Raw genomic sequence first — 107,452 nt, 5'->3', positions numbered from 1 at the left:
TTTATTTATTTATTTTGAAATGGCAAAGTTACAGGGGAAGAGAGAGAGAGAGGAAGAGAGAGAGCTTCCATCTTTCATCTGCTGGTTCATACCCCAAATGGCTGCAATGGCCAGGACTGGACCAGGCTGAAGCCAGGGGTCAGCAGCTCCATCTGGATTTCTCATGTAGGTGGCAGGGACCCACACACATTAGCAGGGAGCTGGATTGAAAGTGCAATAGCTGGGACACTTATGGAATGCCAGCATAGTAGGTGGTGGTTTAACCCACTGTGCCACAACAACTGTCCCTCTTTTCAATTGAAATTAAATTTATTTATTTGAAGGGATGGGGGAAAGAGAGAGCCAGATCTTCCATATGCTGGTTCACTCCCCAAATGCCAGGTTGAAGCAGGAGCCAGGAACTACATTTGGGTCTCCCACATGGGTGCCAGGGGCCAAAGTACTTGACCTACTGCTATCATCTGCTGCCTCCCAGGATGCACATAAGCAGGAAGCTGATCAGAAGCAGTGAGGGGACTCAGTGCCAGACACTCCTATAGGGGAGGTGGGTGTCCCATGCTGTGGCTTAACTGGTTGGACCACAATGCCTGTCCCAAGGTATCACATTCCTTTAAAAAAAAAAAGTTGTATTTATTTCAGAGGTAGAGTTTCAGAGAGAGGGAGAGACAGAAAGGTCTTCTATCTGCTGGTTCACTCCCCAAATGGCTGCAAGAGCCGGAGCTGAGCTGATCCGAAGCCAGGAACTAGGAGTTCCTTCCGGTTCTTGCATGCAGGTGCAGGGACCCAAGCACTTGGGCCATCCTTCGCTGGTTTCCCAGGCCATAGCAGAGAGCTGGATCAGAAGAGGAGCAGCTGGGACTAGAACCGGAACCCATATGGAATGCTGGCACCACAGGTGGAGACTTAGCCTGCTACACCACAGCACTGGACCATATTCTTCCCTCCCCTTCCCTCCCCTCCTCTCCTCTTCTCTAATATTTATTTATTTGAAAGCTAGAGCCACAAAGAGAGTGGTCTTCCGTCCACTGGTTCACTCCTCAAATGGTTGCAAGGCTGCAGCTGTGCCAATCTGAAGCCAGGAGCCGGGAGCTTCCTCTTGGTACAGGGGTCCAAGGACTTGGGCCATCCTCCACTGCTTTCCAGGCCACAGCAGAGAGCTGGATCGGAAGTGGAGCAGCCGGGACTCAAACCAGCACCCACATGGGAAGCTGGCACTGCAGGTGGCAGCTTCACCTGCCATGCCACGGTGCTGGCCCTTGGACTATATTCTTAAGATTATTTCTGGAGGTAGAAAAGAGGGCCTTTCCTTTATCATTATGTAAGCTTTATGGACTTACAGGAGGGCACTTCAAAAAGTTTGTGGAAAATGGAATGAAAAGATAATGCACATTTTGCATGAAGCTTTTGAAACTCCCACTTGTGTCTCTTTTTAAGAGGAAGAAACCTTTCCCAGAAATGTCTTCCCTCCTGCCTGCCATTCCCCTCAACAATGGACTTCTCTTCAATATAATTGGCTAAAACAGTTATATACACCAATATTTGATAAGGATATGGGCACCCCTGCGTTGATTTACACAAATTACAGTTTACTCCCTGGGGCTGGGGTCAGAAGCCTGTATTCTTCAAACATATGGTCAAGCCCTGGAGTGTGGCTACTCAACAAGTTAACAAAATGGGAGAGTACTGGCTTTTTGGTAGGCAGTCAGCAGAACCTGCTACACGGTACCAAGGAAATTTGGACTGAATCCCATTGGGATGTGAAACCACTGAAGGAATTTTAAACCAGGATGTAGTACGACTAGGTTTCACAGTGACATGGGAATGGAGGGACACCCAGGAGGGGCTTGGGTCTGAAAGCAGGGTCATCAGCTAGATGGCTTTGTACAAACATTTGGGAGAGAACTTTAGGCACTTGAATTTAGAATGCCCAGGGACAAACTGGATGGAAACAGAAAAAGAACATAGAATGAAGAGATTCTGGAATTACTCCCTTCCAGGTGTATGCTTGGGTGAATCACAGGGTATTTTGTCAAGGATGAGGAAAAGGATGGAAGAGATTTGGATGGATGAGAGGGGACAAAGAAGTACCTTCAAGACATAGCAAGACAGATAAGTATACTTAGAAGGAAGAGTGAAGGCCACATCAGAGGTTAGGACAGGATGGGATATTGAAGGAAGGTGAATGCAAAAGGGGCAGTGACATGAAGCATTCAGCTGACATCTTGTATGGGGTTAGTGTGGGTGATTCTGCTCAGGGCCTGGTATCAAGCACATCTTGAGAAAATTGGCAGGGCCAGCGCTGTGGCATAGCAGGTGAGACTACCGCCTGCAGTGCTGGCATCCTATATGGGTGCCGGTTCAAGTCCTGGCTGCTCCACTTACAATCCAACTCTGCTGTGGCCTGGGAAAGCTATGGAAGATGGCCCAAGTCCTTGGGCCCCTTCACCCAGAAGAAGCTGCTGGCTCCTGGCTTTGAATTGGCACAGCTCTGGCCATTGCAGCCATCTGGGGAGTGAACCAGCGGATGGAAGACCTCTCTCTCTCTCTCTCTCTCTCTCTCTCTCTGCCTCTGCTCTCAGTAACTCTGCCTTTCAAATAAATAAATAAATAAAAATTGGAAGTGCAGTTGCAGACAGCCTTTAAAGAGCAGTTAAAAACCTGTTTTGAAATATGGGTTTCTATAATTTGTTTCAACATGTTGAGTTGCAGTAAACGAAATAGAGAAATGGTCTCAACCCTTTTTAATTTGGTCTGCTGACTGGAAACCTCAGAGCTCAGCTCTGTGAACTGTTAATCAGATAAAGATTGAAGGTTTTTGTAAAAACTCATGCTTAACAAATGCCTGAGGGTATATGGAGTTATTACAGGAAGTATTGTCCAAGCCAGATTGTTAAAGTTTTACGAAGAAAATGTAATGAGAAAGTGTTGGCATTAAAATATAGGTTTCGGTTCTGTTTTTATGACAGTGATTACATTTACATGTCCTGAATGTAAATTAGAGGGTGTTTCAAGGTACCTTGGAATTTTAACTTAATGTGATTCATAAACCATATGAATTAAGCATTGTTTAAAAAACAAGAATTCTATTTCTATTCAAAAGCACCTGTTTTGTGCACTGGAGTTTGAACTATACATAGGTTACAAGTTAGAACTCAAAGAAGGCAACTTTCAGGAATTTTAAAAAATATTCTGGGGCTGACACTTACGGGGTGGCTTAGTGGGTAAAGCAGCTGCCTGCAGTGCTGGCATCCCATATTGGTGCTGGTTCAAGTCCTGGCTGCTCCACTTCCGATCCAGCTCTCTGCTGTGGCTTGGGAAAGCAGCAGAAGATGGCCCAAGTGTGTGGGCCCCTGCACCCCTGTGGGAGACCCAGAAGAAGCTCCTGGCTTCTGACTTCAGATAGGTGCAGCTCTGACCACTGAGGCCAACTGGGGAGTGAACCAGAGGATGGAAGACCTCTCTCTCTGCCTTTCCTTCTCTCTCTGTGTAACTCTTTTTTTTTTTTTTTTTTTTTTTTTTTTTTTTTTTTACAGGCGGAGTGGACAGTGAGAGAGAGAGAGAGACAGAGAGAAAGGTCTTCCTTTTGCCGTTGGTTCACCCTCCAATGGCCGCCGCGGCTGGCGCACCGCGCTGATCCGATGGCAGGAGCCAGGAGCCAGATGCTTTTCCTGGTCTCCCATGCAGGTTCAGGGCCCAAGGGCTTGGGCCATCCTCCACTGCACTCCCTGGCCACAGCAGAGAGCTGGCCTGGAAGAGGAGCAACCGGGACAGAATCCGGCGCCCCGACCGGGACTAGACCCTGGTGTGCCGGTGCCGCAAGGCGGAGGATTAGCCTAGTGAGCCGCAGCGCCGGCCCAGATCTTTTATTTTTATTTATTTATTTTTTACTATTAAACTTTCCCGATCCCCTGAGAGTCCTTGGGTCTCCGCAAATGCAAATGATGGCGACTGCCTCCCTCATTTATAGCAAGCTTTGAATAAACAAACGCTTCGTCCTCATTTGGGTGGTCTTCCTCGTTTCCTGTCAAGCTTTCGCTTACTGATCTAGCGTTTGGCGTGTGGTGTGGAGGCAGACAGTCTCCGCCTCCAAGGACATGCTGTCTAGTGGGACAGTCACCTCCTTGTCACTAAGATTCGGGGTGGTGGGGCCAAGGGCACGCACAGGGGAGCTGCAGGTCGAGCACGGCTCTTCGAGGAAGAGGGCCCTACGGCCGAGCCGGAGTCGGTCTGGCTCAGAGGCAGGCGGGGACGGTAACTCAAGGCTCCGGGCGGCAGACGGAAGCCACCAGGGTGCGTTGCTGGCGCAGGTACGCGGGGAAGACGCGACGGGGGCGGGTCGCGGGCGGTGGACTCTATGCCGTCCAAGGGGCTCCCTCGTGGGAACGGCAGGCGTGGGCAACATTAAGGAGCCGTGGCCTCCGTCCGTGGGGCTGGAAGTCCGGGAGGCCAGCGACACTCAGGTTGGACACACACGGCAGACATTCGCTGGATGCTGACTGAACGTGTGCACGCGCTTTGCTGTACACGTCCCCGTCTGCGATGCGTCTGTTTTTCCGCACGGGAGAAGACAGGCTGGGGCCTCAGGGAGGGCGACGTGGGCGGTATGAGGTGGCCCAACTGCCATTCTGCGGGTGGGCACGAACCTCCAAGAGGGTGTGGGCAGGGGACGCATTTCTGTGGCGAGCACCCCGAGGTCGGACCCAGCGGAGCGGCGCGGCCCCGGCAGCCGCAGCCGTAGCGCAGGAGCAGCGGGCAGGGAATTCGCGCCACCGTGAGGGCGGCCGGCGCGCGGCCGCGAAGCCCGTCTCTGCCCGCCCGCCCCTCTAGGCAGGGCCTCAGCACGACGGCTTTCCGATTGGGCGAGCCCCGAAACCCCGGGGCGGGCATTAGAGGCCAAGTGCTCTTAGCGATTGGCCATCGCGACGGACGGACGTGCTGCCGGCCGAGCTGGTTCGCCCGCGGGGCCGCTGCGTGGCGGGGCGGACCTCTCTGGCGAGTCCCTTGTCAGTCATTGGCTCCGTTCGGTTTCCTTGGGGACGTGGCGGCGCCGCCGGCTCGGGCCCTCCTTCCGGCTGGGATGCAGGCAGTGGAGAGAATCTCTGCACCAAATGGAGCGGTGCAGACTGTGCCGGCGGGCCGCTTGATCCCGTGAGTGCGATCGCGGGAGGGTGGCGGGACCAGGAGGAACGGGGAGAGGGAGCAGGGACACACACACCCCCCACACCCCTCGCGCGCCATCCCGAGGAACGGCCGGTTCCTGGAGGACAGAGCTGGCCACGAGATCGCCCCGCTCCCAAGATGCCAGGTCTCTGGGCCTGAGGAGCGAGAGCGGGTGGATCCGGAGTGGGAGCCCGGGGAGCGAGTGGCTGCCGTGGAATTCTCGCGGAGGGCAAGTCTCATGGGCACTGGTAGAGCTAAGTCTGAAACCCAGCCAACTCTCTGCAGGCTGCAGACATAGGAGATGCCGGGGACGAGGAGGCCACCTTCTCAGGGCAAAAGGAAAAGGAGGTGACAGGCATTGAGACGGCTGAAGGGACCCATGGCTAGGTAAGGCTTCCTGCACTTTCCCGGGCTGGGGGCCCTGCGGGCAAGTCGGAGACTGTGACAGGTGAGATTTGCCCAGGGGTGCACCTGCACTTTGCATCCTGGTCGGGTGGATGCACAGGTGATCAAAGTTGTGGTCTTTTGAGGGCAGCCAGTGACCCCCAGGGTGGTGGAGTGAGTCTGCTCGTTCGGCTCTGCAAAACGCGGGGTTGTAGTTTTCAAATTTCCACCTGAGTGGAATTTGGTTCGCCCTCAAGAATGTTAAACAAGGAGGGTTTTTTTTTTTTCTTCGTTTTTGTCGTGAACTTTAAAAGCAGATGGACTGAGGTGCTTTTGAATCAATATAGGAAGTGAAGTTTGCGGCTGCTCACACGTACTCTGAAGCTTTTAGAGAAGATGGGTGTGAGTCTCTGTGCACAGCTGTCCAAGGGGGAGGGAACCGGAGGTATGGTACACTTAACGTCTGTGTGAGATCGAGGGAATGGCGACGCTCACAGTGCCCTGGAAAGCACACGTATGTTTACGTCGGCAACTGGGTGGCAGTGGTTACCTCAGAGAGCGTGAAGTCAGCACAAAAGGTGGATTTGTCACTGCATAGTTTTAAATGGATTTTTTTTTAAAAAAAAAGCTCATTCGTATTAAAAGATTCTAAAGCATCAGCTGAATGAGTGTTCTGACTCTCCAGTCTCTTTCATGCCAGCACTTCTGCGGGGAACGGTACAGCCGCGGGATTCTCCGGGTTCCCTTGGGTGATATGTTCTTTTCATTAGCATGAAATAAATTCTTTGAATTGCACTCAGAAGTGCGGTTTGGAAGAAGAGCAGACGCAGCTTTTCTGATTTATACAATAGACGCATCAGGAGCAATATAGATCCTTTTCTCAAATTCAAGACTGAGGAACACTTAGACTTTTGTTGGCACAAATTTTTGCCTTTATGAGGAGGTCTTTTGTGCAACGTAAAAGCCAGTGGTGGAGACTTTGCAGACTTACTGATGCTTGTGTCATTTCAGGATCAGTTTTTCCTTCCTCTGCCCAGCCTCCTGGTACTTCACTGTGCCCACGGTGAGCCCCTTTCTCCGTCAGCGGGTAGCGCTGCTAGGGCTCTTCTGCATATCCTGTCTCCTCTTACTTATGTTCATCATGGACTTTCGACATTGGGGTGCTTCATTACCACGGGACAGGCAGTATGAGAGGTGAGTCAGCTTTAATCACTTTGATCAGCTTTGCACTGAAGTTGTAAATATTTTGATAAGCTGTTTAACCTTTGATCCTTTTGGGGGATCCTCTACTTTTATGAGTGAACTTGCATGCTATTTCTGACAGAATGAAGATCTCAGTCCCCATTTTGATGACGTGCAGTGTGGCTCAGGAATGCACATACTGCATTTTAACCATGAAAGGCGCCTTTCTGTTCCCTTGTTTGGGTGGACTGAGACTTTTCGGGTGTATAAATGTTTAGGATTGCTATATAGTCTTAATGAATTGTCCCCTTTGTCAATGGTAAGTGATTCTCTTTGTCCTTTGTTTTATTCTTTGCTCTGAAATCTACTAGTCTGATCTTAAGATAGCAATTTCAGGGGCTGGTGCTGTGGCATAGCGGGCTAAGCACCGTCTGTGACATTGGCATCCATTATGAGTGCTGGTATGAGTCTCAGCCGCTCCATTTCCCATCCAGCTCTCTGCTAATTCACCTGGGAAGGCAGTGGAAGGACTCCTGGCTTCGGCCTGAGTGAACCAGCGTATGGAAGATTGTTCTCTCTCTAACTCTGCATTTCAAACAAATCATATTAAAAAAAAGCAGTGTCAGTTTTCTTTCTTTTTTTCTTTTTTTAATTTATTTGACAGGTAGAGTTATAGACAGTGAGAGAGAGAGACAGAGAGGAAGGTCTTCCTTCTGTTGGTTCACCCCCCAAATGGCCACTATGGTCAGAACTGTGCCAATCTGATTATAAAAGATTTAAAAAAAGATAAAAGATTTATTTATTTGAAAGGCAGAGTTAGAGAGAGAGGGAGAGACAGAGAGATCTTCCATCTACTGCGTCACTCCCCAAATGGCCCCAACGGCCAGAACTGCGTTGATCTGAAGCCAGTGTCTCCCGTATGGTTGCAGGGCTCCAAGGACTTGGGCCTTCTTCCCCATTGTCTTTATGTTTAAAGTGGACTTTTTCAAGGCAGTGTTTAGGTGAGTTTTGCTTTTTAACCAGTCTGACAATTTCTGCTTTTTATTTTATTTTCTGTACTTTTCCTTCCCTAAAACTCATTGTTTTGAGTTGAATTCTGTGCCTAGCTTCTGCCTCCGGCCCCAGCTCAGCCCTTGTCATTGCAGGCATTTAGGAAGTGAACCAGTCAAGAACTCTGTTTTTCTGTCTCTCAAATAAGTGAATTTTTTAAAAAATCAAATAATAATAATAAAGTAGTGAGACCAGCACTGTGGCATGGCAGGTTAAGCCATTGTCTGCGGTGCCGGCATCCCATGTGGGCACCTGTTTGAGTCCCAACTGCTCCGCTTTTCTCTGCTCCCTGCTAATGAGCCTGGAGAAACAGCAGAAGATGATCCAAGTGCTTGGACCCCTGGCATCCATGTGGGAGACCCGGATGAAGCTTGTGTCTCCTGCTTCAGTCTGGCCCAGCTCTGGCCATTGCAGCCATTTGAGTAGTGAACCAGTGGATGGAAGATCCCTCTCTCTCCCCACTCCCTGTCTCTCTCTCTCTCTCTCTCTAACTCTGCCTTTCAAATAAATGCGTAAGTGCATAAAATAAGGGTTGGGGCCCTGCAACCATGTAGGAGACACAGAAGTTCCTGGCTTCAAGTGAAACTAATTGGAATATTTCCATAGAGAGACGATGCAGACCTTAACTTGAGTGATAGCAACAATTATGGAGAGAAGTAAAAGTATTTGAGTGGTATTTGGGAGGCAAAGTAACCAGATGGTTCTCGTTTGTACCCCAATTGGCTAGATCCGATTAATAATGGTTAGGTTGACATGAAGGAACTCTGTGGGTGAGACTCCAATGGAAAGATTGTCATCAAAGGAGGAGGTACTTTTCTCTGAAGGGAGGAGAGAACTTCCACTTTGCTTATAGCCTGGTCAGAGTTTGCTTATAGCCTTGACAGAGTTTGTGGATTCAAAAGGCTTCCATATCCTGGGAAGCTTATGTCAAGGTGATCACTGACGTCATACACAAAAATGTTATTTGTTAAATTAACAATACGAGTCACTGTGCACTAACTTCCCACGCAGGACCTCTGTTCTCAAAGAGTTGCATTATGAAAATTAACAGTAAAACGTGTTCTCAAAGATTTATTTTGTTTTTAGTATATTAAGTGGAGGACATTCTTATGTCTCATAATTTTATTTATACCTAAGTGTCCAACTCCATTGCTTGTTTTCTTAGGTGCTTCTTTAATTAATGATAAAACTTGTTCTCAAAGAAAAAAAATACTGGTTAAGTTGAATTAATTGAAACAATTCCTGTATATCTATGGAACACTTAGACCACGTACCATTGTGATGACTGTCGCAACATCCTGATGCCCTGTAATAATGCCCGGGGTGAGCATCCAGCAGCCACTTGACCTAGAGCTCACTGTTAACTCAGTGAAAGGTTATGTACATATTGCCACAAATTATCATATATCATTTATCTTCCCTCCTGACAGCCTCCAGGAGTCATGGAGGAAGCAAACATTTGCTGCGAGCTTGCTGTGCTCTAGGCACTGGGGTACAAAGATCAATACAACGTGGCTCCCGGAGTCATGAAGTTCGTTATCTAGTCAGGGAGACCAATAAGAAGGAATAATTATTTCCCAGTGAAAAAACAGTTTAGTTCAGCTATGTAGAATCAAGATCAAAGACTCAGCAACTGTACACAGTTAAGAATCAGGAACAAAGGATCAGAAATTAATCAGCAGAGGCCCATGAGTAACTTCATTTGCTGTCACTAAGTTCATATCCGAAAAGTGCATGTACTTCACTGACAAGATAGGCTGTCACGTAAGGCCTGCTTGCTGTTATTTTACACGCTGCTGTGATTAGCACATTCTCTCTTGTCTTGACCCAGCAGGATGGTGGTGCTGGTGGGATGGGCTGTGTCAGTAGATGTGGGCACACTGATGACAATGATCATAGTATCTGGGATCTTGACAGTGAGGAGAGAAGAAATTTATTAAAAATAGACTCATGGAGGCCGGCGCCACGGCTCACTAGGCTAATCCTCCGCCTAGCGGCGCCGGCACACCGGGTTCTAGTCCCGGTCGGGGCGCCGGATTCTGTCCCGGTTGCCCCTCTTCCAGGCCAGCCCTCTGCTGTGGCCAGGGAGTGCAGTGGAGGATGGCCCAGGTGCTTGGGCCCTGCACCCCATGGGAGACCAGGAAAAGCACCTGGCTCCTGGCTCCTGCCATTGGATCAGCACGGTGCGCCGGCCACATCGCGCTGGCCGCGGCGGCCATTGGAGGGTGAACCAACGGCAAAGGAAGACCTTTCTCTCTGTCTCTCTCTCTCTCACTGTCCACTCTGCCTGTCAAAAAAAAAAAAATAGACTCATGGAACCAAAATTCCTACAGATTATTTTTATACTGGCCAATAGTTCTGTGTATTTTGTTAAAACTTTTATTACACAGTGTAATAGTTTGTTAATGATGACCTTAAATCAGTGATTTTTCAACCTGTCTGTCTGTATCACTTGGAGATCCTTTAAAAAATGCAAATACTTGGGGCTCTCCTGGAGGTGATTCTAGCCTGCAGCCTGGACTGAGTGCCATTGCTGTGTGGCTCAGTTATACAGAGTTACTTGTGAAGGTATTGTGTAGAGGAAAGAGGATTGATTTTAGAGCTAATCAGACCTAGCTATTTGCTAATTGGGTGATCTTAGGCAGGTTTCTTAGGTCCTGAAATTTTATTTTCTTTATGAATAAGTGGGGTTAAAAATTGATGCCTTGCAGTCTTATATTGAATGACAAGACTAAAGCATGTAAGACTGCCAGGTGCTTTGATTGACTGATCAAATGTTAATATTATTATTTGAAGTAATCTTGATTGTTCTGTGCACTGAAGATAATGGGCAGCATTATCTCCATTTAAAATTTTGCTTCCATAATTTCTTTTTTGTGGCAACTGCACTGATGAGCATAAGCTGATGATAAAATGATAAAGCAAATAATTAGGAATTGATGGGAACATTTATCACCTTTAGTTCAACAGCTTTAAAAATGTTTTTCCTAAAGATTTACTGATTTATTTGAAAGTCAAAGCTACAGAGACAAGAGACCAAGAGAGATTTCATCCATCTGCTGGTTCGCTCCTCTAATGGCCACCATGGCCAAGACTGGGGGAGGCTGAAAGCCAGGAGCTTTGTCTGGGTCTCCCACAAGGGCGCAAGGGCCCAGGGACTTGTGTCATCTTCTGCTGCCTTCCCAGGAACATTGGCAGGGAGTTGGATCGAAAGTGGAACAGCCAGGATACAAACTATCACCCATATGAGATGGCGTGTTGTGAATGATGACTTAACCTGTTATACTGCAGTGCTGGCCCTGAAAAATGTCTTTTGTAGCTATTGAAAAGTGGTGCTTTCATGTTTCTCCGTCATCTGGAAATAGTCAGATGTTCTGTGTCAGCAATCTGTGCAGTACCAGTTTTCCTTAGGAGTTTCAATTCTACTTAAAGCAAGGTGAAAAAAGGTGTTATTTTGATTAGAATAAAAGTGATAAGCTTTGTAGATCTGTAGATAAAATTAAGGGTTCTTATATATAGCAGTTCAGAGATTTTTGCTGGTGAAATTGAAGGCATTGATTTACTTACCTATCTTAATGGGGTCTATAGTGTTGATAAGCAGGGCTCTAAATTATAAATGTTCCAGACAACTCAGATTAATCTGGTTAGGAGTTTAGCAATAACCATACAGAATGCTTTTCTGGCCTGTGTTGGTATCATCAGTCATGCAGAACTACTTTAACTATAATGTCATTATGTTTGTTTCTGGGTCTTAAAAGAGTCGAAGAATATAATGGCATTCAGCAAACAGCTGGTAGCCCCATACTAAGAGGAGGCACTTTAATTGACTTTTGACACATCACTCAGTTCCATCTGAACTCTAAAAGTGGTATAATTCATGTTGATTCTGTAAGTTAGGTCAGTTGCAGATCTAATGCTGTTAACATTTTCAAGATAATGGAAGTGAAAAGCCACTGTCTTCCACCTCTACCTTGGGTGATGTATTTGTGGCTCACAAACTTTCTTCTTTTCATTGATTTAGCAATGACTAGAGGGAAATCATGTTTCTCAGGATGTGTGTGCGAGTATTTATGATATAGAAGTGAATATGTGTGGTGGAGAATCAGACCTCTTTTGGGAAGGCGGATATGAGGAATTCCAAAGCTTTGGAACTTTTCCCTTGGGCTTTAGGTCCTCTTTAGAGATTGGCTTAGTGCAGCATTAGCAAAGCCAGAGGGTGCAGCAATGCAGATAATTGACCATGATGATTAAAGCCAACACTGCAAATTATAAATGAAAAAAGTCCAGGAAAGAACCAGTGATCCTCTCATGTTATGAGCCTAAGGAGAGAAAGACTTTCAGGCTGTTGAAATGGCAAGATGCCTGATTAGGTTATAAGATGTCAGAGTTCCAGAACAAGGTAATATTGTTACTTCCCACAGGGGAAAACTATTCATCAGTTACTCATTTGTATGCAAAATAAGAAAAATGGAGACTTTCTGTTGCCTATAGTGATTGATCAACAACTGAGCTGGAAAGTGCAATAAAAGTGCCATCTGGTCCTACCTTCCTTATGGGTCTAATGTCAGTTAAAATGTTTTGCCAGTGCACACATGGAGACTTCTAAGGGAAGCAATTTAATTGAACCAAAATTAGAGCTGGAAAATTGCCCATTCTGGCAGGATTCAGAGAAGATAACATGATACTTTGGAAGGCAATTGAAATTTTCTAAGAGACCCTTGTTTTTTTTTAAAGATTTATTTTATTTATATGAAAGAGTTACAGAGGAGAGGCAGAGAGAGAGAGAGATTGACAGAGAGAGAGAGGTATCTTCCATCTGCTGTTTTACTCCCCAAATGGCTCCAAATGGCTGCAATGGTCAGGACTGGGCAGGTCTGAAGCCAGGAGCCAGGAGTTTCTTCCAGGTTTCCTACGTGAATGCAGGGGCCCAAGGACTTGAACCATCTTCCACTACTTTCCCAGGTGCGTTAGCAGGGAGCTGGATCAGAAATAGAGCAGCTGGGGGCCGGCGCCGTGGCTCAATAGGCTAATCCTCCACCTTGCGGTGCCGGCACACCGGGTTCTAGTCCCGGTTGGGGCACCGGATTCTGTCCCGGTTGCCCCTCTTCCAGGCCAGCTCTCTGCTATGGCCAGGGAGTGCAGTGGAGGATGGCCCAGGTGCTTGGGCCCTGCACCCCATGGGAGACCAGGAAAAGCACCTGGATCCTGGCTCCTGCCATCGGATCAGCGCGGTGCGCCGGCTGCAGCGGCGGCCATTGGAGGGTGAACCAACGGCAAAGGAAGACCTTTCTCTCTCTGTCTCTCTCTCTCACTGTCCACTCTGCCTGTCAAAAAAAAAAAAAGAAATAGAGCAGCTGGGACTTGAACCGGTTCCCATATGGGATGCTGGCACCATAGGTGGTGGCTTTACCCATTATGCTACAGTGCTGGCCTCTGAAACCAATTCATTTTTAAGATAGCCATATCAAAATATGGATAAATGATTTTTTATAAAAGATTTATTTATTTATATGAAAGTCAGAATTACAGAGAAGAGGCAGAGAAAAAGAGAGAGAGAGATCTTCCATCCACTGGTTCACTCCTGAAATGGTTGCAACAACAGTCAGACTGGGCAGGTCTGAAGCCAAGAGCCAGGAGCTTCTTCCAGGTCTCCCATGTGGATGCAGGGGCTCAAGCACTTGGCCAACTTTCGCTGCTTTCCTAGATACATTATTAGGGAGTTGGATCGGAAGTGGAGCAGATGGGACTCATACAGGTGCCCATATGGGATGCCTGCACTGCAAACAGTGGCTTTACCTGTATTGCCATAGCACTGGCCCCAAGAAATTATCAATAAACCAACAGCTCTACACAAAAGTTTATGGAAAAATGGAATTAAAATATAAGTTTGTTTTAGTGCAAAAATATTGAATCCGTGATACAGGGTCTTAAAACAAGTTTCTGGCAAATAAGTGTTATAAAGAAGGATGACTGGGGCCGGCGCCGTGGCTCAATAGGCTAATCCTCCACCTTGCGGCGCCGGCACACCGGGTTCTAGTCCCGGTCGGGGCGCCGGATTCTGTCCCGGTTGCCCCTCTTCCAGGCCAGCTCTCTGCTATGGCCAGGGAGTGCAGTGGAGGATGGCCCAGGTGCTTGGGCCCTGCACCCCATGGGAGACCAGGGTAAGTACCTGGCTCCTGCCATCGGATCAGCGCGGTGCGCCGGCTGCAGCGGCGACCATTGGAGGGTGAACCAACGGCAAAGGAAGACCTTTCTCTCTCTGTCTCTCTCTCTCACTGTCCACTCTGCCTGTCAAAAAAAAAAAAAAAAGAAGGATGACTGGATTTCAAAAGATTTTGCACTTCTGGTGCTGTGGTGCAGTGGGTTAAGCTAGCATCTGCAGTTTTGGCTTCCCATATGGACGCTGGTTCAAGTCCGGGCTGCTCTACTTGTGATTCAGCTCCTTGCTAATGCACCTGGGAGAACAGTAGAAGATGGCCCAAGTCCTTGGGCCCCTGTACCCAAATGGGAGACACAGAAGAAGCTCTGGTTCCTAGTTTCAGTCTGGTTCCTGGCTTGTGGCCACCTGGGGAGTGAACCAGTGGACGAAAGATTTCTGTCTCTCCTCTGTTGCTATAACTCTGACTTTAAAAAAAGAAAAAAATCTTAAAAACCACTGATGAATACTTTAAAATATATTTTTTGCGCTAAAATAAACCAGATTTTAATTCGATTTTCCATGAATTTTTTTGAAGAACCCTTGTCTGGTGTGAGCTTTGGTACTGTATTCATCAGCTTTTCTTCACTGTAATGAAGTACCTGAAGCATTCATTTTATGAAGAGAAAATATGTAGTTAGCTCGCAGTTTTGAAGGTTCAAGTCCAAGATCAAGAGCTTTATTGTTTTGGCATCTGGCGAGGGTAGCAAATGGCAATGGCAGGGTGAGTACAGAGGGTGGATCACATGGATAGCTAGAAAGCAGACAGAGCTGCTAGGCCCAACTCTGGCTTCATTTAAAAAAAATATTTATGTATTTATGTGAAAAGCAGAGTGACAGAGGGAGAGCCAGGGAGAGAGAGACCTTCCATCTGCTGGTTTACTCCCCAAATGCCTGCAACAGCCAGGCCAAAGCCAAGAGTTAGGAACTCCATCCTGGTCTCCAACATGGATGGTAGGGGCCCAAGTACTTGGGCTATCTACTGTTGCTTTCCCAGGTGTATTAGTGGGAAACTGGATAGGAAGTGGAGCAGCCAAGCACACTGATATGGGATGCTGGCATTGCAAGTGATGGCCCAATTTGCTGTACCACAACAATCCCCACTACCCCCGAGGCTTTTGTAACAACCTGCTGTGGAAACTACCTTCCAAAGGCATGCTCCCAGTGACCTAAGGAGCTCCCACTCCAGGGGCTGGCGCGTGTAGCTGGTAGAGTCACCGTCTGCAGTGCTGGTATCCCATATGGGCGCTGGTTCGAGTCCTGGCTGTTCCACTTCCAATCCAGCTCCCTGCTATGGCCTGGAAAAGCAGTAGAAGATGGCCCAAGTCCTTGGGCCCCTGCACCCGCGTGGAAGACCTGGAAGAATCTCCTGGCTTCTGGCTTCAGATTGGCACAGCTCTGGCCGCTGTGGCCAACTGGGAAGTGAACCAGTGGATGGAAAAACCTCTCTCTCTCTCTCCCTCTCTCTCTCTCTCTCTGCCTCTTCTTCTCTTTCTGTGTAACTCTGACTTTCAAATAAATAATTTTTTTTAAAAAGGACCTCCCACTCCAAAACATGGTAATTGGTAAGGTTGCACCCTATTGGCATTAACTAATGACTTTGGGATTTAAAGTTCTGTTTGAGTTCAAACCATTACAAAGACCAAATCACTTGGCACTGTTTATAGGGAATAATAACACTTCACATTCCAGGACAGAAGCATGAACTCTTTTTAAATTGTAGATATTACGACTCAGCATTGTTGAGTAGAGATTACGTTTAATTTTTTTAAATTTATTTTTCTAAAGAAGATTTATTTATTTGAAAGGCAGTTACAGAGAGAGAGAGAGAGAGGAAACTTTCATCCACTGGTTCAATCCCAAAATGACTGCAGATGTGGGGGCTGAGTAAGGCTGCAGCCAGGAGCTTCTTTGAGTCTCCCATGTGGGTGCAGGGGCCCAAGAACTGGGACTATTCTCTGCTGCTTTCCCAGGTGCAGTAGCAGGAAGCTGGATTGGAAATGGAGCAGCCTGAACTCATACCAGCACCCATATGGGATACCAGCACCGCAGGCAGTGGCTTAACCTTCTATGGTACAACACTGACCCCAACTTTTTAAAATTTTTAACATTTTATTTATTTTTATTTTATTTGACAAGCAAAGAGATCAGTCTTCCATCTGCTGGTTCATTCTCCAAATGCCTTAGGTCAAGCAGAAGCGAGGAGCCAAGAGCTCCATCCATGTTTCCCACAAGGGTGGCAGGGCACCAGGTACTTAAATTGTCATCATCTGCCTTCCCAGGTCCTGGTATGGTAGGAAACTGGATTGAAAGTGGAGCTGGGACTCAAACCAGGCGGTCTGATAAGTACTGTGGGCACCAGAAGCAGCATCTTGACCATTGCTCCGTACACGCACCCCGTGTGAGCTCTAAGAACTGGGGAGCAATGTCAGAGAACAGGTAGAAAAGCAGATGGGTGTTAGAGCAGTGGCTTTCAAAGCGTTTACTGACCCTTGGGATCCCTGAGATCTTTCAGGGAGTCTGTGAAGCCAAAACTGTTTTCATAACAATGCTAAGATATATTTGCTTTTTTAAAGATCATGTTTAATAACACATATTATAAAGTTTCTTTTTTCTTTTCTTTTTTTTTTTTTGGAAGTAATTAAGCTTTCATTTAGTGGGGGAAATGCATAGGCGAGTGAGGGCCCTGTCTTAAAGAGAGAAATCTGGGTTCATACTGAGTGTCAGGAGCCAGCCATGTGGAGGAGCATGTAGGCCAGGAAGCATGAGGCAGGTGGCCTGAAGGCCATGCCCCCTTCAGGTACAGGGGCAGCATGGGCCCACAAAGGCAAAAGACTGAAAAGGAAAAGGGCTGAGCCTACCATGTTGCAGGCTTCTAAGCCACTTTCTTTTTTTTTTTTTTTAAACATTTATTTTTTTTTTTTATTTTTTTTTTTTATTTTTATTTTTTTTGACAGGCAGAGTGGACAGTGAGAGAGAGAGACAGAGAGAGAAAGGTCTTCCTTTGCCGTTGGTTCACCCTCCAATGGCCGCCGCTGCAGCCGGCGCACCGCGCTGATCCGATGGCAGGAGCCAGGAGCCAGGTGCTTTTCCTGGTCTCCCATGGGGTGCAGGGCCCAAGCACCTGGGCCATCCTCCACTGCACTCCCTGGCCATAGCAGAGAGCTGGCCTGGAAGAGGGGCAACCGGGACAGAATCCGGCGCCCCGACCGGGACTAGAACCCGGTGTGCCGGCGCCGCAAGGTGGAGGATTAGCCTATTGAGCCAGGCGCCGGCCTCTAAGCCACTTTCAAAGGGGAGTGGTTAATTGACCTGATTGGTCGGTGGGCACACAGGTGTGGTCAGGTAGGGTCATGAGGTCACACAGGGGTGTGGTGAAGGCGTGGTCTCCTAGCTCACAAACATAATCAATTTTATCCCTTAATCCTAGGGGATGTTGAAGGGCGTAGACTCATCCATCTTCTGTGGCTGCTTCCTGCTTATGAGGGGCGTAGTGCAGGTCCTGCCTGTCCGGGGTCCGGAATATCATAGAGTTTCTCAGCTGCTTTTCAGAGTACAGTCCAGTAGCATTAGGTTTATTTACTTTGCTGGATCAGTTCTCCAGAACAGATCCTGCAGCTTTGAAACTCTCTACTCATTAAACGACTCTACTCTGTCCCCAGGCAGCAGCCCCAGTTAACCATCACTCGTGCTCTCTGATTCTGTGAATTTGACCGCTTTAGACACCTCTCAGAAGTGTAATCAACAAGAATTTGTCTTTTACGACTGGTTTATTTCATCTTGTATGATGTCCTTGGGGTTGTCCATGTTGCAGCCTGTGGCAGCTTCTGCTTCATTTTAAGGCTGGATAGTATTCCATTATATGTGTACACCATGCTTTATTTATCCATCCATTCAGTGATGGGCATCTGGGGTGCTTGCTCCTTTTGACTGATGTGATGCTGTTTGCCTTTTTCACTGAGTTGACATTTGCTCAGATGGTACAAAAGCAATGCTGGTGCCTTGGCCTAAGTCAGGCTAGAGGCACCAGATTGGCCAGGTGGTTTCTATATTCTTTATCCCCACACAATTGCAATGAAAGAAAATCTAGTTCCACTTACGAGTGCCTTTTAACATTCTGTATTATGAAATGTGAAGTAGGCATTATTATTATTATTATTTTTGACAGGCTGAATTAGACAGAGAGAAAGGTCTTCCTTTCGTTGGTTCACCCCCCAAATGGCCGCTACGGCGGGTGCGCCGCGCTGATCCAAAGCCAGGAGCCAGGTGCTTCCTCCTGGTCTCCCATGCGGGTGCAAGGCCCAAGCACTTGGGCCATCCTTTACTGCCTTCCTGGGCCACAGCAGAGAGCTGGACTGGAAGAGGAGCCACCAAGACAGAATCCAGCGCCCCAACCAGGACTAGAACCCCGGGAGCTGGCGCCGCAGGCAGAGGATTAGCCTAGTGAGCCGCGGCACCGGCCATTTTTAAGATTTTAAAGAAGGGACTGGCACTGTGGTGTAGTGGGTAAAGCTGCCTCCTGTGATGACAGCATCCCAGATGGTTGCCAAGTCCCGGCTGCTCTACTTCCAGTTCAACTCCTTGCTAATGTACCTGGGAAAGCAGCAGAAGATGGCGTATCCACTTGGGAGACCTGGAAGAAGTTCCTGTCTAATGGCTTCAGACCAGCTCAGCTCCAGCTGTTGCAACCATTTAGGGAGTAAACCAGTAGATGGAATCACCTCTCTGTCTCTCCTTCTCTAACTCTGCCTTTCAAGTAAAATAAGTAAATCTTAAAAAAAAAAAAAAAAATATTTTAAGGAGATTCTGAGGCCCAGAAGTTTGAAAACCAATGCAGTAGTGAACAGTTATTCATTAAGAAAAATGGGATGGGATTCAAAATCTTGTCTGAGGCATGGAGAGGGATTGGTTCTCGGAGACAGGAGAGCAGAGAACATCCTGTGAAGCGTGTGGAATAGGAAAATTGCTGCGATGGAAAATGAAGTCACTTTGGGCTGGGTGGCTTATCTTGCCTTGTTCTTTTTTATCTGTGGCCTCTCATGAGGTCAGTATTTGCAAGAGTCCTGTAATTTGAATCCAGACTTCTGCCCCACTGCCATGTGATAGATGTGAGCTGTTATGAGTTGATTGGTGGATTCTGAGCCCAGTTCAACCCAGTAACTCGATTAGAACAGGGAGGCCTGTGGTGAAAGGACACCTTTAGGACTGCAAAAATTCTCGTGAGCAACAAATGTTTGCCACCTGCTTCATTTCCGGCAACTCACTGCCATTACAAATCTAGAAAAAAATTCCTACCTGACCCCTACCCCTCATCCCTCCTCGGGTACATATTCTTTCCTGTACTTACTTCACAGATAAGGGAAGAGCCTGAGAAAGGCGCCCACAAAGGAAGTGATGAAGTTCAGACTCAGACCTTTGTGCACTTCATGGTAACACTTTGCTGATTTCGTCTCCCTGCTGTCAGCCAGATATCTTGGAACACAATTGGAAAAACATCCCAACAGAAAATACTGATGTCCTAGGGCTTAGAAGCACTCTCCCTTCTCTCACTTTTTGAAATAGTCTAATAGTTTATTTACTTATTTAAAAGATGAATTTGAAAGGCAGAGTTACAGAGATGAAGAGGCAGAGACAGAGAAAGTCTTCCATCTGCTGGTTCATTCCCCAAATGGCCACAATGGCCAGGGCTGGGCCCTACCAAAGCCAGGAGCTGGGAGCTTCATCTGGGTTTCCCACGTGGGTATAGAGGCCCAAGCACTTGGGCCATCCTCTTTTGCTTTCTTAGGCTCATTAGCAGGGAGCTGGGTTGGAAGTAGAGCAGCTGGGACTTGAACTGGCACCCATAAGGGATGCTGGCACTACAGGTTGTGACTTAACCTACTATGCCACAGCTCCAACCCCAATAGTTTATTTTTAAGATTGGGTGGTTGGGGACAGCATTGTGGTACAGTGGGTTAAGACACTCCTGTTTGAGTCCTGTCTGCTCTACTTCTGATCCAGCTTCCTGCTAATGTGCCTGGAAAAGCAGAGGAAGATGGTCCAACTGACCCCTGACACCCAGATGGGAGATCCAGATGGAATTCCTGGCTCCTGACTTTGGCTTGGCCCAATCCATTGCAGCCATTCTTGCTCTTTCTAACTGTCTTTCAAGTATATAAATAGATCTAAAAAATAAATAAAATTGGGTGGCAGATACATAGGCATTTGTTTTTATTACTTTTTTTTTTAAAGATTTTATTTATTTATGTGAGAGATAGAGTTACTGACAGTGAGAGAGATAGAGATAGAGAGAAAGGACTTCCATGCACTGGTTCACTTTCCAAATGGCTACGATTGTCTGGAGCTTGGCCGATCCAAAGCCAGGAGCCAGGAGCTTTTCCTGAGTCTCCCACATGGCAGGGGTCCAAGCGATTGGGCCATCTTCCACTGCACTCCCGGGCCACAGCAGAGAGCCGGCCTGGAAGAGGGGCAACCGGGACAGAATCTGGCGCCCCGACTGGGACTAGAATCCGGTGTGCCGGCGCCGCAAGGCGGAGGATTAACCTAGTGAGCCACGGCGCCGGCCAAAAGATTTTATTTATTTATGTGAGAGATAGAGTTACTGACAGTGAAAGAGAGACAGAGAGACAGAGAGAAAGGTCTTCCATGCACTTTTTCACTTTCCAAATGGCCACAATTCTCTGGAGCTTGGCCGATCCAAAGCCAGGAGCCAGGAGCTTTTTCCGAGTCTCCCACATGGCAGGGGTCTAAGCGATTGGGCCATCTTTCACTGCTTTCCCAGGCCACAGCAGAGAGCCAGGGACTAGAACTGGCACCCATATGGGATGCTGGCATCACAGGCAGAGGATTAATCTACTGCACCACAGTGCTGGTCCCCTTTATTATTATTTTGTATACTCCATACATATTTTATAAGTATTCTTTTCATATCTACAGCAAAGAATATTATTGTTGTGAAATACATTTTTATTAATTCAATTCTAGCAGTATATGTAAAAGCAAAGAACAAATACCAAAAACCCAATGAAAAATATTACTATCCAGACATATTACTTAAATGATAATCATTTCACAGTATTCTCTATGCTTATATACGAAGGACAGATAGAAATGATTAATATTGTCTCAGTTACTTAATGTGCACAACAAGCCACCCAAAAGCTTGTTATAATAGCAAACAAAAATAATTTTTCAGGTCTTTAAGTTCTTTAATGCTTGTTAAAAGGTTTGCTACCCAGCCTGTTTCAAATCTGCTCCCCAACATGGGGACACCTTTTTATTTTTTTATTTTAAAGTCAGAGTTACAGAGGCAGAGAGAGAGAGAGAAAGAAAGAGAGAGAGAGATCGATCGATCGATCGATCGATCTTCCATCTACTGGTTCACTCCCCAAATAGCTACAATGGCTGGGGCTGGGCCAGGCTGAAGCCAGGAACCAAGAGCTTCTTCCAGGTCTCCCACGTGGGTGCAGTGGCCCATGTAAATACAAGTAGGCCATCTTCTGTTACTTTCCCAGGCACATTAGCAGGGAGTGGGATCAGCAGTGGAGCAGCTGAGACTTGAACCAACACCCCTATGACTGCAGGCAGAGGCTTAAACTTCTACGCCACAGTGCTGGCCATGGAGACACCTTTTAGTTACCTAATTTTTGTGACCCATAGGAAAGCAAACCAGCCATTGCCTCATATAGGTCAACAAACATGGGCAGCATTGTTCAATTCCTTTATTAGGGTTTGTTGTCCCACGTGTGTGGTGCATGTGGGCACTTAATGAAGACCCATTAAATGAGGTCAGTGGTGGGCCTGGCTGCTTGGCACCAATTGCTCTTCCTGCCTGTTGTAGGTATTTGGCCCGAGTCGGGGAGCTTGAAGCTACTGACACCGAAGACCCAAATCTGAGTTATGGACTTGTTGTGGACTGTGGCAGCAGTGGCTCCCGGATTTTTGTTTATTTCTGGCCGAGACATAACGGGAACCCCCATGACTTGCTGGACATCAAACAGATGAGAGACCGTAACAGCCAACCAGTGGTTAAAAAAATCAAGCCAGGTACTGTGGAAATATATTTTTGTCAATCTTGTTTATCCAGGCATCAGAGAGGAAAGAAGAAAAGGGATAGAAAAATGCTACCCTTAGTTTTGAGAGTCTGGGTAAGGAGAGAGATACTGTCACCTCCTCCTGTCAGGTAAATAAATGTTTAAGATCTGCTGCAACATCTTACAGGGTATCCGTTCTCTGAGACTTATGGAATCTGCTTTTTAAAGAAAGTGTTTTACTTTACCTCAGGAATCTCTGCCGTGGCTGACACTCCAGAGCATGCCAGCGATTACCTGCGGCCTCTGCTGAGCTTTGCTGCCGCGCACGTGCCTGTGAAGAAGCACAAGGAGACCCCGCTGTACATCCTCTGCACCGCGGGCATGAGGCTGCTCCCAGAGAGGTGAGACGCCAGCAGGCGGCGCCGGAGTAGAACGGGCAGCTCCAGGCGGCGTCCCCCGCGGGCCCCTGGTCTGCACAAGGGATGCGGGGACCCCTCAGCAGGGTCACAGGTGGCACCAGAACACTTCCTGCTCAAAGGCAGGGTCGAGTCAACCCTGAACCCAGCCGTGGCACCATCGCTTGTTCACTGCTTCGTGCCGTTTGCTTCTTTGGGGATAAGTATCTATCTGAGGCGGCAGAGTGATTCTTCATTTGGATTGAGGGTTGGGAGTGGTGATTGAGGATTGGATGACAGTACTAAGTTTGGGTCTTGAGACACCTAGAAGAACCTAACTGCAGAAGGGCAGGAGGAGGGTGATCGGAGGAACTGGATATGGCGGAGCAGGAAGGAGAGCTCTGGTGGGAACCCCGCTTCCCTGTGACTCGGCCTGGGTCCCTCTGTGAGCTCCTGCAAAGCTCAGTCTCTGTTGCTTTCTCAGCCCCCATCCGTCAGTGGGCCCTGGCACTTCAGCCTGACGTCTTGCCACCTGACCCCTCTTCTTCCATTAGAAGAGAAGTAGGACCAGGAAAAGGAGGTTTTCCTTGGATCCAACCCCTCCTTGTTTGTGATTTCTCCCCTTTGAACTTCCTCGGTGCCTTCACGCTTACGTGCCTGGGTGAAAGTGAGCTCCCTGAACTTGTTTAAAAGAATGTGATTTTATTGTGGTAACAGTAACACTGTATCTTGAGAGCTACCCTCTTAACAGAATTTCCAGAGTATACTACATGCTGTTGATAGTGTATATAACGTTGTATAGAAGAACTCTAGAGCTTATCATCTTGCTTAGGTGAAACTTTATGCCCATTTATTTCCCTTAGCACAATGCCAAGATTCACGTGTGCTGTCACATATTGCAGAATCTTTCTTTTTAAAAGCTGAACAGTATTCCGTTGCATGTGTATACATTATCCATTCATCTGTGGGGGACACTCATATTGTTTCTACGACTTGGCTGTTGTGAATTATGGTGCTGTGACCCTAGGAGAGCTGGTATCTCTCTGAGATCCTCATTTCAAATTTTTTGGATAAATAACCAGAAGTGGGATTGTTGGATCATGTGATAGTTCTGTTTTCATGTTTTGGAGTCACTCCCACACTGTTTTCCATAGCTGCTGCACCATTTTGCATTCCCACCAACAGTGTGCAAGGGTCCTAGTTTCTCCACATCCTCACCAACACTTGTTGACAGGTATGAGGTGATATCTCATTCTGACTTTGATGACTGATGACTCATAATCTTGAGCATTTTTTTCATATGTCTGTTGGCCATTTGTATGTCTGTAGAGAAATGTCTACTGAAGTTTATTGGCCATTTTTAAATTAAGATATTGGGTTTTTTTTACAATTGAGTTACAGGAGTTTCTTAGATGTTTTGAAGATTAATCTCTTATCAGCTTTATAGTCTGTAAACATTTTTTCCCATTCTATAACATCCCTTTTTAATTTACGGATGGTTTCCTTTGCTGTGCAGAAGCTTTTTTTTTTGGACAGGCAGAGTGGACAGTGAGACAGACAGAGAGAAAGGTCTTCCTTTTGCCGTTGGTTCACCCTCCAATGGCCGCCACGGCCAGCGCACTGCGGCCGGCGCACCGCGCTGATCCGATGGCAGGAGCCAGGAGCCAGGAGCCAGGTGCTTATCCTGGTCTCCCATGGGGTGCAGGGCCCAAGCACCTGGGCCATCCTCCACTGCACTCCCTGGCCACAGCAGAGAGCTGGCCTGGAAGAGGGGCAACCGGGACAGAATCCGGTGCCCCGACCGGGACTAGAACCCGGTGTGCCGGCGCTGCTAGGCGGAGGATTAGCCTAGTGAGCCGCGGCGCCGGCCCTGTGCAGAAGCTTTTTAGTTTGATATGGTCCCGCTTGTTTTAGTTGTCTGCACTGTTGCTGTCATGTCAGTGAGATCATCATCAGCCTTAACTTTAGAATCTCCATCCTCCTGCCATGTTCATAATCTCAGAGGCATCAGGTCTTTTTAAAAATTTTTTATTTCATTTGAAAGGCAGAATTGCAGAAAGGAGGTGGGGGGGGGGGTAGAGAGAGAGACTGAGACCTGACACCTGACACCTGTTGGTTCACTCCCCAAATGATTGCAATGGCTGGGGCTGGCCCAGGCGCAGGCCAAAGCCAGAAGCATAGAACTCCGCCAGGTCATGCACATGGGTTGCAGGGGCCCAGGTACTTGGGCCATCTTCCCCTGCTTTCCCAGGCACATTAGCAGGGAGCTGGATCAGAAGTGGAGCATCTAGGACTCAAACCAACCCTCGTATGTGATGCTGGCATTGCAAGGTAGCTACTTGCCCGCTGTGCCACAACACCGGCCTCCAGGTCTTTTCTTTTTAGCTTAAGTATTGTCCCTTGATAAATACATGTGGCCTTTCTTTCCTTAAAGCAATAACAACAAAAACCTCAAACATATACTTAGGGCTCCCTGCTGCTTACACCACACATACTGGATAAAATAACATATATCAATGTTTCTTTCTGTGGATTTCTTTCCTTCTGTTTAGACACACAGTTGCTGTGGAGAAGCAGATTATTTATATAGCCAGTTGTCAACAGGAGAGGTCTTCTAGTTATTTCCTCATCCATCTTGGTCTTTTTAAAAAAAATATGTTCTGTTTTTATTTACTTTTAAAACCAAACTTTAATTATAGCTGCAACCTTACGTCACTGAAGGAAATCTTAAAGTAAACAAAGCATAACACTTTACAGTCCTGCTACCCTGTCAGCATCATTTTTTTTTTTTTGCTGCATTCTGTTCTCTCTGCACATCTATATGTGATTTCTACAAAATTGTAATTATACTACACATGCAATTTAGAATTTTTATTTTGGACATAAGTAATAGTCACATCATTCAGAAACTGTAGGAACCCTGGAAAGAGGGTAGATGATAATCGAGGGATGTCAGATCATGGAGTCTGAGTGGCCTAAAGTCTCAGAACCGAGGAAAGGGAGGGCTGCGGAGAAAAGCTGATGCGGGGCTCAGGAAGGCGGAGACGGCAGCAGGGCAGTCAGAGGAAGCTGGCTGGTGGTTTGGCCACCTCTTGTTGGTCTGGAGCAAAGGAGACGATGACCTCATCCCTGGCAGTGCTCAGCATTGCCGCTGTTTGTCACAGAAGTTTCTAGCCCAAGAAAACCTGCTGAGTAGTCACAGTCCATTGGTCTAAGATGTTAGCTGTCAGTGTGGAAGCTCTGAATATTAAGAATTTTTAAAGAGATTTGCCGTTTCTTCTCTTTTAACTTGTTTTCTGATCACCTGTCTTGATAATGTGTGTCTCCGTCCTGGGCTTGTGAAATCGTTGCTGCCTCTGAGGCCGAGCTGGTTGTTGACATAACAGTAACTATCACTGTGAGAACCTGTTTTGTAGAATGAATGCTTCTGCTTTATTAGCTTCTGTGATTCAAAATGAGGTCGAATCACCTGGAGTGTATTTTAAGTATTAGTGCTTGGTTTTGTTTCTTTGCCAGATGACTGGACTAACAGAATTTTTTTTTTTTTGGTAGTGAAGATGCCCTTTAAAAAATAAAAAAGTAATACAAAGCTGTACTTAAATTAAAAACATGTTTGGGGAGGGGCAGTGTTGTGGCACAGTGGGCTAAGCTGCCACTTGGGACACCTGCATCCCACATTGTGCTGGTCTCAGTCTTGGGTACTCTGCTTCAGATCCAGCTTCCTGCCTATGCACCCAGGAAAGCAGCAGATGATGGCCCAAGTACTTGGGCTTTTGCCACCCACGTGGGAGACCCCAGTGGAGATCTGGGCTCCTACCTGGCCCAGCCCTGCCCATTGCAGGCATTTGAGAAGTAAGCCAGTGGGTGGAAGATCTCTCTTCTCTCTGTGTGTTTTCCTCTCTCTTTATCATTCTGCATTTCAAATAAACAAACTTTTTTATTAAAAAAAAAGATCACTGCAAAACTAAAAAATTCAGTATATGTGTATACATATACATATATACATACATATGAAAACATTGGGGTCGGTGTTTAGCCTAAGGTTCTAAGTGGTTGAGACACCACCTGGGACACCCGTGGGGTTAAGTCCTGGCTCTGCTTCCGATTCCAGCTTCCTGCTGATGCACACCTTGGGAGGCAGCAAGTGATGGCTCCAGTAGCTGAGTCCCTGTCACCCATGTGGGAGCTTGGATTGAGTTGTTAGTTCTCACGTTCATTTTGGCCCAGCCCTAGCTGTTGGTGCTATTTCATTAGTGAACCAGCAGATGGGAGATTTCTCTATTTATCAAATAAAATAAATAAATAGATAAGAAAGGCTGATAATTGAAAAACTTTATCATCAGACATTTCTAACATATATTAAGAGTAGAGGGGCTGGTGCTGTGGTCTAACGGGTACAGTTGCTGCCTTCAGTGCCCATATCCCACATGGGCGCGGGTTTGAGTCCCGGCTGCCCACTTCTGATCCAGCTCTCTGCTATGGCCTGGGGAAGCAGTAGAATATGACCCAAGTGCTTGGGCCTCTGCACCTGCGTGGGAGACCTGGAGGAAGCTCCTGGCTCCTGGCTTCACCTGGCTTCAGGTCAGCTCAGCTCTGGCTGTTGTGGCCATCTAAGGAGTGAACCAGCAGATGGAAGACCTCTCTCTTTGTCTCTCCCTCTCTGTGCCTTAAACTCTACCTCTCAAATAATCTCTTTTTTTAAAAAAGAGTAGAGGGCACCAATGTTGTGGCATAGCAGGTAAAGCTGATGCCTGGTGACACAGGCATCCCATATGGGCACCAACAGGAGTCCCGGCTGCTCCACTTCCGATCCCTGCTAATGGGTCTGGGAAAGTAGTGGAAGATGGCCCAGGTGCTTGGGCCCATGCACCCACGTGGGATATCTGGATGAAGCTCCTGGCTCCTGGCTTCAGCCTGGCCCAGCCCTGGCTGTTGCAGCCATTTAGGGAGTAAACGAACAGATGGAAGATCTCTCTCTCTCTCTCTCTCTGCATCTACCTCTGCCTCTCCATCTCTGTAACTCTTTCAAATAAATAAATCTTAAAAGTAGAGAGAGCAGTATAGTGAGCCCCCATTTACCCATGACCCTGCTGAAACAGTTACTAACATCTGGCCATCAAATGTTTTGTAAATAAAGAAACAATATTTCTTTTCTTTTCTTTTTTTTTGATTTTGTTTATTTGAGAGGTAGAGTTACAGACACAGAGAGGGTGAGATAGGCAAAGTCTTCCATCTGCTGGTTTGTTCTCCAAATGGCTGCAATGGCCAGAGGTGGGCCGATATAAGGCCAGAGGTGGGCCAATATAAAGCTAGGAGCCAGGAGTTTCTTCCAGGTCTCCCACATGGGTGCAGGGGCACTTGGGCCATCCTCCACTGCTTTCCCAGGTCATAGCAGAGAGCTGGACTGGAAGAGGAGCAGCCGGGACAGAACCGGCGCCTCAACTGGGACTAGAACCTGGAGTGCCGGCGCCGCAGGCGGAGGATTAGCCTAGTGAGCCGCAGTACCCGGCCGAGGGTGCTTCACTCCAATCCAGCTCTCTGCTGTGGCCTGGGATAGCAGTAGAGGATGGCCCAAGTGCTTGGGCCCCTGCAGCTGCGTGGGAGACCTGGAACAAACTCCTGGCTCCTGCCTTCGGAACAGGGCAGCTCCGGCTGCAGCTGCCATCTGGGGAGTGAACCAGTGGATGGAAGAGCTCTCTCTCGCTCTCTGCCTCTGCCTCTCTGTAACTCTACCTCTCAAATAAATAAGTAATTCTTTTTTTTTTTTTAAAGAAATGTGGAAAAGGAGATTACAAAGTTAATTATTGGTTTTCATGAAGGATTCTGTAAAATCCTGTGGCACTAGCAGGACTTCTTGGGTGGGAACATGAAGCATTGTTTCCAGTTTATGCCCAGATCTCAGGATGAGGTTGTGTTCCTTCTTTTAACAGCTTTCTTTCACAGCAGTTAGGAATAATGTAACTGCATCTATTTTATAGATTGTGAAACTGTGCTGTAATGTCCTGTGGCTTATTCATCCTCAGTGGTGAAAGACGTAGGGCCATAGTCTCATCTTTTAATACTATTTGAATTATAACATTATAGATGAGAGAAGAATTACTACTGCCATATTGCCTTCTGTGTAGGAGGCTATACTTTGGAGGGTGTTTAAACATGTTACATGGCTCTCTTTCTGTCTCTTGTCTCTCAGTCTTTCAAATAAATAACTTAAAAAAAGAAAATTAGATTGTCTATTTCTTCTAGTTGAGGTCTACAGAAGGGAAATGATCGACCTTTTGTCTTGCACTTTTTCACTACTAATGTTACCATTTTGGTCTTTATATTCTGTTTCTTTGAAATTTAAAGAGGTATCAGAACGAAGAAGGGCTCAACAAGTGGGTGGGGTGGGTGAACGGTGATGTCATTGCAAGGCTAAGGGAAGCGACAAGTTGAGCAGTTTGTGAGAAGAAAGTGTGTGATTAATTTTTGAACTTTTTGTTCTCTCTTGCAGGAAGCAGTTGGCTATCTTGGGTGACCTAGTGAAAGATTTACCACTGGAGTTTGACTTCCTCTTTTCTCAGTCTCAGGCAGAAGTGATCTCTGGGAAGCAGGAAGGTACTGGGCCTCTAGGGGGCAACTGACCTCTCAGCCAGCCGTTGCATTACTCCTCTAATGGGTGTTCAGGGTTATTTTAAATGTCTGATTTTTATCTTTGTGCCAGTAACTTTATTGATCCTGTTATACAATTTTATTATTTGCATATTCTACATCAGTATCTTAAAATGCTGTTTCTATAAATCACAAATTTATATGTTTTAACTTAGTACAAAGCAATATGTGTATAAGCCTGTGTTATTGTTTAATGATGATTCCAAATAGATCTTTGGTTAGCTAACTCTACTTTTTAAAACATATATAGTTTTAGGAGTTGCCCCAAGTTTTCCAAATTCAACTGTAAGGTGAATATTTAAATTAAAGTAAAGGGAAGGTTTAATTGGAGGGAACGATCAGGATGAGTTATTTTGTTATGAGTTCTTTCTTTATTGTAATTACTGTACAGCATTGATACTCCCCTAAAAGCTTACACTGTTAGGTTTGTACTTTTGAGATGGAGTTAAATATGTGTCCTTATGCAACCCAAATGTGGCCTCTATGACAAATTATGTTTCTGTTTCTTAAAAAGAAGGAAAGGTGGGTGTCGCTCCCCCTCTTCGTGGAGGAACGACACCAGGCCCCTGCGCTGTTCTTTCGTCTGCTCGGCCTTCCCCGGGTTTGCTGCTGGTTCTTCCCGGGTTGGCTACTATCCCTTCCACCTCCGTGGAAGGGCAGTTCCCCCTGGCCACATTCCCCACTTCCGCAGGGGAGCGGCACACCGCCGGCCGGCTCTCTCGGGGGCTGCACAGGTGTTCCCCTTAGATGTTCCCCATAGATGTTCCTGGTGCATGCCGTCTCTCTCCTCCTTTATAGTCCTCCTCCGCCAATCCCAACTCGGCTGCCCACACGCCGAGTACGCTGCTCTCCTCCAATCAGGAGCAAGTCCTACAGTTTATCAGTTGAACTGGAGGCAGCTGTGCGGAAGCTGTTTACTTCTCTCCCAGCGCCATATTGTGGGAGAGCAGATGCATAGAATAAGTCTTAATTCCAGTAACTCAGTCTAGTCCGGATTGCTCCCCACAGGTGGGCATTTGGCACAGTGGTTAAGATGCTGCTTGGGATGCCCACATCCGTTTTGGAGCATCTGGGTTTGAGTTCCCGATCTGCTTCCGAGTCCAGCTTCCTGCTAATGCTTACCCACGAAGCAACAGGTGACTGCGCAAGGACTCAGGTCCTTGCAGTCCATGTGAGATATCTGGATTGAATTCTAGGCACCTGTCTTTGGATTGGTGCAGCCCTGGTTGTTGTATGGCATTTGACAAGTAAATCAATAGATCTTTTGCTCTCTTTCTGTCTCTTGTCTCTCAGTCTTTCAAATAAATAACTTTAAAAAAAGAAGTAGATATTACATTTCTTCTAGTTGAAGTCTACAGAAGGGAAATGATTGAACTTTTATCTTGTATTTTTTCACTACTAATGTTTCCATTTTTTTTTTAATTTTTAATTTTTATTTTTATTTATTTGACAGGTAGAATCACAGACAGTGAGAGAGATACAGAGAGAAAGGTCTTCCTTCCGTTGGTTCACTCTCCAAATGGCTGCAATGGCTGGAGCTGTGCCGATCTGAAGCCAGGAGCCAGGAGTTTCTTCCTGGTCTCCCATGTGGGTGCAGGGGCCCAAGCACTTGGGCCATCCTCCACTGCTATCCCAGGCCACAGCAGAGAGCTGGACTGGAAGAGGAGTTACCGGGACTAGAACAGGCGCCCATATGGGATACCGGCACCGAAGGCAGAGGATTAACTTAGTGCACCACAGCACCGGCCCCTCCATTTTGTTCCTTTTTTTTTTTTTTTTTTTTTTTTTTATGTTTTTTTGACAGGCAGAGTGGACAGTGAGAGAGAGAGACAGAGAGAAAGGTCTTCCTTTGCCGTTGGTTCACCCTCCAATGGCCGCCGCGGCCGGCGCGCTGCGGCCGGCGCACCGCGCTGATCCGATGGCAGGAGCCAGGAGCCAGGTGCTTTTCCTGGTCTCCCATGGGGTGCAGGGCCCAAGTACTTGGGCCATCCTCCACTGCCCTCCCGGGCCACAGCAGAGAGCTGGCCTGGAAGAAGGGCAACCGGGACAGAATCCGGCTCCCCAACTGGGACTAGAACCCGGTGTGCCGGCGCCACAAGGCAGAGGATTGGCCTAGTGAGCCGTGGCGCCGGCCCCATTTTGTTCTTATATTCTCTTTCTTTGCGAGAATTTCTGTTTTTGCATTCATTGAAGATTGTGCATATTCTTGGTTAGATAACTATTTTAATATCTTCGGTAATTCCAATCTATGTATCATTTCCGGGTTGGCACCTTTCGCAGTCTTTTCTCTCATGAGATGATAGTTCCTTGGTTCTTTGCATGCCAAGTAATTTTATTTTGTATCCTGGACATTTTGAATATTCTCTTATGAACCTCTGAGTCCTATTTCAGTCATGATGAGGAAAACATTGATTTTGTTTGTTTGTTTTAAAGGCAATTAATCTGGTTAGGATCATGCCTCAAGTTCGGACCTGCCTTCTGTGGGCTGTGATTCTGTTAGTTCATTTTTCAAAGACTGGACATTACTACTGGATTTGTCCCGTCCGTGTCAGTCAGTGGACAGTCTGGAGCCTGGGCAGTGGTCCTGCCCTTAGTTCAGTTCTCAAAGTCTTTGGTTTATTGTTTAGGGTCAGATGCAAGCACATTTAGCTCGGAGGTCCAGGGGTCCATACACAACTGTACTCTCTCTCACGGTCCTCCAGTCAGAAAACCAGGCTTTAGTTTGTCCACTCCGCCGCTCACTTCCTGTGATTGTGTCTGCACCCAGCACCAGGTGGTGGGAAGACAGGGAGAAGAATGTGCAGTATGAGTGCACTCCTGACACTTGAGCTGTAGCCCTTCTAGTCAGAGGAACAGTCACATCCTTTAGAATTTCAGCTACCTGCCAGACTTCATTTCTGGTGCAAGGATGCCTAGGGTAGGAGAGGATATAAGATTTCGGAAAGAAAGGGGGAAAATAAAAGCAGTGATTTTTCTATTCCCTCTCTTTGGAGTCCCTCTCTCTGCCCCTTGGGCCAGGAAGCAAGATCTTGTAGTTCTTTCTGTCCACAACTGGTGCTCACTTTCATGTTTCAAGCTGCCCTTGAGTCCAGGCCAAGCAATATCTAAGGAGGAAAAAAAAAGCGACACTCACTGATGGTTTGGTGATATTTATATTTTGATCTCTTTCCCACATCACTCACTTTCAGAGTTCAGAAAGCTGCTCTGTGCGTCTGTCGAGTTGATATTTGCATTCAGTGAGGAGACAGCTTGAGGTGTGCTTATTTCCTCCATCTTGCCCAGAATGAGAATTCCAAGATTGACATTTGTTGACATTTTTTTCAGAAGAATTATTTCTTTATCTGAAAGAGTTACACAGAGAGAGAAGTAGAGGCAGAGAGAGAGAGAGAGAGAGAGAGAGAGGTCTTCAATTCCACTGGTCCATTCTGCAATTGGCCACAATGGCTGTAGCTGTGCCGATCCAAAGACAGGAGCCAGGGGATTCTTCCAGGTCTCCCACATAGGTGCAGGGGCCCAAACACTTGGGCCATCTTCTACTGCTTTCCCAGGCCATAACAGAGAGCTGGATTGGAAGTGGAACAGCTGGGACTCGAACCAGCGCCCATATGGGATGCTGTCACTGCAAGCAGTGGCCTTACCCACTACACCACAGTGCCGGCCCAACATTTTTTAGCACATATTTTTGCAATTAATTTGTATTCATTGCAGGAACTTGGGAAGATGTAAATAATTATAAAAGGGAAGAAAATCACAAGATGAAATATTTTAAATCTATACACTGAGATTGTGGAATAAAATACTACAGTTACTTTTATCCAAGAAAGGAAGGAACAGTTATAGGGAGAGGTGTATACCTGATATAGTAATAGAGAATTAATAATAAAGTCTTTTATATTTTTGCTTAGGGGTTTATGCGTGGATTGGAATCAATTTTGTTTTGGGAAGATTTGACCATGAGGATGGTGAGTAATAATGTCTTCTTATGTCAGTTCTTTAAGTGCTGAAGGTTTAAGTTTTAACCTATCAGTAGTGTGTAAGTGCTAATTTTCAGTTGTCTTTTCTTTTTTTAAAGATTTATTTATTTGTTCCTTTCAGAATCAGAGGCTGAGACTTCCCAGGAGTTGGCAGGAGGACGCAGAAGGACAGTAGGGATACTGGATATGGGAGGAGCCTCTCTCCAAATTGCTTACGAAGTTCCTACCTCAACCTCTGTCCTTCCTCCAAAACAGGTATTTATGTTTTACGGAAATTCAGTTGCTACGTATGCCAGTTTTTGAGGAGGAAAGAACACTATCTTTGGACCAACCTGCCTTGGTCCAAATAACTGTTCATATACTTTCTAGCTTATGTTGTGTGGAGTGGGTTACCTCTCTGAGCCCCAGTTTCCTCCTGTGTGAGAAAGGAAAAATAATAGTATCTACCTTCATTGTGCAAATGAAATAGTATAGCATGTGTAAAACATTTAGCAAATGCCTAGCATGTGACAAGTCTTTGGGACATCTTAGTAGTTAGAATTAGTACTGTGTATCTCCTAAGGTTGTGAGGATTAAGCATGCAAGCACAAACCCTGGAATGTGGTATTTGGTACACACCTATTGTTCAGTGAATGTTATTCTCTTTCTTTTTACTGATGGTTCCATCCCTCTGCTGTGTTTTTGTTTTTGTTTTTGTTTTTTTAAAGTGGTGAAAAAACACATTTAGAATTAGCCTGCTCAATTTAGATGATCCCAGTTTTGTCAGGAACATCCAAAGCATCGCAATCAGGAGCCATTTGAACACACGTCTTCTCTCCGTCAAGTCTGACCAGGGTGTTGACGTTGGCTACTTCAGTGTAAGAGAATCCTTCGCAACGTGTTGGATCTGGTGCTCATTGGCCTTGACATCCACAAGGGACACAAGTGTGTTGCTGTCCTCTGTGTTCTTCATAGCAGACTCAGTGGCCAGGGGGAACTTGATGGTGGCACAGTGGTCAAGCTTCTTTCTCCTGGGGGCGCCCTTCCCAGGATATTGGGGCTGCCGCTGGAGGCGTAGTGCCTTGGGACGCTGGAACGTGGGAGACGTGTGGATCTTCTTGTGTGTGTGTGTGTGTGTGTGTACGCCTTTCAGCATGGCCTTCTCAGCCTTCAAAGCCTTTGCTTTGCTTTAGGATGGGCAGGAGCTTCCTTCTTCACCTTCAACACCATCTTGGTGAAAAGCTCTTCTGCTTCTAATATTCCTTACTCTATTAGAATGTGAAGAATGTATTTTGAGGGAAACGTTTCATCATAGAGAATGGAGAGAAATAGACACTTTTGAGCCCCTGTTAATGTGCAAGGAATAAGGGGTGTTAGCCACACTGTCATAATCTTATCAGTGGAGTCAGTGGTAAAAGGCAGATCATGACAGTGCTGTAATCTGGTCTAAAGCAGGGCTCTCATCCTTGGCACTCTTCATGTTTAGGCCTGGATAATTCTTTGTTGTAGGTGACTGTCCCATGTGTCATCTGATGTTAGCAGCATCCCTGGCCTCTACCAGATGCCAGTAACAATCCTCACTCCTAGTTTTGATAATCAAAAGTGTCACCAGAGAATGCTGAATGTCCACTTTGGGACGAGAGTGGTTGACCACTCTGGTTTAAACAGGGTTGTGGCCGGCGCCACGGGTCACTAGTCACTAGGCTAATCCTCCGCCTGCGGCGCCGGCATCCCGGGTTCTAGTCCTGGTCAGGGTGCCGGATTCTGTCCCGATGGCTCCTCTTCCAGGCCAGCTCTTTGCTGTGGCCCGGGAGTGCAGAGGAGGATGGCCCAGGTCCTTGGGCCCTGCACCCACGTGGGAGACCAGGAGGAAGCACCTGGCTCCTGGCAGCGGAATAGCACAGCACGCTGGCTACAACACGCCGGCCATAACGGCCACTTGGGGGGTGAACCAACGGAAAAAGGAAGACCTTTCTGTCTCTCTCTAACTCTGCCTGTCAAAAAATAAATAAATAAATAAATAAATAAATAAATAGGGTTGTGACAATTTGGTTGGATCCTGACAGGGTTGACCACATTTGCAAAAGCTTAAATGAGAGCCGTGCTGGCTTCACGGAAGGTAACGTATTTGCCTGGGCCTTGGATGCTAGCAGCTGTACATAGTGGAGGTTGAGGAGAACTGTGTATATGGAGGCACAGCGAAAGCAGTAAAGAGCCCAGAACATCCTGGAACTGTTGAACAGCCTGCTGCGGTGTAAGATTCTCAGGTGTGGTAATGGATAAGGCTGGGAAGGTAAGGTGCACTTAGATCAAGAGGAGCCTTGAGTGCCATGCTAAGAAACTGGCTTTTGTAGATGGTGGGGAACCAGCAGAGGTTTTTGAGTAGGGCAATCACATGGGCTTCAGTTTCATCATCTGTAAATCATTCAACTCTGAAGGCTCTTCCCAGCTCTGAATTTTATGATTGTGTTAACTGTGTGACTATGACACCGATAATTTGGGTGTCATTAGGAGAAAGAAATACAGGTCAGGGACTCTTGAACAGGAAATGATAAGGGACTGAACTCACCAGTGTTAAGTGGAAACGGAAGGGAGCAGACTTTCAGTGGTATTTTGGAGTGATGGATAGAAGTGGTGTGGGTAGGGCAGGGAGGGAGGCCAGCGATGCTGAGTGTCCCGCCTGTATAACTAGCAGGGTGAGAAGCCCAATCACGTAGAAAAGGCCCACAGTAGAAAGGGCGATGATATGGTCTTGAGCGTTTCGGTGTGTGTGTGTGCACTTGAGCTCTGAAGTCCTGAGACCGAGTTCGATGTTGGGTTATACTGCATTTGTAACAGCCTAGGGTCATACGTGTCAAAAGACCCACAGGACTGCTGGAGACGAGTCTGGCAGTTTGGAGTGAGACTGGGGATTTGTGGACCTGACTAGCTTGTGTGACATGCTAGCCTGTGTCAGTCAGTTTGTATTCAGCAGGTAAAGTGATGGCATGGTTCTGATGCTAAGAAATAGGAGTCTCACAGAGGCTTAAGGTCTTAAATGATTTTGTGTGTGTAAATATTTAGAAAACAACAGTGATATAGAAAGTATACTTGTGAGCAACAAATTCAGTCCACCAGATACTTCAAAAACCTGTAGGAAGATGGAATGAAAAAAGTTTATTTTGGTGCAAAATTTTTGTAATCATGTATAGTTTTTTCATAATATGGATTTTCCATTAACCTTTGTAATAACTCTTGTATAGATAGCAAAGCAATGATTGTTTTTGTCTTTTTTTTTAAAGCAATGAATCTTAAAGATGGATCTTAGTTTTAGTAAAAAAAAAAAAAAGGAAATGAAACATATCATGGACTTAAGAAAGCTCATGGAAAGTGGAATTAAATTTGGGTGAAAAAGATTTTGAAATTCACACTTTTTTTAAAGATTTATTTTATTTATTTAAAAGACAGAGTTACAGAGAAAGGTAGAGCCAGAGAGAGAGAGAGGTCTTCCATTCTGCTGGCTCACTCCCCAAATGACCACAACAGCTGGAGCTGAGCCAATCCAAAGCCAGGAGCCAGGAGCTTCTTCAGGGTCTCCCATGTGGGTGCAGGGGCCCAAGGACTTGGGCCATCTTCCACTTCCTTCCTAGGCCATAGCAGAGAGCTAGATCGGAAGTGGAGCAGCCAGAACTCGAGCCAGTGCCCATAAGGGATGCCAGCGCTGTAGGCTAGGGTTTTAACCCACTGCGCCACAGCACCAGCCTCCCCACATAGTTTTTATATGAATTTTCCATGAACTTTTTGAAGTACACTTGTACAAAGATATTTTTTAAAGCTAAATATTTCTGCCTGCTTCCCAGCCAGAGGGAAGGCATATAAGGAAGACCATTTGCATGAACTCTGTGGCCACTTTGTTGCTCACCACTTTCCCAGCATCCATAGATAGCTTCACCTTTTTTCCTCAGCTCTGGATCAGAAGCTCCCACTGCCCTCTGCATGCCCCCAGTGGCCAAATGGCAGACATTTTCTGCCCATCTGGATGGTGGGTACCCTTGTCCGCCCTATGCAGCCTCACCAGCATGCCCCAGCTGCCATTAGTGTCCGTTTGGCTGCTGGTGCCTTGGGAGCCACGTCCACCAAAGTCTTCCAGAACTTTTTCATCACCCTTCAGAAGAATCCTTTATTCCTCAGAACTGACTTTCCATTCTCCCCTCTGCCAGCCCTGACAGCCTCCAGTCTACTTTCTGTTCCCACTGAATTTGTCTGTATTTAAATGGAGTCATACAACTTGTAGCCTTTTGTGTCTGGCCTTTTTGATTTAGCAAAGTGCTTTCAAGATTCACCTATGTTGCAGCATGTGTCACTACTTCATCCCTTTTTATGTCTTGAGTAACAGCCCATTGTGTGACCTTGCCACATTTTGTTTATCCGTTCACCTGTGGACATCTGGAGTGTTTCCACTTTTGAGCTATTATGCATAATATTGCTATGAAAATTCACTTACACACTTTTGTTAGATACAAGTTTTCAGATCTTCTGGGTGTACCCCTGGAACTGGATGTATTGGGTACAGTACAAATTAAAAATAAATATAATCCAAGCCAGCGCCGCGGCTCACTAGGCTAATCCGCCTGCGGCATCAGCACTCCGGGTTCTAGTCCCGGTTGGGGTGCCAGTTCTGTCCTGGTTGCTCCTCTTCCAGTCCAGCTCTCTGCTGTGGCCCGGGAAGGCAGTGGAGGATGGCCCAAGTGCTTGGGTAACTGCACCTGCATGGGAGACCAGGAAGAAGCACCTGGCTGCTGGCTTCAGATCGGTGCAGCGCACCGGCCGTAGCAGCCATTTGGGGGGTGAACCAACGGAAGGAAGACCTTTGTCTCTGTCTCTCTCTCTCACTGTCTAACTCTGCCTGTCAAAATATATATATAAAATCCAAGCAGTTATCCCCTTCTGGCAACAATGCATGTAAACAGAAACTATACGTTAAGCTCACTAGAATAGTTGACTGTGTCAGTGAATGGGAATGGGAGTGGGCTTGGGGGACAAAACAAAGGAAATAAAATATGGAACAAGAGATGCTTTACCAAGATGACATGCCATAAACTAAGGACTGTCGTGGACGATCCCAGCAGTCAGCTGGCAGGTGGCGGGAAGCCCAAGCATATTGCTCCCCACCCCTGCCTTCTGCCAATCAGGTAAACTGTTCCTGGGTGTGGCCCAGGCCCACCTGGAAAGCTACCCTGGCTACGTGACCTTCAAGCTGATTGAAGAGGCATATTGGCACCAGTGTCGGTTCTGTCCTAATGTTAGTGTTCCCCAGAGTTAGTTATGCCCCTTCTCCCTGCCCTTTAAAAGTATACGTGGCTGTGAATAAAGTCCAACATGCTCACCAAAACTTATCTCCAGTGCTCCTTGTGGGAAGGACACTGTCACCCTGCTCTCTCAGACGGTGTGGCTTTGCAGGACAAGCCGCAGACTATCATTAATTGAACCTTTGCACCTGAGGTTTAAGAAAAGAAAAAAAGAGCACCTTTTTTAGGGGCCGGCACTGTGGCATAGCGGGTAAAGCTGGTGCCTACAGTGCCAGCATCACATATGGGCGCCAGTTCGAGTCCCGGTTGCTCCACTTCTATTCTGCTCTCTGGGAAAGCAGTAGAAGATGGCCCAAATCCTTGGGCCCCAGCAGCTATGTGGGAGATCCAAAAGAAACTTCTGGTTCCTGGCTTTGGATAAGCATAGCTCCAGCCATTGCAGTCATCTGGGGAGTGAACCAAAGATGGAAGACCTCTTTCTCTGTCTTTGCTCCTGCCTCTCTGTAACTCTGCCTTTCAAATAAATAATCTTAAAAAAAAAAAAAGCACCTTTTTATTGGAGGTAAAATAAAATTGAACTTTCTCTGTCCCAAATCTTTTATAAGGAATTTGAGGGCTTCCCGAATAGTTTAGAAAAGATTATAAAGAAAATCTCATGATTAGCCCCTAAATTCCTTAAAGTTATTTCTGTAGTAAAGGATAGTTTCCTATTTATAAAAATAACACATTCCCATTGTGGAGAATGGCAAGACACAGCAATGTACCAGCAAGCAAATGATATCATCTGTGATAATTCTGCCTCCTATTTAACTAGGGAGAGTAACTCAGTCTCTAATTTGGTATTTAGTCTCTAATTTATACATTTTTTAGCTTAGTCTTGTAATTTTATGTCTTTGTTTGAAGTAATGCTATGAGGAAGAAAGAATGCTACAAGCTATGTTAACGAGTAGTCACAGAAATTGAAGCCTGGTGTATTTGCAGTACTATTGCTTTCTAGAAATTAATCAAAAGTAAAATTCCTTTTTTTTTTCCTCTTACCATTGCATTCTAGGAAGAAGCTGCCAAGATCCTGCTGGCTGAGTTCAACCTTGGCTGTGATGTGCAACACACCGAACATGTGTACAGGGTTTATGTCACCACCTTTCTGGGTTTTGGAGGCAACTTTGCCCGGCAGCGCTACGAAGAGCTTGTGCTGAATGAAACTCTTAACAAAAACAGGTGCGTTTGATCTGGGACCTGGATTTCTGAGCTAGAATGTCGTCAGGTGTTAGATACTACGCTTGATCTTAGCCAAAAGGTGGAGAAGCGATATGTCCTCAGGTATTAGGAAGAAATACCAGCGTTTATGTCCAACTGAGACAGAAGCATTATGGCTTTCTCCTTTCTGACCTCCCCTGCCAAGTGGTAGTACCTGCTGAAGACTCTGTTTCAGCAGTGAAGACCCTCTTTCAGCAGTTCCTCTCAGTCTGAGTAAGGGTCCCTTCTGACCTTTCTGGTTATGATTCATAAAAAAGTGTAGCTTATTGGAATATCTCTTGCTGTGCCCCACATTCAAACATGACATCATGGAATAGGTGGGGCCAATTAGATTGCTTGTTTAAAATGTTTAGTATAATGTAGCTACTAGCAGCTCCTTTTGCATGGAAACTTTTGTTGAATTATTTTGGAGTTGCATCTTATGTGAAAGTTAGGTTCTGTAGTGTGCGTAAAAGATAAAAAGTATGTGTAGTTAAAATTAAAATCTCGGCTGGCGCCGTGGCTCACTTGGCTAATCCTCTGCCTGCGGCGCTGGCACCCCAGGTTCTAGTCCTGGTTGGGGCGCCAGATTCTGTCCCGGTTGCTCCTCTTCCAGTCTAGCTCTCTGCTGTGGCCCGGGAGGGCAGTGGAGGATGGCCCAGGTGCTTGGGCCCTGCACCCCATGGGAGACCAGGAAGAAGCACCTGGCTCCTGGCTTTGGATTGGCATAGTGTGCCCACCATGGCGGCCATTTGGGGGGTGAACCAACAGAAAAAGGAAGACCTTTCTCTCTTTCTTTCTCTCTCACTGTCTAACTCTGCCTGTCAAAAAAAAAAAAAAAAAATTAAAATCTCTTATTAGGTCCAGGAGAGTCAGTTTTCCTTTGAGCATTGGACAGATCACTGAATCTTCATTTGAGTACCAAAATAAGAAATTAGACCATAAAGTATGATTGTGGGTTTATTGTTTTTTGTTTTGTTTCTATATTTTATTTTATTTTATTTTGACATTGTGCACATTGAGGGAAGGCATAATGGACAGAAGAGTTCCTGTCCACCATAAAATTACTTATATTAATTTATTTAGCTAGAAACACCAGCTTAAAGAGGTACAGGCATACTCCATTTCTAATAATTTCTCCACAGCAATCAGTTGTCTTACATTTAGAGTATGATAAAGAAAATTTGTTGGGGCCGGCGCCATGGCTCACTTGGTTAATCCTCTGCCTGCGGTGCCGGCATCCCACATGGGCGCCAGGTTCTAGTCCCAGTTGGCTCCTCTTCCAGTCCAGCTCTCTGCTGTGGCCTGGGAGGGCAGTGGATGATGGCCCAAGTCCTTGGGCCCTGCACTCACATGGGAGACCAGGAGGAAGCACCTAGCTCCTGGCTTCGGATCCGTGTACCGCTGGCCGTAGCGGCCATTTGGGGGGGTGAACCAACGGAAGGAAGACCTTTCTGTCTCTCCCTCTCACTGTCTAACTCTATCTGTCAAATAATTAAAGAAAAAAGAAAATTTGTGTTGTAGCCTTGTTTATGTAAGTCCCAGTCACTAAGAGCTCAAGGTGTACTAGAGAATCCTGGTACCGCGGATGATGGCTGTGTTCAGAGTAAGCAGTAGTGTGCCTGCGTCCTGCAGGTGTTCCTAACTCCATAGAGACATTGCTTGGATTGAGCACCCAGGTGGCTTCTGCAGGCTTTCTGGCGTTTGAAGACCATCTGTCGGAGAGTGTCACATCTTTCTATTTTTCCCTTTTTCGTCAGCTGCTGGGCTTTCCTTTCGGTTGCCAGCTGTCCTGAGTTCTTTCTGTCTGCTGTTCTCTGCTGCTTCACATCTTCTTGCCAGCTGTATCACCTCCTTCCCAGGCACTAGGAGTTTCCTGCCAAGTGTCCAAGTCATCTGTGTATTCCCGGAGATTGATGAGCTAATGGCATATCGTGTGTAGCTGCCAGTCTGCTGGAGAGACCTGTGCTGCCTGGCTGGCAAAACTTCATGGCTCTCTTCTGAAATACAATTGTGTGACAGTTTTCCTTAGAGTTGGAGCTGTGTCTGCGAAATAGTCAGGTTCCCGTTGGTCAGAGCACATCCTCGTTCCCGTCCTCGGTCATTACCCTCGTGAGCGCGTCTCCATCCCAACAGGCCCGCTCTTGGCCGCACGTATGTTGTGGAGCTGATGAATTATGAATTGCAGTTGGCAGAGTTGTTTGGTCTCCTTTCATTTCTGTCCTTGGCCAGAGGTGCACATCAGCCTCCCTAGGAAGGAGAACCCATTTGCGAGGCAAGGACAGACTTGAAGTAACTGGAACTGCGATGGCTGTGGTGGGAAAACCCACCCTCCTCCCCATTCAGGTTTCCCGTTCTGCAGGTTCTTCTTGGAGCTGGTGCTTCAGTGGGTCTGTGCCAGGCAGGCCTGTGCTCTGTCACTGTTGCCGGCCGTTGCCGCTGTGTGCCACCATCGTGGTCTCCTTAGGAAACCTCTTCCAGCCCTTTCTGCTTTACCTCCTGCCTGTTGTATTTTTGAACCTGAGACTCACGTTCACATGGCTAGGGCATGTGGGAATGAAGACAAGAGGGAGAACAGCTGGTTCTCCAGTCTCACTCTACTCTGGGAAGCATACACGTTGATACAAAGTTGAGCAAAGTTGATCACAGCCTTCTTTCTTCCGTTTTTTTCCCTGCCAAATGAACTGGCGTCAGTTAAATGTGCATAGTAATACTCCACCCTGCCCTTGTAGGGAAGTCGTGAAGAACAGTGACAAGCCGTCTGTGAAGCACACTGTATTTCTTAGAGGAGGTTGAGTACAGTGGTGACATGTTTTGTTTTGGTCATTGTGGCAGATTACTGGGCCAGAAGACAGGTCTGAGCCCTGACAATCCATTCCTGGACCCCTGCCTGCCCGTGGGACTCACAGACGTGCTGGAGAGGAATGGCCACGTCCTGCATATTCGAGGAAAAGGGGACTGGGCGACTTGTGGGGCACTGCTGAGGCCCCTGCTGGCTCGCTCCAACACCAGCCATGCCTCCCTGAATGGCATCTACCAGTCGCCAATCGACTTCAACAACAGCGAGTTCTATGGCTTCTCAGAGTTTTTCTACTGTACAGAGGATGTGTTGCGCATCGGTGGCCACTACCACGGGCCAACATTTGCCAAGGCTGCTCAGGTAAATGATGGTAAAGATGACTCATGCTGGCTGCACCCCTTTGTGCCAGGCCCCACAAAAAAGGCTTTGCATGCGTGATCTCAGTTGATTCTTTGCAGGGGCCCTCTGTGTCTTCAAGGTGAGGAATGTCCCACGTGTACTGCCTTCTCGCTGTTAGTTAAGCTTTCTGTGGGTGTCATATCACCCAAATTATCACCCAAACATAAAACTGTTGTGGCAGCTAATGGTTTTCCTCTAACAGTCTTGCTTAATGTGTATGGCCAAACACTGTCATTTTCAGGTATTTTTCTCTTTGCTGGGTGTACTTAATTTTTATGTGCTTTGGGATATAAAACTGTCACACAGGTGAGCAAGAATGTTTTATTTCTCTTGGTTTGAGCTATTACACCAGAGTGATATGGGGTCACTTAGAATATTAGAAAGGTGTTGTGAAAAGCAGTGATTGTGGAAGTATTGTTCAAATTTAAAATTAGGAAGGAGTTAAAATTTCACTTTGAGCACATATAGGGTTTTAAGTATCTTATAAACTTAAATCATTAGTTACCTGGTAAAAATTTAGCCACTTTCTATAGTTCCCTGTATTCATTTTGTCTTCTTTTTTAGTTTTTTTTTTTTTTCTTCAAGATTTTTTTTTTTAAAGTCAGAGTTACAGAGTCAGAGGGAGAGATAGGAAGAGTGACAGATCTTCCATCCTCTGATTCACTCCCTGGATGGCTTCAGTGACCAGGGCTGAGCCAGGCTGAAGCCAGGAGCCAGGAGTTTCACCTGGGTCTCCCTGGTGGGTTTCAGGGGTCTGGGTACTTGGGTCATTTTTCCACAGCTTTTCCAGGCCATTAACAGGGAGCTGGATTGGAAGTGGAACAACCAGGACTTGAACTGGTGCCCATATGGAATGTGGTGGCTTTACCCACTATGTCACGATGCCAGCCTCTCTTTGAGTTTCTGTATAACTCTCTGATCTCTTTCATCAGAGAAGCTTCAGTGAAGAGTCTGTCCTCTTGTATTTTTATTCTTTCATTTCTTCTTAAAATTCTCTAGGGTTCTCTTGGTCTAAGACTTTCAGTAGAATAATATTTGCAATACCTGTACTATTCTGTGCTGAAAACGTATTGTGGAACACCTGGTTTACATTTGCTCTTTCCTTACCAGCCCCAGGAATTCCCTTTATTTCCTTTCCTTTCCAGAGTCCAGGGCTCCCTGACTGTCCAGGACCCAAATCTTGCTCTTTTCTCAAAACAGCTTCAAATTCTATTGCCTTGAACACTAAAGGTGCTAGTGACTTAGTAAGTTATTCTTCCCAGGTAAAAGAGATGACTCTGTTCCCTTAGTGTTTTCTGTTCTGACTCAGATGCTATCCGCCCAGCGCCACCTTTCCTTGCCACCCTAGCCAGAATTACAGTCCTTCCCTACTTTATTTTTTCTCTGAGCATTACATCACTTTGTGTATCTAAAATATACATATGTGTGTGTGTGTACATACGTACATGTGTATGTTTGTGTATTATCTGTCCCCAGTAGGCTGTAAGCCTCATGAGGTTTGGGATTTTATCTTTTTAATCCAGTGCTTGATCCTATGGCACTTAGAATACTCTTGGCACAAGGCAGATTAGCCTAGTGAGCCGCGGCGCTGGCCCCTCCTAGGCTTTTGATACTGCTCTTCCTAGTCCTGACCTTAACCTCTGCAGCCTCAAGGGCTCAGGAGCTAGCTTGGCTGGTCTTGTGCAAGATGTGGAGGCAATGGGAGTAGAGAGGGGTCCAACACTCTGCAGAGAATGAATGTGCCATTTCTGTTTTCCTTCCTAAGCTGATAGGCCACAGTTTACTTTAGAAATGCAATAGCAGCCGGCGCCGCGGCTCAATAGGCTGATCCTCCGCCTTGCGGCGCTGGCACACTGGGTTCTAGTCCTGGTCGGGGCACCGGATCCTGTCCTGGTTGTCCCTCTTCCAGGCCAGCTCTCTGCTGTGGCCAGGGAGTGCAGTGGAGGATGGCCCAAGTGCTTAGGCCCTGTATCCCATGAGAGACCAGGAGAAGCACCTGGCTCCTGGCTTTGGGTCAGCGCGGTGTGCCGGTCACAGCGCGCCGGCCGTGGCGGCCATTGGAGGGTGAACCAACGGCAAAAGGAAGACCTTTCTTTCTGTCTGTCTCTCTCACTGTCCACTCTGCCTGTCAAAAAAAAAAAAAAAAAGGAAGGAAGGAAGGAAGGAGAAAAAAGAAATGCAATAGCCAGGGCTGGTGCTGTGGCACAGTAAGTTAAAGCCCTGGCCTACAGCTCCAGTATCCCATATGGGTGCGGGTTCAAGTCCCGGTTGCTCCAGTTCCCTGCTGATGTGCCTGGGAAAGCAGTGGAAGATGGTCCAAGTGCTTCGGACCCTGCATCCATGTGAGAAACCTGGAAGAAGCTCCTGGCTCCTGGTTTCAGCCTGGCCTAGCCCTGTTCAGCAAATGGAAGACCTCTGTCTCTACCTCTCTCTGTAACTCTGCCTTTCAAATTTTTAAAATAAATCCTTTAAAGAAAAGGAAATGCAACAGCTGTGACTGTGGGGAAGTTAGGGAGTTTGCCTCCACTCTCATGTTGTGCCGTTTCTCTGTGATCGCTCCAGGATTACTGTGGCATGGCGTGGTCAGTTCTAACTCAGAGATTCAAGGATGGCCTCTTTTCATCCCATGCAGACGAGCATCGACTCAAGTAAGTAACTGTTCTCCCCCAGATGTAGCCCTAAAGTGTGCGTGGATGGAGCATAACGCAGAGAGCAAGCACTTCGTGCCGCTTGGATTTAACATGAAAGAGAATTTGATGATTTCAGGTTTTATCTGACGAGACAGGGGCCCAGCAGCCTCTTCTGGAGAAGCCAGGGGAACCAGTGGTTCCCAAAGAGAGTTCTCTGCGTGGCTGGATGCCAAAAGTGTTGGTCTTTTTAAAAACTAAACTTTTTTTAAAAAAAGATTTATTTATTTATCTGAAAGGCAGAGTTACACAGAGGCAGAGAGAGAGAGAGAGAGTTACAAAGAGGTCTTCCATCTGCTGGTTCAAATGGCCACAATGGCTGGAGCTGGGCTGATCCAAAGCCAGGAGCCAGGAGCTTCTTCCAGGTCTCCCACGCAGGTGCAGGGGCCCAAGGACCTGGGCCATCTTTGACTGTTTTCCCAGGCCATAGGGAGAGATGGATTCAGTAGTAGAGAAGCTGGGACTTGAGCCAGGGCCCATATGGGATGCCGGCACCGCAGGCAGTGGCTTTACCTGCTACGCCACAGCGCCGGACCCTGAGAATGTCAAACATGCAGCAAAGTGGAAAGAGTAGTAACATATTGTCACTGCACCTCAACAGACCTCAACATTTTGTCACTTTAGCCCACTGGTCCTTCTGTTCTCTAAATGTTTTAGTTTAAAATTTAAAAATAGACACACAGGACAGGAAAGTGAACTCCTGTATGCCTCTGGTAACAGTGACCAGTTCCTGGCCAGTCTCACATTTGTTTCCCCCACTGTGCCCCTCTGATCACAACTGGGTTATTTCTTTTTTTTCTTTTTTTCTTTTTTTTAAGATTTATTTATTTATTTGAAAGTCAGAGTTACAGAGAGATAGAGGCAGAGAGAGAGAGAGAGAGGTCTTCCATCCACTATTCAGTCCCCAGATGGCCACAATGGCCAGAGCTGAGCCGATCTGAAGCCGGGAGCCAGGAGTTTCTTCTGGGTCTCCTGCGTGGGTGCAGGGGCCCAAGGACTTGGGCCATCTTCTACTGCTTTCCTAGGCCATAGCAGAGAGCTGGATCAGAAGTGGAGCAGGCCAGTGCCACGGATCAGTAGGCTAATCCTCTGCTTGTGGCACTGGCACACCAGGTTCTAGTCCCAATCGGGGCACCAGATTCTGTCCCGGTTGCTCCTCTTCCTGTCCAGCTCTCTGCTGTGGCTCGGGAGTGCAGTGGAGGATGGCCCAAGTGCTTGGGTAACTGCACCTGCATGGGAGACCAGGAGAAGCACCTGGCTCCTTTCTTCAGATCAGTGCGGTGCGCTGGCCGCAGCAGCCATTGGGGGGTGAACCAACAGAAAAGGAAGACCTTTCTCTCTGTCTCTCTCTCTCACTGTCCACTCTGCCTGTCAAAATAATAATAATAATAATAATAACCCAGGGACTGCAGTGGCAGGTAGGTAAAGCCACCACCTGCTGTGCTGGCGTCCTATATGGGCGCCAGTTCGAGTCCCGCCTGCTCCACTTTTTTTTTCTTTTGACGGGCAGAGTAAACAATGAGAGAGAGAGACAGACAGAAAGGTCTTCCTTTTCCGTTGGTTCACCCCGCAATGGCCGTGTGGCCAGCGCGCTGCGGCCAGTGTACTGTGCTGATCTGAAGGCAGGAGCCAGGTACTTATCCTGGTCTCCCATGCGGGTGCAGGGCACAAGAACTTGGGCCATCCTCTACTGCCTTCCCGGGCCACAGCAGAGAGCTGGACTGGAAGAGGGGCAACCGGGACAGAATCCAGCACCCCGACCAGGACTAGAACCTGATGTGCCAGTGCCGCAGGCGGAGGATTAGCCTAGTGAGCCGCGGTGCCAGCCCAATCCCTGGGTTATTTCTAAGCCAATCCCAGACATCATATTATCAACACCTACAAGAAATTTCACTGTGTTCTCTGATAGGGGCTTTAAAAAAACAAAACAAAAAAATAAAGGAAAAGGAATAAAAGATAACACAATATTATCGCCTAAATGTAGCCTTCACTTTTGTGGTAGATGGAGGGGAAAATGAGCTCCAATGTGGTTCCTCCTAGAGATGAGGAAGTGAAGTGGGGAGAGCAGGTGTTTAGACAGTGAGTGTTGCAAAGGAAGAGCATTGCAATTTTTTTTTTTTTAATGGAATTGATTTGTTGTCTCACAGATATCAGTGTTTTAAGTCAGCTTGGATGTACCAAGTCCTACATGAAGGATTCCACTTTCCTTATGACTACTCAAACCTGCGGACGGCTCAGCTGGTATATGACCGAGAGGTTCAGTGGACGCTGGGAGCCATTCTGTATAAAACCCGGTTCTTACCACTCAGGTAAAGTGAGACTGACCTCACTGATACGTTGAGCCCACAGGATGTTAGCCACAGCCTCAGACCAGGTGCCTCAAGTGAAGCCCACCCCTACCCATGTTTGCTTCCACATGAGCTGCTGTCACTCACTCACACACAAAGAGGGCTGAGAAGGCTTGGTCTGGAATCTGTTCCTCAGCTTTGCCATTTCAGAACCCAGCTGTGTTTGTTCATCCACAGCAGATGCATCTTTAGGATTAAGCTGTTACTAACTACTTCCAAGATGGTGCCTGACCAGCTAAAACGTCATTCTTAAGTTACCCGGGAAAATATATTTGACTAGAGAAGTAAAGTAGGCTGTCTGTTTTGAGCAGTCTTTCCGCATGGGTAGAGTCACTTCAGAAATTTTGTCAGTGGCCCAGCAGAGGTTTTGATCGGCCCAAATCAGAATGAAGGACCTGAGATGCTTTCAGAGGAGATGGGGTCACCAAGCCCTGGCAGCTGGGTACAGTGCCTTAGTGTAAGATACTGGAGACAGTTGTTTGGGAACTCTTGCCCCTGTGCTCCTTCAGACAAACCGAGATGAATTTTTAATCTTTGGTGCTTGTTCCTCTAAACTCTCAGGAGCCAGGCAGGTGACAGAAGTGAGGGAAGTGGGCTGACTGAGGCTGTGAGGAAATGGAATGTGTTTCCCCAGCGAAGGGACTGGTTGACCTTCCAGCATTTTCCAGGTCTCATTTGTCCAGAGAAGCCAGAAATCTACATTGTAATTTACATGAAGTCTTCCATTTTGGGGGAAAAAACACTCTTCAGATCAAACAAAACAAAATGAATACAGTATCTAGACCACCACAGAGCAGCTCCTGTTCTAGGCAGAGCACTGGATGACCGCACTCTGGTTTATATGTCTCTTTTTTTTTTCCTGAATTATAATATAATTGATCATGTGATAGCTTCCTCTAAGATATAGCCTAGATTGCAAGGGAACACAGCAACCTTTTAAAGAAATTAGACACATTCTTAATTTCTTGATTGGATTGAGGGGATGCCCGAATTCTCATTAGTACTGCATTTACACACTGTATTTTATGGTTTGTATTACAGAAGACCAAGCTTGTGTTTCTGTTAATTTTTTGGCTTCAGTTTCTTTCTTTCTTTTTTTTTTTTTTTTTTGGACAGGCAGAGTTAGACAGTGAGAGAGAGAGAGAGAGAGAAAGGTCTTCCTTCCATTGGTTCACCCCCCAAATGGCCACTACAGCCGGCACGCTGCGCCAATCTGAAGCCAGGAGCCAGGTGCTTCCTCCTGGTCTCCCATGTGGGTACAGTTACCCAAGCACTTGGGCCATCCTCCACTGCCCTCCCAGGCCACAACAGAGAGCTGGCCTGGAAGAGGAGCAACCGGGACAGAATCCGGCGCCCCAACCGGGACTAGACTCTGGGGTGCTGGCACCGCAGGCGGTGGATTAGCCAAATGAGCCATGGCGCCGGCCTTGGCTTTAGTTTCTAAGGCCTTTCAGTTTTGTCCCAAGATTCTGGAGAGGGTGAGCCTGTGAGCCCATGAGGCTCTTTCTGTAGGCAGTGGAGAGCGGGGAATCAGCAGCCCTGGAGCTGGGGGTGTTCTTCAGCTTGGCCTGCTCTGTGTAGCTGGCATCAGAGAATGTGAGGATGGAGTCCAGGCACCAACTTTTCGGGACCTGTCAAACCAGAGTAAACGGTGCTCTGTGAAACTAATGGTTCTTTCTGCCTTCAAACTCTTTTCCCAGGGATCTTCGGCAGGAAGGTGTCCGACAAGCCCATGGTAGCTGGTTCCGTCTTTCCTTTGTCTACAACCACTATCTCTTCTTTGCCTGCATCCTGGTGGTGCTACTGGCCATCATCCTGTACCTTCTACGGCTACGCCGAATTCACCACCGGCAAACCCGAGCCTCAGCTCCACTGGACTTACTGTGGATCGAAGAGGTGGTGCCCGTGATCGGGGGCCAGGTGGGGCCGTGAGCTGGAGCAGAACCAGGGAAAGTCGAGTCCCCCGGACTTGCTGCTCATTGACTTCCTCCACTTCCTTGTGTTGGCCTCGGATGCTGCTTTGCTTGACCTTGTGGACGTTTTTCCTTGGAATTTCTACCTTAATTCCTTCTCAGTACCCAAGTCCTCTTCTCTGAGAGAAGCTGTAATTTAGTCTGTGAGGAACTAAATGATGAAAGATTGGTGCTAACAAAGGGGACCACATGTGGTCCACTGGAAGCAAGCATCTACCCCTCTACCTGAGAGGGCTGGGTTTCCCGAGGTTCCAGCCTTCCTCCCCCTTGCCGAAGCATGGAGTTTGGCATTGGGAGCCTGGGAGCTCCTAAGGGAGCTGGGAGCCTGGCTGAAACCAAACTTGGAGCATCTGACACAAAGCTGTGGAGCAAGTACAGTGGCTCCTTCTTTCTCTGTAACAGAGATATCAATTATGTGGAGATCCACAGTCTAATAGGGATCCAAGATCTTAGCAGTTCAGTGGACCAGATAGGAATTTCCAGGCAACCAGAATGACACGGCTTCCTTGCTCATTAGACAAAGAAGCCATGGTGGGTGTGATCTGAGATCCCTGATCAAGTGTTGCTAATGTTAGTACACGACTTTAAAAGGTTAGAGCCCTTTCTAAATGAATGGCCCATTGAAGATTTTAAAATATTTTATCTGATGCCTGGTATGACCAGGATAGAACATTTCCATGTCTATGTGCCTCACAGGCTGTTTGGGCATTAACTTTGTTTTTTGAGCCTTAAGTGTGCTTTTAGGATGGAGAAACTGTGATGGCGACCAGGGATCTGGACTGGTCTGGTTTCAGGTCACTTCCCTAGGGCATTTTTTTTTTTTTTTTTTTTGAGGCCCTGTACAGGAAGACTGAGAGAAAATTCAGTGCTAAGACCAATATGTAGCTTGAGAAGGGATGTATTTGGGTTTTGAAAGAAAGAAAAAAAAGGATAGTTATCAGGAGAGTGAGAAAAGGCAATAAAATTAAAGTTCTCATTAATTTTTATTTTTGTGAAAGAGACATTTCTCAGTTTTGTAATGTCTGAAAGGGAGCAGATTCTAAACTTTGAAATAAATAGATGAATCTGTTAATAAGCCACCTGGAAACCTTCAGGACTTCTGTTAAGAGACTGCTCAGTCACAGGCAGCACTTGCATTGCTGAGGAGAGAGGAAAAGCCATAGCAACCCCATTTTTATCCACTACCTGCAGGAGCTTTGCTTCTCCTCGACAGTTAGCCTTTAAATTGCACAGATTTCTTTGCTTCAATGTCTGCCTTCCCTCATGGACCCTTCTTCATTGTTTACCCTTTTCTGAAAACAGTTTTGAATGTCCTGTCTACAAGTAAGCCTCCAGGGTTCAAGTGGCTTTCCTTTCTTTTTGTCACCTTTGCTTTCTAGAATTAAATGAATAGGGGAAAGGATCACTGATTTAAAAAAAAAAATCAAATTCTTCAAAAATAAATTTCACACTTGGAGCAGAAAGGAATTAGATATAAAAAAGAAAAATTAAGATCCTCCTAGAAATAAACTATGATGAAAATGTACTGACCCTTGGTTGGTAGGTAAAAGGGTGACAAGTCTTAAATTGTTTTCAAACTGTATAAACGTGGATCTAGCAAATGTTCTTACAGGTTCCTCTGGAAATAACTCTTACCTTTCACCAGGTCTTACATCACAGCAATTTCCTTTAATTTTTAAGACTTTGAAATTGCCTTGATTTCCTTTTATTCTTCTTGTCTTTGTGTCCTGTGAATGAGCCCTCGTCTGTGAATGCTGCTCAGAAATGATGTCACATGTTTTTGCCAGCCATTGCCTACTCAGGTAATTTTTCCTTTCCCCTTGCCTCGGTTTCCAAATGCTATTTCGAGTTTTCTTATGATGTCTAGTTGATGATCTAGTCAAGAGCTGCCTGGGCGGGTAACAGTGATCATATTTATGTGCTTAAAATGATATTGTAGCAGAGATGTAATGATTAGTCCAATTTGAAAGTTCTTATTAGTAAAATTATTCTTTGTCCTGGTTGTAATAATAATAGTGACTGTTTGTTAAGCACTTGTTATGTACTACTCTGTTAAGATTTTTATATGTATTATTTAATCACTATGACAACCTTTCAGATTGATACTACTATATTCTTTTTATAGTTGAGAATCTCAGGACACCTATGTCTATTATTTTTTCAATATAAATTTATTTCTTTTTCTTAATTTAGTTTCATTAGTCTTTGAGTTTTTGTTTGTTTGTTTGTTTGTTTGTTTTTAGTGTGTTACCTCCTGTTTATTATTGTGGGATCTAGGCTTCTCTTTATTACCATGAGTAAGACTTCCCAGAGTTGCATTGTATAAATATAAGGAAAAAGTTTCTCATAGCCCTCAGAACTGAGGTATTGATTCCTGTGCTTCTTCCATTGCTCCCAGTTAGTACATTTTAAATGAAATATTACTAGCTAGGAACAGAAGCCTATTCTGCTTCTTCCTTGCTGAGGGCCAATTACTTACATATTCTCATATTGCTTCCTATTCATAATGAAATAGTCCTGTCTATAGGAGCACAGATCTATCTTGCCATACCCTTTACTCTTTTAGATTTTAAAGACTTCTACTTGCATTTTTCTACATTTTGAGTGGTCCGCCTGTGAAGATCATTATTTGGTGTCATAAATCACATTCTACTGGTTCCTTTGATCTTCCAACCACTCCTTATAATAGCAACAAAGAACCTGGACTGTGTTAGTACATTTGTTATTACAGAGACAGAACAAGAATGGAGTCCATGGCTTACAGGAGCGATGCGTTATTAGTCATTTGATGGTACAGCCCATCCCTTTACCCTGTATTCCTGTTGACAGAACATAATGAAAAAATGTATAATTCCCACTTGTGTGGCATTACATTCTTTTAAGTTGCTCCAAGTCAAATTATCCATCCTTCTTTCTTGTCCTTAGTTCCTTGAATTGAATTTCCTTTGAGGAATTTTGATCACTTATACCAATCTTATATTTCTTTTCTAAAGGTCACCCAAATTATTCTATCCCTCCATGTCTTTCCTTTAATTTCAGGCCTTAGTGATGATTGAAATGTGGTTGACTGACAGTCTGCTGTGTAGTTGCCAAGCTGGTCCTTTTAGGCATTAACATTATCACATCAAAATAAAATAGCTTATACTTCTCACAGGTATTATCTAAACAGTGCTCCCCTCCCCATTTACCTGTCTCATGGTTTTGTGTCTTGGCTTTTGTCAGGGGTGAAAGACAGGTGGATATATGATTTAAGGGAAAGAACACTGGACTTGACATACAGCAGGCTTGGATTCTAGTCCTGGCTCTGTCATTGAGTAACTTTGTTGCCCAGGCAAGTCACTTGCCCTGTCTGGTTTAGTTCCCTTCCATAAAATGAACTGATTAGATATGATAAGGAACTCAAAGGCAGGAGACAAGATAGAAAAGTCATACAGGGGGCCAGCGCTGTGGCGTAGTGGTAAAGCTGCCGCCTGCAGTGCCGGCATCCCATATGGGTGCTGGTTCAAGTCCTGGCTGCTCCACTTCTGATCCAGCTCTCTGCTATGGCCTGGGAAAGCAGTGGAGGGATGGCCCACGTGCTTCGGCCCTGGCACCTGCGTGGGAGACCTGGAAGACGCTCCTGCCCTCTGGTTTCAGATGGTCCCAGCTCTGGCCGTTGCAGCCATCTGGGGAGTGAACCAGTAGATGGAAGACACCCCGTGCCCCGTGCCTCTGCCTCTCTGTAACTCTGCCTTTCAAATAAATAATATATATGGGGGGGGGCGCGGGGGAGCCATTGTAATCCATAAGCTGTACTTTGGAAATTTATATTCATTAAATAAAAGTTTAAAAAAAAGAAGGTAAAAAAATATATATAAATAAATAAATAAGAAGTCAAACAGTTTTGGGAAAAGGATTTGGGCTTTTGGTTTAGAAGACCAGGCTGCCCAAAAGAACCTCCTATTTTTTAAGGTTGTTATTTAATTTTTATTTGAAAGAAAGGCAGACAGAGGAGAGATCTTCCATCTACTGATTCATTCTCCAAATGCCCACAACAGCTGGGGCTGCCAGGAGCTTTGGAACTCAGTCTGGGCCTCCCATGTGGGTGGCAGGGACACAAATACTTGAAGCCGTTGTCATCTGCCTCCCAGGATGTGCATTAGCATGAAGCTAGAACTGGAAGTAGAGCTGGGATTCAAATCTGGACACTCAGATACGAGATGTGTTATCCCAATTGGCATCTTAAATGTGGTCCAAAAACACTTGCCCCAAGCCACCTATTTTTCCATAGCTTCTAATGATATGGTTGATAGGAATGACACTTCCATAGCAATCACTTCTGGCTTCAGCCTGGCCCAGCCTTGGCTACTGTGGCCATCTGGGGAGTAAACCAGAGGGATGGAAGATCTGTCTCTCTGTGTCTCCCCCCCTCACTCTGTAACTCTGCTTTCAAATAAATAAATAAATCTTTTTTAAAAAGTACCAAGTTGTCACTAGTTTCTGTAGTGCTTTTATATTTTTAGATGTCTCTTTTACTTAATTTTGTAAATTTTCTTTTTATAAATATTTATTTATTTATTTGAAAGTCGAAGTTACAGAGAGAGAGGAGAGGCAGAGAGATAGGTCTTCCATCTGCTGATTCACTTCCCAATTGGCCACAAGGGCCGGAGCTGCACCGATCCGAAGCCAGGAGCCAGGAGCTTCTTCCTGGTCTCCCATGCAGGTGCAGGGGCCCAAGGACTTAGGCCATCTTCTACTGCTTTCTCAGGCCGTAGCAGATAGCTGGATCGGAAGTGGAGCAGCTGAGACCTGAATCAGCGCCCTTATGGGATGCTGGCACTGCTGGCAGCGGCTTTACCCACTACACCACAGCACCGGCCCCTGTAAATTTTGCTTGCCATAACATCCAAGCAGTTTACATGAAGGGTAAAATCCAAATGAAGGGAAAAATACCAACTAAATCTACCTCATTAAAGAACTTGGTTATATTCTTGATATAGAGTCCCTGAGAGAAACAAAGTACTGTTTCTTTGTGCTGTTTTTAGTCTTCTCAAAGTAATTCAGAACTAGTATCAAAGTTCCCTTTTTGCTGTGGTATGTAGTATAACTTGATTTCAACTGGGATTAAAAATTAAGGCACAATCTGACCATTGGGACTGTATGCTATTGAAACACTTGTGAGAATTTTGTTGGTATTGCAAAAAAGACCACTGTTAAAAGATAAGAACTCAAAACCACCAAGTGGTGGCTCTTTTGATTAAGCACATAGAATAGCAACCATTTTTGCCAACAGTGACTACACCTGAAATTGCATACTTTTAGGTAGTGTTCTGTATTCCTGCTGGCTCTGTTCTTGGCTTTCTCATGCCATGGATCTGAGATCTACGCTGAAGAGGTGTAGTATGCTGTTTGGGTGTCCTGTCAACCTTCTGCAGGTGGCTCATTAAATCTCCACTTTTAAGGCTGTCTTCTCTTTCTCTTTTCTAAATGTCGACAGAATTCCCATATATTACTATGTATTTTCCTTCGCCCGATCAGGTCATTATTTCCCACTTTGTCAATATCATTGTTTGAGAAACAGGGAAGGGATAATTTACCTGTTGATCATTTTCTCTAGAAACCTGGGCAATAAAGAGACCCCTGTAAGTGTAAGATTGATTCCTCATACTAGACAGGCCTTTAGTTTTAGAATATAATCAATCGTTGCTTGCCATTTGTATAAAGACCAAAGTTGGAAACTGTTGTGAATCATAGGCTGTTCATAGCCACGCGTGGACAGTGTGAGGCAGACTGATCTGAAGACATGGCTGCCTCTCCCTTTAAGTGGAGCAGCCCCTGGCATACCCTCGTGACCTGCCACCTCTCCCTTTCCATTCTAAGGCAGCCCTACTACTTTCCTAAGTGGCCCCTTCTGCAGAGCACCTGCCCACGTCTGGCCCGCTGGCAAGGAAGGCCCTGCCCCAGTAGGTCTCTAAGTCCTTCTTTGCAAGCAGGCATCACAGATCAATACTTGGCTCTAGTACTTCTGTGATTATGTTGCGTTTGGAATTCTTATTCTGTAATTTGCCTGCATCTCCTCCGCTATTTCTACCTTGAGCTGTGGCCTCTGCACTATGTCGAAGGGCCTTTCTATTGTAATCCACAACTAAACACTCCACACTTGAAGAGACCAAAGGCCGCCTGAACTGCATTGCTTCTGGGGGCTGTGAAAATTGTTTTTCTAATGTTTCACATTTAAGTAAGAATAAATATTGCTGAGTTGTTGAAATTCTCCCTGGTGCACATTTAAGTCAGCATTCAGGAAAATGTGCAATGCCTGAGATGATGCAGTCTCTCTTAGGCAGGGACAAGGTATGTGCGTTACCCATGCCAGTATATAACCTATTAGTCCCAGGGACCAGGATAGCTGCAGATAAACCGATTATCCTAAAGTGGCAATCATCAGTGTCGGTGTATCACTTCCAACCTAACTGGAAGTTGCTAATTGTTACCTGTGTCATGGGGACATTTGTCAGTGTAATTTAAAGGCAAAAAATTCTAGATCTACTGAAAAAACATTCTGATTTCCTTCATGTTTTAAAAACAGTTGACAGAATTGTTGAGAAATTTTCAGAAATATTAAGGAGCATTTATTTAATTTTATAGGTATGTGATAATTCTTTTGAAGGAGCTTGTTTGGGAAATCAGTCTGTAATTTTTTTTAATACTAATTCATACATTCATTGATTCAGTATCTGGGATGTGTCTGGTGGTGCTGGGCATAACATACATAATTAAGATAATCTCCATTCACCAGGAGCTCATGGATAGCACAATGCATTTACATAGCTAAATGCAACCAGATGCTTTTCTAAACTTAGTCATCATCTGTAATAAAAGAAAAATGAAGTAAAACGTCTGAAACTTGGAATTGATGAGCTGCCATTTCTTGGAGGAACTGCAGTAGCATGTGGGTCTCTGGCTGGGGTGGTGCTGCCCTCTGCTGAGGGTTTTTACTCAGGACAGCCTGGGTTTGGGGAGCAGGAGGTGATGGGGGGGGCAGGTGGGGAGATTTCCCTTTCTTTAAAGAATGTTTCCTACCTACAAGACAGAATGCGGCACAGCAGATCAGCAGCAGCTAGGGTGGGTGGGCTAGCAATGGGAATAAGCTGGCCAGAACTCTAAGCTCACTAGGCTATTGGGAAGCTGGGTCATTGGTTGGTCCTCAAATGAACTTTAAAAAGTGCCTATTGCACCCAGAGATTGCCAATTAATTGGTCTTCACGAGGGTTAGGTTTAGAGACTTTTAAAAGGTTTCTAGAGAAGTTGGGGACCTCCTTTAGGCAAAAGCTTAAACCTACCAGGGTCCAGGAATTTTTTTTTTTTTTTTTTTTTTGACAGGCAGAGTGGACAGTGGGAGAGAGAGAGACAGAGAGAAAGGTCTTCCTTTTTGCCATTGGTTCACCCTCCAATGGCCACCGCAGCTGGCACGTCGCGGCCGGCACACCGTGCTGATCTGAAGGCAGGAGCCAGGTGCTTCTCCTGGTCTCCCATGCAGGTGCAGGGCCCAAGGACCTGGGCCATCCTCCACTGCACTCCTGGGCCACAGCAGAGAGCTGAACTGGAAGAGGGGCAGCCAGGACAGAATCTGGCGCCCCGACCAGGACTAGAACCCGGTGTGCCGGCGCCGCAGGCGGAGGATTAGCCTAGTGAGCTGCGGTGCCGGCCGGGTCCAGGAATTTTTTAAAAATTTGAGACAAACTGTTTTTGTGTTGCTAAGAACCACTGGAAAACAGTATACTGTAGGTGCACTGAAACAGAATTTTGGAAATGAAAAGGAACTGAGATCATCTAGTGCAGATTGTGAATTGGCAAACCATGTATCATTCTCGGTTCCCAGACCCATTAAGACTGCCTAATATTTGTAAAAGCTTGACATTAGTTGCCCACACTAAACCGCGAGCTTTCTCCTAAAATTCCAGGTATCTGGCTTCTTTAAAAAGCCAAATCTGACGACCCTGGACCTGCAGAGCAGCAACAGAATGAGCTCGTGGTGGCTTAGCCCCTGCACTGGGTGGGGCACTTGCTCCCCAGCCACTGTCTTCACCAGCCTGACCCCAGTGGGCACTTGATTTGGTCCATCCTACTCATGCCTTCTAGATAGAAAAGCTACTTTCTAGCAACTTTGACCTATGGCTCCCAGCGCTGCAGTACAAAGTAAATTCACTCCCTCTTCTGCATGAGGGCTTCTGTCTCCAGGACATCAATCCAGTGAAACATCCCTAATTCCTGTGGCTGTTCCTTATGTGACAGTGGTTCTAAACTCCTCACCATCTTCCTCTGCAGACACACCTATTGGTCAATGTCCTGCTTCAATCTGGTACCCAGAGTGAAATGGCTGTGGCTGTGACACTTCTGGTAACACCTGAAACATCACTGATTTCTCTCAGTGTTTTGAAATATGGGCCCAAGGTCACTGGAATCCCCAAGTCTTTTTTATATGGAATGATAGAAAGCCAAGTCTCTTCACCCAAACTTCTATAAATTACTTTATTCAAATGACTACACTGAATCCATATAATCTGTTTAATTTCAAGTCCTTGTGCTTTCTGGTGAGCTCTCAAAAGCAGTTTCAGTCCTAGGAAATGAATCATGAGCCAAAGAGCACTCTGGAGCTGTTTTGAGTTGCCTCTGTCATCTATTATATTAGCGATGCTGGACTTTTCCATCTTCAAATCTGACATCCAAATCACTGATTTAAAAAATAAAGTTTTGGCATGGGCATGTGGTGTAGTGGTTTGGTTGCTACCTGGGATGCCCACGTCCCATCATCAGAGTGCCTGGTTCAAGTCCTGCTACCCCACTTCCAGTCCAGCTTCCTGCTGATCTGCATCCTACAAGGCAGCAAGTGATGTCTCAAGTACAGCAGGTGATGTCTCAAGGTTCCTGCCACCCACATGGATTGAGTTCTGGGTTCTGACTTTAGCCTGCCCCAGCCCTGCCTGTTGTTGGCATTTGGGGAGTGATGCAGTGGATGAAAGACGCCTGTCAGTTTTGGTCCTAGGACGCTGATCCTCTGTGAATTACTTTGGGACTCTTCGGAGTTCGTGCATGAGCCAAAGGGCTCCGCTGAGCAGAGCCAAGGAACCTGACTGGTGAGTGGCAGCCAATGGAGTCGGCACATACATCAGCAGAGTGCTGATGCCCAAGCCCACCTGTTAGGGGAGAAAGCAAAGGAAAAGTAGTAACCACAGGTCCAGATGGATCATGACAGGGTGTGGGCCTCCACCTGCTCCCATCAACACATTAAAAAAATACAACTTCATTCACAAGTGTACTTAAAACGAAGGGAATTCAAACAAGATAGAGAAACCTTAAAATTCCCCATAGTAATTCTTCGCCTCAGTTCCCCAAAAATAGTTACTGTGACCAGTTTCTGCTCATTCCTACTTTAGTGTAATTGTTGACAAAGTTTTGTGTTTTAAAAAATAGGCTAATGCTTTTGTTTTTCACTTAATAAATCTTAAGATACTATTTTAGTGGCACAGTAGGCATGTATTATCATTGTTTAGTTAAACACGATGTTTTCCATTTTCCTATCACAGCAATTCTACAGTGAATTTCCTTACACAAGACTCTTTACACATCAGTGTGTGTTTCTAGAGCAGACACTAATAACATACTGGACCACAGGATTGTATGTTTAGTGTTTAAAAGAAATTGCCAAATTGTCCTCTGAAAAAGCTTTGCCAACTCATGCTCTCACCAGAAATATTTTAAGATAACTATTTTCGGGGGCCAGCACTGTGGCTCACTTGGTTAATCCTCCGCCTGCGGCACCGGCATCCCATATGGGCGCCGGGTTCTAGTCTTGGTTGCTCCTCTTCCAGTCCAGCTCTCTGCTGTAGCCCGGGAAGGCAGTGGAGGATGGCCCAAGTACTTGGGCCCTGCACCCGCATGGGAGACCAGGAGGAAGCACCTGGCTCCTGGCTTTGGACTGGCACAACGCGCCGGCCGTAGCGGCCATTTGCAGGGGTGGGGGTGAACCAACAGAAGGAAGACCTTTCTCTCTGTCTCTTTCTCACAGTCTAACTCTATGTGTCAAATAAAAAATAAAAAAAAAAAGATAACTATTTTCCTGTACCCATTCCAATACCTGATTATCTCCTTTTTTTTCATTTATTTCCAATTTGCCACAAAATGGTAGTCATTGCTTTAATTTACTCCTGATTAGGAGAGAGACCAAACAGCTTTTCATGTTTACTGGCCATTCTGATTCTTCTTCTGAGAATGGTGTTTTGATATTCCTTACTTATTTTTTGGTTATTAACCTTTTAGTCTGTTTTAAATATTGAACATAGTTTCTCCTATTACGCCACCTCTCCTTTTTACCTTTCAGAGATACCATCAGACCAGAGAGGTGGTTTATACCTGTGTATATGCCAACGCCAGCAGTGTCACTGCTGCCATCCGGGTCCTTCGGGGAAGGGGCATTCTCCGGGAGAGAAAGTAGAGCGCGGTGATGGCAGTGACTGAAGTGATTCCCTGTGGGGAGGAAAGACTTCACAGTGCCAGCTCTGCACTCACCTGCCAGGAACCTACCTTACAGGGCTTCTCCTCTGGAACCACCAAGCAGCCATCAAGTCCACTCCTGTCCCAGCCTGCACTTCCCGCAGTCCATTCCAGGGGCCTCTTCAGCTTCCCCTTAAATGTTGGTGTTGTCCTCCAGGGCTCCACCAAAGTTTCTGCTTCTGTCACTTAACACTCCCTCTCAGTAATTTTTTTTTTTTTTTTAAGATATTTACTTATTTATCTGAAAGGCAGACCTACCAAGAGGGAAAGGTAAAGGTGGATATCTTCCATCTGCTAGTTCACTTCCCAAATGGCCACAAGGGATACGGCTGGGCCAGGCTGAAGCCAGGAGCCAGGAACTTCATCCACCTATGTGAAGACCAGGACAGAGTTCCTGGCTTCTGGCTTAGCTCTGGCCCAGATCTGGCTGTTGTGGCCATTTGGGGAGTGAACCAATGCATGAAAGAGTCTCTCCCTTCCTCCTCCTTTCTTTTTTTTTTCTCTTTCTCTTTCTCCATCCCTATCACTCTGCCTTTCAAATAAATCAATATAAAAATTCACATATCGTGTGGAGGTGGGGACTAAGCCCACATAGGGTAAGTGGCCCCAGCCCCAGCCCCCTTCTGGCCCAACACTCACTCTGACGGTTCTACTTGTGTCCGTCGTGTTATAAACGAGGCAGGAAGGAACTTTTGGTTCCCTCTGATCTTTCTTCACCTTTATTACCAACCTTAGCAAGTCTGTTCCTTTAAAACATTTCTCAGGTCCCATCCTCTTCACAGCCTTGCCCCCACTGCTCTGCCTGGCATCTCTGCCTGGCACTGGTGCTTCTGAGCTCTGGGTGCTGATATCGTCCTGCTCCGATCCATCATGCCCAGGCTGCCAGGCCAGTCTTAACATGGCTCATAGCAGATGCTCACTATACACAAGGATACCTCAAAAAGTTCATGGAAAATAGAATTAAAAGATGAGTTTACTTTGGTTCAAAAATTTTTGAAATCCATGCATAGAGGGATCCTCAAAAAGTTCATGGAAAATGTATATTATGAAAAAAACTATGCATGGATTGCAAATATTTTTGCACCAAATAAACATCTTTTAATTCCATTTTCCACCAAGTTTTTGGAATACCACCATACTAGCATTAATAAAATGAAAAGCTCCTGGCTCCTCTGGGTTCTAGTTCAGCACTGACAGCCAGTTACCGCACTCTTCTCACCACATTTCTGCTGAAATGACTCTCTGTGTGTGTGGGACTGAGGAAGGCCATCACCTGCCAGGTGGTAAATGCCACATTCGAACATTAAGAAGCTGGAAATGTCCCGAAAGCTAGGATTTGCTTGAAACAAGTGGAATAATGAGGCCAGAAACATCAGATCAGACAACTGGTCCTGGCATTTCTGGTCCTGCTCCACTGACATCCCATGGCCTGAGCAAGGCGCCGTATACAGCAGCAGGAAGCCGCCAGCTGTGCTTACCAGAATCCGGTGGTCAAACTGCACCATGGTGGGATTCTCAAAGACATTCCTCAGCACCGGGGAGAAGGTGAAGAGGTCCTCTGGGATCCAGGAGTCTCCCATTTTGGGGAAGGAGTTGTAAACAAGCCCAGCATCCAGCCCTGCCACAAAAGCTCCTGTGTTCCAAAGTAAAGAGAAATTTATTAAAGTGAGAGGAAGAGACCGCATCCTAGTTCTGACATAGAAAAGCCCATTATCCCAGAGTTAGACAAAGAATAGAGAATAATAAAACATCTACAATAGGACTTTTCGAACACAGAAATATACATCACAATCACTTTGGGAACTTTTATAAAAAAGAAAAACTGCACCAACACCTGTCCCCACCCTTAGACTCTGGCAGCCTCCGCTGGTGCTTGGAGGAGGCACATTTGGTAAAATTCCCCTAATGACTCGGAGTCATCCCCCCTGATTACCACTGATCTGTTTTAGAAATGTTCTTTCCCCAGATGGCTACACGATTCACTCCCTCACTTCTCTGGGTCTCCTCTCAGTGTCACCTGTGGGGATCTCGCCAGATGATCCCACAGAAAACGATTCTCCCCTTCCCCGTCTCTCTCCACCCCCTTATCCTGCCGCTTCTTCACAGCACTGAATACCATCTGAAACTATCTGACTTCCCCAAGTGCTCAATAAATATTTATTGAAAGAACAAAGAAATAAAAAAAAAAAAAAACAAAAAAAACTTAAAACCACTGGTTCGAATCAGTATTATTTTTACTTTGAGCAGTGCTGGCCAACAGAACTTTCTGTGGTAATAGAAAGGAGCTCTCGGAATGAGCTAGCGTGACTGAAGAACTAACACTTCCATTTCATCTTAATTTAATCCATGAAGTGACTGATTCTGCTACTGGATAGTGCAGTTCTAGACAGGCACAGGTGGGGGTGTGGTTTACATGTGAGGAAAAACCTGTGCTGGTCTCTGCCCCAGTCAACTCCCTATCTGACCAGCTTTGAAGGTAGGACTTTCATCGGACCCATCTTGGTGTAATATTAACAATAATGTTTACGTAATAATAACAGCTAATGCTTATGTAGCCTTTGCTATGTTCCAGGTACTGCTGTAAATACATCACATGTATTACTCATACCACTGTCATCATCAGCACGTTACAGGTGAGGTCACTGAGGCTCAGCGAGTTACACAGCTCACCAAGGTCGTACAATTCAGAGGTGGGGAAGCCAGGATTTGAACGTAGGCAGTTTGGACGTAGGCAGATGTTCAACAGTCCTGTTCAACTGCCAGGAAAGTGGGATTTTTTGGAAGGGAGAAAGGACTAGAAAACATGGTGAAGATGGTGGGAATGAGAGACAGGTGTGAAAGGGAAATAGGAAGAGGCAGAAGGAAGTTGCAAAGCATTAGGGAAGAGACCCCACCATACAGTGGAACAGAACAGGCCACCTTTGACAAGAAGAGTCATACCTGAGAGAGCTGTGAGAAACACTAGACCTGCTGTTCCATGAGCAAAGCGTCTTAACCACAGGAGCTGGCGGGTTTCAGGCAACTAAATAAGAGAAAAATCCTTCAGAAAAACTATTGCAGGACCTCTGAGAGGCAGCAGGAGCTGGAAGGCCAAGCCCAAAATGTGGTATATACAATGGGATATTGGTCAGCCTTCAAAAGGAAGGCAATTCTGACACATGCTACAGCATGGATGAACCTGGAGAACAAGTCAGTCACAAAAAGACAAATACTGAATTACTTATATCAGGTATCTAGAGGAGTTACATTCATTGACACAACAAAAGTAGCATGGTAGTTTCCAGGGACTAGGGGAAGAAGAAGGGGGAGTTAACATTTAATGGGTATGAAAAAGTTCTGGAGAGGGGTTGCACAAAAACATGAATGTAGTCACATGCTACTTAATGATGTTTGGGCCCAAAGATGGATGGCAGGACAGTGGTCTAAGATCATAATGCGCGGTGACTTGGTAGCTGTGTTGGTTTATCTAAGTATACTCTATGATGTTTGCCCAAGAGCTAAATCACCTCATGATTCAGTTCTCAGGGTGTATCCTCATCGTCAAGCGATGCTTAGCTGTACTTAACACTACTGAACTATACAGTTAAAAAGGGTTAAGATAGTAAACTCCAGTATTTGTTATCACAGTTCTTAAAAATAATGCAGCCCTATGTTAATTTTACTCTCAGAGATTTGTTCCAGCTCATCAAAATAAACACACATTTTACTCTGCAGTTCCAAAACTATCCAATGTCCCAAAGTTCAGTGTTCCTCTAAACTTTGGAAATAATCTAGTTTGTGGTAGTAAGATACTCCTTTAAGGGAACCTATGAATTTGGACCTGGACCCAGAACTTCTGTTTCCCTGATCCCCTCAGCATCTATATGGAGGTGGCAGCAATACACGGATGGATGTTCACCTTGTGCTGAGGAAGCAGCAGTGACAGTGAGGTCCACAGGCTGGCACAATAAAGAACAAGGGCTGAGCCCAGGTGGGCAGCGAGGCGGTACTGGCTAACCCGAGGGATGTCATAGGAGTCAGGTTTTTCTTCTAATCCACTTTTCACCATATACCATCCCAACAGACCCTAGAACCCAAAAGAGTAGGCCATTAAACAAGGTTGGAACTGTCTGGCTTTAATCAGAAGCACATTATCAGGAGTATTCCATATCAAACCCCTCCTTTCCCTATTCTCCCATATACTCAAGATATACAGCACCATTAGTGCTTAACCTCTGTTTGCATTAGCACTTGACTAATGTACAATTCAAATATAGAAAAGGGCACAAAAATCTATCCGCATGCAAAACCCTACAAACAGTTGATAGATTTTTAACATTATGTAATCCAGGAACAGGAGTTTGGCCCAGCAATTAAGATGCTGCTTGGGATGCCCACATCTCCTACTGGGGTGCTTGGTTCTAGTCCCTACTCAGTTCTGATTCCAGCTTTCTGGAAGGCAGCAGAGGATCAAGGGCTTAGATCCTTTCATCCACATGGGAGACCCGGATTGAGTACCAGGCTGGTGGCTTCAGCCTGGCCCAGTCTTGACTGTTGTGGGCATCTGGGGAGTGAACCAGCAGATGCAAGATCTCTGTCTCTGTCTCTCTCTGCCTTTCAAATAAATACATTGTTTTAAATATTTTTTAAAAAGAGAGTTGATCTTATGAAAATTTTAGAAAAGCTTAATAAAAGTAACTTTCTCAAAACAACTATAGTCCAGTTAAATGAAAATAAGACAATTATAAAAGTATTGGGAACAATAAAAATTGTAAGGCTTTGCATGCAGATTACTTTGCAAATCTCTAAGTTCCCACTCTTCTTTAAGGAAAATGAAACTGGAAACCATAATTTGTATATTTATAAGAGATTTGAAGTTGAACTCCAGTGTTGGGACTCAAAGAAATGATCTTGACCTTTTATTAATTTTTTTTAAGTTAGTGATGAAAGTACACATTTAAGTTGAAAAGTTTATAGTATGGGCCGGCGCCGCGGCTCACTAGGCTAATCCTCCGCCTAGCGGCGCCGGCACACCGGGTTCTAGTCCCGGTTGGGGCACCGGATTCTGTCCCGGTTGCCCCTCTTCCAGGCCAGCTCTCTGCTGTGGCCAGGGAGGGCAGTGGAGGATGGCCCACGTGCTTGGGCCCTGCACCCCATGGGAGACCAGGAAAAGCACCTGGCTCCTGGCTCCTGCCATCGGATCAGCGTGGTGTGCCGGCCGCAGCGCGCTGGCCGGGGCGGCCATTGGAGGGTGAACCAACGGCAAAGGAAGACCTTTCTCTCTGTCTCTTTCTCTCACTGTCCACTCTGCCTGTCAAAAAAAATAAAAAAAAATAAAAAATAAAAAAAAATAAAAGTTTATAGTATGTTCTATGATTCTTTGCTTTAGTTGGCTTTTTCAATTAACCAGTCGGCTGATAGTTAATCATATCAGGTAAGATACAATCCTTGCAACCCCATCCTCCCAAGCCAGTAGAATCAGGTCAATTAGGTAAGATTCTCCTATGAACTTCAAATATTTACTCTTTAGGAAATCATTTTGGGCATTTCTTTACCCTCTCAAGACTTCCCTGGATAGTCTAGTTGGTTTGATTTCATCTGCATGAGACACTGGAAGCTGAAGAACACCATGTGATCCACCATCCCCTGCCTTCTTCCTCCTAGAATCCTATTCAACGTCTTCTGTTTCTGCCTCCCTGGGAATTTTAGTGTTTTAGTTCAAAAATATTAACTCTCATTTTGTTCCATCTACCTTTCTCTAGTTACAATGAGACTTATTACTGTTTAATTTGTTATCTATGTCTATGGCCTCTACTCTCTCATTTCCCTCTTTAATCCCATCTAACTGACTCCTTACCACTTCTGAGTAAAATGAACCTACTGATCAAATTTTGATATTTCTTTGATGTTCTGATACTCTCCTTTATGTCCTCTATAACTGGTAACAGATACTTCTATGTGTCTTCTCTCATAATTCCTTTTCTTGGCTCTCAGTTTTACCAAGCTCTTAACTATGTCTTTCAAAGTTCTTTTCCTTAAGAGGAGTTCAACTTACATGATTTTAATCAGCATTTATACTTGACTATCTCTCAACTACATCTGTATTCTAAGATCCTACATCCTATAAAATGTTTCTCTTTTGGAACTTTCCTTTTTTTTTCTTCCTAAAAAATATATTTATTTGAAAGGCAGAGAGAAAGAGACAGACAGATTTCCCATCCACCGGTTCACTCCCCCAAATGCAACAGCTGGGTTTGGGCCAGGCCAAAGCCAGGAGCTGGGAACTCAATCAGGGTCTCCAATGTGGGTGGCAGGGACTTGAGTCATCATCTGCTGCCTCCCACGAGTACAAGTTAGCAGGAAGCCAGAACAGAAAGCAGAGCTGGGACTTGAGCCAGGCTGTCTAATATGGGAAGCAGGTGTCCCAAGCAGCCTGCCCCCTGGAATTTCCCTATTTGCTTCAGTAATTGAAGTACAGGGTCCCACTTTCTCACACAATAGTGACATTCACATAAGAAAAAACAGTAAGTACTATTATTATTATCCCCACTTACAGGTAAGAGAATCATAGCTTAAAGAGATAAGCTAATTCGGCCTAAGTGGCAGAGCTAGGGCTTGAAGTCAAGCCAGTAACACTAAAATGCATACTCTTATCCACTCTGTTAGAGTGCCTCAAAGATTACTTCCTTAAAGATTATGCCAACGGGCCGGTGTTGTGGCATAGCGGGTAAAGCTGCTGCCTGTAACACCGGCAACCTGTATGGGCACCAGTTGAGACCTGGCTGCTCCACTTCTGATCCAGCTCCCTGCTGATGTCCCTGGGAAAGCAGCCCAGGAAAAAAGTGCTTGGAAAGTACTTGGGGCTCTGCACTCATGTGGGAGGTCTGATAGAATCTCCTGACTTCTGGCTTCGGCCTTGCCCAGCCCAGGCCATTGTGGCCATTGAGAAGTGAACCAGTGGATAGAAGATCTTTCTGTCTCTTCCTCTCTCTGTGTAACTCTTTCAAATAAATAAATAACTCTTTTAGAAAGAAAACAATGCCAAGTAGGAAGTTCCTGGGAGCATCTCTGGTTTCACAACCTTGAATAAGTCTTACCTGGAAGCAGACTAAGCCACAGAGGGCAAGAACACGTCCTTTCATGCCACGGTTGAGCCAGCCCTTTCTCCAAAAGTAGGCAGCAGGCAGGATGTATGCAAGGCCTACAATGCGACCCCACATCCGATGTGAGTACTCCATGTACCAGATGAATTTGAATTCTGCCAATGTCATGTTATGATTCAGGCTGGGTAAAATGGGAAGTCAAAAATGAAAAAAGAGGAAACATCTATGTGATTATTATTTCCCAATGGAATACAGAAACATTCTCAGTCTTGTAGCCTGGTTCTGCCCTCTTCCTCAGAATGACTTTGTAGGGGCCAGTGTTGGGGTGCAGCAGGTTAAGCTAACACCTGAGACACTGGCATCCTATATAAGCAGTGGTTCAAGTCCCAGCTGCTCCACTTCTGATCCAGCTCCCTGCTAATGCACCTGGAAGACAGTGGAAGATGGCCCAGTGCTTGGGCCCCTGCTACCCAGGTGAGAGACCCAGATGGAGTTCCAGGCTCCTGGCTTCAGGCTGGCCCAGCCATCTGGGTAGTGAACCAGCAGACAGATGCACTCTGTCTGTCCTTCTCTTTGTAACTGCTTTTTAAATCGATCAATCTTCTTTTTTCTAAAGAATGACTTTGGAATTGTAGCTGTAGAATAAGCAAATGACTAAATATAACTGAACTGAAGATCAAGAAATAAAGAAATCTGGGGGCAGGTGTTTGGTATAGCAATTAAGACACCACTTGGGATGCCCACATACCATATCAGAGTGCCTAGGTTCAAGTCCCAGCCCTATTCTCAATTCCAGCTTCCTGCTAATAGGCACGCTGGGAGGCAGTGGGTGATGGCTCAAGTAGCTGGTTCCTGTCACTGATGGAGGAGACCTGGATGGAGTTCCTGGCTCCTGGCTTCTGCCTGGTCCAGCCCTGGCTGTGGTGGGCATTTGGGGAGTGAACCAGTGGATGGGAGATCTGTCTCTTGGCCTTTGAAACAAATAATTTTTTTAAAAGAAAAGAATCTAACTATTCTGAAGTTTTGTTTTTTTTTTTAAAGATTTACTTATTTATCTGAAAGAGTTACACAGAGAGAGGAGAGGCAGAGAGAGAGAGAGAGAGAGGACTTCCATCTGATGGTTCACTCCCCAGCTGGCTGCAATGGCTGGAGCTATGCCGATCCGAAGCCAGGAGCCAGGAGCTTCTTCCAGGTCTCCCACACGGGTGCAGAGGCCTAAGGACGTGGGCCATCTTCTACTGCTTTCTCAGGCCATAGCAGAGATCTGGATCAGAAGTGTAGCAGCCAGGTCTCGAACCAGTGCCCATATGGGATGCCAGCCCTTCAGGCCAGGGTGTTAACCCACTGTGCCACAGCGCTGGCCCCCTGAAGGATTTTAAATAAACAAAAAACTGAACTGGCATAGTGGGATATTTACCCCAATTTTCTCTAATACTTACATTTTAAATTCAGGAAATTGCTGGTATTTTTTGAATTCTGCTTCCCACTCTTCTTGGCTTGTAGGTGGCTTCATTTCCTTTATTAAATGCCAGTCTACCATTGAGAGGCCAGACTCTGTTAACCTTGGGATAAGGAAAAATTTTGGAGTATGTATGTGATGAATTACTCAGAAATGGCTTATGGAGATAAGGAGGTTGGAATTTCACCCCACTGCAAGTAAACACATCCTTTCACTGTTTTTTTTCTTTCAATACCTTTCTCTCCTACTACTTAGAATTTTTTCAGAGACAACTGTTATCAGGTACAAATTTCTTTAAACTCTTATTCTATTCTTTCACTCAACTCTTCCCACTTTTTTCTTTCACTAGCATTCCTTCACAGTCAAAACTAACCCTTACATCAAGAAATGTTGACTAAATGCTTAACCAACTTTATTTATACAGGGGAAAGAGATTTATTACAGTATATAGGTTTAAATCCCTGAGTGAATTTAAAGATATAAAACTCAAATTTGTTGCAGTTTGCCATAACAGTCTACATAACACATGAGGAATCTTGACATAAAAGCAGAGAATATGTACAGAATTTGAGGGAAACATCCTTTATTAAACCAGAAAGCATCTTCACCAAAAGGAGTTAAGGTTCCTAAAGTAAAACCTGATTTTAGGCCTGAGGCAGGAAACATACAAGATGAGCCTGGAACATCTTATCACAGAAGAAGCAAGGAAGCTATCCAAGGTAACTAGGGCCCTGTCAAAATGATGTCAGAGCCAAATTAAAGAGATTCCCACTAACTAAAGATGAGACAATGTGAGCAAGTCATCAACACCATCATCACAATGGACTGAAAATCAGCGAATGTGTTTAAACCTGTGAACTCATAATGCCACTTTAAATCTCAAATACTTTATTTGTTGCCTTTGTAAGACCTTAGAAACCATTATTTTGAAAACCGGTAAATAAAGAGAAAGCAGCAAATATTTATCCTGCCTTCCTATGTAAACAGTGCCTTGGGATAACCAAAATGCTGATGGGAAAAGTTTCCCTTTACTAAAATATTGAAATTTTGCAACTCTAAATAATGGACCAGGCAATGGTAATCAATGTGTTGACATCTGTAATAGACATCAGATATTCACAAATGTGCTAATCACCTATGAACCATTTTACCCTCTCATTCCCAACCTGAAGCTCATGAAGCAAATACCTATTGTAGGAAGTACAGAGAACAAACAGACTTGTTAAACATCACCACAGAATGCAGTCAGCAAAATCCAGAGGAACCATGGAATGAATGACTTGGTTTCTTCAACAATAAAAAAGTCTACAAAGCAGAGGAAGCAAGAGAGTCTGAATCTGTAATGTTTCTTTTAAAGAGACATGAACTCATTGTGACATATGGAATTTATTTGGGTTTAATTTAAACTGGGAAGAAAGTTTTATGGTGGGTGTTTGGGGCAGGCAGTGGTTAAAGACACCACTTGGCGGGGCCGGCTCCGAGGCACAGTAGGATAATCCTCCGCCTGCAGCACCAGCATCCCATATGGGCGCCAGTTCTAGTCCCAGCTGCTCCTCTTCCGATCCAGCTCTCAGCTGTAGCCTAGGAAAGCAGTAGAGGATGGCCCAGGTTCTTGGACCCCTGAACCTACGTGGGAGATTTGAAAGAAGCCCCTGGCTCCTGGCTTCGGATCAGCGCAGCTCTGGCCGCTGCGGCCATTTGGAGAGTGAACCAGCAGATGGAAGACCTTTCTCTATCTCTCCCTCTCACTGTATGTAACTCTACCTCTCAAATAAATAAATAAAACTCTGAAAAAAAGATACCACTTGGGACACCCATGTCCTATATTGGAGAGCCTGTTTGAGTCCTGGCTCCATTTCTGATTCCAGCTTCCTACTGATGTGCACCCCAGGAGGCAGCAAGTGATGGCTCAAACACTTGGGTTTTGTTAGTCCTTGCCACCCACATGAGACCTGGACTGAGTTACAGACTCCTAGTTTTAGCCTGGCCTGGCCCTACCTGCTGTGGGCATTTGGGGAGTGAACCAGCAGATGGAGCTCTCTCTCTCTCTTTCTAGCTATCTGTCTTTCAAAAACAAACAAAAAAAATAATAAAAGAAAAAAGGTATGAGACAATTTGAATATTGACCGCAGAACAAAAATATATACAAGCAATACACAGCTAAACCAGTCTTCACGAAAGATTCCCAATAAAATACTAAGCCTAGGGCTGGTTTTGTGTGTAGCTGCTGCTGGCTCCAACACTTCATATCAGAGTGCTGGTTTGAGTCCCAGCCACTCTGCATCTAATCCAGGTTCCTGATGATGTGCCTGGGAAGGCAGTAGAAGACAGCCCAAGCACTTGGGCCTCTGCTACTCATGTGGGAGACCTGTTTGGAATCCCCTGGCTCTTGGCTTCAGCCTGGCCTAGCCCCAGCTATGGCGACCAACTGGGGAGTGAAGCAGCAGATGGAAGATGGATCTCTTTCTGGATGGATCCCTTTCTCCGTCACTCTGGCTTTCAAATTCACAAATAAATAAAATCTTTTATTTAAAAAAAAAAAAACAAACCACTAAACTATTCTATAGAAGGGTAAGTGATCAGCCATGTTCCCTCTTTAGGGCCTCAATTTCTTGTTTTGTAAAACAAGAGGCTACCTAAATGATCCCTAAGGTCCTTTTCCTCTCAGTTACCTGTGCTTCTACCGATGACCCAAATTACTCACCTTGTTATTCCACCGAGAATAACTGCTCCAGCCACTGTCCCACTGCAGACCAGGAGCCATCGGCCCACCACTCGCTCAGCAGCCTTTGAGGGAAGGGAATCTGTACCACTTCCAGACCGCAAAGCTACTTCAGGGATGGTACTGTACTGCCCTGGCTTCAAAGGGCGCCTGATGCCACAGCTGCAACCACACTAAGGATGGAGACAGACACATTACAGCTGGAGAAACAGGGAAAGGCTGCTGTCCACACTCAGCCCCACTGGCGAGAATGAAGTCCCTGAATGGCTGTATCCCAATGCTCTGCCTGGTAAACCGTCATCTCCTATCTGGATTACTGCATCCACCTTCCGACTGGTTTTCCTGCCTTGCACCGATCCATCCCCACATTACATGCATTGTCTGGTCTCCGCATACTTCCTCCAGACACCTAAATAGGGATTATTTTCTCTCTCCTCTAGGTCTTTAAACATGATTTCTCCCTGTCCTTTGACTGTTATCAGAAACTGCGAATCTCAGTTTGTCTGCCACCTCCTCTGGGAAGTGTTTCCAGACCCTGCAAGGTCAGCAACAGGTCACTCTCACCGCACTGCCATGTACCTTCCCGTTCACCTGTGGAGGGTCTGGTCGGTCTTGTTCTTTCCCTCCTACTTCCATAGTTCCCTTCCCTAACAGACCCTTAATAATATTCAGCAAATGGATTAACTATCACTTGCTCCGGGGCAGCAGCCTTGTAGTATCTTTTCCCAGTACCTGACACACAAAAAAATCATCCAACACGGAGTGGGTGTCACCCTTATCGGAGCACTTGGGTTGGGATCCTGGCTCCCACTCCTGATTTCAGCTTTCTGCTAATGCACACCCTCTAAGGTGCAATGATGGCTCCAGGAGCAGGGTCTCTGCCACCCACGTGGGAGACCTGGAATGCATTCCTCCATCCAAAACAAGGCCCAGCCCTTAGGGACATCTGATTCTGTCTCTCAAATAACTTTGTAAAAAATCACTCAGTGATTATTAGTTAAGTGAATACATGCCCACTTCTGCCTCTGTCTTTAAGAGTAAAAGGATCCATGTTCAGTTTCCTACTTCGAATTAACTGAGCAACTGAGCGGCGCGGCGGCCATGGGAGGGTGAACCAATGGCAAAGGAAGACCTTTCTCTCTGTCTCTCTCACTGTCCACTCTGCCTGTCCAAAAAAAAAAAAAAAAAAAAAAGACTCAATGTCCTTCTCTACAGAATGGGGTTATAAAGTGGTTCCTAATCTGACTGTTTTGGGGGATCTTAGCAAAACTAAAACTAGAAATTACTGACCTTTATACCACGTGCTTAAGGTTTGATGTACCTTGGTTATACAGCCTTACGGAGTAGGTAGTGTTATTCCCATTTTACAGATATATAAATTGAGGTACAGAAGGGTTAACTTGGTGAACATCACACGGTTAGCAAGCGGAAGGTTAGATTCCTGCTTAGGCCTCTAGACACAAGGAAATACGGATGCAATGAAGGGAGTACAGAAATCTGATGTTTATGCCGGCCCTTTCACCGCACACCCGCTCCCGTGATCCAAGTCTGCTGCGGTGTACCTGTGCTCCGGGCGCTGCCTTAGGAACCAGCAGCGGGAGACCCCGGCCCCCCAGCAAAGCCTTCAAGGACGGCACAAGCAGCCGCTGCATGGTGACAACCGCGCACAGCTGCCGCCGGCCAAAGCGCCCTAGGGTCTCCCTTCTCCGCTACCGGGAGGGCGAGTACTTCCGGGCCATGCGGAATCAAGCGAGCAGTCAGTGCGCCTGCGCCGACGAGTCCGCTTTCGCGGGGGTTTCTGGGTCGCGGGCATCGGGGCCGCGCAGGGCCGCGCGCAGCCACTGAGAACGCGCTCCTTGGGTCGCGCGCGGCGGAACGAGGCGAGGCGTGGAAAGCCGAGGCGAGCGAGGGAACGCGGGAAACATGAAGAGGCAGGGACTCTCCTCGGAGCGGAAACTGGCGCGGATCTCGTCGGGGAAGGCCGGTGCGGAAGGTGACGGGGGAGGGCGGCCGCCGACGGGGCTCCTCGGCGCTGGCGGGCGTGGGTCGTGCCTTGTCGCGAGTTCCCCCAGAGTGGTCTCCACAGCTTCTCGCGGCGCGGCACGTTCTACTCTGGCGGCTTTAAACGTGTGGAAACGCGAGGCCGCCAGGAGCCGCGCCAGAGCGGCCGGGCCGTGGAGCCAGTTGTGCGGGTTCGAGTCCGGCGCCCCAACGTGCCGTCGTGCGACCTGTGCCAGGGGAGGCACTTCTCTGGGCGACGCGCCGCGCCCCGCGTGGCCCCCCGAGGGTAGCAGCAGCGCCCGCACCCTCGCCAGGACGCTGCCTCCCCCGGCCGGCCCCGGAGCCGCCGCTGCCCAGTGGCGGGCCCCGCGTTCTTCCCGCCGCGCCAGGCGAGGGTGGCATTGGCTGGTGCCAGGGAGTTCATCAGAGCCCGCCTCCTCCTCGGCGAACTCTGGGTGCTTCAGACGAGCGTTTCTCGCACCTTTTGCTCGCAGGACACCCTTTGCCCTCTTGAGAACTATTAAAAACCCCCCAAAGGTGTTTTTCTTTTTGTCGATTACAGCTACCAGTTTTGGCCATATCAGAAAGAAAAAGAAAATTTAAAACATTTTTGTTAGTTGAATAAGTAGAAAATAACCACAGTAAGCCCATGACATGTGAACATAAATATTGTTTTGAAAAATAATCTTCCTAAACAAAACAAAAATAGCCAAAGAAGGCCAACGTTTTTGGTGTTTTTGCAAATCTACTTGATAAGCCGTCTAATGGATGACAGCTGGATTCTCCACCTACTTTACATTAAATCTAACATGTCAGGTAGCTTCCTGAAAACTCCACTCAACTTGTGAGAGAGAGAGAAAAAGGAACATAAAGTGTTCATATTATTTAGGAACCATTGGCACCCCACAGACCCTTTCAGACTCTCAGAGGTCTCCAGAGCTCCCTGACCCACCACACTTGGAGCGCTGTGGCTTCAAACAAATTATTTTCCTTCTTTCATTCCTGCAACTAATTTTGTTGCTTAGGACGATGGCCTTGCTCTGCCTTCTATGAGAGCCTTTAGTGTCCACCTGCACCCAGGCCTGCCTGCCCCGGGACCCTTGTTTGTGTGAGGCAGATGGTCACCACTGCCTCACTAACTCCACTTGGAGCTAGTGCAGTGGTGCTGGTTAACAGCGTAGGTTGACATTGGCTCACTTTGCAACTGTTAGGCATCTTCAAAGGCAGTTATAATTTGATGTTAGCAGTGACAGACTTTTGTTTGTTTTTCAAAGTAAAAATTGCCTCTTTTAGAATTGTAAAAGCAATATTAGGTAGAAAAGTCAGCATAGAAAAGTAAAAATGAAAATAATTCCAGATTCTACCACCCAGTGAGTGGCGAACATTTATTCAGGTATCATCACATGAAGATGCGTTCAGTTTCTTAATTTTAAAAAAAATGTGCTTAATGATAGAAAAAACTCAAAAACTTTTTTTTTTTTTTAAACAGGCAGAGTGAACAGTGAGAGAGACAGAGAGAAAGGTCTTCCTTTGCCATTGGTTCACCCTCCAATGGCCACCGTGGTCAGCACGCTGCGGCCAGCGCACCGTGCTGATCCGAAGCCAGGAGCCAGGTGCTTATCCTGGTCTCCCATGGGGTGCAGGGCCCAAACACTTGGGCCATCCTCCACTGCACTCCCTGGCCACAGCAGAGAGCTGGCCTGGAAGAGGAGCAACCAGGACAGAATCCGACACCCCGACCGGGAGTAGAACCCGGTGTGCCGGCGCCGCAAGGCAGAGCATTAGCCTAGTGAGCTGCAGCGCCAGCCTCAAAAACTCTTAACATCACACTTTTTAGTGTAATGACATGATTTTTTAAAAACAGATTTATTTTATTTGAAAGGCAGAGTCACACAGAAAGAGATCCTTCATCCACTGGCTCACTCCCCAAATGGCTGTATCAGCTGGGACTGGGGCAGGAGCCAGGAGCTCCATCCGGGTTTCCCATGTGGGTGCATGGGCCTAGGGACTTAGGCCATCTTCCTCTGCTTCTCAGGTGCGTTAGCAGGGAACTGGATTGGAAGTGGAACAGCTAGGACCTGAACTGACGCCCATATGGATCTAGTGTTGCAGGCAGTGGCTTAAGCCACTACACCACAATGCTGGCTCCAAGACATGATTTTTATAAATTTGTAATTATTCATCCTTGAATCAACATTTGAATAGCTTTTGTATCATGATAGACACTACTTATTGTTGACTTATAATCAAGATTTCTTGCATAAAGATTTTACTTAAGAACTTTACTTCCAGTAAGAGTGATCAGACACCTAACTGCGTAAATAATACAAGGAAGAAGTAATTAGTGGATTTTTTTTTAAAGATTTATTTATTTGAAAGAGTTACTGAGAGAGGTAGAGACAGGAGAGAGGTCTTCCATCTGCTTGTTCACTCCCCAGATGGCCACAATGGCCAGAGCTGTGCCGTTCTGAAGCCAGGAGCTTCTTCCAGGTCTCCCACATGGGTGCAGGGGCCCAAGGACTTGGGCCATCTTCTACTGCTGTCCCAGGCCATAGCAGAGAGCTGGATTGGAAGAGGAACAGCCAGGACTAGAACCAGCGCTCATATGGGATGCTGGCGCTTCAAGCCAGGGCTTTAGCCCACTGTGCCATAGTGCCGGCCCTGTAATTAGTGTTTTAAAGAGAAACATAACTCATGAAGACTTGTATGAGTTCAGAAGAGGGAGATACAATTTCCTTCTTTGGGAAAGAGAAAAAAATCATGGAAATGTGATTTGTCATGAGCTTTAGCAAATTGAGCATTTGAAGATGTTGCTGAAAGGACTGCGTGAGGAAGCTGGAGTAAACAATATCAGGGATGGGGATTGGAGATAACTGGAAACATAAAGAAGAAATAGTGCATAGTTTATTGATGATAACATTTTTTGAATTCTTAGTGGGTCCTATATACCGTACATGAACCATATCATTTAATTCTCATTACTCAGGTAGAAAGTAAAACCTACTTTGTTTTATAGAAAACTTGTCTAGGATCAGACAGTAGAACTGGGATTTGAACTCTGTCCCTGCTTTTCAACATAATGTTCCTTGTAAAGGAAGTTTAAATGTATTCTTTAGGCATTGAGAGGCATTGGAAAAAACTAAGTTGAAATGCTATGTTGAAGTCTGTGTTTTAGGAGAATTAATTTGGCACTTAGTATGTATTTTTCTGGGTGTAATTTCTTATACATATGTCTGTGTACCTATTTCATAGCCCTGAGACATAAATTTCATAATTAATGTAGTATTTACTGCACTCATGTGTCCTAGTTTACTCTTTTGTTTCTCCACTATTGGAATTTTGGCAGCAAAATGTAAAATATTTGTGGCAGATTGGTCTGGATGGATAGTACCCTAGTGAATTTGCTTTGTTTTTGTATTTTAGGAGCAGCAAATGGATCTCTCATGGAAGTGTGTGTTGATTCAGTGGAGTCAGCAGTGAATGCAGAAAGAGGAGGTAGGAGAAATTGGAGAGTGTGTGACAGTTGGCAGTTTTAAGAGTCTGAAAATGAATCCCGTGAACTGACCTCAGAAGCCCTAGTAATGCTTTCAAAACAAGCAACTAGAAAACCTAGAAAATTATGTCTCTCCTCCCTTCCTCATGCAGCTCATCCTTTGAGTCAGGCGTCTGACTTCCCCTGATCAACTGGTTGTGCTGAGATTGCGTTTGTCAAGAAAGGCAGGATGCATGCTTCTTTTTTTTTTTTTTTTTTTTTTTTTTGACAGGCAGAGTGGACAGTGAGAGAGAGAGACAGAGAGAAAGGTCTTCCTTTTGCCGTTGGTTCACCCTCCAATGGCTGCCGCGGCCAGCGCGCTGCGGCCGGCGCACCGCGCTGATCCGATGGCTGGAGCCAGGTGCTTCTCCTGGTCTCCCATGGGGTGCAGGGCCCAAGCACCTGGGCCATCCTCCACTGCACTCCCTGGCCACAGCAGAGGGCTGGCCTGGAAGAGGGGCAACCGGGACAGAATCCGGCGCCCCAACCGGGACTAGAACCCGGTGTGCTGGCACCGCAAGGCGGAGGATTAGCCTAGTGAGCCGTGGCGCCGGCCGCATGCTTCTTTTTTATACTGATTTTTAGAGTAATGAATTTGTTTTCTATGCTCCAGTAAATTCTTATATCATTATGAACCTAGATTTAGAATTAATCCACTGTAGTTATTTTACTTACTGATGCTGAAAATGTCGTATCTGACTGTTAAGAACCTCTTCAAGCTGGTTTCTGAGACCCTTGGACCTGATTCCAGTAGTGTGATAGTCCTTTCACTTTCAGGGTTCCATTATTCTTTTTTTTTTTTTTTTTTTTTTTTAAGATTTATTTATCTATTTGAAAGGCAGAGTTAGAGAGTGAGAGAGAGAGAGAGAGAGATATCTTCCATCCTCTGGTTCACTCGCAAATGGCCACAACTGCTGGAGCTGGGCCGATCAGAAGCCAAGAGCCTGGAGCTCCTTCTGGCCTTCCCACATGGGTGTAGGGCCTAAGGACTTGAGCCATCTTCTGCTGCTTTCTCAGGCACATTAACATGGAGCTGGATCAGAGGTGGAGAAGCCAGGACTCCAACCAGCGCCCATTTGGGATGTCGGCACGGCAGGCAGCGGCTTTACCCACTACCCTATAGCACCAGCCCCTAGGATTCCATTATTCTTGAATTTTTTTTAAATTCTTGAAATTAGTGAGTTAGTAAGTTTGCTTTTAAAAAAAATAAATTATTTATTTATTTATTTGAAAGAGTTACACAGAGGACAGAGAGAGAGAGAGAAGTGTTCCATCCACTGGTTCACTCCCCAGATGGCTGCAACAGCCAGAGCTGCGCCAATCAGAAACCAGGAGCCAGGAGCTTCCTCTAGGTCTTCTCACGCAGGTGCAGGGGCCCAAGAACTTGGGCCATCTGCTGTTGTTTTCCCAGGCCATAGCAGAGAGCTGGATCAGAAGTGGAGCATCTGGGACTTGAACTGGCACCCATATGGGTTGCTGGCACTGCAGGTAGAGGCTTTACCCACCATGCCACAGTGCTGGCCCTGCCTTTTTTTGTGTGTGTGTGGTTTTTTTTTTAAGATTTTTTTCAGGATTATTTATTTATTTGTAAGAGTTATAGAAAGAGAGGGAGAGACCGAGATCTTCCATCTGCTGGCTGTTTCACTCCCCAGATGGCTGCAACAGCCAGGGCTGGGCCAGACCAAAACCAAGAGCCAGGAACCCAAGTCCTTGGGCCATCTTCCAATTCTTTTCCCAGGCCATTAGCAGGGAGGTAGATGGGAAGTAGAGTAGCCAGGACACAAACTGGTGCCCATATGGGATGCTGGCATCACAGTCAGCAACTTAATGCACTATGCCACAATACCAGCCCCTCTTTTTTTTTTTTTTTTTTAAGATTTATTTGCTTGTTTATTTGAAAGAGTTACAGAGAGGCAGAAGCAGAGAGAGAGAGAAAGGTAGGTCTTCCATCTGCTGATAGCCACAAAGGCCAGAGCTGTGCCGATCCGAAGCCAGGAGCCAGGAGCTTCTGGGTCTTTCATATGGGTGTAGGGGCTCAAGGACTCGGTCCATCTTCTGCTTTCCCAGGCCATAGTCGAGAGCTGGATTGGAAGAGGAGCAGCTGGAACTTGAACTGGCACCTATATGGCATGTTGGCGCTACAGACTGGGGCTTTAACCCACGGTGCCACGGTGCCAGCCCCCAGTCCCTCATTTTTTTAAAGATAGAATAATAAAAGGTTATTTTGAGGGGATGGCGCTGTGGCACAGCAGGTAAAGCCACTGCCTGCAGTGCTGGCATCGCATATGGGCACTGGTTCAAGTCCTGGCTACTCTACTTCTAATTCAGCTCCCTGCTAAGGCCATGGACAGTAGCAGAAGATGGGCACCTGCACCTACATGGGAGACTCAGAAAAACTTCCTTGTTCCTTGTGGCCATTTGGGGAGTGTGCCAGCAAATGAAAGACCTCTCTCTCTCTGCCTCTGCCTCTCTGTAACACTGCCTTTCAATTACGTAATTAAATCTTTAAAAAAAAAAAAAAAAAAAAAAGTTCTTTTGGAAAAGATTATGTTATTTTTTTTCAATGTTCCACTCTGGTGAATCCAGAAATTCTTCATTTTAAATAATTTCTCTGTAATAAAAAAATTTTAAGAAAGATAGCTTAACTTTATTTATTTATTTTTTTGACAGGCAGAGTTAGACAGTGAGAGAGACAGAGAAAGGTCTTCCTTTCTGTTGGTTCACCCTGCAGATGGCTGCTACAGCCAGCACGCTGCGCCGATCCAAAGCCAGGAGCCAAGTGCTTCCTCCTGGTCTCCAATGTGGGGGCAGGGCCCAAGCACTTGGGCCATCCTCCACTGCCTTCCTGGGCCACAGCAGAGAGCTGGCCTGGAAGAGGAGCAACCAGAACAGAATCCTGTGCCCCAACCAGGACTAGAACCTGGGGTGCCAGCGCCGCAGGCGGAGGATTAGCCAAGTGAGCCGCGGCGCCGGCCAAGAGAGCTAGCTTAACTCTAAATAATACAATGTGGGTTGCAGAATATAGTTGAGATTAAAAATAGTCACTTCTGGGGGCTGGCGCCATGGCTCATTTGGTTAATCCTCTGCGGTGCTGGCATCCCATATGGGCACCGGGTTCTAGTACCTCCTCTTCCAGTCCAGCTCTCTGCTCTGGCCCAGGAAGGCAGTGGAGGATGGCCCAAGTACTAGGGCCTCTGCACCCGCATGGGAGACCAGGAGGAAGTGCCTGGCTCCCGGCTTCAGATTGGCTAGCTCTGGCTGTAGTGGCCATTTTTGGGGGGGGTGAACCAGTGGAAGGAAAACCCTTCTCTGTCTCTCTCACTGTCTAACTCTATCTAAAGTCACTTTAGTTTTATAATTTATTTCTCTTAGACAATTTCTGAGACTCTCCTAAATTTAGAAAAAATATAGAAACTTTGCTGCCTAAGAGCTTGTTTTTAAAAATTGTTTTAAGCAATGCTTTTTTATCACAGGTGCTGGTCGGATCGAATTATGTTCTGGTTTATTAGAAGGAGGAACCACACCCAGCATGGGTAAGTGTTCCTTTTGCACAGGTTTTTGTCACAGGAGTTTATAGAACTTGGAGGCAACTGATAATCAGTTTCATTGGAATCCTTTATTAATGTTATATTACCTTTGTTATGAGCATTGTATCAGCTGGAATTGCTTATGATTGTAAATCAACAAAATTATAAATTTGATAAAACATGCTTATTCCTCACATATCAAAAATTGGAAGGTAGGAGCTGGTGTTGTGGTGCAGTGGGTTAAGCTACTGCTTGGGACAACCACGTCAGCATGCCTGGGAGACAGTAGATGAAGGCTCTTTCCTTGAGTTTCTGCCATCCAGTGGGAGACCCTGTTGGAATTCTGGCTCCTGTGTTCATCCTGGCCCAGCCTTGGCTGTTGTGGGCATTTGGAGAATGAACCAGTGAAGGAAGATCTTTCCTCTTTCTCTGTCACTCTGCCTTTCAAATAAGTACATAAATCTTTAAAAAAAAAAAAAAAAAAAGTTGAAAGGTACTTTTGTTAATACAGGTTCAGCTGCTCTGCAATAACATCAAGGATCAGGCTTTGACTTTTTGTTTTTCTTTTTGACTTTTGTCTTTATTTTCCCTTTCCTAGTCTTCCTACTATTATAATATATCTTCTACATGTGTCAAAACTCCATGTTATATTGTTATTTTTTGTTTGAGGAGTCAGTTATTTTTATTTTGTTTGAAAGGGGGAGAGAGAGACAAGCAGGGTTCTCATATCCACGGGTTCACTTCCCAGATGCCTGCAACAGTCAAGGCTGAGCCATGCTGAAGCCAGGAGATAGGAACTCAGTCCAAGTCTTCCACATGGGTGGCAGAGATCCAACTTCCTGAGCCATCACCTGCTGCCTCTCAGGGTGTGCATTACTAGGAAGTTGGACTCAAAAGTGGAGCCAGAACTTGAACCCAGGCCTATGATATGGAATGTGGGCATCACAAGTGACAGCTTAACTGCTTTACCAAATGTCTTCTCTCAATTATCTTTTAAAAAGATTTAATTATAAGAAAATAATCACATATTTACCCATATGTAGTTACCATTTCTGTTCATTGTTCTTGTTGATCTGTATTTATCTGGTTTCATTTTCCTTCGCCTGAAATACTTTACCAGTTTTTACAATGCAAGTGTGCTGGTGATGAATTCTTTCACCTTGTGTATCTCTGAAAATATCTCATTTATTTTTTAAAGATATTTTTGCTAGGGACTGGTTTTATGGCACAGCAAGTTAAGCTGCCATTTGGGATGCTGGGATCCCATATCAGACACTGATTCTAGTCCTAGCTGCTTTGCTTCCGATTCAGGTTCCTGCTAATGTGCCTTGGAATGTGGCAGATGATGGCTCAAGTAGTTCAGCCTCTGTCACCCATGTAGGAGATCTGGATGGAGATCCTGGCTCCTGGCGTTAGCTTGGTCCAGCCCTGGTTGTTCTAGCCATTTGGGGAGTGAACCAGTTGATGGAAGCTTTTGCTCTTTCCCTCTCTCTCTGTTGCTCTGCCTTTCAAATAAATATATTTTTAAAAAATTTTTGCCAGGATGGCACTGTGGCATAGTGGGTGAAGCCACTACCTGAAGCGCCGGCATCCCATATGGGCACCGCTTCAAGTCCTGGCTGCTCCACTTCTGATCCAGCTTTCTGCCATGGCCTGGGGAAGCAGTGGAAGATGGCCCAAGGCCTTGGGCACTTGCACCTACATGGGACACCCGGAGGAGGCTCCTCGCTCCTGGCTTTGGATTGGCCCAGCTCTGGCCATTGTAGCCATTTGAGGAGTGAATCAGCAGATAGAAGACCCCTCTCTCTCTCACTCTCTCTGTCTCTCTCTGTCTCTCTCTGTCTCTCTCTGTCTCTGTCTCTACCTCCACCTCTCTGTAACTCTGCCTTCCAAATAAATAAATAAATCTTTAAAAAAATTTTTTTGCTAGAAATAGAATTCTAGGCTGACAGGCCTTTTTTTGCTTTCAGTTCTTTGAAGATTTTTTTTCCTTCATTGTAGTCTTATTTGTATTGTTCCTATAAGAAATATATCATACATATCTTTGTTTTTCTCCATGTAATATGTGTGTTTTCTCTGGTTGCTTTTAAGAGTTTTTGTTTATTCCTGGTTTTGAATAATTAGGTTATGATGAAACTGAGCAGTTTTCTTTATGTTTCTTGGACCTGTGTATTTATACTTTTTATCACATTTTAGCATTCAGTCTCCTCCACTCCTTTACGAGACTTCAGTTAGACTTAGATAAGACTGATAGAAATCGTTTTTGTTTTTGTTTGTTTGTTTGTTTTTGACAGGCAGAGTGGACAGTGAGAGAGAGAGAGAGAGAGACAGAGAGAAAGGTCTTCCTTTGCCATTGGTTCACCCTCCAATGGCCGGCGCGCTGCGGCCAGCACACCGGGCTGATCCGAAGGCAGGAGCCAGGTGCTTCTCCTAGTCTCCCATGGGGTGCAGGGCCCAAGTACCTGAGCCATCCTCCACTGCACTCCCGGGCCACAGCAGAGAGCTGGCCTGGAAGAGGGGCAACCAGGACTAGAACCCGGTGTGCCGGTGCCGCAAGGCGGAGGATTAGCCTAGTGAGCCGCGGCCAGCATTTTCTTTATCTATTTGTTAATAGACACATTTATTCATTGTTGATGTATACTTAGGTTGACTTCATTTCTTGGCCATTACAAATAGAACTATAATAAAGATGGGAGTATAGATCTCTCCTCATTTTGGGTGGATATATGCCCAGTAGTGAGATTACTGGATCATAAGGTAGCCCTATTTTAATTTAAAGATATTAAACAATCTGATGCCAATAGTTTTGACAACTTTATGTGAAATGCACTTATTTCTTCAAAATACAAATCCAGAAAAATGACGTGGAAAGAACATTTTGAATATCTTTTGTGAATGTGTTTAAAATTAAATTCAGTTTTAAAATCTTCTCCAAGAGATAACGAAAATCTGGGGCCGGTGCTGTGGTGTAGCAGGTAAAGCAGCCTGCAGTGTTAGCATGCCATATGGGTGCTGGTTCAAGTCCCAGCTGCTGCACTTGTGTTATGGTCTGGGAAAGCAGCAGAGGATGGCACAAGTGCTTGGGCCCCTGCACTCATGTGGGAGACCCGGAAGATGCTCTTGGCTTTGGATTGGCCCAGCTCCAGCTGTTGCAGCCATTTGGGGAGTGAACCAGCGGATGGAAGACCTCTCTGTCTCTCTCTCTGCCTTTGCCTCTCTTTAACTCTGCCTTTCAAATAAATAAGTAAATAAATCTTAAAAAAAAAAAAAGAGAGAGAGATAATTAAAATCCTAAACAGTTTCACTGGTGAATTCTGAACATTTAAAGAAGAAATAATAGCACAATAATATGTTCTTTCAGAAAAGAGAGACAGATCAAACACTTTTGAACTCCTTTTAAGAGACAATATAACCCTGATGTCAAAACTTAGTACAAGAAAAAAAATGACAAAGTGACAGAACGATAGACCTAATTCATAAGGTGAAAGATACCTTAAGTAAATATTTAACAGATTCGGAAAGTAAAAGTAAAATATGAATCATATGTTTTTCTTCTCTTTGTTTTGTATATCTGTTACACTATTGAGATTTTTTATTTTGTGTGTTTTCTGAATGATCATTATCATCCTTTCATTTCTAATGTACGACTCCTTGAAGCATTTCTAATAGTGATGACCTCCTTCAGTTTTTGGCTGTCATGGAAAGTCTATTTCTCATTCATTTCTGTAGGATAGCTTTGCTGAGTACAGTATTCCTGGCTGGCAATTTTTTTCTTTTAGGACTTTGATTATTTCATGTCATTCTTTCCTGGCCTGTAAGAGTTCAGCTGATAAGTCCAGTGTTACTCTAATGTGTATTCTTTTGTAGATGACACAATGCTTTTCTCTTACTGTTTTAAAATTTCTCTGTCTCATATTTTTGACACGTATCTTTTCCAAGATTTGGAAAAATTTTCCGCAATTGTTTCACTGCATAAATTATTTTTAAAAGATTTATTTATTTATTTGAAAGGTAGTCACAGAGAGGCAGAGGCAGAGAGAGAGGTCTTCCATCTGCTGGTTCACTCCCCAGACAGCTGCAACAGCCAGAGCTGAACCAATCTGAAGCCAGGAGCCAGGAGCTTCCTCCAGGTCTTCCTACGTGGGTGCAGGGGCCCAAAGACTTGGGCCATCATCTACTGCTTTCCCAGTCCATAGCAGAGAGCCAGATCGGAAGAGGAGCATCCAGGTCTCAAACCGGCGTCCATATGGGATGCCGGCACTTCATACCAGGTGCCTCAGACCAGGGCCACAACGCCAGCCTCACTGCATAAATTTTTCTATGCTTTCTCCTTCTCTTCTTCCAGAACACCCATAGTGCAAATGTTTGCTTGCTTAATGATAAGCCTTGAAAGTTTTCTTTTTTCTTTTTAACTTCTCTAACTTCCTCATCTTCCTCCTCCTCCTTCTGATTGATTCTTTTTTTATGATAGAGATTTCTTTGCTCAATCTCTTAATCATATCATGAGTTATGTTCCTAATGTCATTGAGTTGCCTTTATTCTCTTTTATCTCCTTAAGGTGGTTATTTTGAATTCTTTGGCAGTTCATCAATTTCTCTTTCTTTTTGGTCTGTTCCTTTGGAGGCAGTATGCTATTTTTTTCATGCTGCTAGTGACCTCACTTTGATGGTTTGTGCATCTGATGGGTCACTTAGTTTTGGCAATTTTATAGGGTGACTTTTGTGGTATGTCCTAGGGTATTGGTTGGGTATGCTGTGTTGGCTTTGGTTTTAAATAGAACTATCATTAATTGGAAAGGAGAAACTGGATCTTGGGGACTATACTGGCAGAACATTGAGCATGGTAGTTAATACAGTTTCAACTATCACATACCAGTTAAAGGTTTCTGAGTCATAGGATTTTTGTTGAGTCAGCTGACAAGTGCTTTTAAATCGCAGTGTCTTCTATTTTCGAACTCATTCTTTTTAACTCTTACTTTTACTACTACTTCTCTTCTACCATATACATATTTTTCTCAGTGTTCTCTTTAGATCATCTTTCTCTGGTTTCTTCAGTTAACTCTTGCATTTCTTCTAGATGTAATGTACAAGAACAGATATAAATGATCAGTAATATTTTATTGACTTCCTAGAGCTTTTGTTTGGCTCCCATTTGAATTTTTTTTTAAAGATTTATTTATTTATTTGAAACTCAGAGTTACACAGAGAGAGAGAGAGAGAGGTCTTCCATCCACTTGTTCACTCCCCAATTGGCTGCAATAACCAGAGCTGTGCTGATCCAAAGCCAGGAGCTTCCTCCAGGTCTCCCATGCCGGTGCAAGGGCCCAAGGACTTGGGCCATTTTCTACTGCTTTCCCAGACCATAGCAGAGAGCTGGATGGGAAGTGGAGCAGCCAGGTCTCGAACTGGCACCCATACGGGATGCCATCGCTTCAGGCCAGGGCGTTAACCCGCTGCGTCACAGCACCAGCCCCTGAATTTTTTTTTAAGAATGATTTATTTATTTATTTGAAAGGTAGAGTTATAGAGAAAGAGAGAGGCAGAGAGGGAGAGAGTTCTTCCATCTGCAGGTTCTCTCCCCAGTTGGCTACAATGGCCAGAGCTGCGAAGATCCAGAGCCAGGAACCTCCTGTGGTCTCCCACCCTGGTGCAGGAGCCCAGTGACATATGCCATCTTCTGCTTTCCCAGGCCATAACAGGGAGGTGGATCGAAAGTGGAGCAGCCGGGGCTGGCGCCATGGTGCACTGGGTTAATCCTCTGCCTGCGGTGCCGGCATCCCGTGTGGGCGCCGGTTCTAGTCCCGGTTGCTTCTCTTCCGGTCCAGCTCTCTGCTGTGGCCTGGGAGGGCAGTGGAGGATGGCCCAGGTGCTTGGGCCCCTGCACCCGTGTGGGAGACCAGGAGGAGGTACCTGGCTCCTGGTTTCAGATCGGCTTAGCTCCGGCCGTTGTGGCCATTTGGGGAATGAAGTAGCGGAGGGAAGACCTTTCTCTGTCTCTCTCTCACTGTCTGTAACTCTACCTGTCAAATAAATAAATAAAATCTAAAAGAAAAGAAAGAAAGTGGAGCAGCCAGGACTTGAACCTGTGCCAATATGGAATGTTGGCACTGCAGGCGGCAGCTTTACCCGCTACACCACATTGCCTGCCCCTCCCATTTGAATTTAAGTCTGCTTTCTATTCTTATAGGTCTCCTTCAAATAGTGAAACAGAGTGTTCAGATCCCAGTTTTTGTGATGATTCGGCCACGTGGAGGTGATTTTTTATATTCAGATCGTGAAATTGAGGTGATGAAGGCTGACATTCAGCTTGCCAAGCTTTATGGTGCTGATGGGTTGGTATTTGGTGCATTAACTGAAGATGGACAGATTGACAAAGAGCTGTGTATGTCCCTTATTGGTAAGAATTTGTAGCTCTAATGATTATAACTATGCTCCCAATAGACAGGAATGTCGTCACAAAACTGACGTCTCAGTCATCCTGCAGGCACTTACATTAACTTATTTTAAATAGTAGTTAATTAGATATATAGAGGGCAGATATGATACAGCCTGCCTCACTTTCCTTAGTTGGTGGAGGTCAGATTCTGCTACTGTTTCTATAGAGTTTAATGGAAATTTACCTTGGTTCCTTTAGCAGGGACCAAAAATTTCTGAAGTTAGTACAGTTGGTGAAGATAGGAAGATGTGGAGAGGGCAGGATCAAACTACCTGTATTACTTGGCCAAAGTGTTTTTTGAAGCTTCTCAGAGGGGCAAGTAATAAATACAATCCTTATAGATGCCGGCTCATATCATTTTTATTTGTGTCTCTAAGGAGTAGATGACCATTAATACAAAAATCAGAGGCCAGTGTAAGATAGTACTTGAATATTGTTAGACTGTCATTTTATTATTATTTTAGTTTACTATCTCTATTTCTTAGAAGAAAATGCAGAGATGTTTCCCTAACATGGAAAATTCTATATTATATATAGTAACCAGTGATGACCTCTTTGTTCATGTTGTATATGGCTTTCTTTTTATAGCTCTTTGCCGTCCTCTGCCAGTCACTTTCCACCGAGGTGAGTCATTTCCATTTTAGAAGTTCTGTTTATTGGTGTCAAATTTCTAATTTCACCAAATGCCACAACCTTTTCACGGTACATAACTCTATAGTGTTATAGTGTTGCCAGTTGGTTTCTTAGATCTTGGGACTAGAAGTTGTAAATTTAGAGATGTGTAATTTCTTAAGAAATTTTAAGCATTAGTTATGAGAAGTTGTTAAAATTAGGTGGTGGTTGGGGATATAATAGAGAGGGGAAAGATAAGCACTCCCTGTAGTTGCATGTATCACAGCATTGCAAGTAAGAAACCTGAGAGTCATTTTAACTAGATTGTTTTAGGTCATGTGCGGCCCCCAAAACATTAAATCACTGTAGCTAGTGAAATGAAATGTTCTGCCTGGCTTAAACCAGATAAAATCATTTCTGGAGCTAGGAGTAAGGTAGTTTTCTCAGATATAGACTTTCTGAGGGGAGAGAGGGTGACATCTGAAGAATTAGGTGTGATTAGGAAGGGGATAGAAAAAAATAGATGCTAGTCAGTGGACAGATGTCCACCATGGTGTGCAAGATTACTGATGATTATTGATAGCTTATCTGCTTCATATAAAGAATTCTTTCCTATCTATAAATCAGGTAGTTGTAATTTCCTTTGGCTAAGCCTTGGAAAAGAGAGGAATTCATGTCCGTTTTTCCTTCAGAGGACACTGCCATTGCATATGAAAAGAAATGTCTTTGGTTCAGGTTTCTTTTCGACTTGCTTTGTTTGAGAAGTTGTTGAATGTTTTACTTCCTTTTGTGTAAGTCTTCAAATATTAGGCCAAGAATGAATATCAGCATCTGCTTCTGTTTGTAGAAATAAAGTAATTTTTATCCTCATAAACTGCTTTCTTTGACTTGCTATTAGCAGTGCTTCTTACAACCTAGCACTAACTAAAAGATGGTAGATTGCTCAAAAGTCAGCATCTTGAGGCTTAGCCACAAAACACCATTTTTTTTCTTTAAAGATTTATTTATTTATTTGAAAGGCAGAGTTACGCAGAGAGAGGAGGATAGGCAAAAGAGAGAGAGAGGTATTCCATCTTCTGATTTCACTCCCCAAATGGCCGCAACGGCCAGAGCTGTGCTGATTCAAAGCCAGGAGCCAGGAGCTTTTTCCAGGTCTCCCACATGGGTGTAGGGGCCCAAGGACTTGGGCCATCTTCCACTGCTTTCCCAGTCCATAGCAGAGAGCCGGATCAGAAGTGGAGCAGCCGGGATTCAAACCGGCGCCAATATGAGATGCTGGCACTGCAGGCGGTGGCTTTACTTGCTAGGCCATAGCATCGGCCCCACCATTTTTTAAAAAAGAGTTATTTGTTTACTTGAGAGGCAGAGTTACAGAGAACGGGAGAGACTGAGAGAGAGGTATTCCATTTGCTGGTTCACTCCCCAAATGGCTGCAACAGCCAGAGCTGGGCCGATCTGAAGGCAGGAATCAGGAGCTTTTTCTGGTTTCCCACATGGGTGCAAGCACTTGGGCCATCTTCCACTGTTTTTCTAGTCCATCAGCAGGGAGCTTGTTTGGAAGTAGAGCAGTCAGGACTTGAACCAGTGCCCATATGGGTGCTGGTGCCGCAGGCAGAGGTTTAACCTACTCCTGCACAGTGCTGGCCCCACAAAACACCATTTTTAACTGTGGAATGTAATTGTTAGTGAACATGTACTTGAAAAAAACGTAGTTTAAAATTTTGACATGCGGGCGGGCGCCGCGGCTCACTAGGCTAATCCTCCGCCTTGCGGCGCCGGCACACCGGGTTCTAGTCCCGGTCGGGGCGCCGGATTCTGTCCCAGTTGCCCCTCTTCCAGGCCAGCTCTCTGCTGTGGCCCGGGAGTGCAGTGGAGGATGGCCCAAGTGCTTGGGCCCTGCACCCCATGGGAGACCAGGAGAAGCACCTGGCTCCTGGCCTCGGATCGGCGCCACGCTGGTGCCAGCCACAGCAGCCATGCGATATAATTTAAAAAGTAATCCAGATATATAGAATATATTTTTCTGTTCTTAAACTAAGAAAATGACTTAGTTTCTGTTTTCTTTCCTACAGTAAATTTACAAAAATATTTTCATGTTTTCAAAATTTGTAGAGTTTTTACATTATGCTAAGTTCCACACTTTTTTCACTCATGTGTTTTAATGAGTTAGTATTATGGTAGAATCACTGGTAAGAACATGCTGCCACTGAAAAAGGAATCTCTCTGGTAGATTTAGCTGCCTACAGACATGACAAGGTATAAAGAAGAGGGCTGTCACAGAGGACCATTAGCACCTAATCCACTCTAGATCAGAATTTCCATTTCATGTAGTGATGCTGAGAACCAAAGCAGAAGTATTAGATCTTCTGTTTCAAGATTCCTGGTGTTTTGTGCTCTGATGGTTCTCAGCGTGGGGCGAAGGCTATCAAAAGTGGGGTAGAACTAAAACCTCGTATAGTTTGTTGATCTGTACTTTGAGTATGTTGGTAAATGGATTAGTACAAAATATTAGCCAAGATGAGAATGTGAACCAAGGCCTTTTGTAGATCTAGTGAGTGTACTGTTTCATTTACATAGTCCAGTTTATCTGAAGGCTTAGAGCACTTACCTAAGTGTGAGTCACTTGACTGTCACCATTACAATCTGAGTGCTACCTGCACAAATTTATTGATAATACTTTTCTTTAAATAAAATCTTAAATAAATTTATTTTAAAGATAAATATAATTACTGAAAATTGGAAACTTTCACTTCTTACCTGAATTTAAGTAAATATACTTACTAAAATGCATGCTAGTTGCATGCAAGCTATGGTATGCTGAAGAATGGCTCTTGGGGGAAAAAAGAGCTGTGATTTGTAGCATTTTATGATTTCTGTAGTTTATACACTGCCTTGACATTTCTGATTGCCAGTGGATTAACAATCTGACTTGCAAAATTCCTGAATATTTAATTGTTGTCTATGGCAAAAGCTAGATCTAGCAGACTGCCATCCTGCATTTGTAAATATCCATTCAAAATTCAAGTCAGTTTTATTTCTTTCAGCCTTTGACATGGTTCATGATCCAATGGCAGCCCTAGAGACCCTCTTAACCTTGGGATTTGAGCGAGTATTGACCAGTGGATGTGACAGTTCAGCACTAGAAGGACTACCCTTAATAAAGCGACTCATAGACGAGGTACATGCAATTCCTTTTCTTTCTTAGAAAAATCCTATTATTCTGTTCAGCTAGATTGTGAAAGTAAATATTACTGCCTTTGTGGTTATTCCGCAGAAAAAAGCAAGCAGACAGTAGTATATTTATGTAATTATTCTTGCACATGAGCGTGTTATAGTAACCAAGGCTGTTAAGATAAAATTATAGACGGTGCTTAAGGATGTGATCCAACTTGGATAACAACAACAGATTTTACCTTTTCTGTGCCATCAGCACTACATCATTTTTTAAAAAATCTTTCATTTTTAATTAATTATTTTTAATTTTTTAGAAAGCTTTTATTTAATAAATATAAATTTTATAGGTACAACTTTTGGTATATAATGGTTCTTCCCCCCCATACCCACCCTCCCACCCCCAAACTGTCCCACTTCCTACTCCCTCTCCCATCCCATTCTTCATTAAGATTCATTTTTAATTATCTTCATATACAGAAGGTCAACTCTATACTAAGTAAAGATTTCAACAGTTTGCACCCACACAGACACACAAAGTATGAAGTACTGTTTGGAGACAAGTTTTACCATTAATTCTCATAGTACAACTCATTCAGGACAATGGCCCTACACGTAGAGCAAGTGCACAATGACTCCTGTTGTTGATTTCACAGTTGATACTCTTACTTATGACGTCGGTGATCATCCAAGGCTTTTGTCATGAGCTATGGAAGCCTTTTGAGTCCACATACTCCGTCAGTATTTAGAAAAGGCCATAAACAAAATGGAAGTTCTCTCCAGAGAGAAGTACATCCTTCTTTGATGGCCCCTTCTTTCTACTGGGATCTCACTCACAGAGATCCTTCGTGTAGATCATTTTTTGCCACAATGTCTTGGCTTTCCATTCCTGAAATGCTTTCATGGGCTTTTCAGCCAGATCTGAATGCCTTAAGGGCTGATTCTGAGATTAGAGTGCTATTTAGGTCATTTGTCATTCTGTGAGTCTGCTGTGTGGCCTGCTTCCCATGTTGGATCATTCTCTCCTCTTTCTTTCTTTCTTTCTTTCTTTCTTTCTTTCTTTCTTTCTTTCTTTCTTTCTTTCTTTCTTTTTTTTTTTTTTGGACAGGTAGAGTGGACAGTGAGAGAGAGAGACAGACAAAAAGGTCTTCCTTTGCCATTGGTTCCCTCCAATGGCCGCTGCGGCCGGCACACTGCGCTGATCCGATGGCAGGAGCCATCGGATCCTGGTCTCCCATGGGGTGCAGGGCCCAAGTACTTAGGCCATCCTCCACTGCACTCCCGGGCCACAGCAGAGAGCTGGCCTGGAAGAGGGGCAACCGGGACAGAATCCGGCGCCCCGACCGGGACTAGAACCCAGTGTGCTGGTGCCGCTAGGCGGAGGATTAACCTAGTGAGCCGTGGCGCCGGCCTCTCCTTTTTATTTCTATCCGTTGTTATTACCAGACACTTGGTCTTATTTATGTGATTCCTTTTGACACTTAATCCTATCTATATGATCAGTTACACACTTAATAAGATCACTTTAACATGTAAGATGGCATTAGTACCTGCCAATTTAATGGAGTCCCATAGCAAATTTTTAGTTTTACCCTTAGGTGTAAATCTGTGGAAACATTTGTCAAAATGAGCATTACATCAATTTTAAGCCATATCTTTTCATTTTAGTCTGTTAGTATACTCAGAGGATCCCATATAGAATTTATGAGGTAATCATCATCTTGAGGTAAATTCCAAATATAAAAAATATCCTTTTTCTTCTTCCCACCTGTTAGTGTAGGAGAAAATATGTTTTTCTCTTGTATGACTTCCTAGTGAGCTGGCATGATTTGTAGAGCAGTTAGAGAATGGCTTTGTAATTGTAATATCTTTTTCTGAGGCATTCTAAGTCTAGACTTTGAGATGAGAGTTTTCTATGTTTGAGACTTAGATTAGACACCTACTTGCTGTGTGATGTTGAGTAAGTCACTAACCTTTAAGCCTCTGTTTCTCAAATGTGAAATTGAGATGTGTTTAATGTTTCCTTTGCAGAGTTTCTCTAAGAATTGGTAAAGATATGTAAGACTCTTAGCACAATGCTTGGCATACAGTAGTAGGTCTTAATACATAATTTCTACTATTATCACTGCTATTACAATGTTACTTAGTGTTCCTATGTAGATTCTATTTTTAATTTTCTGTAGCCATGGAAATAATTTTCAGAGATTTAGCCTAAGACATTTATACCTGCATGAGGACCCAACCCGTCATGCCTGATGGTGGGAGGCAGTAGCTCCCCTTCATTTTGCAGCTGGAGAGTTAGATAGTTGCCCAAGAAAGCACGATTAGAAATACTGATATCAGGAGACTACTGTATACTCATCTTTTATGAATGCTTTCAGTTATCCTGAACACTTTGATTCCATCATTATTCTTGGAAAAACTTCTCAGTATTGGAAACAGACTTGACGTGATTGTGCATCTATTCTGTTTTTCTAACTGCTGTCAGTCTAGTATTGTATTTAGTAATGAAACCTAATGCATCCTCCAAGAGGAGTTAATCATCACATAAGGTAGCCAGGTTTTTGAAATGTTGCATCTACTCTCATCTACCATGGCTAAGAGTTTTCAGTAGAAATGGAGTTTCATCCATTTGAGTAACTAGTCCCCAGATCACTATAGTTTCTAGTTTTTTAGGCACATGGCTTGGAATATTTCCTATTTCCCTGGATTGGGAAAGACCAAGGCAGGTATGGCCCATATCCTGTACACTGGGAGTGACCGTTGGTTACATGGCTGGCCTTGTTATTTCACCACTCTGAATATACTGGAATGGAAAGCAACTTATATACCGGAATAATTAGTTGGAACAAAGGGAGAAGATATTTCTTCATACAGATTCCATTATGGCTCTGCAGAAACATTTTTGGTAAAGTCAAGTCTTTCCATGTATAATATTGTGTAACAACATGATGTGATTGTGGTTTTTTAAACTCTGAAACCCCTGGAAGATTGTGTCTTATAGTTGAAATGAAGTATTTATAACAAAAAAGAAAAAAAATTTAACTTAAGGATCTGATGTGAGTTTGCCACTCTGGGACTTAACTGATTTTACAAATATATATTAAATGTATATTGGATTGGGGCAAGGGGAGGCAGGGATTTGGCCTAGCATTTAAAACACTGGTTAAGGTGCCTGTGTGCCATACTGCTGTCCTTGGGTTTGAGACCTGGCTCCAGCTCCTGACTCCAGCTTCCTACTTTCATAGGCCCTGGGAGGTAGCATGTGATGGCCCAAATACTTAGATCCCTGCCTCCCATGTGGGAGACCTGGATTGAGTTCCAAGCTCCTGACTTGGGACTGGCCCAGCCGTGGTCATTATGAGCATTTGGAGTGTGAATCAGATGGGAATTCATTCTGACTCCTGCTCTAACTCTCTTCCTGTCTCTCTGTGAAATGCATACATACATACTTACTTACTTACTGTATATCTGGGGTATGCATTTTGTGCAGTGGTTTAGATACTTCCTGGGATGCCCACATCCCATATCAGAGTGCCAGGGTTCAGGACTTGACTCTACTCCCAATTCCAGCTTCCTGTTAATGTGCACCCTGTTTAGCAACAGGTGATGACTCAAGTACTTGAGTCTCTGCCACTCACATGGGAGACCCAGATTGAGATCCTGGCTCCTGGCCTGGTTATTGCGGGGTGAACCAACAGATAGGGTTAATATCGTCCCCCCTCCCACTCCCCTGATTTTCAATAAAAGCAACTTTTTTTTTTTTGAAAGGCAGAGCGGACAGTGAGAGAGAGAGACAGAGAGAAAGGTCTTCCTTTGCCGTTGGTTCACCCTCCAATGGCCGCCGCGGCCGGCGCACTGCGGCCGGTGCACTGCGCTGATCCGAAGGCAGGAGCCAGGTGCTTCTCCTGGTCTCCCATGGGGTGCAGGGCCCAAGCACTTGGGCCATCCTCCACTGCACTCCTGGGCCATGGCAGAGAGCTGGCCTGGAAGAGGGGCAACCAGAACAGAATCCGGCGCCCCGACCGGGACTAGAACCGGTGTGCTAATAAAAGTAACTTTTTAAGAAGCATATGTGGCCAGCGCCATGGCTCAACAGGCTAATCCTCCGCCTAGCGGCGCTGGCACACCAGGTTCTAGTCCCGGTAGGGGCGCTGGATTCTGTCCTGGTTGCCCCTCTTCCAGGCCAGCTCTCTGCTGTGGCCTAGGAGTGCAGTGGAGGATGGCCCAAGTGCTTGGGCCCTGCACCCCATGGGAGACCAGGAAAAGCACCTGGCTCCTGGCTTCGGATCAGCACGGTGTGCCGGCCGCAGCGTGCCAGCCGCGGCGGCCATTGGAGGGTGAACCAACGGCAAAAAGGAAGACCTTTCTCTGTCTGTCTGTCTCTCTCTCTCTCACTCACTGTCCACTCTGCCTGTCAAAAAAAAAAGAAGCATATGTATTATGGAGCTGGCATTGTGAAGCAGGTTAAGCTGCAGCCTGCGACATCCATTTCCCGTATGAGTGTCAGTTCAAGTCCTGGTTGTACCATTTCCAATCCAACTCACTGCTAATATGCCTGGCAAAGGTGGGGATGATGGCCAAGTGGTTGGGCCCTTGCCTTACATGTGGGAGACAGAGATGAAGCTCCTGACTCCTCGCTTTGGCCTGGCCCAGCTGGCTGTTGAAGCTATCTGGAGAGTAACCAGTGGATGGAGATTCTCTCTCTCTTTCTCTATCTCTGTGTGTGTGTGTGTTGTTTCTTCTCTCTCTCTAACTCTTCTTTTCAAAATAAATAAATATATATAAAAGATTCATTTATATATATGAATGATAGAGGGCATTTGTACTATGACCACCAAGTAGTAGATGTGTATACGTAGTCACTGTCCATACAGTGTAGTATTCAACACATACTTTTAATAGGGTCGGCAACTTTTTTTTTTGACAGGCAGAGTTAGAGAGAGAGAGAGAGAAAGGTCTTCCTTTGTCCATTGGTTCACCCCCCAAATAGCCGCTACAGCCGATGCACTGTGCCGATCCGAAGCCAGGAGCCAGGTGCTTCCTCCTGGTCTCCCATGTGGGTGCAGGGGCCCAAGCACTTGGGCCATTCTCCACTGCGCTCCCGTGCCACAGCAGAGAGCTGGACTGGAAGAGGAGCAACCAGGACAGAATCCGGCGCCCCAACTGGGACTAGAGCCTGGGGTGCCAGCGCCACAGGCGGAGGATTAGCCAAGTGTGCCACGGCGCCAGCCAGGTCAGCAACTTGTTAACAGTGTACTGTTTTAAAAAGGTGCTAGTGGGGGGCCGACGCTGTGGCATAACGGGTAAAGCTGCTGCCAAAAGTGCCAGCATTCCATATGGACTCCGCTTGGAGTCCCGACTGCTTCACTTCCGATCCAGCTCTCTGCTATGGCCTAGGAAAGCAGTGGAAGATGGCCCAAGTCCTTGGGCCCCTGCACCCGCATGGGGACCTGGAAGAAGCTCCTGGCTTCAGATCAGCGCAGCTCTGACCATTGCAGTCCATTGGGGAGTGAACCAGCAGACGGAAGACCTCTCTCTCTCTGTCTCTCCTTCTCTTTCTGTGTAACTCTGACTTTCAAATAAATAAATAAATCTTTAAAAAAAAAAAAAAAGGTGCTAGCAGGAACATTGGTGAGGAATTCCAGATTTAGGGAATGGAGGTTGGCAGTAGTTAGAGAAAACTTCTTAGAAGAGAAGACATCCAAACTGCGTTTGAAGGATATTTGAAAGTCATCCATGTAGAAATGGGGAGTAGGGAGAGGGAGGAAATTGTCCCGTGAAGAAGTAGCATATGTAAAAGCCTAGTCAGGGGTGGGTTTTAGGCAAGTAGTCAAGATTCCACTTGGGATGCTCTCAGCACATATCAGAGTGCAAGTTCAAGTCCTGGCTCCTATTTCTAGTCTATTTTTCTGCTAATACTCACTCTGGGAGGCAGCAGGTGATAGTTGAAGTCTTTGGTCCCTACCACCCATGTGGGAGACCTGTTTTGCATTTTGAGCTCCTGGTTTCAGCCTGGCTATTAGGAGAGGGAACCAACAGATGGAAGATCTCTTTTTGTCTGCCTCTTTATACCTGTTTCAAATAAAATGAAAAGAAATTGAAATTAAAAAATTCTAGGAACAAAAAGCAAGTATAATTTTAAGACACTGAAGAATAACCAAAATGTTGAATGTTACAATGGTACCCAGAACCTTGAAAACCTTATTAAAATGTTTGTGTTTTATCCTTGGTATGCTGAGGAAGCCTGAAGCATTTTAAAATAGAAGAATTGATGAGTCAAGTTTCTGGCTTATAAAGGTTACTCATTAAGGAATAAAGAATAAGATATAATTGCCATAGTAATGTATTACACTTCAAAATATCCGTGTGTGTGTCTGTGTGTGTGTTGAGTAATTTGTGTTTTTTATGTTAATTATAAGTAAACAGAAAGAGCTGGGGTAAATATTTTCATAGACTACTGTTAATTCTTGAAGTGACTACCTAACAGTATAATACACTTATTAAAGCATAGACTTGGGGAATAGAATTCTGGTTTAAATCCTGTCTTTGTACCTTGTTGACAATGACCTTAGACAAATTATCTAACTATCCTAAACCTCAATTTCCTCAACTGAAAACTTGGAATAATAAAAGTATAATTTATCAGCCGGCGCCGCAGCTCAATAGGCTAAACCTCTGCCTTGCGGCGCCGGCACACCGGGTTCAAGTCCCGGTCAGGTTGCCGGATTCTGTCCTGGCTGCCCCTCTTCCAGGCCAGCTCTCTGCTGTGGCCCAGGAGTGCAGTGGAGGATGGCCCAAGTGCTTAGGCCCTGCACCCCATGGGAGACCAGGAGAAGCACCTGGCTCCTGCCTTCGGATCAGCGCGGTGCGGCGGCCATTGGAGGGTGAACCAACGGCAAAGGAAGACCTTTCTCTCTGTCTCTCTCTCTCACTATCCACTCTGCCTGTCAAAAAAAAAATATATATATATATATATAATTTATCTTGTTTTGGAACGCCTCTACTTGGAACAAGTTAATACAACATTTCCCCCATCAATGGAAGTAATCAAGCTCTCTAAAAACATTAATAAAGGATTTATTCAGAGCAGAATATGAGTAACATAGATAGGCATGGGAAACGCAAGCTCTGCAGGTTTTAAGGACTCTTAAAGTGTTCCAGTGTGGTCAAATTTTAGTCAAAATTTATATAATCCGTGACAGTAAATTTTCCTTTTTTTTTTTTTTTTTTTTTTTTTTTTTAGGATTTTATTCCTTTACTTGAAAGGTAGAGTTACAGAGAGGCAGAGGCAGCGAGAGAGAGAGGGAGAGAGGTCTTCCATCCACTGCACTGGTTCACTCCCCAGCTGGCCACAATGGCTGAGCTGGGCCAATCTGTAGCCCAGAGATTCTTCCAGGTCTCCCACATGGGTGCAGGGGCCCAAGGACTTGGGCCATCTTCCACTGCTTTCCCAGGTCATAGCAGAGAGCTGGATTGGAAGTGGAGCATCTGGGAGTTGAACTGGCGCCCATATGGGATGCTGGCACTGCAGATGGTGGCTTTACCCTCTGTGCGACAGTGCGAGCCCATAAATTTTCCTTTATTATTACACAGTAAACACCAGAAAAAGTGTTTTAGATAAGCAGGAGCAGTTTTCTCACAGTTTGGAGGTTATTGTTTTGTTTTCTTCATTTTATTTATTTGAAAGGCAGAGTTACAGAGAGGTAGCAAGAGCGAGAGCGAGAAAGATCTTTCACCTGCTAGTTCACTCCCCAAGTGGTGGCAATGGCTGGAGCTGGGCTGATCTGAAGGCAGGAGCCTGGAACTTCTTCCAGGTCTCCCACGTGGGTGCAGGGGCCCAAGGAGTGCTGAGGACTATTGAGATCTGGAGCCCTGTAGATCTGGCCTGACCTGTGTACCACTCCCTTAATTTAATGTGTTAATCTTTGGTAAAAACTTGACTGGTAATCAGAGAAACTGAACTAAAAAAGCACAGCTAGTGTCTGATAAAGTCCACATGAAAGGTTTTAGGGATAGGGACTTGGTTTCATTGCTACCTAAAATTTTTATTATACGAATATATTTGTCTTTCTTGACTAGGTAAGCTCTCTGGGAGTGGGAACTTATTTTTGTTCACCGTATGAAAGAAGAAAAACTTTTATTCTGCCTTCTTTGTCTTTTTTTTTTTTAAGATTTATTTATTTGAAAGAGTTACCTCTCCTCTCTGTGTAATTCTGACTTTCAGATGAATAAATAAATCTTAAAAAAAAAAAAGGTTTATTTATTGTTTATTTATTTGAAAGGCAGAGCTACAGAGAAGCAGAGGCAGAGATAGAGAGGTCTTCCATCTGCTGGTTCACTCCCCAAGTGGCCACCATGGCCAGAGCTGTGCCAATCCGAAGCCAGGAGCCAGGAGCTTCTTCCAGGTCTCCCACGCAGGTGCAGAGGCCTAAGCACTATGGTCATCTTTCACTGCTTTCCCAGGCCATAGCAGAGAGCTGGATCAGAAGTAGAGTAGCCAGGACTTGAACTGGTGCCCATATGGGATGCTGGCACCACAGGTGGCGGCTTTAACTGCCATACCATACCACAGCACTGGCCCTGGGCCTATGATTTTTAATTGATATGCTAAACTAGGGAATTTAGTACATTATGCTATGCTCTTTTTTTCCCCTAGTGAAATCTTTTTTATATTCATTTACATCTACCCCTTTGCATACTAGCAACTTAAATTAGTATTATTTTTCAGTAAGGCTTTTCTTAACGTGGTATGCTTATTCAATATTTATATTATATCATCCTATTCATTCTGTTCATAATAGTATGAGTCTTTAAAGCAATATGATAAAATTTCTTTCTGAGTAGAAAGTTAATTTGCTGGACATCTTACTTGCTCAAGATCCAAAGAAATCGATAGATAGATTAATTAATTTGAAAAGCAGAGCTGCAGAGAGAGATCTTCCATCCACTCGTTTGTTCCCCAAACGGCTGTAAAGCCAGGGCCGGACCAGGCCACAGTCAGGAACCAGGAACTCTACCCTGGTCTCCCACATGAGTGGCAGGGGCACAAGTTCTTGGGCCATCATCTGCTGCCTTCCCAGGCACATTAACAGGGAACAGAGCAGCCAGGACTCAAACCTGTACCCCGATATGGGACATCAGCATCACAAGCAGCTCCTAGAGAAGATGAAAATTAAACATTAGTGGTGATTTTAAAATTTAATGTACTTTGATACATGTTTCTGTTCTCACTGCCATATTGTCCCACTTAAGAGAAAGATATTAAAATTTACTTGTTTATTCTTTTTCTTTTTTTCAGGCAAAAGGCAGGATTGTGGTAATGCCAGGTATTTATCTACCCATTTGCCAGTATAAAACTGAACTCTAGGGGAGGAAGGGCAAAGGAGGAAGGAATGTGGGAGAAAGTATTAGTACATAGTGTTTAGTGAGAAGAATAAAGAGCTTAATTAAAATATTTGGGAGATCCATGTTGGAATTTAAAATTTAGTTACAGAGAACATTCTAAAAAATTAGCTGAGCAAGGAGCACACAGGAAGTAGATTGGGATTGGAGTTTCTCTGTTTGTACTCCCATGGGGTAAAATTTTATGAGTTTGGATATTCATCTCTGGTAAGGTAGCCCAAGTTTGATGCTGCTATGTTAGGGCCAGATATCCTAATTGTTAACAGGATATAAGTGTTTAGACAACATAATATTCTCTGTGCTTAAAAATATCACTAGATTTCTTTCTTGTACCCAGAATAATTTGATCATATGCTTCTGATGATAACCAGATCAATTAAGTAGAAATGAATAGATGAGGACATTTTTATTTTTTTTAAGATTTATTTCATGTTTTGAAAGGTAAGAGTAACACAGAGAGAGGGATGTTCTATCTCTCCGTAAATGGCCACAATGCCAGTGCTGTGCCAGGTATGGATACAAGGGCCCAAGCACTTAGGCTGTTTTCTGCTGCTTTTCCCAGGTCATTACCAGGGAACTGGATCAGAAGTGGAGCAGCCAGTACTTGAATTAGTGCCTGTATGGGATACTAGCATCACATGTGGTGGTTTTACCTTCTACACCACAATGCCAGCCCTGGGGCAGTTTATAAAGAGTTAGGTAAAGCAACCTAGAATCAGAGTGAAACAAATAGAAAGGCAATATTAAGTTTTTTTGCTTTTTATCGTTAAATTTTTCAATATTTTTTAAAAAGGTAGAAAATAGCATAATGAATACTCATATGCCATTCCATAGATTCTACATTTTACCACAGTCCTATTTTTAACACTGAGAAATTTAAGTTAAAAATATGACATTTGATATTTATGCATCTGTAAAAAATGAAGACATTTTACTATAACCACAATACCATTATCACACCTATCAAAGTAAACCCTAATTCCCAAATTCCATTTAACACTCAGTCTGTACTTGTCTTTCTCCAGTTGGCCCTAAAATGTTTTTTCTAGCTATTCTGTTCAAACTAGGAGCCCTTCAAGGAACAAATATTTCATGTGGTTATCTTTCTTAATATCTTTCAATATAGAAGTTTTTCTTTTTCCTACTTTCTTAGAAAAAAAATTACATTTAAAAAGGTTGGACTACTTACTGTGTAGAATGTCCTACTTTCTGGATTACTGTTTTCTCTTGACATTGTTTAGCTTGTTCCTCTAGTCTGTATTTCCTGTAATCTAATAGGTCATAAGGTTTGATTGGATTCTGGATAATTATTTTTGGTAAAAATGCTAATGGGTGATTCTCTATACCTCTTATTGAACCATCTCAAAAAGCATTCAATCTCTGGTCACCTTAACTACTAGTGATGCCAAGACTGACCAGTGTTCAAAATGGAGACAACCAGACAAAGGGCAACTTTTTTGAAAGACAGCGTCACAGAGAGGCAGAGAGAGAGGGCTTCCATCCGCTGCTTCACCCCCCAGACAGCTGCAACAGCCAGAGCTGCACCGATCTGAAGCCAGGAGCCAGGAACTTCTGCCAGGTTTCTCACATGGGTGCAGGAGCCCAAGGACTTGGGCCATCTTCTACTGCTTTCCCAGTCCATAGCAGAGAGCCGGATCAGAAGTGGAGCAGCCGGGACTTGAACTGGTGCCCATATGGGATGCTGGCACTGCAGGAGGCAGCTTTACCTGCTGCGCCACAGCGCCAGCCCCAAGACCAACTTTTAAAAGAGGGCCGTTGGGACATGCATTTAGCACAGCAGTTAAGTCACTGATTGAGATGCCCACATCCAGTATGGGGTGCCAGGTTCAAGTCCCAGCTCCTCCACTTCCACTCCACCCTGCTGCCAATGCTCAGCCTGGGAGGTGATGCCCAAGTACTTGGGTCCCTGCCATCCATGTGGGAGACCTTGCTCCTAGCTTCGGCTTGGTGCAGCCCTATCTTACAGGCATTTGGGGAGAGAACCAGTAGGTGGAAGATTTCTCTCTCTGCCTTTCCAGTATAAAGAAAAATCAATAAAGATTTTGGGGGGCTGACATTGTGGTGTAACAGGTATAGGTGCCATTATCTCTTATAGGCACAGGTCCATGTCCCTGTTTCAGCTCTTTGAATTCATCTCCCTGCTAATGTGCCTGGGAAAAGCAAGGGAAGATGAATCAAGTATGTGGGTCCTTGCCACCCACGTGAAAGACCCAGATGAAGCTCCTGGCTTTCACCTTGGTCCATCCCTGGGTGTCACGACCATTTGGGGAGTGAATCAGAAAATGGGAGATTGTCACTGTCTCTTGACTTTCAAATAAGTAAATAAATCTTTAAAAAATAAAAAGTTTTGAAAAAGAGGCCATGTTGGTGCTAGTGCTTGGCCTTGTGGTTAAGACACCCACATTCTGTGTTGGAGTACCTAGAGTTTGAGTCCAGCTCTGCTGCAGATTGCAGCTTTATGCTGATGTGCACTCTGGGAGGTGGTGATAGTGGCTCCAGTAATTCTACCCATGTGGGAGACCTGAGCTGAGTTCCTGGATCCCAGCTATAGCCTGGCCCAGCCCTAGCCATGTAGGGGATATTGTCAGATACTTAGGAAGACATTGACCTATAGCCAAGTCCCTAAAACATAAGTACGTAGAAAACATGTTGTCTGTCCAGTTGAATCCCTTTATAGATTAGCCAAGGAATGTTAGAGACTCTCTGAGTCTGCTACGTTTCCATTTAAGACTAAATATATTTAGTCTGGACAACTAATACCCAGAATTAGACAGCTGTTAGCTTAGAGTGCCTCTGCCTAATTTGTAGCTATTAAGTTATCTGCTGTGCACAAGGACTACTTAGGACACAAAATCATACAAGAAGCTACGTCCTTAAATTGATAGTTTTGTCTTTATTTTGTTTTTAAGATTTATTTATTTATTTGAGAGGCAGTTACAGAGGGAGAGAAAGAAGTCTTCCATCAGCTGGTTCAGTCCCCAGATGGCTGTAATGGCCGGAGCCGGACTGATCAGAAACTAGGAGCAAGGAGCTTCTTCTGGGTCTCCCACATGGTTGCAGGGGCCCAGGTGCTTCGGCCGTCTTTTACTGCTTCCCCAGGCATATTAGCAGGAAACTGGATCAGAAGAGGAACAGCTGGGACACTAACTGATTGCCCGTATTGATGCCAGTGCCATAGGCAGAGGCTTAACCTACTAGGCCACAGTGCTAGTCCCAAGAAAGTGATAGTTTTAAGTCAGAGTATGTTTTATATATAGAAATATTTGTGATGAATTTATTTAACAGCCCTAATGAAGTGAATACTAATCATATGTCAAATATAATTATATGTAATATGCTAATTATGGCAGAAAATAGAAATGAATCTGAAGTAATGTACTTAAAGAGTTTACAGAGTAAACTTAAATTACTACAGTTTCATCTAAATAACAATTAAAAATTTGTAGGTCAGTCTAAATGCCTAATGAGTATTCATCATTGGAAATACAAAAGTAAATAGGGCATAGTACTTGCCCTCTAGAGGGACTCCTTGTTTAAGCTCCAGTTTTCTCACTGTAAACATAAGAATATTGATCTAGCTGTTTTCTGAGATCCTTTTTTAACTATAAAGCTGTGTTTGGAAAATGAAATAACCAGTAAAGTTAATAATCACTGAGCAACTTGTGTGTCAAAGGGCAGGTAGTTTGTTATTCTTCGGAGGGAAATAACATCTTTATCTCTTAAACCTTACAACATGCTTATGTTATCCCTTTTTTAATTGATGAAGAAATTGAGGGTCCACAGATTAAATAATTTGTCTAAGATTGCCCATCTGTGAAGAGCTACAGTAGTGAGCCAGAACCCCTCTTTAAATCTGAAATCTCAGATGCCTTAGGGCTTTTTACTTCTTAGGGGCAGTATTACTGCACCACTCAGAAAAAAAGAAACCAAATGAATGAGTCTCAGAATATGTAAAGGCACTTTATTTCAGCAACTTGAATAGCTTGAAATACAAAGTACACATTTGATGTCATTAAAAAATATTTATTGACTGCATCCTACATATTAGGAGATGAGGATATAAAGATGAGTACACTAATTTCATATTTATAATCCATTTGTACCAATTCAGATTATGGTTTTTTATAAATACTTAAAAGATTGTTTATCAAAACAAATACAAGGTTACTTCAGAAAGTTCTTGGAAAATGGAATTAAAATGTGAGTTTATTTTTGGTTCAGAAGTTTTTGAAATCCCTGTTGGTTTTTCATAATACACATTTTCCATGAATCTTTCTAAAATTTATTTATTTATTTTTATTTATTTATAGAGAAAGGCAAACAGTGAGAGAGATCCCATCCACTGGCTTGTTCAGTAGCCATCAAGGCTGGGCCAGGCCAAAGCCAGAACTGTGAATTCATCCAGGCTTCCACACAACCACCCAAGCCATCAACAGCTGACTCTTAGGTACTCATTAGCAGGAAGATGGAATCAGGAGCAGAGACAGAACTCAAACCCAGGTACTCAAATATCAGATGCAGCTGTCTTAACTATTGTTGAAACAACTAGGCCAAATGTCTACCCCTCCATGAACTTTTAAGGCCTTAATATCAGCCATCATTAAGTACTTAGTTGCATAGTTTTAATAAAGTAGAATCGATTCTTCTGTAAAATGAAACTTGTAACCAAGTAAACTAGAACACCTTGCATTATTTCCATTTCCAGTGAAGTTTGAATCCTAAGCGAGAGAGAATCTTTGAGGTTCTGTCTTTCAGACACATCTCTGAGGTTATACTTTTGCAGCTTCTTTCTCATTTTAGTTTTATTTTGCTTTAATTGGGCAACAGAGTAGGGATGGAAAACTCAATGACTTTCCTGGTCCCAGGGCAGTCTTTTTAAATTTAGTCAGTAATGTACAGCATTGTTAAACTGCGTCGTACACTCATAGATTCTATGACCTTTGTAGTTCTTCTCTAGGGTCTGTAGGCTTTTCTGATCTCATTTTAGCTCAGTAGGGAAAGAATAATTCTTGAAATCAATGAGAAGTTTAAGAATGAGGATTTTAAGTAGAGAAAAAAGTCATTTTTATTCATTAAATTTTGTGAAAAATTCTCCTTAACATGGCACTTACTCTTTCCAACAGGGGGTGGCATAACAGACAGAAACCTACAAAGGATCCTTGAGGGTTCAGGGGCCACAGAATTCCACTGTTCTGCTCGGTCTGCTAGAGACTCAGGAATGAAGTTTCGGTAAAAATGTATTCTTTGATTAATACAAGAAGGGATGAGATTAATCTTCTCTTAATTGATGTCATGATTAGTGAATGGAGTGTAGTTATTAGTGTATAATTATTATAGTTGTTTTGTAGTTGAAAAGCATTTCTAAAACTGTTCTTGTCCTGCCTTAAAGTAGCAGGACCTGGGGCCAGCATTGTGGCATAGCAGGTAAAGCTGCCTGCAACACTGGCATACCATTTGTAACCCAGCTGCTCCTCTTCCAATCCGCCTGGGAAAAGTAGCAGAAGATGGCCCAAGCGCTTGAGCTCCTGCCAGCTGTGTAGGAAACTCAGAAGATGCTCCTGGCTCCTGGTTTCCGCCTGTCCTAGCCCAGTCCATTGGAGCCCTCTGGGGAGTAAACCAGCAGATGGAAGATTTCTCTTTCTCTAACTTTCAAATAAATAAATCAATAAATCTTTTAAAATAAAAAATAAAGAGTCTTCTGAACTTAGGTGAACCTGTGTATCCTTAAGTTATTGCTAAACTCAGATGTGTTAATAATAAACTAATTCAACAGCCAGGCTACAAATGAGTCAGTTATGCACATATGCCCGTTCACCTTTGCTTCGCTTCAGCAGAGTAACTGTGGTCTAAGGATAAAAGAGTCATCACCATTGTCATTCCTACTACTTTTAATATTTAGTCAGTTTTCCTTCACCTTTGATCTCTATTTTCAATTACTTGAAATTACACCACCATTAAGGAATTGAAACTATTTGTTGGCTTTTATACTTGAAAAAGTTCCTGTAATTTAATAGTAGTTGAATGCCTCTTTTTACAAGTTAGGGAAAATGAAGTTTGAAAAGAAGCAACTTCAGAACTTATTTTTCCACATATAAAGTCAAGTATACTATCTAATAGTTTTAGCTATTAGGTATTTCAAGTAATTAATGAGGAAAATTATGAAATGGTAGTCCATGGTTCTTGACCTACTCTTGTTCTTGAGCCATGAAATAGTCTATAAAATGAGAGGGCTCATTTAACAGTTTACAAAATTATCTGTTCCTTTATTTCTTTTGCAGAAATTCCTCTGTTGCTATGGGAGCCTCGCTTTCTAGCTCAGAATATTCTGTAAAGGTAACAGATGTGACCAAAGTAAGGACTTTGAATGCTATTGCAAAGAATATCCTGGTTTAGCCAGACCTCTCTGAGACACATGACGATCTCTGGATAAAGGTAGAAGTATAACCTACAATTCCTTATGAGACAGCTTTAACTTACTTCTCTTCACATGGCCATGGAGAATGTTTTCCAGAAGAAAAAGAACTTGAAACAGGATACAATCACTTCCTTTGCTTAATCTTGCCAGCCATTGCCGTCATCATGATTAAATCTGGTCTGTGCTTTCTCTGCAGACAGACTTAGCTTGTGGTGAACTGGGAAAACTCAGCTGCAAGGTACGAATTTAGAGTGTGACTTCAGGATCAATTCAATAGCAACGTTTTGCTTTTTCATTTATAAAATAAAAATTTCCACTCTATTATGATATGGCCTCTTATTTTTACCCTGAATGCATTCCATAGCCAAGTATGAAAAGGAAGATTTTGTTTTGCTTTTTACTTCATTTTCTCATCATGATGTACTTATTATATATGCTGTCCTGGATGAGATGTTAAGGGTACAAAGTAAAATGATACAGCATAAAAATTCCCAGATTTGAGTAGCATATAAAAGTTCCTAAATTCAGTATCATATGCACTTGCACATATTTGGAATTTTGGCCTGACCCTCCCCCATGCTTGGACTTCTCTATATGATCTTCCTTAGAGACAAAAGCAGGCCATGTTATCATCTCCATTTTAAGTGATATACTCATGTTAAAGCACCAGATACATGGTAAGCACTCATTAAATGTTGGTTCCTTTTTCCCAGATTGGCTTTCTGGTATTAATCTTTGATAGTTTAAAAGCCTTTCCCAGGATTCCAGGCATTGAGTGATAAAGCCAGCATTTACTCTGTACCTTCCA

The 107,452-nt window shown here is 44.9% G+C and overlaps 3 protein-coding genes and 1 pseudogene across 54 annotated transcripts; 3 read left to right on the top strand and 1 right to left on the bottom strand.

Annotated features, from left to right (window-relative positions):
- The first annotated feature begins 4,175 nt into the window (after positions 1-4,175).
- ENTPD7 (ectonucleoside triphosphate diphosphohydrolase 7) lies at positions 4,176-51,920 on the top strand. 2 transcript variants are annotated; one of them, XM_089314522.1, is made up of 13 exons: positions 4,176-4,307; positions 5,446-5,547; positions 6,556-6,738; positions 21,813-22,018; positions 22,256-22,406; positions 28,891-28,994; positions 32,954-33,010; positions 33,144-33,277; positions 39,341-39,507; positions 42,361-42,685; positions 45,287-45,372; positions 47,559-47,720; positions 49,460-51,920. In XM_089314522.1, exons 2-13 carry the CDS (start codon positions 5,540-5,542, stop codon positions 49,689-49,691), a joined length of 1,815 nt encoding a protein of 604 aa, XP_089170648.1. In that variant the 5' UTR covers positions 4,176-4,307; positions 5,446-5,539; the 3' UTR covers positions 49,692-51,920. The 2 variants fall into 2 exon arrangements, with proteins under 2 accessions (XP_089170648.1, XP_008268546.2); XM_008270324.5 differs by lacking the exon at positions 4,176-4,307 and adding an exon at positions 4,977-5,148.
- COX15 (cytochrome c oxidase assembly factor COX15) lies at positions 36,022-73,374 on the bottom strand. 2 transcript variants are annotated; one of them, XM_089314529.1, is made up of 9 exons: positions 73,088-73,287; positions 71,508-71,698; positions 68,784-68,906; positions 67,339-67,525; positions 64,161-64,328; positions 63,203-63,284; positions 61,741-61,895; positions 60,122-60,235; positions 36,022-36,131 (listed from the first exon to the last, which is right to left on the bottom strand). In XM_089314529.1, exons 1-9 carry the CDS (start codon positions 73,175-73,177, stop codon positions 36,027-36,029), a joined length of 1,215 nt encoding a protein of 404 aa, XP_089170655.1. In that variant the 5' UTR covers positions 73,178-73,287; the 3' UTR covers positions 36,022-36,026. The 2 variants fall into 2 exon arrangements, with proteins under 2 accessions (XP_089170655.1, XP_069913522.1); XM_070057421.2 differs by lacking the exon at positions 36,022-36,131 and adding an exon at positions 58,227-58,905 and having other exon boundaries at positions 73,088-73,374.
- A 2-nt stretch (positions 73,375-73,376) lies between these two features.
- Positions 73,377-106,968, top strand: CUTC (cutC copper transporter). Of its 50 annotated transcripts, none has more exons than XR_016222045.1 (10): positions 73,377-73,509; positions 76,950-77,021; positions 80,532-80,591; positions 86,772-86,837; positions 87,609-87,644; positions 90,677-90,810; positions 100,105-100,132; positions 104,540-104,729; positions 105,353-105,458; positions 106,508-106,968. XR_016222045.1 is itself a non-coding variant. In XM_070057423.1 (9 exons), the coding sequence occupies exons 1-9, from the start codon at positions 73,449-73,451 to the stop codon at positions 106,620-106,622; spliced, it is 678 nt and encodes a 225-aa protein (XP_069913524.1). In that variant the 5' UTR covers positions 73,377-73,448; the 3' UTR covers positions 106,623-106,968. The 50 variants fall into 50 exon arrangements, 31 of the variants coding, with proteins under 31 accessions (XP_069913524.1, XP_002718684.1, XP_089170658.1 ...); XR_016222035.1 differs by having other exon boundaries at positions 86,772-86,981; XR_016222033.1 differs by having other exon boundaries at positions 73,383-73,518; positions 86,772-86,981.
- Positions 91,435-93,776, top strand: LOC138845476 (GPI ethanolamine phosphate transferase, stabilizing subunit pseudogene; annotated as a pseudogene).
- Positions 106,969-107,452: the final 484 nt, after the last annotated feature.

Source organism: Oryctolagus cuniculus, chromosome 15 (genome assembly GCF_051225735.1).
Source record: "Oryctolagus cuniculus isolate XC-2025 breed Fujian yellow rabbit chromosome 15, ASM5122573v1, whole genome shotgun sequence".
NCBI lineage: Eukaryota > Metazoa > Chordata > Mammalia > Lagomorpha > Leporidae > Oryctolagus > Oryctolagus cuniculus.
Note: the sequence above shows the minus strand (reverse complement) of the source record. Positions and strands in the feature narration are given on the sequence as shown.

Bases quoted from the DNA above. Each gene is read 5' to 3' on its own strand.
- ENTPD7 (XM_089314522.1), top strand. The intron at 22,019-22,255 runs GTACTGTGGAAA...ACTTTACCTCAG, and splicing joins GGTTAAAAAAATCAAGCCAG to GAATCTCTGCCGTGGCTGAC. The intron at 33,011-33,143 runs GTGAGTAATAAT...TGTTCCTTTCAG, and splicing joins AAGATTTGACCATGAGGATG to AATCAGAGGCTGAGACTTCC.
- COX15 (XM_070057421.2), bottom strand. From the start codon at position 73,177: ATGCAGCGGCTGCTTGTGCCGTCCTTGAAGGCTTTGCTGGGGGGCCGG. The intron at 68,907-71,507 runs GTGAGTAATTTG...CCTTATCCCAAG, and splicing joins ATTCTCGGTGGAATAACAAG to GTTAACAGAGTCTGGCCTCT. The intron at 60,236-61,740 runs GTAAGCACAGCT...TCCTCCCCACAG, and splicing joins AGTTTGACCACCGGATTCTG to GGAATCACTTCAGTCACTGC.
- CUTC (XM_008270320.5), top strand. From the start codon at position 73,449: ATGAAGAGGCAGGGACTCTCCTCGGAGCGGAAACTGGCGCGGATCTCG. The intron at 100,133-105,352 runs GTATTTATCTAC...TCTTTCCAACAG, and splicing joins CAGGATTGTGGTAATGCCAG to GGGGTGGCATAACAGACAGA. The intron at 105,459-106,507 runs GTAAAAATGTAT...TTTCTTTTGCAG, and splicing joins GACTCAGGAATGAAGTTTCG to AAATTCCTCTGTTGCTATGG.